This window comes from Lontra canadensis, unplaced genomic scaffold (assembly GCF_010015895.1).
Source record: "Lontra canadensis isolate GAN:19392208 unplaced genomic scaffold, GSC_riverotter_1.0 scaffold3, whole genome shotgun sequence".
Classification (NCBI taxonomy): domain Eukaryota; kingdom Metazoa; phylum Chordata; class Mammalia; order Carnivora; family Mustelidae; genus Lontra; species Lontra canadensis.
This window is the reverse complement of record NW_022630997.1, coordinates 46,122,062-46,265,291: the sequence shown is the minus strand read 5'-3', so window position 1 is coordinate 46,265,291 and position 143,230 is coordinate 46,122,062. Positions and strand designations below refer to the sequence as shown.

At 42.5% G+C, this 143,230-nt stretch overlaps 3 protein-coding genes across 5 annotated transcripts; all 3 read left to right on the top strand.

Moving 5' to 3' along the window:
* Positions 1-5,046: 5,046 nt before the first annotated feature.
* Positions 5,047-60,947, top strand: STOX1 (storkhead box 1). Of its 2 annotated transcripts, XM_032841587.1 has the most exons (4): positions 5,047-5,447; positions 50,477-50,629; positions 52,578-54,927; positions 60,468-60,947. In XM_032841587.1, exons 1-4 carry the CDS (start codon positions 5,132-5,134, stop codon positions 60,613-60,615), a joined length of 2,967 nt encoding a protein of 988 aa, XP_032697478.1. In that variant the 5' UTR covers positions 5,047-5,131; the 3' UTR covers positions 60,616-60,947. The 2 variants fall into 2 exon arrangements, with proteins under 2 accessions (XP_032697478.1, XP_032697488.1); XM_032841597.1 differs by lacking the exon at positions 52,578-54,927.
* A 6,342-nt stretch (positions 60,948-67,289) lies between these two features.
* DDX50 (DExD-box helicase 50) lies at positions 67,290-102,984 on the top strand. Of its 2 annotated transcripts, XM_032841565.1 has the most exons (15): positions 67,291-67,489; positions 70,936-71,235; positions 74,407-74,482; positions 74,850-75,028; positions 76,470-76,587; positions 76,702-76,887; positions 77,375-77,520; positions 83,728-83,877; positions 93,442-93,603; positions 94,058-94,177; positions 94,950-95,023; positions 95,248-95,407; positions 99,367-99,501; positions 100,658-100,702; positions 102,487-102,984. In XM_032841565.1, exons 1-15 carry the CDS (start codon positions 67,400-67,402, stop codon positions 102,763-102,765), a joined length of 2,220 nt encoding a protein of 739 aa, XP_032697456.1. In that variant the 5' UTR covers positions 67,291-67,399; the 3' UTR covers positions 102,766-102,984. The 2 variants fall into 2 exon arrangements, with proteins under 2 accessions (XP_032697464.1, XP_032697456.1); XM_032841573.1 differs by lacking the exon at positions 83,728-83,877 and having other exon boundaries at positions 67,290-67,489.
* Positions 102,985-109,930: 6,946 nt separating this feature from the next.
* On the top strand, positions 109,931-134,863 carry DDX21 (DExD-box helicase 21). Its single transcript, XM_032841556.1, has 15 exons — positions 109,931-110,092; positions 113,069-113,518; positions 115,875-115,950; positions 117,062-117,240; positions 118,670-118,787; positions 120,020-120,205; positions 121,503-121,648; positions 122,758-122,907; positions 123,302-123,463; positions 124,607-124,726; positions 126,273-126,346; positions 129,146-129,305; positions 130,089-130,223; positions 133,406-133,450; positions 134,305-134,863. Exons 1-15 carry the CDS (start codon positions 110,015-110,017, stop codon positions 134,599-134,601), a joined length of 2,376 nt encoding a protein of 791 aa, XP_032697447.1. The 5' UTR covers positions 109,931-110,014; the 3' UTR covers positions 134,602-134,863.
* Positions 134,864-143,230: the final 8,367 nt, after the last annotated feature.

Sequence of the window (143,230 nt, the reverse complement as noted above, 5' to 3'; positions counted from 1 at the left end):
AAATACAATCTTTAAAAAAAAATTAAAAAATAAATGCTTTACAGCTGTTAGTTCTTTTAACCAATAGGGAGGGGCAGAGTGCAGGGAGTTTGTATTGGCTGCTGACAGGGACCCTTCTTCACAAAACTTTGGTCAGGTTCCTCTAAGCCACCTCCCTCCCTCCCTCCCTCCCTTCCTTCCTCTCTCCCTCCTTCACTCTTCCTTCCTTTCCTTTTCTTCCTTTCCCTTCCCTTCCCTTCCCTTCCTTTCCCTTTTCTTTTCTTTCTTTTTGTGGGGCTCAAACTCAGGACCCTGAGATGAAGACGTAAACTGAGATCGAGAGTCAGATGCTTGGGGCGCCTGAGTGGCTCAGTCAGTTAAGCATCTGCCTTCGGCTCAGGTCATGGTCCCAGGATTCTGGAATCGAGTCCTGTATCTGGCTCTGTGCTCAGCAGGGAGTCTCCCTCTCACTCTCCCTCTGCTGCTCTCTCTCTCAGATAAATAAATGATTAAGAAAAAAACACCCTGGGCGCCTGGGTGGCTCAGTGGGTTAAAGCCTCTGCCTTCAGCCCAGGTCATGATCCCAGCATCCTGGGATCAAGTCCCGCATCTGGCTCTCTGCTCAGCAGGAAGCCTGCTTCCCCCTCTCTCTGCCTGCCTCTCTGCCTACTTGTAATCTCTATCAAATAAATTAAATAAATAAAAAATTAAAAAAAAACACCCTAACATTTATTAAAAAAAATAAAATAAAAAAACAAAGAGATGGCATTAAATGCTTTTCTCCTGTCCCTGCCTCCTTTTTTCTAGCCTTTGCCTCGACACAGTTGCTTTGCAAAGCTTCACATTTTTCTTTGAGAAATACAAACAAAAGTCTCCAGGATTTTTTTTTCTTTTTCTTCTGTACAGGGCAAAAAGATGCTGTAGAAGTGGAAATGGTATAATAAAGGGAAACCAGATAGAAAACGATTTCTAACTCAGCCTTAAGTGTCAAGGCTTCATTTTCTGAGGTAAGGGGAAGGAAGTTCAGCTTGATGAATTTGGGTGTGGAAAAAATTTTGAGGCAGTTAATCTCAACATCATCCTCAGTGTAACATGTGTGCTATAAACAGCCTCCAGAGAAATCACTAAACTCCAAATGCCTGGGTGTGTGAGGCCTAGGTGTGCCTGTGCCTTGAGGCTTTGCGCTGGCATTGACTATTGGGTAACTAGGTCTTCCTGTAATCCACCACAGACCAGAAATGCTTAGGTGTGTGGTGATCCCAGACTCATGAGAAGCAGAAAAAGTGGAGTAATCCTGGATCAAGGATCAGTTCGATTGGACTGGATTCACGTGGAATGACTCTACGGCCCAGGTACTTGGCCATGTGCTGGGTCAGAGAAATGACTCAGTCAGGAGCCTGGTCCCCAGGGAATCCTGATGAGACAGATAATTGTTACAACCCTTAACACACACGTGTTATAAAAGGGTTAACAATGTGCTCCAAGAACAGATGATATCTCCCTGGGATGTGTCACAGGTTTTATGGGCTGAGCCTTGTAGGACAGCACCTGGTGGAAGGAGGAAGGCCTTCTAGGCAGATAGAATAATGGGAGCAAAACATGGGAAGGTGTGTCCTTTTGTGTAGCTGGAGCACACGGTCCTTGGTGTGGATTGCAGGAGGAGAGCAAGGATGGAAATGGAGGGGCACCTGGTTGGCTCAGTGGGAGAGGCGTCAGCCTTCAGCTCAGGTCATGATCCCCAGGGTCCTGGAATCGAGCCCCACATTGGGCTCCCTGCTCATCAGGGAGTCTGCTTCTCCTTCTCCCTCTGCCTGCTTCTCCCTCTGCTTGTGCTCTCTCTCTCTCTCATTCTCTCTCAAATAAATAAATAAAATCTTTTTAAAACAAAGATAGAAATGGAGATGAAGTTAGAAAGACGGGCTGGGGTCAGAGTGTGAAGAGCACTGAATGCTCTGCTTAGGATAAACCCCAGGCAGATGTGAGCATCCGATGATCAAGTTTATCTTCGGTAGCAATGACAAACGGAGCAGCTATGTCCTTGTGCCTCCTCCAACTTCAGTTCTCTAATCCAAATAAAATCTATCTCTAAGCTTCATGTGCCAGAGTTGGCCAAATATTGAATCTTGGCTATGTTTTATTGAGACACCCTGGTGCCCTAATAAACAAAATCCTTTTAAAAAAATATTTCTGTGTCTGGTCTCCAGAGATCACAAAGATGGAAGACCCTTGAGAAGTTTCTGTCTCTCTAGTTTTGACATGTAATACTGGCCATTCAGGTTGGAGGTCTTTAGTTTTCCATTAACATTTTATTTTTAAAAATTTTTAAAAATATTTTATTTATTTTTTGACAGAGAGAGAGAGAGAGAGACACATCGAAGAGGGAGCACAAGCAGGGGGAGTGGGAGAGGAGGAAAGAGGCTTCCCGCTGAGCATGGAACCGGATTCAGGGCTCCATTGCAGGACTTTGGCCAGGCGCCCCTCCATTAACACTTTAAAAAGATTATTTCTTTGAGAGAGAGAGAGAATGAAAGCGAGGGAGGGGCAGAGGGAGAAGAAGAATCAGGCTCCTCACTGATCAAGGAGCCGAGCTGGGTTTTCTCCCTGGACCCTGAGATCATGACCTGAGCCCAAGGCAGATGCTCAACCAACAGAGCCACCCAGGTGCCCCCTCCATTAACTCTTAAGTTCCATTTGGTAGGAGTTTAGGGATATTTGCAAGGTAGCTGATCCTTTGGGAAAACAAGTGGATACACATTTGGGTGTATTTTAAAATTTTCCTCCTTACAGTCTTCCCTCTTCTTTTGTTAATTGGACTAGCTGAAGTAAAATGATAACAGAAATGTCACACATCTGAATGAAAGTTTCCACAATTTAAGAGTTCTACCTCACAAGTTCAGACCATGAAATCTCATAGCTGGGTCTACCCGACAGCATCCCAGCAGCTACAGGCTCTGCTAATGAGGGCCTTATTGTGTGTTTCCAGTTCAAAGGCTTAGGAGAGAGAATCAAGCTCAGGACAATTTTTCAGACCAGGCAACAGGTTCCATGAGTCGGGGTGTGGTCCTTTGGCTTCCCCGTCTAACCAGGTGTACGGACAATGTTGGGATCACTATTTGACCTTGCATTCATTTTGTCCTCATAGGCTCTTGGCCTAAGCTCTCTAAGCTTTTGTTTTGCTTTTCTTTTTTGGTTTAAGTAAGTTCTACACCCAGCATGGAGCCCAACACAGGGTCGTGAATTTACCACCCTGAGATCAAGACCTGAGCTGAGGTCAAGAGTTGGATGCTTAACTGACTGAGCCACCCAGCTTCCCTCATTTAAGCTTTTGTTTTTCTTGTGGAAAATGGGGCTTTCTAATATTACCCATTTCAGAGGGTTAATTTTGAGGATAAAATTAAATCACACATGTAAAACCCTTAGTACAATTCTAGGCATAGAGTGAGCTGAGAGTAAATGAGAATTATCATAATCCTTATTATAATGGAAAGACACTGTGCTAAATGCTAGATATAGAGATGTCATAGTTCTTTAGGGTGGGAAACAGCAAAATTATCCTTGATCCCACAGGGTTAGGGCTATGATAAAGAGAACTCCGAGGAAGAAACTGCCCTCCCCAGGGAGCTTCTACAGACACAGGAGTTTAGTTCATCTAGGCTCTCTCCCGTTGTTTATCCATCCATCCATCTCCATCAGTGTCAGAATTCGACCTGAGATGGCATCTCAGGTTCGCATGCTTATTTGAATTGAAAATTGTGTCATACTTATTTGTCATAGGGAACCCTGAATGGTAGTTGTCTAACTCTCTATCTGTGTGATCAGGATGCATCTTTTATTTTTTTTAAGACGTTATTTATTTATTTGAGAGAGAGACCGAGATATCGAGCTGGGAGGAGAGGGAGAAGCAGGCTCCCCACTCAGCAAGGAGCCCAGTGTGGGACTCGATCCCACGACGCTCGGATCATGACCTTAACTGAAGGCAGAGGCTTAACCGACTGAGTCACCCAGGCGCCCCAGGACGCCTCACCCAGCCTGAAGTTTCCTCATCTCTAAAAATAAAGAAATACTAACAGGAGTTAACGCCAAGTTGTAAAATTAACACCCCCAGCATATAAAGTTAAATAAACGTTAGCTATCATTATTTAATCGAGTCCTCTCATTTATTGTGAGGATGATTTACAAGGAGGCGGGGTATAGATTATCTCCAGTTATTTTGGTTGTTGACTGACGAGCTGAGGGAGCGGGAAGTCTGGGACGACCCCAGGTCTAGCCGAGCAGCTCTGCTCCCTCTTCTAGGGCCAGTTTCTAGTAGTAACAACGCGCGCCCTACCTCTCCCGTCCCGTTCTTCCCTCCAGGAGCCCTTCTCCGTTGCCCCAGTCAGGGCTCCAGCCTCTGTCCCACCGCATAGGAAGCACCGCTCGTAGCTCGGAATAACTCGCTACAGTCGGCCCGGCAGATCACAAGCCCCTCTCCCTCCAGTCCGGGGAGCCCCCGGGGTAAGGAGCGGTAAACTGAGGCTCAGAGAGAGGAGCAGTGAGGAGCCAACGGGTTAGGAGCAGACCTACTCAAACCTGGCTCGACGGACTCCCGGCCCCAGCGAGGTCCCCGACACCCGCACGCTGTCCCTCGCGGCCTCTCTCATTAGGAGCGACCCTAAAGCCAGGACAGTGGCGGCCACCCTTGTCCTCTCAGTTCCGGGCACTGCTGGCTGTGCCTCTCGCGCGCGGTTGAAAGAGGCTCTCGGGAGCGGCGGGGCTCCCCGAGGACTTGGAAAGGCTCCAGAGCGTCCCCCTCGGGGTAGGGGAGCTGGGGCTGCCCCGGAGCTGGGAGGTGCAGGGAGCCGCGGGGAGGCCACGGGGGGCGGGGCGGCGGAGTCCGGCTAGGGAGGAGAGTCCCCTCAGTCCTCGGAAAGCCCCATTGGGCGCCGCGCCGCCGCGAGCCGCGGCCACCCTCCGGCCGCGCGTCCCGCCCCACCCCCCGCCCGGCCGCCGGGCGCCGCCGGCCCCGCCCCCTGGAGCCCGTTCCCCCGGCAGCGGGCGCTGCGCGCAGTCGGCCGATCCCTCCCGCCCCGCGTGTGGCGCCGGGACCGCCGGTGCCGCGCGCCCGCCGCTCCCGGACATGCGCTAGGCTGGGGCTCCGGCCCCCCGCGGCGGCATGGCCCGGCCGGTGCAGCTGGCGCCAGGCTCGCTAGCGCTGGTGCTGTGCAGGCTGGAGGAGCCGGAGGCGGCGGCGGCGGCGGGCGCGGAGGAGCCTGGCGGGCGCGCGGTCTTCCGCGCCTTCCGTCGCGCCAACGCGCGCTGCTTCTGGAACTCGCGGCTGGCGCGCGCCGCCTCGCGGCTGACTTTCCAGGGCTGGCTGCGGCGCGGGGTGCTGCTGGTGCACGCGCCTCCCGCCAGCCTGCAGGTGCTGCGCGACGCCTGGTGCCGCCGGGCTCTGTGCCCCCCGCGCGGCTTCCGCATCCGGGCGGTGGGTGAGTGCGGGGCCCGGACGGGAGGGGCGCCCCGCGCCAGCCGCGGGGACCGAGCACTGGCCGCTGAGGCGTGTGCGGCCCGGGAGCCGGGGGAAGAGGGGCTGGGTGGCCACCTGGCTACTGAAGGAGGGCTGTCCTCCCAGGACCTTCTCTCCTGCCGGGACGCCGAAGCTCGAACCCCGAGCTTCAGGCCTGGCCGCTGCCTGGGGCCAACTCCAGGATGCCTCCATTTCTCAGCTCTCTCAGCTGGTGGAGCCAACAGGTTGCCGGTGGAAGGAACTTTCTACTTAGAAAAGTGATGCTCTGGGAAGCCCGGGGCACTGGGACTGGGGTCAGGAGACAGGGGCCTCTGTCCCGGCACCATGGGGGCGCTTAGGAAGGGGACTGCTGAACTGGTTGCCTTTTTTTTTTTTTTTTTTCCTTTAAGTTCCAGGCTTGGAGCGGACAGCAGCCCGTGGTTTCCGTGCCCTTGTGTACTGGGTGGTGTGGTGGGCTTCACTCAGGGCCTAGTGGAACGTTTGGGGTCATTAACTGCTTGGGAAAAAGAAATGACAAATGGTGTTCTGAACACATCCCATCCCATTAGCTAAATAGAGAACATTCCTCCTTTTCAGTCTTTTTGGAGAGCCCGTTTGTTAGAAAACAGCAACTTTTTGCTTGTGTAAAACAGCTTCATTTGAAATCACTGCACCATTAAGCGGCCTTTGACACCCACTGCTGCACTGGGGCGGCCTGGCAGCTCCCTGCACCAGTCTGGCTTGTTTGCGTTTGTGTGGGGTTGGGACGACCATCTGATCGTGTGCTGTTGACAAGCTATCAGTTGTTCCAGCCCTGAATTTTGACTCCTCCTGAGCAACTCCTCTCTCTCTGTGCATAAATCCTCCTCCTCCTAGATGGAGCAAATAAAACACATTTGTTTCAGTCCCCAGGGAGAAGAGAGTGGGGTGGGGGGAGGTTAGCAAGAGGCCCTTGTCGTGTATTCTCTGCTTAGAGCTGATACCTCAACATCCCTGGCCAGGGAGACTAAACCTTGGCTTTTCATCTCTGTGCATTCCCGTCCTGTCTGGTAACTTGCCTCACTTTTTCTAAAGTTAAAAAGCGAAAGAGCTCACGGGCAAAGCCACATACCTTTCATCTCCTTTTATTGAAGGAGTTAGTGAAGAAAATAGGCTTTAAAAAAATATTTTATTTATTTATTGACAGAGATCACAAGTAGGCAGAGAGGCAGGCAAAGAGAGAGAGGCAGGCTTCCTGCTGAGCAGAGATCCCAGGACCCTGAGATCATGACCCAAGCTGAAGGTAGAGGCTTTAACCCACTGAGCCACCCAGGTGCCCCAAGAAAATAAGTTTCTGACTCTGAAAGTGGAGAGCCAAGTAGCCAAGCCAGAATTCTCACAGGGAGGGGGTCTTTCAGACGGGTTGGATGAAAAACTCTTTTCAGTTCCATGTGCTCCGTTTTTCTGGTTTGAATTAGTGGTTGCATTCTCTGGTTCGCCCACCCCCTTTCAAAGGGTGAGCATAGAGTGTGGCAGAGAGGGAGGGTGGAGTTGAGGGTGACAGAGCACTTGTGCTAAAGCCAGAGGCAGCCACGGCGCCACCACCTGGGGCCCACGGAGCAGCGGTGAACCGTGGCTCCTGGCTTGGCCCTGAACACGTCACCAGGTGCTGTAGTCCTCCACCCGCTAGAGAATGCTGCCTTGCTGCACAAGGCAGGATACTGCGGACACGGTATTCTGTGGAGTGTGCTGTGATAACAGTGGTCTTTATGCTAGGTCATCACCCCTGACCGGGGTCTCTTAGGAGGAATGACTGAAGTTTTTAACAGAGTCCTGGTAAGAATTTGGACGTTTAGCAGGAATTTGTACAAAACCACCTAATGGGACAATTTGAAGAGCAAAATGGAGAAAGATCTTATTTGATGCAGGCCGATGGATGCATACGGACGGGAGTTTGTTTCCAATAGAATTGGTAATTACTAGTCTAACTTGGGGTCCTTAAGTCAGATCAAAGGAGAAGATCAAGGCAGCTCCAGGGCCACCTCTAGAGTCCCAGAATGTGGAGGCAGAAGGAGCTGCCTTCCCCTAAAGAAACTGGAAGTTTCAGTTCACTTGCTTTCCTGAATCTGGCAGCACTGACTTTCAGAAGCTAAAATGAGCTTCCAGGAAGGCAAGGGAAGAGCAACTGTGCACTCTTGGATGTAGTGTTACTCTGTGGCAAAGGGCAAATGCACAGAATGCAAAAAGCAAAAGACACAAATGGTCAGTTTGGTCAGATCAATTTAGTCCCTTTGCTGTAGATTTTTTTTTTTTTTTTTTGAGGCCCATTTACTCCCATATAAAGGCATTTGGACATAGGGAACGCTGCTAGCTAGCCTAGACAAGAGGGGGGTAGCCACCAGCATTATAAATCCTGGATGCTCCCATGGGTTCTTCTCCTGGGCTTCTGGACCTGGAACTCCTGGGGCCTCTTAAGATATGAGGAGGCTGAGCAGATAAGAGAGACCTGAGTGTCCCGTGCACCCCTGAATTTAAGGCCTGCAGGGGTTTGTTTTCTCCATGTTTTGTGCTTTTTCTTTCCCTCTTTATTCTCCACCTCAGCTTTCCTCTGGTGAGAAAAATAGTTCCCAGGCTGAGAGCACTCCCCTAAAAAGGAGGACATAGGATCTTTAGCGTGATGACCGGGAGCTAAGTCTTCTTTTGTGCTCCAGCGCTCCTGTCTTTCTTGTTTTTAATAAGCAAGTGACATTAGCAAATGAAAGGGGTGACTCTGGAAGCAGAGGGAGATCTGCTCAGGAAGCTGAGCCACTGCAGGTGGTTAGGGGTGGGGGACCCCAGTGTTTATTTGGTTGGATCTGTTGTTACTCTGGGACCACACCTCCTGGGGAGGTGAAAGGTTAATAATGGCTTCACAGGGGTTAGGGAGGGAAGGCCACTTGGCCAAACAGTTTGGTCCTTTCTCCTGAAATTTATAGCTGGGATGTCCCTTCTCTTTCACCCCTAGCATGGCCTTCCATCTATTATCATTGAATAAAAATGCCTGTGGCTCTTTCTAAATATTTGCTTCATTCATTCATTCATTTATTCATCCGTGCGTCAGGTGCTGTTCTAGGTGAGTCTGTGTTTTCTTTTTTCTTTTTAAGATTTTATTACTTATTTGACAGACAGAGATCACAAGCAGGCAGAGAGGCAGGCAGAGAGAGAGGAGGAAGCAGGCTCCCTGCTGAGCAGAGAGTCCAACGTGGGGCTCGATCCCAGGACCCCAGTATCGTGACCTGAGCTGAAGGCAGAGGTTCTAACCCACTGGGCCACCCAGGCGCCCCTGTGTCTGTGTTTTAATGCATATTTCATTCAGAGCTGCTTGTGTTCAAGGAGCAAACAGAGTCAGGAATGTCTTCCATATTCAGTTCAAGGGGGGAATAGCTGAGTGGTAGGCTATGTTCTAGACGCTGTCTGGTTCACACAGAGTCTTCTCCATCCCACTGTGATGGGTGGGCACTGCAGGCTCTGCTTGTGAGTTTTTTGGGTGAGAGTTCCCTGGTGTGTGTTTTGGGAAGCACTGAAGATCAGGCAGCTTCGGCTGGTGAAGGGGAGTGACAGAAGGATCTTCCCACCTCTCTACATGTCCCTCCTCCTGCTCCCTGAAATATCTCTGAGCACGGAAAGATGCTGAGGCAAAATTGGAAGGGCCCCAGCAGAATAGAGGCCAGTGACTAATTTATGCTAGACCTAAATGACTGCTTTCAGAATCTACTGTGGGATATGGTTTGAGAGAGGAGGAATAGCTCAAGGGTACCAGGTGCCTGATGGTGCAGGAGTTGGACGAATGCCTGAAATGTTGTTTTGGCTTATCCTGTGATTTAGGGAATGCCATAAGGGGCGTGTATAGAGTTAGTGAGGAGAAGTGGTCCAGCTCCTATCCTGCCGTGTTTCTAAAACCCTACCTTGAAAGGCAGTAGGGCATCTTGTAGGGTTTAATAGCCAATGGAATGTTTAAGGTGAAATTTTATTTAGTGAAATGCACAAATCATAAGTGTATCATTTTTAAACAAAGACTTTATTTGTAAGTAATCTCTACACCTGTCATGGGGCTTGAACCCACAACCCCATGATCAAGAGTCGCACACTCTACCGACTGAGCCAGCCAGGAGCCCCATAAGTGTAGTACTGGATGGTTTTTTTCAAACACTTACATGAATGTAACCCAACTTCCTCGAAGAATTTAGAACATTACCATTACCCCATAAAGTTCCTTCTTGCTTCTTCTCACTCAGCTCTGCCCCCACACTGAGAATTAACCTGATTTTTTTAAAAGTAAAGACTTTATTTATTTGACACGGAGAGAGACACAGCAAGAGAGGGAACACAAGCATGGGCAGTGGGAAAGGGAGAAGCAGGCTCCCACTGAGCAGGGAGCCCAATGTGGGGCTCCATCCCAGGACCCTGAGATCATGACCTGAGCTGAAGGCAGATGCTTAATGACCGAGCCAATTAGGCACCCAACCTGATTTTTTTTTTAACCATAAATAATTTTGCCGGTTCAAGAAGTTCACATAGGTGGAATCATATAGTATGTATTCTTGTGTGAAGATTCTTTCACTCAGTTTAGTGTTCCTGAGATTCATCTCTGCTGTGTTACTGGTTTGTTCCTTGTTATTGTGAGTAGAATTCCATTTTATGACTATACCACAGCTGATCCATTTTCTTGTAGCTGGATTCCTGGGATGTTTCCACTTTATGGCTATTATGAATAAAGCTTCTAGGAATATTCATGAATATAAGTTTTTTTTTTTTAAGATTTTATTTATTTATTTGACAGGCAGAGATCACAAGTAGGCAGAGAGGCAGGCAGAGAGAGAGGAAGGGAAGCAGGCTCCCTGCCGAGCAGAGAGCCCCATGTGGGGCTCGAACCCAGGACGTTGGGATCATGACCTGTGCGGAAGGCAGAGGCTTTAACCCACTGAGCCATCCAGATGCCCCGAATATAAGTTTTTTAATGCTTTTCTTTCTTTTGGGTCATTACCTAAAAAGGAGTTGCTGACTCATTGAGTAGGTTATGTTTAGTTTTAAGGAACCTTTTTCCAGAGTGGTTGTACATGTTTGCCAACATTTGATGTTGTCAGTCTTTCTAATTTTAGCTATTCTGGTGGTATCTTATTGAACTCCTTGATGTTATTGAACACTTTTTCATGTGCTTTCAACTTCCTTTGTAAAGTATCTGTACACACGTTTTGCCTTTAAAAAAATGGGTAGTATTTTTTCTTTTTTATTTTATTTTTTAAAGATTTTATTTATGAATTGGAGAGTGTGTGAGTGAGTGGGCAGGGGGAGGGGTGAAAGGGGAGGGAGAGGAAGAGGACAAGAATCCCAAGCAGACCCCAGGCTGAGTGTGGAGCCCCAGATGGGACTCAACTCCAGGACCCTGAGATCATGACCTGAGCCAAAATCAAGAGCCAGAAGCTTAACTGACTGAGCCATTCAGGCGCCCCATAGTTAAGTAATCTCTACACCCAGTGTGGGGCTTGAACTCATGACCCTGAGATCAAGAGTCACATGCTCTTCCAACTGAGTCAGCCAGGCACCCCTGGATAGTATTTCTTTTTATTATTGTTATTTATTATTTCATTATTATTGTGTTGTAGGAGTTCTTTATATATCCTGAATACCAGTCCTTTCTTAGATATATGCTTTGTGGATATGGTCTAGCCTGCGACTCGCCTATTCAGTTTTTCAATGGTATCTGTTGGAGAGAAGTTTTAAATTTTATTAAATCTAATCTATCCATTTCTCTCCTTTATGGATCATACTTTTTGTATCCCCTATAAAGAAATTTTGCCCAATCCAATGATTTTCTCTTGTGTTTTCTTCTAGAAGTTTTATAGATTTGTGGTTTTACATTTAGGTATGTGATCCATCTTGGGTTAATTTTTGTAAATGGTATTGTGTGTGAGTTTCACTTTTCTACATATGGGTGTCTAATTATTCAAGGACAATTTATTGAAAAGATTAGCCTTTCTCATTGAATTGTCTTTGTTAAAAATCAATTGACTATATATGGGCATCTATTTCCATTGATCTTGAGTCTGCCCTTATATTAATAACCTACTATCTTATTTTACTTTATAGTAAGACTTGAAATTAGATATTGTAAACCGTCCAACTTTTTCTTCCTCAGAAATGTTTTGGCTGCTGTAGATTCTGTTTTTCCACATAAATTTTATAATAAGTTTGTCAATCTTTTAAAAAAAAGATCTGTTGTATTTGAAACAATAGATCAGTTTGAAGTTAGGTGAGAAATTCATCTGATTTGCCCAAGACTGCCTTGGCTTTAGAAATGATAGTCTTGCATCTTTAGAAATGAATTCCTTTATTCCCAGGCAAACTGGGATGATTGGTCGCTCTAATTAGGGGAGAATTGACATTTTAGCAATCCATGAACACGGTATATCTCTGAATAGTCTTCCTTTTTTTTTTTTTTTTTTTAGATTTATTTATTTATTTATTTGACAGGGAGAGACACAGGGAGAGAGAGAACACAAGCAGGAGGAGTGGGAGAAGCAGGCTTCCTGCGGAGCAGGGAGCCTGATGCGGGGCTTGATCCCAGGATTCTGAGATCATGACCTGAGCTGAAGGCAGATGCTTAATGACTGAGCCACCCAGGTGTCCCTATCTCTGAGTATTCTTAATTTTGTTTTAGCAATGGCTTGTACTTTCTAGGGTACAGGGTATGAATATCTTTTGTTAAATTTATCTTCCTAAGAACTTTATGTTTTTGGATGCCATTATAAATGGAATTATTTTATTTTATTTTTTGAAAGATTTTATTTGTTTATTTGAGAGAGAGAGAGAGCACAAGCAGTGGGGAGGGGCAGAGGGAGAAACAGACTCCTGCTGAGCAGAGAGCTGGACTCGGGGCTTGATCCCAGTACCCCAGGATCATGATCTGGGCCAAAGGCAGATGCTTAACTGACTGAGCCAGCCACGTGCCCCAGTTAATAGAATTATTTTATTTATTTATTATTTTAAAAACATTTTATTTATTTATTTGACAGAGTCAGAGGGAGAGAGGGAACACAAGCAGGGAGAGTGGGAGAGGGAGAAGCAGGCTTTCTGCTGAGCAGGGAGCCTGATGTGGGGCTCAATCCCCGCACCCTGGGATCATAACCTGAACCGAAGGCAGCTGCTTTTTGGTTGAGCCACCCAGGTGCCCTGATTTTTTAATTAAAAAAAAAATTTTTTTTTGTTTATTTGTCAGAGAGAAAGAAAGGCACAAGCAGGGGAAGCAGCAGTCAGAGGGAGAAGCAGGGTCCTTGCTAAGCAAGGAGTCCCATGTAGGACTCCCTCCCAGGACCCTGGGATCATGATCTGAGCCGAAGGCAGATACTTAACTGACTGAGCCACCCAGGCGTCCCTGGAATTATTTTCAAATAAATTTTATCAGGATGGTGGTCATGGAAGTTGGAATCCGCTAAGGAGTGTGTAACAACTCACCTGCCAAATCAAAAAGAAAAGAAAATACAAATAAAATAATTTTTTATTTTGGGGACACCTGGGTGGTTCAGTTGGTTAAGTGTCCAACTCTTGATTTCGGCTCAGGTCATGATCTCAAGGTCATGAGATTGAGCCCTGTATTGGGCTATGCTCAGTGTGGGGTCTGCTTGTCCCTCTCCCTCTGCTCATCCTCCACTTCAGGTGGTGTGTGCGTGCTCTCTCTCTCAAATAGGTAAGTGAATAATCTTTAAATTTTATTTTGGAGTAATTTTAGGTTTATAGAAAAATCACAAAGGTAGTACAGAGTTTTGGGGCGCCTGGGTTCAATCAGTTAAGCTCCTGCCTTTGGCTCAGGCTGCGATCCCAGGTCCTGGTATTGAGCCCCATGTCGGGCTCGCTGCTCAGCGGGAAGCCTGCTTCTCCCTCTCCCTCTCCTGTTCCCTGTGCTTGTGTTCTCTCTCTCTCTGTGTCAAATAAATAAGTAAAATCTTAAAAAAAAAAAAAAAAAAGAAATAGAGTTCTGTATTCATCTCTTTCTTATGATGTTTTTTACCTTTTAAAAATTTTTGAGATATAATTCACATAGCATCAAATTAACCATTTTTAAATATACAATTTAGTAGGTGTTAGTGTATTCACACCCCTGTGCGGCCATCACCGTTATCTAATTCCAGGACATTTTCTTCACCGCAAAAACAAACTCTACCCACCAGCAATCTCTCCTTATCCCTCTCCTTCCAGCTCCTGCCAAACACTAGTTCAGTCTATGAATTTGTCTATTGTTGATATTTCTTTTTTTTTTTTTAAAGATTTTATTTTTAAGTAAACTCTACACCCAATGTGGGACTTCATCTTACAACCCTGAGATCAGGAGTCACACACAAGGATATTTCTTAAAAACGGAATCGCATAATATATTGCTGTTTGTATCTCCTATCTTTCACTTAATATGTTTTCAGGGTTTAGCCATATCATATCATGGATTAGCAGTTCACTCATTTTTGTGGCTGAATAATATTCCATCGTATGGATATACTGCATTTTGCTTATTCATTCATCAGTGGCTAGTTATTGGGGTTGTTTTCACTTTTTGACCACTGTGAATAATGCTGATGTGAACATTCTTGTGCAGGCTGTGTGTGGATAAATTTTTATTCTTAGGTAGAGCCCATGTGGTTATTTTTAAATAATTTGTTTTCCTGATGAGATTACCAACTTATTAATTACAAGCATATTTTTAAATCTTTCAGCGTAACTGTACCAGCTTCTTTAAAATTAAAAAAAAAGTTTAAAAATTATTTTATTATTTATTTATTTTTTATTCATTCATTTGCAAGACAAATTATGAGTGGGGGCTGGAGAGGGCCAGAGGGAGAGGGAGAAGCAGACTCCCCACTAAGCAGGATGCCCCATGCAGGGCTCGATCCCAGGACCCTGAGATCATGACCCGAGCTGAAGTCAGATGCTTAACTGACTGAGCCACCCACATGCTCCCCAAACTTTTTTTTTTAAAAGATTTTATTTATTTATTTGACAGAGATCACAAGTAGGCAGAGAGGCAGGCAGAAAGAGAATGGTGGGGGGGGAGGTGGAAGCAGGGTCCCTGCTGAGCAGAGAGCCCGATACAGGGCTTGATCCTAGAACCCTGGGATCATGACCTGAGCCGAAATCAGAGGCTTCAACCCACTGAGCCACCCAGGCGCCCCACCCCGCCAAACTTTTTATTTTATTTTTAAAGTAATCTCTACAACAGACATGGGGCTTGAACTCACAACCCCAGGTCAAGAGTAGTAGCTCTGCTGACTCAGCCAGCCAGGTGCTCCCAAAATTTTTGTAATTCTGACATCTTAGTCATTTCACAGTCAGTCCCATTGCTTGCCTTTTGTTTCGAATGGGTCACACTGTATTGTGTCTAGAGTTGTGGATTATCTCTCTGACATGAATGGTATGTTTTAGAGACTCTAGATTGTTACACTCCTCTGTAGAAAGTTCATTTGTTTGTTCATCAGGCAGTTAATTTGGCTGGACTAAAAACTCTAAATTCTACGACCCCTGCACTAAATGGCAGCTCAGATCTCTTAAGATAGGCTGCTTATGCCCTGTGCCTGCCTAGCTCATGTTTTGTTCATAGAGGCAGGCAGAGTTCATGTGCAGAACTTGAGGTTCTGGCTCTATGGGTCAGGCCATTCCAGCATCACTTTTCTGCTGTTGTAGGCCCTCCACACTGTGTCCTTAGACTCTTTAGGCCAAGAAGACTGTAAGTTTCTTTTAAGATTTTGTTATTTATTTGACAGAGCCCACAAGTAGGCAGAGAGACAGGCAGAGTGTGAGGGGAGCAGACTCCCCGCTGAGCAGAGAGCTCGATACGGGGCTCAATCCCAGGACCCTGAGATCATGACCTGAGCCGAAGGCAGAGGCCCAACCCACTGAGCCACCCAGGCGCCCTTATATCTGGATTTCTTTTTCCTTATTCTTTGCATATTCTGTCTTTTCCTCTTTTAAAATGTCATTCTGGTGATGAAAAGTGTCTAGCCTGCAGAGAAACTGATGGTCATGTCAAGATGGTTCAGACAGGAGCGCCTGGGTGGCTCAGTGGGTTAAGCCTCTGCCTTCGGCTCAGGTCATGATCTTGGGGTCCTGGGATTGAGCCCCACATCGGGTTCTCTGCTCAGCAGGGAGCCTGCTTCCCCCTCTCTCTCTGCCTGCTTGTGATCTCTTTCTCTGTCAAATAAATAAATAAAATCTGTTAAAAAAATGGTTCAGACAGTCACCAACAACAAATACCTCTGCTCCCATCTCTTTTTTCTCCGAGATAGATATTGACATATCCCCAGTCTTTTCTAGATGGATTATTTTCTTCTGTTAGGTGGGAAGATGGGGTAATTTTCCCCAGTTTGCAGTCAGGAAATGGCCATTAGTTTGCAATGTGCTGATGTCGCCTGGGGTTCTTGCCTTCTTCTCTGTCCACTAACAGTCTTCCCAGGGTCCTATGAAGGTTCTGGTATTTTCCCCCAGCCCATGCCCTGGTCCTCACTCTCCCTACGAGGCTCTTGGACTCCCACCTGCTTTTGGTCCATTCCAGGCCCAGGAGATGGCAGAAACAGCTGCGTGGGCCATGCCCCTGCTCTCACCTCCCTCCTTCCTACCCAGGATCTTCCCAGACATGTTTTTCTGGCTTTGTTCTGCCAGATTGTTACCTTTCTCCTTATTCTGTGCAGGGGCAGCTGTAGGGTTCCATTCAAAAGAGCCAAAGGGCTCACAACAGGGTGTCTTGTGGGCCTATTGTTTTACCAGGCTGGATGATGTATATGTAGCATCTGGGTAGTTAATGAGTGTTTCCAGCCCCATGTTTTGATTTAGCCGAGAGATAAGAGAACGCACTTTAGTTGCTGTCACATGGCAGTGAGGTCCAATGGGATAAGAACCAGGAAGCTGGAAATCAGCTTGGATTCCTCTGCCCTCTTCCTCATACTCCAGGCCAGTAGGTCACCAGGTTCCATGAGGCTTAACTCCTCTTAACTCCTCCAGATATTTCTTTCTGTTTTTCCTCCAAGGCCTTTGTCCACCTGAGATCTTACCATTTCTTACCTGAGTTATGGCTTCAGCTTCTTCCCTTTTTTGTAGCGCCCCCCCCCCCCTGGCAGGTCCTGAACACTGCAGTCCATTCTCCATCCCACAGCTAGATGAAGGAACTCCATCTGAAATGCAGGTCTGGTCCTGCTCTTCATTGGCTCAGAGTCCTCTGCAGCTCCCCTTACCTTCTCAGGAACAGTCCAGAGCCTTTAACATGCCCTGCTCTCTAATCCAGTTCCAACCTGAGCCTCCTTTTTCTCCCCACCTTCTGCAAAGTGCTTGCTTTCCTGTTAGCAGTCGGGCTTCCATCAGAGATCCAGAACCAGTATGACATATATGTTCAGGGAGTTCTTACGAGGAATTGGCTTTGCACAGTCATGGGGGCCCGGAAGGCGAGTCTAGGATCTGTATTTCTAGCCATCACGAAGGTCAGGCTGGAACTCTCTGGCACAGCCAAAGCTGCTATGCCTAAGTACAATTTCTTCTGTTGAGAAGCTTCAGTTCTGTTCTTAAGGCCTTTCAACTGATTGAAATCTAGATTATGTGGGATAGTCTCCCTTACCTATAATCAACTGATTATAAACTATTTTTTCTTTTAAAGATTTTATTCATTCATTTGACAGAGAAAGACACAGCGAGATAGGGAACACAAGCAAGGGGAGTGGGAGAGGGAGAAGCAGGCTCCCTGCCAAGCAGGGAGCCCGATGTGGGGCTTGATCCCGGACCCCGGGATCCGGACCTGAGCTGAAGGCAGACGCCCAGCTGACTGAGCCAGCCAGGCACCCCAACTGACTATTAACTTTAATCACATGTATCAAATAGGCTCAAGGCCCTGCCTGGGTTAGTGTCTGATTGAATAACAGGGCTGCGGCCTCTCCAGACTGAATGACGAGACTGACAGTCAGACTTCCCTTTGGCCAGACCTGAGTGCCGTCCTCTGAACGAACAAGCTGCGCTGTCACCTAGGCTGCCTTTGCAGGCTGCACCCACCCTCTGGTGGGTGCCTGAGATGGGTGCTCTTTGGTCTCCCTGGTGCCTGCCATCGCTAGACCTCCCATCATAGGCTGTAGTTACATGCCTGTGGCTCTTTGAGGAAAAGCAAATTACTGAGTCATCCTTGAGTTTCAGACACTTCCATTCTTCCCTCTGTTGCTGGCTGAGGGGTCAGTGTCCCAGAAAGTTGCAGTCAGCTCCATGCAGCTTGTTGGTAAAGACGGTCCTCTTCCTTCTCCCTTGTACCATGCGTTGAGCCCTTTTTTTTGCATTGAGCCTTTTAAATATCCTTGTGTATTTCATGTGTGTTACTATTAAAGAACACCAGCACAAAATTAGTTTCAATTGCACACAGCAAAGTGGACTTTGAAGAATCATTGAAAGTCGTAGTTTAAGGTTTCTAGATCAGCCAGAACCAGAACATTTACAGTGTGCCTGGTCCTGCACTGGTCACTACACAGGGACACAGGGCTCATGCCTTGGCCTCAAGGAGCTCGTTGTGTAGGGGCCAGATGGACAAATCAGTGATACAGAGGCATAGGGAACAATGGAAATACAGTTGACCAACAGTCCTATGTGTGTGCTCATGTGCATGTGCTCTCAGGGAAGACTTCCTGGAGGAAGTGATGTCTCAACTAAGATGGGAATATTAGCTCGATGATAAGCACATTTTAATAAAGCAGAAGGAGAGTGCTTGTATCCGCATGGCACGGCCCGCATGGGGAACCACAAGCAGCCAAGCACAGCCAGAGCGTGGAGTTGGAGGTGGGTAACGGCATGAAGGGCCTAGAAAGGGGCTGGGCTGTGACTTTGACTACCGAAGAGAGGGAGGTGGATTTGAGCCTGAGGCCACTGAAGAGTAGTAATCAGTGGCATGAGTGTATGTGTACATCACACATTACATTTATAATCCTGTTTAGTGTGACATGTCCTAGTCTTACATGTGCATTACCTTCCATTGAGATTGTTGCCTGCATTGATGGTCCCTTGGAAGTTTACCTAACCCGTGGACCTACTGCAGTTTATGCTGTTGGCGCTCATGAAGTGGTGGCCTGCCATCTGGGTAAGTTTGTCGAGAGAGGCTGAGGGCTACGTCGGACACCCAGGATCTAATCCCCTGCCACGGAGCAGCCAGAGACACCAGCTTCTGACCCAGTCCTCCTGGGGCCTCGGTTGCCTCCTGCTGGCAAGCGTCCTACCCGCCCTTTCTACTTCACACAGTCGGCATCAGGCTCAAATGAGGTGTTCTCTGTTAAAACACTTTGAAAAGTACAGGGAACAAGAACCAAGATGCCTTTTTACTTATTTATGTCTTCCTTATCTTTCATCAATTTTTATAGTTTCCAGTGTACAAGTCTTTCACTTCCTCAGTTGAATTTATTCCTAAGGATTTTATTCTTTTGTTTGTTTGTTTTTAAGGGAGGGAGGGGCTAAGGGAGAGGGAGATGCAGGCTCCCTACTGAGCAGGGACCCTGACAAAGGGCCCCATCCCAGGACCCCAAGATCATGACCTGAGCCAAAAGCCGATGCCCCGCTGACTGAGCCACCCAGGCGCCCCTGGACCTGATGTTTTTTAAATGTCCATGTGATCTACAGATTCATTGTAATCTCTATCAAAATCTCAATGGCATTTTTATTTTTTATTTTTTCAAAGATTTTATTTATTTATTTGACAGAGAGTTCACAAGTAGGCAGAGAGGCAGGCAGAGAGAGAGTGGGAGGCAGGCTTCCCGCCAAGCAGAGAGCCCAATGTGGGGCTCAATCCCAGAATTCTGAGATCATGACCTAAGCCAAAGGCAGAGGCTTAACCCACTGAGCCACCCAGGCACCCCTCAATGACATTTTTAAAGAAACAGAAAAAATAATCCTAAAAATAATAGGGGATCACAGAGGACCCTAGATAGCCAAAACAATCTTGAGCAAGTAAAACAACACTGGAAGCATCACAATTTCTGATTTTAATATGTTGCAAAACTATTGTAATTAAAACACTTATGGTACTGGCATAAAGTAGACCTATACACCAGCAGGACAGAAAAGAAAGCCCAGAAATAAACCCACACATATGCAGTGAACTGATTTTTATAAGGTTGCCAAGAATACACAGTGGGAAATTACAGTCTCATCCACAAATGGTTTTGGGAGAACCGGACAGCCACACGCAGAACAAAATTGGACTCTTTTCTCACACCACACACAAAGATCAACTCAAAATGGATTAAAGACTTAAATGTAAGACCTGAGACTGTAAAACTCCTAAAAAATATATAGAGGAAAATCTTCATGACATGGGTCTTGGCAATGATTTCTTGACTATGACACCAAAAGCAGAAAAAGGCAAGTGGGATACAAAGTCCAAACACCAGACATTCCCAGTGGCTGTTCCTCTCTGGTTGGAGCGTTCTGTGTGCATGTGTGTGCTCATGCGTTTGTGGATGTTTCTATGTTTTTAAGGTATTGCTTTTTCAGTGCCTGTTATTTGATTTGATTTTTATTTAATGGGTTGCTTGGGTAACATGTGCACATGGTACAAAGGCACAGATGGAAAAGTCTCTTTTCCCTGCCCCCAGCCATTTACTCCTTTCTCTGGAAACAGCTGTGGTGACCAGTTCCCTAATCCTTCCAGAGATCCTATATACATCTGCAAGCAATACATGGGGGATATACTCGCCCCCATTTTTACATAAATGTTAGTATATCGCATGTATCTTGTTTTCTTGGAAATGAAAGGTTTCTAGAAAGGTAAAAAGTACAAATGCAAGGACGTTAACAGCTTTGATCTCATTGTGTGTGTGAACACTAGCTCTGTGGCGTGTAAAAGGGTATTACATGAAGGAGGGTTTCCTAGCTGAGTCTGGAAACCACGTTTGAACAGGTTTCATGGCACGCCTGGATGGCTCAGTGGGTTGAGTGTCTGCCTTCAGCTCAGGTCATGGTCCCCCGGGGTCCTGCAATGGAGCCCCACATCGGGCTCCCTGCTCGGTGGGGAGTCTGCTTCTTCCCCTCCTTCCCGCTCGTGCTCTCTATCTCTGTCTCTCTCAAATAAATAAATAAAATATTTTTAAAAAATAAATAAGAAAAAAACTGGTTTAATTACTGCAAAGACTTCCAGGAGACCGTAGTCTGTTGATGCTTATCTAGAAGACAGGAGAAAAATCTAAGTGCTCTGAGCTTATCCTACTAAGGAAACCCCTTTTGCGGATCTCCTTCTGGGGGGAGATGTTTGAGGAAGTCTGGGGAAACTCTGGATTCTTATAGAGCATCTTTCTGGGGAAGGAGTTGTATCAACTCAGGGCTCATCAGGTGGGCCCAGAGGCCCCTCCAGAGGCCCACTGTCTCTGAGCAGCTGTGATAGTGGGATGGAGAGAGACAAAAGAAAAACTGCCAAAGCGCCTCTCCCCTGGGGAGTCTTGGAGGACAGAGTGTGGGGCTGGGCACTGGGGAGCACTGGATAGAATCTGGGCTTTTTGAAGGGTATTATTCATGGGACCTGGGATTGAGTTTTCCTGGCACTCACATTCTGCTGTCCTCCCCTTATTAAGGACAGTCACCATGCTGGTCCTGCCCCAGAGCTGTTGTGGCTTTGGGTGTGGAAATGCCCTAATCAGATGTTACACACACACACACACACACACACACACACACACACACACACAGTCAGGCACACACACAGTGGAAGTTTCAAGGAGTAGAGTTTCACTGCAAGGGTTTCACAGATCAGAGGGCTCTCAAAGGCCCCCCCGGAGATTCAGCTAAATTGTGCTAGTTAGGGAAAGTCATACTTTGAAGTCTTTAATGTAGGTACCTCTTTAGATCAGTTGACTTTTTACAGATGAGGAAACAACCTGCTTGCCCAATATTAAGCTTTTTTCGTGATAATTTACTTTAAAAAAATGTATCCGTTGGGAGGAAAACGCGCAAAAAGATCTCCTTACGGATGCCCGGCTCCCCGCTGTGGCTTGGCAGTATTTCTTTAGCTGTTGACTAAGGGTCAGGGAGCCTCTTGTGAAATTCTCTGTAAATCAGAACAGCTTTTATCCCCAAGCCTAAAACCATCAGTGGTAAGTGTCTTTATTTGATGGAAGGTTCTGGCAACACAAATTTTTCTACGGCTGATTAGTCTTACATCATTGCAAGTGTTTATAAATTATATTTTAAAAATGAAATATTTGGCTTCTTTTTGTGGGGTTTAGTGAGGGTTTAATTTACATACAGAAAAATGTATTCCTTTTAGGTGTGCAAATTTGAGTTTTGACCAGTGTGAACAGTTATATAATCACCGCCGTCATTAAGATACAGGATGTTTCCAGGGCACCTGGGTGGCTCAGTGGGTTAAGCCTCTGCCTTCACGTCAGGTCATGATCTCAGGGTCCTGGGATGGAGCCCACATTGGTCTCTCTGCTCAGCAGGGAGCCTGCTTCCCCCTCTCTCTGCCTGCCTCTCTGCCTACTTGTGATCTCTCTCTCTCTGTCTGTGTCAAATAAATATATAAAATCTTAAAAAAAAAAAAAAGATACAGGATATTTCCGTCACCACCCACCCCTCAATTTCCTAGTGACCCTTTGTAACTAGCCCCATCCTTCTACTCTGATCCCTACAACGGCTGATCTGATTTCTTTCCCTATAATTTTGCCTTTTCTGGGATGTCATAGATGAAACATGTGGCCTTTTGAGTTAGGTTTCTTTCACTCTGGATAACGCTTTTGAAATTTATCAGTGTGCGTATCAGTAATTCACTCTTTTTGTTGCTGAGTAACGTTCACCATGTAGGTGTTCACCATTTTACCCACTTGATGGGCACTTGGGTTGCTTACAGACTTTAGTGATTATGAGTAAAGCTGCAATGAACATTCACTAGGAGGTCTTGGTTTGGATATGTGTTTTCATTTCTCTTGGGTAAATCTGTTTCGAGGTTAGAGGGCTGTTTTCCAAGGTGACTGTACCATTTCACATTCCCACCAACAATGCATGAGTATTTCAGTCTAGCATTTGATATTGTCTTTTATTTATCTTGATAATTTTTGACTATTCCAATAGATGGATCGTGGTATTTCATTGTGGTTTTAATTTGTATTTCTCTAATGCCTGGTGAGTTGAGCATCTTTTCATGTTCTTATTTGCCATTTGTCTGTTAAAATCTTTGGCCCATTTAAAAAAAAATTTTTTTTCTCTTTATGGATTGTACAAGTTCTTCGTGTATTTTAGATACAAGTCTTTTTATCAGATATGTGTTTTGCACGTGTTTTCTCCCAGTGCTTGTTTTGTCTTTTTGTTAATTACTTTTACCATCATCTTATGAAGAGCGTTAAGTTTTAATTTTAATGAAATCCAATTGATTGGTTTTTTCTTTGTTGTTTGTGTATTTGTTGTGTCCTAAGAAATCTTTGCCTTACCAAGATCATAAAACTTTTTTTTTTTTAAAGATTTTATTTATTTGACAGACAGAAATCACAAGTAGGCAGAGAGGCAGGCAGAGAGAGAGGAGGAAGCAGGCTCCCTACTGAGCAGAGAGCCTGATGCGGGACTCCATCCCAGGACCCTGGGATCATGACCTGAGCCGAAGGCAGAGGCTTTAACCCACTGAGCCACCCAGGCGCCCCAAGATCATATAACTTTTGTCCTATGTTTTCTTTTAGAAATCTTATACTTCTGGTTTATATTTCGTTTTCTGATGCATTTCACATATTTATATATGGTGTGAGTTATGCATCAAGGTTCATTTTTTTGCATATGTATGACCAATTTTTTCAAGAACTGTTTGTTGAAAGACCATCCTTTCTTCAATGGTCTTTTTGTCAAGTAGCAGTTGACCACATATTTCTGGACCATGTTCTCTTCCTTTGGTGTGTATACCTGTCCTTTCACCAATACTACACTGTCTTGATGACTGTAGCTCTATAGTAAATCTTGAAATCCAACTTTGTTTCTTTGTGTTTTGGCTATTATAGATCCTTTGCTTTTCATTTCTTCTTTTTAAATTTTTATTTATGTATTTAAAGATTTTATTTATTTATTTAACAGAGAGAAAGAGATCAGAGAGACAGGCAGAGGGAGAGGGGGAAGCAGACTCCCCGTCAAACAGAGAGCCTTATGCAGGGCTTGATCCCAGGACCCTGGGATCATGACCCGAGCTGCAGGCAGATGCTTAAGCAACTGAGCCACCCAGGCGCTCCTCAGTTTGTCAATTTCTACAAAAAATAAAATCCCGCTAAAACTTTTATTAGAATTATGTTAAATCTATAGATTACTTTGAGGAGGATTAATATCTTAACATTGAGTCTTCTGATGTGTATCTCTCTCTCTTAAATCTTCTATTCTTCTGTGTGTCACAAATGTAAATTTTGACCTTTGACCTCTGGAGACTTTGGAACCTTCCGAAACCAAATGCCTCCCAGACACCGAGGAGTAAGCAGTGCAGGTGCAGGAAGGAACAGAGGGAACAGGAATCCGGGAAGATCTGTTTAAATTCTCAAGAGGGGCACTGAGGATCAAAAAGGAACAAATCCCTTAGGAAGAATTAGAAAATCCAACTGAGGGGAAAAGGATTTTGAAAGGCAACAAAAGATTGACACTGGCTTCAGTTGTAAGAGCACGAGCAGAATCCTGTTTATTGTGGTGGTTCCCTGTTATTGGGGAGTTTATCTGTCAGCTTGGGAGTGGGTTTGGGATTGGAGGGTAGAAGTGTTTTCAAGTCTTCTTTTTTCCTGTCTGCACCCCACCTGGAATTGATCAAGGCCTTTCCCTTAACTGTTGATCAAGAACTGGGCTCAGCCAGCTCTGAGCGGGGTGCCAGGCACAGTGAGTAGGACTGGGGCTCCTTGCCCTGTGGCCATAGGCCAAGCGACCTTGCATGCACTGAGAAAGGCATCTGTCATTTTGTTCTTGTGTCTCCCTTGGGGACAGAGGCTGGGAGCCTGTGCCTAGTTCCTGTTGAAGGACCCAGACTGGAAGGTGCTCATTCTGGCCAGACCTCAGCCACACCAGACCCAAGCCAAGCCTCACTGCTGCCTTCCACCAAAGCCTGAATGGCCCGTAGGCGACCTTTCTCCCAGCCTTTGCTTGGGCTGTTCTGGGGGCCTCTGATGCCACTGGTCAGGGCCAACATTTAAAGAACGAGGAAGAGGGATTTCAGAACATAGTGCTCACTAAATGTCAGTGGTGAAGATCCCAGCTCTGGAGCTAGAGGGCCAGGCTTCCCATCCTATCAAGGCTACAGAGACGGAGCAATTTATTTAAGTTTGCTTCCCCCTCAGGAGAACTTAGGTATTATGACTACGTGGGGCTGGAGGAGTTGTGAAACGACGTAGGTAAAGCACTTAGAAAAGCGCCCAGCGGTAGCTGAGTTCTCAGTAAGTGTTAGCGGTTCACTGTGGTCGCAGATCTCACAGGCGCCAGCCGGCACCGCACCCGAGGCCGCCACCAGCGTCCCGGAGGCCTCATTCTGTCACTCTGGAGCCCGTACTTTGGCTGTCTTGGTTCCATGTGCCAAAAGATCACTACGGGGCTAAAACAGACATAGAAACAACTTTCTTCTTCTCAGGACTGCGCTGGTGTGCCCCAAGGTTTGCTTTTTTCAGATTCAACCAGACAGGCTTGGTCTCTGGGCCCATGAGACCTGGACTCCAGTCCTAACTTGTCCCCTCACTGGCCCATCCCTGGCTGTCTCTGGACGCCATTATCATCCCACTGAGTCACTGCATGGTTTCTTGGAGGCCCGTAATTCCTGAACTCTTCCTTTCGTTTAATACAAATCACTATTTCCTGAAAATAAGGAATAATCCATGCTATTAACTAGAGTGAATAAAAATTATATTTTGAAAAATTGAAAATTGTGTGGATTTCTACCACTTCCACGTGGGTCTTTAAGTGGTAATCCTGGGTCACATAACTGGCCTGGCTCTGGAGAGCAATAGCATTTGGTGATGGCACTTTTCAGAAAGTCCAGGACTGTGTTTTTTGTTTTTATTTATTTATTTATTTTTTTAGAGATTTTATTTATTTATTTGACAGAGGGATCACAAGTAGGCAGAGAGGCAGGCAGAGAGAGAGGGGGAAGCAGGCTCCCTGCTGAGCAGAGAGCCCTATGTGGGGTTCCATCCCAGGACCCTGAGATTTTGACCTGAGCCGAAGGCAGAGGCTTAATGCACTGAGCCACCCAGGCGCCCCGTGTTTTTTATTTTTAAACTGAGCTTAATTGTCTAGCCCTGCAGTCACCAATCGTTATATGTTATATTTGCTGTTTGAAAGCCCTGGTAATAAGAACTTTAAAAAAAATTTTTTTAAATGTAGTGTTCTGTTTTAATTGAATCAAAACACTGTAGAGGTTAGTGTTTACTTGATGTGACTTTATTTTTTTTAATTTGTAATTTTTTATTTATTTGTTTGACAGACAGATTACAAGTAGGCAGAGAGGCAGGCAGAGAAAGAGAGGAGGAAGCAGGCTCCCCACTGAGCAGGGATCCCGATGTGGGGCTCAATCCCAGGACCCTGGGACCCTGACCTGAGCCGAAGGCAGAGGCTTTAACCCACTGAGCCACCCAGGTGTCCCTTGATGTGACTTTAGAAGAAAGTTGAAGACAGTCTTCTCAGAATGAAGCCTGGTTCTCAAACTCAGGGCAGTTCACAAAGACAGTGCCTTCTATCTCCGTTCTCACCCTGCCATCATCCCACACAGTAGATTAGGGAACAGTGTGGCATGTATGGGATTGTTGGTGGTACACAAATTGGGCATTTTTTTAAATTAAAAATTAAGCATTTAAAAAAAAAGATTTATTTATTTGAGAGAGAGAGAGAGAGTTTGCACGCATGCACATGAGCTGTGGGGAGGAAGGCAGAGGGAGAGGAAGGAGACAGCGGACTTCAAGTTCAGCGAGGAGCGGGACCTGGTGTGAGATATGACCTGGGCCAAAATCACGAGTCAGCTGGACGCTTAACCGACTGAGCCACCCAGGGGCCCTAAGCATTTTCTTAATGATCTAAAATATACCTTCTGTTGTAGCAAATGGTACTGATTTTCCTCTTAAAGGAGGGACATAAAGTTTCCTTAGTAATGATTTTAATGCAGATAATTTTAAGATAAACGTTATATATGTAGGTAGGTCCCAAATCCCAAAGGTGACCCAATGATTGATGTTCAGGAAACAATGGCCTAGGGTTTCTGAGACACTAACTTTCCAACTTCCCTAAACCCTAAGGAGCCCCCGGTGGGTTTGGTGTTGCCGAAGCTTCCTTGGGGTTGAGTACTGTGTCACACACTCATTTTCAAGTTGACGCTTTGTCAGTAGCTGAGATCCCATAACATCTCATTTGTTTATATTTAGATTTTTGCATAGTTTTGCTAGCCTCTTCGGAGTGTGGGGACTGGGGGGACAGCCGGGGCAATAGGGACCTTCCTGACCAAGGAGAGAGGAAGAGGTGTGGTTCCTCTGGACACCGACTAATTCTCTGCAGATGCTAACTGGGTGTCCCACAATTTAATTCTGACACCAACTACCTGGAGTTAGTTTAAACTAACTAACTAACTAAACTAGCTTAAACTAGTTTAAACTAACTAACATCCCATAAGATGGGATGATAGTTGATAGTTGAAAGTATTGGGTCCCCAGGTTACCAATATTTCTAACTTGGCTACAAAATCAGGAGTTCCCACAACCACCTCATTAATTTGTTAGAATAACACAGAACTCAAGTGCTTTACTTACTGTTATCGGTTTATGACAAAGGATACAACACAGGAACAACCAAATGCAAGGAATGCGTAGGGCAAGGTGTTGGGGGTGGGGGTTCAGAGCTTCTTTGCTCTCTCCAACACCTTGGTCTAGTCACTAACTGGAAAGCTCTCCCAACTTCATTTTCGTGGCGGGTTCATTATATGGACATGATTTATTATGTTTTGAAAGACTAAGTAATCTATACCCAACATGGGGCTTGAACTTATAACCTGAGATCAAGAGTCACATGCTCCACCGACTGAGCTGGCCAGGTGGCCCATGATTTATTAAATTATTTGCCAGTGGATGTGGCACCTGGGTGGCTCTGTTAGTTAAGTGTTTCCTTTCAGCTCAGGTTGTGATCTGGGGATCCTGGAATCAAGCCCCGCATCCGCATCCGGTTTCCTGATCAGCAGGGAGCCTGCTTCTCCCCCTCTCTCTGCTCCTCCCTCCTGCTCGTGCACTGGCGTGCTCTCTCTCATAAATAAAATTTTAAAAAAATTAAAAAATAAATTATTTGCCATTGGTGATGAATGGAATCTCTAGTCCCTCACCCATTCCTAGAGATGAGGAAGTGGGACCGAAAGTTCCAGGCTTCTAATCGAAGCTTGTTCTGGCAACCAGCCCCCATCCTGAGGCTATCTAAAGGGGCCTGGCAGTCACCCTTATCATTCAGGAAATTCCAGGGGTTTTAGGAACCAGGAACTGTGCCAAGAACTGGGGCTGGAGACCAAATATCATTCCATGATAGGATAAGGGGAGACACACAAAGTCAAACACAACTCCGTCCTTGCAAGAAGAATGGGAGGAAGAGGGAGCCCTGATATTCTAGGGCATTTGCTCCATGAGCAAAATGTATAATAGATTTTAAACTCACTTTTGTTTTTAAGATTTTATTTATTTGACAGCGAGGGAGAGAGTGAGAAAGTACAAGCAGGGGGAGCAGCAGAGGGAAAGGGAGAAGCGGGCTCCCTGCTGAGCAGGGAACCTGATGCAGGGCTGGATCCCACAATCCTGAGATCATGACCTAAGGCAAAAGCAGTTGCTTAACTGACTGAGCCACCCAGGCTCCTCTTAACTCACTTTCTAATACAATTGTTGTACAGTTGTGTCAGTAAAAGGTCTTTATTTTTTTAAAAGATTTTATTTATTAAAAAACATTTTATTTATTTGACAGAGATAGCACAAATAAGTAGAGCGGCAGGCAGAGGGAGAGAGAGAAGCAGGCTCTCTGCTGAGCAAGGAGCCTGATGCGGGGCTCGATTTAGGACCCTGGGATCATGACCTGAGCCAAAGGCAGAGGCTTACCCCTGAGCCACCCAGGTGCCCCAAGTCTTTTTTTTTTTTTCTTAAGATTTATTTGAGAAAGTGAGTGAGTGAGTGAGTGAGTGGGAGCACATGAGCAGAGGGAGAAGCTGACTCCCCACCGAGCAAGGAGTCCGATTGGGGACTTGGTCCCAGGACCCTGGGATCTTGACCTGAGCCAAAGTCAGACGCTTAACTGAGCCACACTGGCATCCCAGAAAGTCATTAAATGTTAAAATCTTTTAAAGTATTGTTCAGCTTTTAATATTCATCTTTATTAATTTTATCTGGAGTGCACACCTGAGTTGTTCTGGATCAGTTTATTGTCTCATCACTTCTTCTTCTTCTTCTTTTTTTTTTTTTTTTAAGATTTTGTCAGGGCGAGCAGGGGGAGCAGCAAACAGGAGGAGAAGCAGGGAACCTGGTATGGGACTCGGTCCCAGGACCCTGGGATCATGACCTGAGCCAAAGACAGAGGCTTAACCCACTGAGCCACCCAGGTCTTCCTATTTCATCACTTTAATTATGTTGTACAGTGAAAAAATAGGTTATACACTGTCTTCTGGCCTCTCTTGTTTCTGGTGAGAAGTCAGCTGTTAATCTACTTGGGGTTCCCTTGTATGTGAGCAGTTGTTTTTCTCTTGCACCTTTCAGGATTTTCTTTTTGTCTTTGGCTTTCCATGTCTTCATTCCAATGTGTCTGTGTGTAGCGCTACCCTACTTGAAACTTTTTGAGCTTCTGGGATATATAGATTGGTTTTCAGCAAATCTGGGAAGTCTTAACTATTATTTCTTCGAATATTTTTTCTGCTCCTTTCTCTTTCTTCCACCTCCCTCCTTACACATAGATTGGTGCACTTAAAGGAGTCTTGCATTTCTCTGAGGCTCTTTTCATTTTTCTTCATCCTGTTTTCTGTTCTTCGGCTTTATAATCTCTGTTGATCTATCTTCAGGTTCCCTGCCAGATCAAGTCTACTGTTCAAGTCTACTGTTGAGTCCCTCAAATGAATTCTGAAGTTTGGTCATCGTACTTTCCAACTCCAGAATTTTCATTTAGTTACTATTTTTTAATTCTTATTTTTTTAGATTTTTTTTTTTTTTTGTCAGAAAAAGAGAGAGAGAGCACAAGCACTGGGAGCAGCAGGCAGAAGAGGCAGAGGGAGAAGCAGGCTCCCCACTGAGCAGGGAGCCGGATATGGGACTCGATCCAATGACCCCAGGATCGTGACCGGAGCCGAAGGCAGCTGCTTAACCGACTGAGCCACGCAGGCACCCTTCGTTTAGTTTTTATAGTCTCTTTTCATCAATAGTCTCTCTTTGGTGAGATGTCTGCTTTGTTAAGCAGTTCCTAGGACATATCATGGCTACTTTGACGTCTAAATTTGGCATCTGGTCCCTTTCATTGGCAGTTTCTGTTACCTGATTTTCCGCCAGCATGTGGGTCCCAGATTCCTGGTTCTTTGCAGGTCTTATGTTGAAAACTGGACCTTTCAGGTAATCTATTATAGCAGCTCTAGATACATATTCCTCTTTGCCCTCTCTGGGACTTATATTTCATCTTGAGGCTTGACTAGGCTATGTTAGCAACATCCATTTCCCCACCAGCCAGGAAACTCTGGTGTCGCTCCTGGTCATGCACATGGTACCCGGGGCTGCCAGTGGCTTTAGCTCTTGAAAGCGCTTTATGTCTTTCCCTGAGCTCTAGGGTAAGATGTCCGCTTCATTTGATGTCCCACCACTCTTACTAGGCTCTAATTAGGACTGATTGTTCTTTTGTTTTCAACAGTGCCCCGGGGCAAATGTGCTCAGCAGTCCGATCCAATTAAATTCTGGCAGGGATGGTTTTTTGAGGTCACTCTTTTGTTTTTTTCCTGACCCCAGGAAAGTTCTTTTTAGATACCTTTTTCTGGTCCTCTCTAGTGGGTTAGCGGGTCTACAGTTTAGCCCACTGTTCTTAAGAGGAGCTATTGTGTTTTAGGAGTACCCTGAGGCTTGACCTTTCCTACAGACTTCTTCAGATAGAGTCCTTCCTTCTCGGAATGCTTTGGAATTCCCGTGCTTATGGACTGCCTCTTCCTGTGGCCAAACTGAGCCCGTGCTCTGGGAGCTGAAGACCATGGTAACTCTCCAGGGTGGACCCTATGCCCTAGGAGTGAGCTGGGGTGAAGGTGATTGGGGTCCCTGGGGTATTGGCTTGCTGCTCCTGGAGCAGAGCTAGGACCGGGTGAGTAGGGATTGGGTAGATGAAAGGGAGTCCCTAACCCTTCAGCTATGATCACCAGGAATTTCAGTTTAGCTTCTTCAGCCTGGAATTGGAGGGGATGGAAAATGTGGGCAGACTGCCCCTCCCAGTGAGAGATGCTAAACTTTGATTGGGAGCTGAGGGAAGGGGAGCCCCGACTTCTTGGCCATATTTGCCCAGAGTGAAACCTTCATCAAACTGAGCTGGAGGTGGGGGAAGGATGGGGTGGGGAGAGGGTGGTGGCTCATTAGCCACAGACTCTTGGTTCTTATCAAGTTTAACTAGATTTTCTTCAATAAATGTTTCTTCATTTGACATATGCCCTTAGAATTTCCAGGGACTTTGGTATTTTGTTTCATGGTTTCCACCAGCTTTGTTTCACCAGGAGTGGTCCAAAGAGTTTCTCACACTGACATCCTGGAGTGGATTAGCTGTCACAAACTACAACAGTCCCAGGGCAACACCGTGAAGGGCAGTTCGGAAAACTTGCCACACACGTGGCTGGACATTCCATAGAGTCAATTTTCTCTCTTTATTTCACAGGAGAACACATGCTTGTGTTCCCTCTCTTGCTGTGTCTCTGTCAAATAAATAAAATTTAAAAAATCCTCCTCCTCCTCCTCTTCCTTCTTCTTTTAAAGACTTTATTTGACAGAGAGGGAGAGAGAGAGAAGGAACACAAGCCAGGGGAGTGGGAGAGGGAGAAGCAGGCTTCCTATGAGCAGGGAGCCTGATGTGGGGCTGGATCCCAGTACCCTGGGATCATGACCTGAGCCGAAGGCAGATGCTGAACCGCAGAGCCACCTAGGCGTCCTGACACTTGGAATATTTCTGATAAGCCCCTCTAGGTGTAGGTCAGTGTTTTTCCCAGAGATAAATTAATGCCTGCCTTTCATACGGCCCCAGAGGGTACACATGGCATCCCTGGGAACAGAGAGGTTACAGCTTGTAGGGCCCCCAAGTGGGATTATACATCAGTCAGGCGGCCTAAGTGCATAAAATCCCTAAGGAGGCCTTCCACCAATTGATAAGTTTTGGGGTTTCCCCCATTTCGGCCCAAATTACTCCATTCAGTTCTTATTTTCAGAGGGACTGACTTCAGGCAGTCAGTTTCAAGCAGGAGCTGGGCTCATCCCTTCCTGTCTGGTGACCTGTCAGGCTTCAGGAGCACAGGCAGTGCTTGGTTTGAATTTGGGGTGCTGACAGCAGCAAGGCTAGCAGTTACAGAGAGGGGCCCAGTGGTGGGCAGCAGGTCGGGAGAGCAGTGAGGAGTGTTCTGGGATTCTGAAAAACAAACATCATGAATCGCCTGCCCTTCATCTGCTGGGTCTGAAGTTCCCCCTTCTCTGGAGCCTTGATTTTGGCTCTCCTTTCATTGTCCCTAAATCAGTGTGTCTCACGACTGTAACTTCACAGAGTTTTTTCCATCATCCTCTTCTCTCTCTCAGACATTTCACCCACAGGGGTTGGGTGCGAGAGAGACAAAAAGCCTTTTCACAGAACATTTTCACACAATTCACACAGACTTAATCATTACATCTGCATCTCCTAAGATCGTTTTTTAGGCAAGCTGATCTGGGATTATTGTTAGGGGAGAGCAAAAGCTACAGCATGTCCCGGAGACTGGTCAGGGCAGAATTCCGAATTAAAAGATTTTTTTTTAAATAGATGTAACCTGTCCCTGCTCTTACTGTCCTGACCGTGAGCCAGTGCAAAGCCTAGCGAGGATCAGCCCTCCGTGGTGACTGCTGCCCTGGGTAATCAGAGGGGAGTCAGACCAGCACCTCGTTGCTGAGTGACCCCTGCCAGAACCAGAAAAGGCACAAATGGCCAGAAAGGTCAGAAAGGCGGAACACACAAAGCCAACAGCAATGAGATCTCGCCAAGAGAGGGCCCAAAGTCCCCTCTGATTCAGACTGCCAGAGCTGGTGAAGGGGCCAGGCTTCTCGAGATTTTGACCTTCCTCTGCCTTGCGGCTTTCCTGGGAATCCCTCCAGGAGAGAGGCTGGCTCCGTCAGCGGCGGCCCCACCAGACAACAGCCCTTTCCGTGGGCACCTGTGTGCAATCCAGACAGGCCCACCGGCATTCATGCTTTCCACACACACACACATTCCACACCCACCCAAAAGGGGGTCTTTCAACATTCCCAGAGTTCAGCGCACATGGCAACCACACCTATTTATAGTTTAGCAGAGCTGAAAATGTGGGGGGAAAAGCAAAACAAAACAAAATCTTGGCTTTTCCTTGCTTGGAGCAGCAAGAAGAGAGGGCTGCCTCTTTCTCATGCTAAGGAGAACTTCTGCCCAGCTATGGGGCCTTTCTTGCAAGGATTTTTATAAAAGTGCATTATACCTGTCAGTCATAGAGTCTGAGTTGACCCATTCCACAAATGCGAGCATCTGATTTCTACAAGATTTCATTCCTCACTACCTTTCCCAAGGCAAACACATCTGCACGGAGTCTCCCACACCTAGAATCTAGTAAGATTTCAGGTCTCCAAACTGATGGTAATAAGCCAACGGTTTTCTCCTGAATGCCAGAGAACCTCAGGACTAAGAGACGTCCATTCCGCTCACAGTGACAAAAAACAAGGACAGCCTTCTCTTTGCAGCCTTCCCTGAGGGAGTGGGGGAGAGGACCATGGAACATCCAAGTCAATTTCTGCTGTTGGTTCAGAAGCCATAACACAGAAAGTCATACGAAGCGGTTTTTTTTTTTTTTCATATGAAGCAGTTTTTAAACTCCTTTTCTCCCCCTGCAAAGTTTTGCACAAACTCCTAAGCAGTTAAAATTAGTTTTTACAGGATGAAATCAAGGTGCAGGAAGAAGCTGTCTCCTCCCCGGTGGGGAATGCAGAAGTGGGGCAAAACGCAGGCTGCAGAGTGGGGTTTCATAACTGCCCTCTCCTTCCTCTGCTGGGCACGTGCGAGAATGCTCCGGGACTCCCTGTCCTTGCTCAGGGAGGCTCCGGTCCACATTCTGCAGCATCTCCATTTACCCCGTGCTCTGCGTCCTCTCTCCCCACATGGTGCCTGGAGCCGGTGTCCCCGTCTCCCCCTGTGTAAAGGGACTAGTGCAGCGCCTTCTGAGACAGAAGAGTCAGCTGCGGTCGCAGGGAACTAGTGAGCAGAGGGGAGCTGGGAAGGGTCTCCAGAGTGGTGATCCAGACCCCTTCCCCTGCGGTGTTGACTCGACTCCCAGACTCGGGAGCTGATTAAGTCTGTCTCCTCCTCTCCTGTAGGAGAGCAACACGGGCTTCTCCCGTCCCACTTGAAGCCCCCCTGTAAGGATTTTTGCGTCCCTCCGGAGCAAAGAGCAAAATCCTTATCTGGATGCTCCAAGTTTATCTCCTAATCCCGGACTCACACATTTCTCAGTCTTTTCAGCCCAGCTGTGATTCCTATGGATATTCTTCAAATCCTGCTAACCAGCCTCCGGGCTCAGTCTGTCTCTTGCAGTAAGCCACGTGACACGTAGGATGCCATCATCTTTGTTGCCATAACTGTTGGGCTTTTGTAAGCGTCTCTATTAATTTTATTCTGAATGCACATGAGAGACAGATTAGTTATTATTCACACAAAAATAAAAAATATTCTTAGGCAAATAATTATTTGGCACCAGGATCTTCCCCTATCATAGCCCAGTTGCTTACCCCTGGGGCAACGTGATGAAAGCCAGATGGAAAAATCTCCAGCATAGGTGGTTAGACTCTCCAGAGGTAAGGGGTGGAGAAAAAGGGATTTTCCTTGCTTATATGCAGGAGAAAGAGGCAACTGCTTCTTTGTCCTCTCCCACGGGGCGGGGGCGGGGGGGAACACCTTTGTTGCTTGGAGACAGGACAGAAAAGATCCTGGGTTCTCCCTCTGATCTTCTGGATTATAAATACATCTCTGCAGGAGCCAGAGTGACCCTGGTGGCTTCAGTTTTTATGACCTAGAGCTGTTTCCAAGGTCATGGGCCTCACGTGTCCTTGAAATATAAACATACCTTCAGGGTTCGTTAAATCTCTCTGGAGTTCGCACACTATAGAGTTGTAAATTAACTTAGCTGAGGATCCCAAGATTTCAGGAACATTTACCTAGAAAGCTCCAACTCTTAAAGTTTCTGCTTCTCTTGCTAACGGTTTGCTCCATTGTGTCGTAGTTAGAAGCAGGGCAGGTGCAGGACTCTTGTGACCCAGACGTGTGTGTCGCTCCGGGCACTTCCACAAGAAGTGTCCTTGCTCTCCTACACTTGGGTTTAGGCACCGGGCCTTGGGTAGAGGTGGCATTGGAAAGGCGAGGCGGCGGATTGCGTATAGGGTTGGTGAAGTGAGCCTCATGTTGGTGGCAGGAACACTGCGCAGTACTTAGGAGAGGGGTATTTCCTAAGTAAAAGATTTTTTTGTTTTGTTTTCTTTTTCTTTTTTTTTTTTTTGGATTTTGTTTATTTGAGAAAGCAACCAAGAGAGAGCAGGGTGAAGGGCAGACGGAGAAGCAGACTGACTCACCGCTGACCGGGGAGCCGGATGAGGGACTCAATCCCAGGACCCTGGGACCATGACTTGAGCTGAAGGCAGATGCTTAACCCATTGAGCCACCCAGGCACCCAAGAATGTCAGTCTTAAGACTCCTAGACAAGGGGGCGCCTGGGTGGCTCAGTGAGTTAAAGCCTCTGCCTTCGGCTTGGGTCATGATCCCGGGTCCTGGGATTGAGCCCCACATTGGGCTCTCTGCTCAGCAGAGAGCCTGCTTCCTCCTCTCTCTCTCTGCCTGCCTCTCTGTCTACTTGTGATCTCTGCCTGTCAAATAAGTAAATAAAATCTTAAAAAAAAAAAAAAAAAGACTCCTAGACAGGAAGGGGCGCCTGGGTGGCTCAGTGGGTTAAGGGTCTGCCTTCAGCTCAGGTTATGGTCCCAGGGTCTTAGGATCGAGCCCTGCATTGGGCTCCCTGCTATGGAGAGCCTATTTCTCCCTCTCTCTCTGCTGATCCCCCTTCTTGTGTGCTCACACACACTCTCTCTCTTTCTGTTAAATAAAATCTTAAAAAAAAAAAGAAAAGAAAAGAAAAAGAAAGACTCCTAAACAGGAAAAAGAGGGGACTAGAGAAGCAATAATCTAGAAAGTAGTGTATTTAAAAGATCTGTTGGGAGCACCAGAGTGGCTCAGTCCGTTAAGCATCTGACTCTTGATCTCAGTTCAGGTCTTCATCTCAGGGTTGTGAGTTCAAGCCCCATGTTGGGTTTTATTAAAATAAATATACGTTGGAGCCCCTTTTCTGGGCTGAAACTTTGAATGGGGTAGGGAAGCCATGTCTATGTAGAAGGCAAAGGGTGAAGGCAGCTAACTGTTATAGATGGACCCTAGCGGTTTCTGCCTAGACATATAGCATGATGGGCACAAACCCACACTCTTTCCACCAGCATGTAACCTGAGAAAATGCGTGGCTGCCTCGGGTCAGAGGTGCAGTAATGGATGGCTTGTTGTGAGGTAGGCGTTCAGCAGCTCGAATCAGAGGTCTTACGACCCCACCTGTAAAAATCAGAGCCACTGATAGGAAGCAAGACCTATAGCCTCTTTCAAGATTTCTCGGGGTGGCGAAGTTTTCATTTCATGTCTAAGGCAGTGACCTTGTGAAAATTTGCTACAGGCCTGCTGAGGTGCAGTCACATCTGCCCAGATGTGACATGAAGCCTTCTGGGCGGAAGCAAAGGAATTCACAATCTTAAAATCGAAAAGTTTAGGTCTTTCAAGTCTCTCACAGCCTAGAAGGACTTTTCAGTAAAACTACATTGATATGAACTGTATCCCTGGATACAGTACTTTTATATTTTAAAAGTTAATATTTCAGGAGGCCAAAATAATCCATATAATCCACTTGAAAGCAGCTGGAGCCTAACAGACAGTCTGGGAAAAGTGAAAGAGACCATTGATGCAGAAACTCCGTGATGCTTTCCAGACTGGGGCAGGTGCGGCTCACAGGTGGGTGCGAGGGTGGCCGAGCCCTGAGCAGCCCCCAGTACCTGTGGGCATGGATAACCCTCCCTGGATTCTGGGGCGGGTCCTGGTCATTATTCTGGGCCACCCGACCCCCACCTCCATCAACAGGAACTGTGCAGACAAGGTGGCAATTTGAGCGACCTTCAGTAAAGGTGTACGTGTGTGCGGTGTGTGGGGGGTCTGGGAGAAAAGGCGGCACTAAGTGTTCATTTCATGATGTAGACTGGGGCCCTCTCCTGGCTCCCAGCACCCCGGACCCCAGTCCTGCTTAGAGCAGGAGGCCTCTCCTGGGCTCCATGCACCACTGCCTAGACCCAGCAGCAGAGGCGAACTGGCGGGGTGGGGTGGGGGTGGGGAGGTGGATCCAGGCTCTTTTGGGACCAAAGGCAACTTTTTTCAACAAATGGCAAGGATTACCTCCTCCTGAAATAGATGTGGTGTTTATTCATGATTCGCCTCTTTAAATGCCGAGTTAATCTTACATCGTGGACGGTGATACTGACTTATTGGCTCCAGTTCACAAGGCTTCCTTTCAGGAGAGGTTGAAAGGCGTCCCATTCTCAGGGCTGTAACTGTAGATGGCCATCGGAGGGCCAGCCCTACCACCCTGACAGTTCTTATCTTCCCCTCTGATTTCTACCTGCAAAAAGGAAATCCTTCCTCATCCGGAGGGCAGTGCCTATTGTAGCCTTCCCAGGACGGGTTTCCCCAAGCCATTAAAAATTAGCAATCCTAGGCCAAGTTTCTGCTTCTCATTCTTATCGTGGTTTATCCCAGACTTGGTATGTTAATGATGAGTAAGGCAGCAGGAGCCCTGACACCTTTTCTGTGAATACCCATCACTGTGGCGTCCTAGCTTCGCAGCATTTTAAGGCACTGAAATAAAAGTCCAGCTGGTAGAGAATCCAGAAGCTTTCCTGCAGCCCTTGGCAGGACAAACACTTCGCCCACAGCAGAAAATATGTGGAGGAAACCAGTGTCAAAAGCCCTTGACTAAGAAGTTTGACTGGAGATGTGTTTTGCCGCCGGTTACAGGAGACGCCCTAACAATGGCACGAACAAATGTGGGATAGATTTGCCTCATGACAAGAAGCTTGGGGGTTGGCAGCCTGGGGCCTGTACGGTGGCTCAACCAGGTGACCAGACACCTGGGCTTTTTACTCTCTTCCTGCTCCGCCTTCCTCAAAGAGTGGTTTTTTGACATCATGTTTGTCACCTAATGGTCACAAGATGGCTGCCTCCTCTTCGGGTTCTGTGCTGGAAGAATCAAGAAGGAAAGGAAAAAAGATGAAGGCGGGGCTTTTCCTTGTGAGGTCTCTTCTAGCAGTGGCCCCTGCCTGCCTTATCCCAGGGACCGAAGTGATGTTGCATGCCCACTGGTTTTAAGAGAGGTTGGGAAATTGAGTGATACATTTTCCGACCTCTACACTGGAGGGAGGCCATGACAAAGGGGACTGGGAATGTGTGTTGAATGTGTCAACCTATGGTATCTGCCACCAGGTGTCACAGTAAAATAGTACTGAAGAGAACAAAGCAGGGCTAGCCTAGGTTTTACCAACCTGAACGGTCGGTTGGGGAGAATGTCATGGGCAGGACTGGTGTCTGGTCACATAGGCTGTGGGGGTTGGGAAAAGAAAAGTCAGTACGGCATAGTCAGTACGTGGAGGTGGAGGACTTGAGCCTGGGTCAGCCTGACCAGTTGTAGGGCTCCCTTTATTATCCCGGGCTGTTGTGCTACTGTGCGAGTGTCTGCACGGCAGCATGTCTGACTCTTCTTATGATGGCTGTGCCCAGGCACCCACCAGCTTCTGAGAGTGGCATTCAGGAGGGAGACCTGGGGGGTGCCTGGGTGGTTTAGTGGGCTAAGCCTCTGCTTTCGGCTCCGGTCATGATCTCAGGGTCCTGGGATTGAGCCCCATATCGAGCTCTCTGCTCAGTAGGGAGCCTGCTTCCCCCTCCATCTGCCTGCCTCTCTGCCTACTTATCTCTAGCAAATAAATAAATAAAATCTTAAAAAAAAAAAAAGGAGGGGGACCAGGAAGACAGTCCTAGTCCTATCAGATATAGCCCGCCTATTGGGTTATGACTGCCTCCAACTGCCGCTCTTCCATTAGAATCAGAGCCCCTTGAAGGCAAAGACTGTGTTCTGATCCCAGTTGTATCCCCAGAAACTGACATAGAGTAGGTACTCAATAAATATTTGCTGGGTACGAAATGATTGCAGGACTGGGCTGTGGTAACATCCCTGTATTAGGAGTACTAATGCTATGCCAGGGTAGTGCTCATTCAGTGTTTCACAAAGGGAACCTGTGGGAAGGAGAACTCTGGCTGATGGGCTCAGAGAACAATTCAGGGGAGAGTCAAGTCAGTATCTGAGCCAGTCTTTGTGATTCTCAAACATGGGCCTGGGGAAGCATGCTCTAGGTGGAGGAAACAGGGACAAATTTTCCCAGGTGAGATCACAGACTATAGAGAAGTCACAGCCAACGGGTAACACAAGGTTTTGGAGAAAGGAGATTGCAGCCAAGTATGAATGGGAAACATCGGCTTAAATAAACTCAATTATCCATCACAGGTCTCAGAACCTTTAACAATGCCCCTGTGACTCCAGCCAGTGTTCTCAAACACTCGGTCTCAGGACCTTTCCTTGTAGAGTGTTCCATGGAATGAGTGCCCCACAGAACACGTTTTGGTAAACACTGATAGCTCAGTCCCACACGTATAGACCAGGAAAATGGAGACTCAGAGAAGAGAGCTGGTTTATTCGGAGCCACAGAGCAGAACCTGGATTGGAACCGCAATCATGTCCCTTGACTTCCAGCATAATGCTCATTCGTTACGTGAGGACTATGTATGCAAAGGATAGCTTCTTTGTCACAGGGACCTTTTATTTATCTATTACTCAAACAACAACGTTGGTTTGTTGTTTGGCTCCCCCGATTTTGTACGGTGGTATTTCTATTCATTTCCATGACTCTGAGCTGCCAGTCCCTGGCATTGTCATGTGTGGCCTCCGGAATCTAGGGAAGAAGGTTCATCTTCAATCAGTCCCAGGCTGGCCTCAAGGGCCAAGAAAAGGGATTCTGCGCGGCCCTTTTTAGGGACATGCAGGGCCGCTGCAGTTTAGACCTGTGCCTCCCTCCTCAGCTCTTCCTTGCCCCCCAGCCCTTACACCTGGTTGGTAGGCTGAATGGTACCCAAAGATGGCCACATCCAAAGCCCTGGAACCTGTGAATATATTACCTTACATGGCAAGCAAATGGGACTGTGCAGAAGTAGTTCTGTTTTGGACTTGAGGAAGGTTATCCTGGATTACTTGGGTGGGCTGATCTAATCACCGGAGCCCTTAAAAGCAGAGAACTTTATCCGGCTGACACCGAAGGTCAAGTCGGAGAGAATCACAGCATAAAAAAGACTCCACGCTGTCTTCGAAGATGAAGGGGGAGACGTGACAAATACAGGTGGCTTTAAATTGCTGAGGAGAGGCTCCCTTCTGACAGCCATCAAGGGAACAGGGACTTGAGTCCTAAGTCCTACAACCACAAGGAACTGAATTCTGGAAGCTGACTCTCCTCCAGAGCCTCCAACGAGAGCCCGGGCCACGGGCCCGGAGCAGAGGAACGAGTGATCTATAGACTGTGAGATAATAAATTTGTGTTGTTTTAAGCCATTAAATTTATGGTAATTAATTTTGACAGCCTCAGAAAACGGACTCCGTTGGGGTAAAGTCATTAACATATCCAGAGTGGGGGTCTGAAAGGAAGAGATGTTAGGGCAAGAGCACCACAGGGCCTGGAGGGCTTTGGGGCTGAGGTACTGAGTTTTAGTGTTTAAAAAAAAAACCAGGCAGGGAGGACTCGGGGGGTGGGGTGCACCTGCGTGGCTCAGTGGGTTAAGCAGATGTCTTAGGCTCACATCGTGATCCCGGGGTCCTGGGATCAAACCCCACATCAGACTCTCTGCTCAGTGGAAGTCTGCTTCTCCTTCTCCCTCTGCTGCTTCCCCCACCCCCTGCATGTGCTCTCTCCCTCAAATAAATTTAAAAAACGGGCACCTGGGTGGCTTAGTGGGTTGAAGCCTCCGCCTTCGGCTCAGGTCATGATCTCAGGGTCCTGGGATCGAGCCCCGCATCAGGCTCTCTGTTCAGCAGGGAGCCTGCTTCCCCTTCTCTCTCTGCCTGCCTCTCCGCCTACTTGTGATCTCTATCTGATAAATAAAAATCTTTTAAAAAAATAAATTAAACAAAACAAAACAAAACCAGCCATTTTGAGTCATGTGCACCCTTCCCTCCCGGCCAGGTGTCCCCATAGCTCTACCCAGAAGGAGAGTGGTGGTCATGGGGGAAGGCTGCTAGAGGCCAAAGGGCTCCCCGAAGTAGGGCCACCTCTGTCTTTTCTACATCCCACGTTCTGTCTGACAACTGAATCATGGGGGTCCCTGTCATAAAGGCCCAAAGCCTCTGCAGTTCGGCTGATAGTGGTTATTCGTGACTATATCCCTCAAAAAGAAAGGGGCGGCTAATTTACTACCCCTGACAGGGCGAAGTGTGGTTATTACCGTGGTGTTGGAACAGCTCAGGCTCCTGGGTGAAAAGCCTTTTCAACAGAGGACATGTCCCAGAAGGGGAGGTGTGTGTCTAGGAGTTCAAAATAAACATCATTGTGTTTGAGAAAGAATTCCAGCTTCCCTGGGTGATAACCCAACTACCCTCAGATCTAGAGCCAGTCTCTGAGTCTTTGGAACTCTTTTGTTTCTAAATGTGAAGGGAAGTGTTTGCATGCTTTTATTTTACTAAAATAAAAGGGTGACACGGAGAGGAGCTTGGTTTTGCTGGCCTGAAACCTCTCTTTTTGTTCCAATTTTGTTTGATTTTCTGAACCTATTTAAGGTTATAACACAATAGATCTAACTATTTCAAGCCACGGAGATTTCTGCACCGCATCTTATCTCTGATGAGATACACATTGTGACAAAATACTGGTATTTTTAAAAGTGCAGGATTAATTTTAATGTTAAAGGAATCTGGAAATTCTGTCTTGGATAAAAGTGCAGCTTAAAAATCAGAGAAGCTTCTTGGGTTACTTAGAACAAAACATCCCTTTTTTTTTTTAATTTAAACTTGAGTGGATCTGTAGGCTGTTTTATTCATCCTCTGTTGTCATCTCTAATGCACGTAGAAGATACCTTTCTCACAGCGTGATTCAGTACGGGCCCCGAAAAAAGACGGTCTCGGGTTTCGTGTGTGCAGGTAATTAGCTGAGTTTGAGCTGCTCAGTTAAACCGTTTGAAGGTCAATAATGCATGAATTTCTGGCAGACTGTCTAGCACGGAGTCCATAAACTTGTATGGGGACTCAACATTTTTAGAGTAGAGAGAATTTTGTGTCTTGAATATGAAATAAGTAATGTTAGGATTCGTTTTGCCTGGAATTTAATTTTTATGGACATGAAAAAGTTCTGATGTGCTTTCCAAATTTGCAAAAAAAGTCTTCTTTTTTGCATATTTGGTAGTACAGTCTCTTAGGAACTTTGAAATCACATTCAAGTACCCCAAATTAAAATGTCAGTATTTGGGGCACCTGGATGGCTCAAGTGGGTTGAAGCCTCTACCTTTAGCTGAGGTCATGATCCCAGAGTCCTGGGATCGAGCCCCGCATCGGGCTCTCTGCTCAGCGGGGAGCCTGCTTCCTCCTCTTTCTCTCTCTCTGCCTGTCTCTCTGCCTACTTGTGATCCCTCTATCTGTTAAATAAATAAATAAAATCTTAAAAAAAAAAAGTCAGAATTTAGATTCCACACAGAGACCCTCTTGGAATTTGTGTAAGTGTCTTAAAAACATAAAATAAGTGTTAACATTGCATGGTATTTAATTTTTTTCCTCTAAAGTAAGAGTTGTTTTTTTTAAAAGATTTTATATTTATTTAACAGACAGAGATCACAGGTAGGCAGAGAGACAGGCGGGGGTGGGGGGGAGCAGGCTCCCTGCTGAGCAGAGAGCCCGATGTGGGGCTCCATCCCAGGACCCTGGGATCATGACCCGAGCCTAAGGCAGAGGCCCAATCCACTGAGCCACCCAGGCACCCCAAGGTACAGTTTTTATATACAACTTTAATTGAGTCCCTGAAATTTAACTAGAGCATTGAGATATCAAAAGAAACTCCATTTAGATAAAGATCATTTTTTCTTTGGAAGTTTTCTCAGTGGACAAAGCAAACACAGGATTGGGCCCGGCAGAATGCTGCTGGATTTGGGTTCTGCCTTTCTCCCCAGGGGCCTGGGATCGTGTGCTTTCTCTGCCTCTGGCTCTTTCCTCCAAAATGGTCAAGTTAGCAAACCTCACTCTCAGCTGTCTGATAACCTCTCAAGACGGGGAGCGAGTGTGTCGTTTGATCCCGGGTATTGTTCCCCTTGTGTTAGACCTTCCCTTGCGATGCTGGGACCGACCACTGTCCCGCTTCTGTTGGCTTGTGCTCCCCATCCCACTACCTCTGGGAAAATAACCTCACTGGGCCAGCCACTGTGCTGACACCAGTGCACCCATTTATCAGAGGGCAAAGTTTAGGCTTGTGTAAGGTTACCAAAGCTTCCAACTGGTTTTCTGTAACTGGCGGATTTAGGAGTCCAGTGACCCTGGTAGAAGATTTCTCTAGTGCCACAGATCTGGGGGACAGTGTGCTTGGTCTACTCCAGCTGCCTTCCAGGGGTCTGGTGCAAGGCAGTCCGGCTGTGTCCATATTTGTCATTGAACATATCTCTTGATATTTGATGCCGGGGTAGGAGTATTTACATCTCAGGATTTGGCCAGGAAATGGCTCTTTTAGCCACTTTTCTTTTCTGATAGGAAACAGTCAAGATAGGGTACTCTTCTAGAGGCCTCCAGCAGGGCGAATGGAGGAGGCCTTTGTGTCCTTGACAAAGAAACCACCGCCTTTTCCTCAGAGTTGTGAGGACTTTATTGACCCTGGGTTGTTGGTGGGCTCCTGTCACCAGCTCGGGAGCAAGCCACACTTTCAGAGTTCTGCTCCTATCAGCCAGGGGCTCTCTGAGTCACTGTTATAAGGCACCAGGGACAGGAATTGATCGCCCGGGATTATATGAATTTATAGCCTTCACGCAGGAGTCTGGTTCTTGTGACAGTTGTAGGATCTCGAGCTAGAAGAGGTCTGCTCTGGACATGACTGGGGTCAACAATCATCGACAATTCAGAACTCCACGCTTCCACTTGCTGATTGGGGATCTACATACTACATACACTGAATTTGCCTTGCACTGTTTTTTATTTTTCTCCCCAAAAGTGGGCTTTTAAAGAAAAATGGTTTTAAAACTCATCATAGAGGGGTGCCTGGGTGGCTCAGTGGGTTAAAGCCTCTGCCTTCGGCTCAGGTCATGATCTCAGGGTCCTGGGATCGAGCCCCGCGTCGGGCTCTCTGCTCAGCAGGGAGCCTGCTTCCCTTCCTCTCTCTCTGCCTGCCTCTCTGCCTGTCAAATAAATAAATAAAATCTTAAAAAAAAAAAAAACCTCATCATAATTTGGAAACTCAAAAAAAAAAAAAAAAGTAAATACCCACCAGATCCTTTGGGAATACAGCAAGGTAAGCAACAAAAATCTCCTTTGCAGAAAAGGTGGCATGAAATGTAGTAGGCGCCAAAATATACAGTCGGACTTTGTTGGTATTTCCGTCAAACCAGTCTTTCTGCCCAAATGCTTTTCCCATTTCTGCAGCACCCAAGAGTCCAAGACTGTGTAAACAGAGAGAACATTGTTGTGAACTGTTTGCTCTGGCATGCAGCCTCTCCTGGCCTCCCAACCCCGCTACAGGTCAAAGGTCAAAGGTCAACAGCAGGCCCGGGCTTAAGGGTCCTCTTCAATTACTCCACAGTAATGGAGGATAAAGCCAAAGGACTGGCTTTCACTTACTGAGAAATCTGGTTACATCTATAAATGGGATCTTCTACACAGAAAGTTAATTTTTGGTGGAAAACTCTATTAAGGGTTATTGCTTTCCAAAAATCCAAGGGCAAAAGTAACCGAGACAAAAAAAAAAAAAAAAAAAAAGATGGCTAGAATGTGAACATGATTCCTGAGTCTATCACGGAAGTTCCCCATCAGGGTTCGCTCAGCTCTCTTGCACAAAAGAACCCTTGATGATTTACGCACCTGAAGAGGTCTCTTAGCAACGGCTGGGAAGGAAATGTACTGAGAAACTTGCTCTAGGCTTTGTTTAGAGGGAATGCCAAACCGGAGGTTAAATGTAATTTAACACGTTCTCTAAAATGCAGTGGACATATTGTTGTATTAATTTTAAGGAGCAGAAAAAGGCAATTTGGCTTCCTACTTGATTGTAGGTTTGTTTGCCCTTAAAATACTCATTCCCACACCATGGTAGGAATTATGAATAAAATTTCTGGGAGTGTTTTTGGATTTGGCAAGCAGTGTCAGGATTCTTTAAAAGAACTTGTTTGGGATTTTTAAAATGTAAAAAAACTTCTGTTGCTCATATTTCTGCTTGTTAAAAGTAGTGCTTTCTGAACAATCTATTTTCAGCTTTTATTTCGAATTGACTTTAGATATATGGGAGATTGCAAAGAAATGTACAGGGATATCCCACGCATCCCTCCCACCAGACCTATGAAAAATCTGTTTTGACTATTTTTCCTATGAAAGGAGGAAATAAGCTTAAGAGTTGAGTTAAAAAATGGGCTGCTTCAGGTCTAGCCCAAAGGCGCAGTGGAGACCTGAGTAATGGACCCATCCTCGGTGTAGCTTTCTTGTTTCATTTGCCCCCAAATGGGCGGCTACCGGCAGGGGGCGCGGCAGGCAGGGATGTCAGACCCTGACACTCTAGCCACTTCTCCCTTCCTTTAAATGCTTCCTCCTTACCGCATTGCAAAGTTCAAAGTGACTGCGTTTAGGGTAGGGGTGCATTGAGTCTTTAATGTGGGTTGTGTAGTTGAACCACCGAAAACCTTTCTAGGTTTTGCCCTATGCTTTGCCAGGACTATAGCCCTTATCCCTCTAGGAGAGAACTTTCTCCACCCTCTTTGAATTAAGGACTTTTCGTCCGCTTGAAGGTGGGGGACGGGAGAGGAGGTAATTCAAGATCACACAAGAAAAAAGTCACTTATTAGATTGTTTTGGGAGATGAGGAAGAAGGTTATAAAAGTTTGAAGTCACTTATTTCAAATTAAGCACATAGAGTTATGTTAAAGAATCACGGAACTATTTGAAATTGTACTTTTTCTGGTTGAGGAGGGAGATGAAAGAGAAGAAAGTAAATCCCAGATGCGGAGGGAAAAAAGAAAGGCAAAGAGGGACAGAAGAGAGGCAGAGGCTTATTACCCTTAGCTTAGAGGTAGACTTTCTAGAAGGATTTTGAGGTTTAGCTCGGCTAATGTCCCACTTGGACACTAAGTTTAATAATCCCATCTCTCATCACTGCCCTTTGAAATATTGATTAGCCATTCAGCCTAGCGTCTCAGAATGCTGCAGGTATCCTGGTGTCCACCCAGTGGAATAGCCACAAGCACACAAGAGGAGACCCTAACCTAGGTGGCGGACAGCAGCTCTGCCCTGTGTTGTGACCTTCCAGCTCAGAGATGCCCATGCCTGCCAGATACAGAAGCTTAAGCACGCGAACTGCTTCTCAGTTTCCTTATGGAAGTCCTCTATCTTCGTCTGATACAATAAATACCATAGGCCACTCACCAGCTCTGGCTACAACACTTCACACCTTGCCGTCCTCACCACCTTCCTTCCCCCTCAACAACTAGTACAATGTATTGGCTTCGCTGTCACTGGGCAAGTCACCTGCATGGTATAACCAAGTTTTCTCAATTCTTTGGCTTCCCTTTGGCTACTCTTGACTCCCCATGCAGCTAATGGTTAGCTACTTTAATACTGTGATTATCAACACCTTCACCCTCTTACCATTCCCAAGCAGACCTCACCTGGGAAGTTGTTAGAAACGCAGAATCATGGACTCTCCTTTGGACCTTCTGAATCAGAATCTGCACATTAGCACTCCCCCACCCCATCCCACCCCCTGCCCCAGTGATTCCCGTATCACATGAAAGTTTCAGAAGCACCTGGCCTCCCTGGCTCTCACACTTTTCATGCCAGATTGTCACCTGCCACCAACCACACTCCACACTTCAATCATCTGGAGACTCAGGGCTCCTTCATAATCCTTGTATTCATTTTTTTTTTAAATTTAGTACACTCCAAGAATGGCTCTTCAATCCCCCTCTCCACTCTTCAGCTCCTCACTCCTGTTTTTTTTCTCCTCCTATTCCTATCCTCTCTCTCTCTGCCTTAACTTTGCAGAGATCGGATGATCTTGCTGTGCTCACGTGTGTTTCCTTCTATGCTTCAGTGTATTGCTGGTCTTCTGCATCCTCTATTCTTTTCTCAGGTCCAGGTGAACTCATACCTTCCTTCCTTCCTTCTTTCTTTCTTTCTTTTTTTTTTTAAGATTTTATTTATTTATTTGACGGAGAGAGAGAGATCACAAGTAGACAAAGAGGCAGGCAGAGGGAGAGGGGAGAAGAAGTCTTCCTGCTGAGCAGAGAGCCCGATGTGGGGCTCGATCCCAGGACCCTGAGACTATGACCTGAGCCGAAGGCAAAGGCTTAACCCACTGAGCCACCCAGGCGCCCCATCTTCCTTATTTCTAAGGCAGTTCTTCTACCTGTGCCTTTTGCACATTTTCCTATTTCCTGTCCTACAGGGTTTTGCTGTCTTACTGGTCTTGTCTCCCGAGAAACAGGTACGTTGTTTCCTCAAAGCCTTTTCTTTTGGATGCAAATGTGCAGAGCTCTTCTTTTAAGAAAATCACACGTTCACATTCACTTGTTCCTACTCCCTTCTGGTTTGTGTTCTGTTTCTCCTTTTTCAGAATCCGATTTTTCCAACAAATGGTATAGAACAGTGGTTTATAATTGGGGCAGTTTTGTCTCCATCCCCCCATCCCTTCTGCGGACGTTTGGCAATGTCTGGAAACTTGTTTGGTTGCTGCAACTGGGGGAGTTGCTACCGGCATCTAGAAGTGGCAGAGACCAAGAACCCTACTAAACACGCTGCAATGCACAAGACGGCTCTGCACAACAAAGAATTATCTGGCTTGGCAGACCATCTTGGTTTGCCTTTGATTTTTTTTGGTTATCACATGGAAAATCCTATGTCCCAGGGAACCCTTCAGTCCTGGGCATACTGAGATGACTGGTCACCTTATATCTGGCCCCCAACGTCAGAAGTGCCAAAGTTAAGAAGCCTTGCTCTGGAAGGAGGATCCATTAACCTTACCTTTTTCCTCACTTAACTCCCTTCCCTTCAGCCTGACATTTAGTTTCTGTGTTCTTTTCTATGACAACAGTTCTCTTGAAAGACACCAGTGGTCACCTTTCAGTCAAGAAAGACAATGACTGGGGCGCCTGGGTGGCTCAGTGGGTTAAAGCCTCTGCCTTTGGCTCAGGTCATGATCCCAGGGTCCTGGGATTGAGTCCCTATCGGGCTCCCTGCTCAGTAGGGAGCCTGCTTCTCCCTCTGTCTGTCACTCTCCCTGCTTGTGCTCTCTCTCTCTCTCTCTCTCTGTCTGACAAATAAAATCTTAAAAAAAAAAAAATACAATGGCCCTTTTTCCTCCTCCCTCAACCTTTCTGATCCCTTTCAGGCATTTTGACACTGTTGCTTTACTGTCATTTCAGAGCCTCTTTTTCTCACACTTTTGGTTCTCTCCCTCTTACACCCATTATTGGGCCTTCTTGCTTTTGTGGGTCCCTATTTCTACTATTTCTTAGCTCTAGGTAGCCTCACAGTTCGGTGTTTCTTGGCTGTCTTCCTATTTCTCCTACTGAAGAACTTATGCCCTCCTCAGATTCAGATCTTCTCTGTTTTAGTTGATTCCCAAATCTCTTTCCTGTGTCCTAGTCTTTCATTTCCAAGTAATTGAGTGATTCCCTTGGATGCTCAGCAGAATCTAAAACTCTAACATGAGTAACAGCAGGTTAAGAACATTTATTTAAGATGTTGGCAAGGAGGAGGCACCTGGGGGGCTCAGTCCTTAAGCATCTGCCTTCGGCTCAAGTCCAGATCCCAGAGTTCTGGGATCTAGTCTCATGTCAGGCTCCCTGCTCAGTGGGAAGCCTGCTTCTCCCTCTCCCACTTCCCCTGCTTGTGTTCCCTCTCTCCTGTCACTCTGTCAAATAAATAAAAATCTTAAAAAAAAAAAAAAGACATTGGCAAGGAGGAAAGGCAATACAGTCTAGCTTACATTTCTGATCCGTCTTCAACTTTGGTGTGATAATAACTCTTAACCTCTATACAACCAGGATAACTCTATTCGTGCTTTTATATACCTTGTGTTTTCCTCTTTCCATGGTTTTGCTCTGTGTCTTCGTGTTTTGGAAAATTTTTTTGACTTTTCCTTCTTCAAATCTTCGTAATCATTCCAACCAGGAAAATGTGGAATGGGGCACCTGGGTGACTCAGTGGGTTAAGCCTCTGCCTTCAGCTCAGGTCATGATCTCAGGGTCCTGGGATTGAGCCCCTCATTGGGCTCTCCGCTCAGCAGGGAGCCTGCTTCTCCCTCTTTCTCTCTCTACCTGCCTCTCTGCCTGCTTGTGATCTTTGTCAAATAAATAAAATCTTTTAAAAAATATGGAATGATGAAAATGCTGGATTAGGAGTCAGAAGACCTGTTTTTGTCACTTCACTTGCTTTCTGACCTTGGGACAATTACTTGAGCTTTCTATGGATTGTGTGTGTGTGTGTGTGTATGTATGTGTATATATATGTGTATATGTATATATGTATGTATGTATATATGTATATATGTATACATATATGTGTGTGTGTGTGTTTTAAGATTTTATTTATTTGACAGAGAGAGGGACAGCAAGAGAGGGAACACAAGCAGGGGGAGTAGGAAAGGGAGAGAGGGAGTAGCAGGCTTCCTGCTGAGCAAGGAGCCCGATACAGGGCTCCATCCCAGGACCCCGGGACCATGACCTGAGCCAAAGGCACCCACTTAACCGACCAAGTCACCCAGGCACCCCTATGGCTTTCTATATTTTAAGTAAAGAAATGAGAATTCCATCCCTGCCTGCCTCACCCAGGCACCCCTATGGCTTTCTATATATATATTTTTTTAAGATTTTATTTATTTATTTGACAGAGATCACAAGTAGGCAGAGAGGCAGGCAGAGAGAGAGGAAGGGAAGCAGGCTCCCTGCTGAGCAGAGAGCCCGACGCGACGCGGGGCTCAATCCCAGGACCCTGGGATCATGACCCGAGCCGAAGGCAGAGGCTTTAACCCACTGAGCCACCCAGGCACCCCGGCTTTCTATATTTTAAGTAAAGAAATGAGAATTCCATCCCTCCCTGCCTCAGAAATCTAATATGATTTTTAAAAAGTGCTTCGAAATGTATGAATTACCATGTAAGCATTGTCTGACCTAAAGTCTGATAGCACTTTGTCACTTTCATCTGGAAACTTACTATCTCTTGCATGTAAAGTACTGACAAATTCTACAAACTTCTTAAAAACTAGGGGGCCCCGAATGTAAGCCTTTTTCTTCTATGCTTTCTACCATTGTTCCTGTTACCAGATTGGGAGGAAGAACTGATGAGAAAAATAGCAATTCCACATGCCATTCAGTTTTTATTGTTGGTTCACTAATCCCAAATAGTTTTTACTATAAATGTTATCACCTTTCCTTTTTTTTTTTTTTTAACCTCCAATTTAGGTGATGTCTTCCCCGTACAAATGAATCCAATAGCTCAATCTCAGTTTGTACCTTTGGCTGAAGTTCTTTGCTGTGCTGTGTCTGATATGAATGCTGCCCAGACCGTGGTGACCCAGGAATCCCTGTTGGAGCATCTGAAGCAACACTACCCAGGTAGCGTGACCAGTTTTCTCTATTAGTTCCTGGCCTGCTTTCTGTTTATAAATCCTCTTAAATAAACTGGGAGAGATCCACTTTTTTTTTTCTTTCTAATGTAGAACCTTATATTAGAGCCCTGCTGGGAGAAGGCCTGCATCAATGAATTTGATAAGGGCATTTCTTTTACTTTCCAGATGAACTTTTGCAAAAACAATGCTTATGGCCATAAACAAACCATACCGTAGAAAGGAGTACAAAGCAAAAAAAGAAAAAAAATTCCTCTTCTCCCCCACCATCCCATTCTTCCACTGCCAATTCCCAGAGGTGACAGGTTCTACTGTTTTATCTTTTCCTGCATATACTTTCCTAAAAGATATTTGAGCATATGTATTTTTTTTTTTTTACTAACATACATTGGAACCTTCTTTACATTCTGTCTGTACCTTGCCTAAGTTAAAAAAATATTTTGGTGGGGGCCCCTGGGTGCCTAGTTGCTTAAGCGTCCAACTCTTGATTTTGGCTGAGGTCATGATCTCAGGGTCGAAAGATGGAGCCCTGAGTTGAGCCCGGCCTCAGGCTCCAAGCACTGTGAGGGGATCTACTTGAGATTTTCTCTCTCTCCCTCCACTCCTCCCACCCACCTCGTGCACACGCACTTTCTCTCAAATAAATAAATCTTTTTAAAAATTAACATATAACATATTTGCCCCAGGGGTACAGGCCTGTGAATCATCAGGCTTACACAATTCACAGCACTCACCATAGCACATACCCTCCCCAATGTCCATAAACCAGCCATCCTATCCTTCCCACCCCATCCCCCAGCAACCCTCAGTTTGTTTCCTGAGATTAAGAGTCTCTTATGGTTTGTCTCCTTCCCCAGTCCTATCTTGTTTCATTTTTTCCCTCCCTATCCCCAGGCCCAATAAATAAATTTTTTTTTAAGATTTTATTTATTTATCTGACAGAGAGATCACAAGTAGGCAGAGAGGCAGGCAGAGAGACAGGGGGAAGCAGGCTCCCCGCCAAGCAGAGAGCCCAATGCGGGGCTCCTTCCCAGGACCATGAGATCAGGACCTGGGCCAAAGGCAGAGGCTCAACCCACTGAGCAACCTAAGGTGCCCCCCAATAAATAAATCTTTAAAAAAAACTTTGGAGATCTTTCTGTATTATATACTGATTTATTTCCATCTTCTCACAGCTGTATGATATCCAAAATGCATGGATGTAGAAGAGTATTTTTAATTTTCCCATTATAAAATTGATATGCTTATTATAGAAAAATCAAGAAAATGTACAATAGTAACCACTTATAGTACCACAACCCAAAGGAAATGTTGATATATTGAAGTATTTTCTTCTGGTGTTATACAAACATGTTTTACAATGTAAATACAATTTCGAACCCTGCTATTTGGGACTGACGTGCTGTGTACTGCGCTAAGGAGGTAACTTTGAACCCTGCTATTTGGAAAAGGGAATTTCTTTTAAAATTGCTACCTTCCTACTTTTAAAAACTATCATAATACAGATATTAAGTAGTTTGCCCCCATCCTGGCATAGACTGCTTTTCATTTTCTCTTTAGATTCTTAACATTTAAGCAATGAAGCTGTGATTTTCAAAAACTCCTGTGTTTGCTTCCAAGAATGCTGTCTTGAAGTCAAAATTTAAATTCATGATGGGGTTGTGTAACTTGCTGTGTGTATTCGAGAGGACTCAGATCTTTTTTCTCTACTTAACCATTAAGTTAGCCCTGTCTTTGTGTGGACCAAATTATATTCCCGTTACTCAGTTAAATTGTGACTATTATGAATGCTTCTTCGCAATGCAATTACATTTATTAATTGTGTTACAGTTAGCTGTGGGTTCATCAAGCACATGTATGGTCATTTCTGCGTTACTGATTTCACTCAGTAAGATATTTTTTAATGCCAAATATAACGAAATGCTTGTTTGTTTTAGGCATTGCAATTCCATCTCAGGATATTCTCTATACCACCTTGGGAACCCTGATTAAAGAAAGGAAAATTTATCACACTGGAGAGGGATACTTCATAGTCACTCCTCAGACTTACTTCATCACAAATACACCCCCCGACAAAAATAACAGAGACCTATCCGATGAAAGTCAGCGGCCGACTTGCATTACCTATCTGGTGGGCGTGGCCAGCTGTGCAGAATCAGCCAAAGAAAATGCTGCCCCCATTTCCCATTGTCAGTCTTGCAGGTGTTTCCCTGATCCCTGCGCTCAGGATGTAGAGGCAACACCGGCGGCTGCAGAAAGGGCTAGAAATGGCCAGAAAGGTCTTCAGGAAACCAGACCTTTGGTACAGAATCGAGCAGTTTCAGTGTCTGGGGTTAATATCATCAGTGAAAGCGCCAAACCGTTACCAGACACAAAAGACAGAGAAAAAGGCAAGAAGTTTGGCTTCAGCCTCTTCTGGCGTAGTATATCCAGGAAGGAGAAGTCCAGAACAGAACACAGCAGTTTCTCTGCCCAGTTCCCACCAGAAGAATGGCCTGTTCGAGATGAAGATAACTTGGACAATATCCCTCGAGACGTCGAACATGAGATTATCAGACGAATTAATCCCATTCTGACCGTTGACAACTTAATCAAACATACAGTCTTAATGGAAAAATACGAAGAACAGAAACAATATAATAGCCAGGGCACTTCCACTGATAGGCTGACCATGAGGCATAAATATCCTTCAAAAGAGGGACTTAGGAAAAGGCGGGGCCGGTGTGGGAAGCCTCGAAGGCGGGGCCATTCTCAGAGGAATAGGCACAGAGCGGGGAGCCAGGGAAGCGAGCCTCAGCCAGGAAGCAACAAACTGGAGAAACATCCCAAGATCCCTGCTGCACAGTCCAGCCCCAAAATTAGCCCAAATGAAGCAGGAGTTCAGACACCACCTGCTGAGAATTTATCAGCGCTGGGTTCCCATTTGATTTACAAGAAGAGAATCAGTAATCCTTTCCAGGGCTTTTCTCACCGAGGGAGTCCAACGACCAAAGTGCACAACATCCAGACCAGTGATCTGAAACCCCGTCAGGCTGGACCAAAGGGAAAACCTTTCCAAAGGTCAAGGTCTTTGGATTCCTCAAGAATCTTGAGGAGTGAAACCAAGCAGCCTCTTGCTGAACAATGTGAAGATAAACCGATGGCAGAATCCATCTGTATGAGTAACCCGACCGTCAAACCTCTCTGCGATGACTTCAGAGGTCCCCTCTTAAATTACGGTCAGTGTAGCGTTTTGCAAAATGGCGGTGAATGTTGTTCCTTCCGGGAAAGCATGTTGAGATATGATGTATACGGTGGAAAAGACGAGGTAATCCCTGAAGTCTGGAGGAAAAGTTATTCTCACTTGGACGCATTAGGGGAGGCCGAAGAAATACAGCATGTCCTGCCATCACAAGGTTCCTCTTTAGGCCATGCCTCCCCTGCTTGTAGATTGGTTGATAAAACAATACACCAGTTCCAAAATCTTGGTCTTTTGGATTACCCAGTTCATACGAACTCTTTGAGACAACCTGAGAGTCAAGACAGAGACTTAGAAGAAATAGCAATGAGAAAGACATTTGTCCAGGAAGTGGAGACTGTGGGTCTAGAAGATGAAGGGCTTTCTGATGATAACCAGGCCTTGGATCAGAATGAACTAGATAACGATGATGGTGCCTGTAGTTCATTATATCTAGATGAGGAGGACTTTTCCGAGACCAACGACGTAGGTGAAATGCTGCCTGACCACGTTCAGTGTTCCTTTGCAGGGAGAAGCAAGTGTAATCATTTGGGAAGACAAAAAGTGACTGAGAGATCTCTGACTGAGTACAGCAGCAAAATACACAGGTCTGAGCCTCAGGTGCTTAAAGAAAATGAATGTTACAAACCCACTGGGTTTTTCACTAACCCGGGTGAAAGCCAAACACCTAATCTCCCTGCAGAAAGCAGTGGTCTCATTTCGGGGACTCAGCCCAGTTTTAGCCACGAAGAGGAACACAGCGTTGCTACCTGTGTACAAGAGTCGGCCTCTGCTGATGGAAGGATATTTGGTTACTATAGCACGAGGAAAGCCGATTCTGAGACTGAAACCCTGCAACTTAATCAAGTTGGTGACACAGGAAAGAAACCAGCGAGCTGGAGTCAGAGTGCTCGGAATCAGGGAATGAGAAAGCAGTTCACACAAAAGGTAGAACTTTTCAACACTTCCCATATGCCAGTGTTGGCTCAGGATATCCAACATGAACACAGTCATTTGGAAGGAACAGAAAATCATAGCATGGCTGGAGATAGTGGAATAGATTCCCCACGGTAAGTGTATGTAAATGTGTTTGATTAGCCACTATTCCTCAGGAATGATTAAAATCAACGGTGTATTGAATTACTTAGTGGGAGACTCCTGAACAAACTTTTTATAGCCATGTAATTCTGCCAGCCTCTACTGAATGAATGACACCAAATTATAATGAAATCTCTTCTATAATAGGAGAGAGTTCATTTTTAATGTGAACCAAAATTTACTACTACCAAATCTTGAATTATTTCTAAAAATAGGAAGGAGGTGCTATAAATGAAACACTTGCTCAACTGAGGGTTGGAAGTTTTCACTTATATTTTGGGTTCTACACCCGTTGAGAAAGAGCTGCAGCTACTTTCCACCAATTTTTTCCATGGGAATCTGTTTAAATAACATTGGTCAGATTATGAAAGTAATATGGTCATAATGGAATATTTGAGAAGTACTGAAAAGTGTTTCAAAAGATTTATCTATTTATTTGAGAGAGAGAGCGCGAGAGAGCATGCACGAGCAAGCACAGGTGAGGGGCAGAGGAAGAGAAATCCTCAAACAGATTTCCCACTGAGCCTGGAGCCCAACGTGGGGCTCAAACCCAGGACCCTGAGATCATGACCTCATCTGAACTCAAGAGTCAGATGCTTAACCGACTGAGCTACCCATGCACCCCAGTACTGAACACCTATATAATCACCCTACCATTTATTTTATTTTATTTAAAAAATATTTTATTTATTTATTTGAGAGAGCATAAGCAGGAAGGAGGGGGAGAAGCGGACTCCCCGCTTAGCAGGGAGCCCGATGTGGGACTCAATCCCAGGACCCAGGGATTATGACCTGAGCTAAATTAAAGGCAGACGCTTAATTGACTGAACCACCCAGGTGCTCCCACCCTGCCATTTACATATTTTTAATTTTAATTTTAATTTTTTAATTTTTATTTATTTTTATTTTTAAAAAGATTTTATTTGTTTATTTATTTGACAGAGAGAGAGACACACAGAAAGAGAGAGATCACAAGTAGGCAGGGAGGCAGGCAGAGAGAGAGGGAGAAGCTGGCTCTCCGCTGAGCAGAGACCCTGATGCGGGGCTCGATCCCAGGACCCCAAGACCATGACCCGAGCCGAAGGCAGAGGCTTAACCCGCTGAGCCACCCCGGCACCCCCATTTACATATTTTTAGAAAATTCTTTTATATTTGATATATTTATCTCACTTCAGTCTGAATATATTGATCTATATATTTTGTCTAAATGTTTTACCTGTACTGTACTTCCTATTTTGCATGGTGCTTTTTTCAAATAATAGTACATTGTGAACATTCCCCTCATATTCTTAAATAGTTTTCAAAAAGTTCATCTTAAAATTAGGGTGTATAACTTTACTCTTTTTTTTTTAAACGATTTTATTTATTTATTTATTTGACAGACAGAAATTACAAGCAGGCAGAGAGGCAGCCAGAGAGAGAGGGGGAGGCAGGCTCCCTGCTGAGCAGAGAGCCCGATGTGGGGCTCGATCCTAGGACCCTGAGACCATGACCTGAGCTGAAGGCAGAGGCTTTAACCCACTGAGCCACTCAGGTGCCCCTTTACTCTTTTTTTTAAATATTTTATTTATTTATTTGAGACAGAGAGTGAGAGAGAACACAAGCAGGGGAGAAGGAGAGGGAGAAGCAGACTCCCCACTGAGCAGGGAGCCCCATGTAGCTCCCTCCCAAGATCCTGGGATCATGACCCAAGCTGAAGGCAGACGCTTAACCAACTGAGCTACCGAGACGCCCCTACTAGTTTTTTATTATATAAAATTATCGTGTACTTTGTTTTGAAAAATTTAGTAATGCAGAAATGTAAAAGGTAAGGGAGCCTGGGTGTCTCAGTTAAGTGTCTGCCTTCGCTTAAGTCGTGGTCTCAGGGTCCTGGGATCAAGGTCTGTGGCAGGCTCCCTGCTCAGTGGAGAGTCTGCTTCTCCTCCCTCTGCCCCTCCCCTTGTTCATACATGCGGTCTCTCTCTCTCCTAAATAAATAAATCTTTAAAAAAAATGTAAAAGGTAAAAATGGGGGCAGCTGGTTGACTCAGGCAGTGAGTTTCCTCCTCTTTTGATTTTGGCTCAGGTCATGATCTCAGGGTCGTGGGATCAAGCCCTCTGTTGGGCTCCCTGCTCACCACATGATCTGCTTGAGAGTCTCCCTCTCCCTGCCCCTCCCTCAGCTGGCACACTCCCACTCTCTCTCTCTGTCTCTCTAAAATAATTAACTAATCTGTGAAATTAAAAGTAAAATTGGAAGTCTTCATCCCTCAATCTTTGCCATTGCCATTCTGTTGAGGTGACCTACACATTGTTTACAGTTTGGTTTGCTTATTTATTTATTTATTTTAAGATATTTTATTTGGGGCGCCTGGGTGGCTCAGTGGTTTAAGCCTCTGCCTTCAGCTCAGGTCATGGTCTCAAGGTCCTGGGATCGAGTCCCATATCGGGCTCTCTGCTCAGCAGGGAGACTCCTTCCCCCACCCCCTACCTGCCTCTCTGCCTACTTGTGATCTCTTTCTCTCTGTCAAATAAATAAATAAAACCTTTAAAATAAAATAAAATAAAATATTTTATTTATTTGAAGAGAGACTGCAAGAGAGAGACCATGAGCAGCGGGGAGTGGTATAGGGAGAGGCAGAAGCAGAGTTCCCACTGAAGAGGGAGTCTGACACGGGACTTTGTCCCAGGACCCTGGGATCATCACCTGAGTCAAAGGCAGATGCTTAACCGACTGAACCACCCAGGTGTCCCTGGAGGTCTGCATTTTTTTTTTTTTTTTTTTTTAGGCAGAGAGAGAGTGAGTATAAGCAGGGGAATGGCAGGCAGAGGGAGAAGCAGGCTCCCTGAGCAAGGAGCCCAATGTGGAGCAGATCCTAGGACCTTAGGATCATGACCCGAGCCAAAGGCAGCCACTTAACCAGCTGAGCCACCCAGGTTTCTCCTGGAGGTCTGCATTTTTAAAACATATCTTCAATTCTTTATTAGGGAACAGATCTTTCCTGCTTGAAACAATTGTTTAATTCATATCAAATCTTTAAAGTACCAAATCAAAACATATTGTCTCCAAAGTAAACAATCGTTGTGTAAATGAACAAGCTAAGGGTTCCCTTTCTCTCTGTCAACAGCAGAAATAAAAACCAAAATCAAACCCAAAACAGATAAGGGAAATTACTCATTGACATGCACCTGAGAATTTAGATTTGTGAAATCTAGAGAAAAACTTTTTTCTTTTTTTTAGAAAAGATTTTATTTATTGTTTAACAGAGAGAGAGAGGGAACACAAGCAGAAGGAGTGGGAGAGGGAGAAGCAGGCTTCCCGCTGAGCAGGGAGCCCAATTCAGGGCTCGATCCCAGGACCCTGGGATCATAACCTGACCCGAAGGCAGACACCCAACGACTGAGCGACTCAGGTGCCCCTAATTTCTTTTCTTTTTTTTTTTTTTTAACATTTTATTTATTTATTTATTTATTTGAGAGAGAGACAGAGAGAGTGAGAGAGCACAAGTGGAGTGAGGGGCAGAGGGAGAAGCAGACTCCCCACTGAGTGGGAGCCTGATGTGGGGCTTGATCCCAGGACTCCAGGATCATGATCTGAGCTGAAGGCAGATGCCAAATTGACTGAGCCACCAGGCACCCCAAGAAATTTGATTTTTTTTTAAAAGTTTTAGTTTATTTATTTGACAGAGAGAGATCACAGGTAGGCAGAGAGGCAGGCAGAGAGAGAGGGGGAAGCAGGCTCCATGCTGAGCAGAGAGCCTGATGCGGGGCTCGATTCCAGGACCCTGAGATCATGACCAGAGGCTTTAACCCACTGAGCCACCCAGGCGCCCCGAAATTTGATTTCTTGAAAATTGCTTTTAATATGGTTCTCTTGAAAGACTTATAAATATAATCATTAAAGACATGTAGGTGAGGGACGCCTGGGTGGCTCAGTTGGTTAAGCAGCTGCCTTCGGCTCAGGTCATGATCCCAGCGTCCTGGGATCGAGTCCCGCATCGGGCTCCTTGCTCGGCAGGGAGCCTGCTTCTCCCTCTGCCTCTGCCTGCCACTCTGTCTGCCTGTGCTCTCCCTCTCTCTCTCTCTCTGACAAATAAATGAATAAAATCTTAAAAAAAAAAAAAAGACATGTAGGAGAGAAGGGAGGGAAGATAGCACTTGCACATCATCTATGCGCCCTGTTACAAGAATTAGAGAGAAAGCGATGAACAAGTTGCTGCTGCTACTTATAGGAAGCTTATACCTTAGTTGGTAGACCAACAAACAACAAATTGAACTCAAAACAAAGCAGAGATGTGTCTGGCAGGCTCAGTCGGTAGAGCACATGACTGGATCTCAGGGATGTGAGCTGCATCCCGCATTGGGAGTAGAGTTTAAGGACAGAGGTGCCTGGGTCGTTCAGTCAGTTAAGCGATTGCCTTCAGCTCAGGTCGTGATCCCAGAGTGCCAGATCGACCCCCTACATTGGGCTCCTTGCTTGGCAGGGAAACTGCTTTTCCCTCCCCCTGCTTGTGCTCTCTCTCATGTGCATTCTTTCTCTCTTAAATAAAATCTTAAAAAAAAAAAAAGACAAAGCAGAAGGTCTTCACAGCTGCCAAAGAGATGTGGAATTAAGAGTGATGAGCTGTTTAGGGAACACTTACTGGAGGACACATATTTTTTTTTTTTTTTAAGATTTATTTGAGAAAGAGAGAGCACTGAGGGAGAGGAGAAGCAGATTCCCTGCTGAGCAGAGAGACCAATGTGGGGCTTGGTCCCAGGACTCTGAAATCATGACCTGAGCCAAAGGCAGATGCTTAACCGACTGAGGCACTCAGGCGCTCCAGGAGGACATATTTTTGAGGCATATCAATGTAACGAGCACGTGATAGACAGGAGACAAGGTGGGAAAAGGGGAATATCAAAAGCAAAATGCCCAAACAGTAATGTGCCTTGGCTGAAGCAAGACAGGTGTGTTAGATAAAGGACTAACTTAGCCTACAGCTCCTTGGAAAGGAACATTGTCAATGTGAAAAACTTTATGGTTGGCTTCTCTCTTTCATAGGACTTCTCAAAAAAGAAAAAAATTACACTTCAGTTGTATAGGAGAGGTTTTCAGGGAACGTATTGTTTCTTTTTTGTCTTTTTAAAAACAGTTTATTTATTTATTTATTTATTTAAGTAATCTCTACATCCAACTGGGGGTTGAACTCACAACCCTGAGGTCATGAGTTGCAGGCTTTTCTGACTGAGCCAGCTAGGTGCCCTGGGAACTTATTGTTTCTGACTAGAATATAATTGATACTGGATCTGAGGAAAGATGTTCTGAAAACATGAAACTTCTTGGTAAGCAGGTGTTAAATAATTGAGGTGCTATTGTGAAGTCTTTAAAATGTAAGGAGCACTTTAGATTTTTAAAGATTAACTTACCTAAGTGTAGCTTAGTGTTAGTAAATGTTATACTGCTTCAAAGTAACAAATGAAGGTATAATGCTTTGGTGAGAAATCCAGGCCCTTTTGGAAGATAATAATTGTGTTATTTTTAATACCTTAGGACACAGAGTCTGGCATCTAATAATTCAGTCGTTTTGGATGAACTCAAAAGAAGACAGAATTTTCTGCAGAACTTTGAAGGCACAAAGAGCGGTCAAACACTCACATCCAATTCCTTACTACAACTAACTCCAGTCATAAATGTTTAATTCTTATTTTTCTTTTGGATGATTTTTGATAAAAATGTACAGATTAATATAGAGTATTTTAATCTGCTGAGTATAGAAGAATTCTATAAAGCAAAGCATAGGTGCTGTTAATCTCATTACACATTTTGTTATAGTTGCTGGCTCCCTCCCCCCTTTTTTTGATGTTTTAAAGCTTTTTTTTAAAAGCTTATCTTACTATGAATTTATTGGGAATATATAGAATTTTCCTCAATTAAAAAACCATAAAATCCTTGGTCCTTTTCCAATTAAATATAATTAACTCAAATTTTCAGACGCTCATTAGTTTCTCAAATACATAGGGTGATAATTTACTATACCTAGTAGTGAATTTCTCTACCCATACTGATAGTGAGTTCTTAGGTTAAGATTCTCACAAGATTTCAGCACAGAAGTCCAGAAAATAGTGTGTTAGGGTTATATAGATCCTTTGTTTATAACTAATGTCTTTTATCATTATCAGAAAGTATTTATATAGATGTTTTGGGTACTCTGCAACAAAAATTTTTTCTATCCAATCATTGCCACCAAGGATCTTCTCTGCAACCACCTTGAACATGAACAGATGGCCCCAAATTATATTTACTGGCAGCATCTGGGTCTATTTTTCTGGTTCCTCCTCACATTTGAGGCACTCTCTATAGCATGGCGATGAGAAGTCAGGGTGTTCTCAGATTGGTGGAGATAGAAGGGAAGGAGAATGGTTGCAGAATGGTTTGTGAGAGGAGGTTCTGAATCAAAGATTTATAGAAAAAAATGGAAGAGGATGATAGTTTATTTACACTTGATCTATTTCCACTAAGACTTAGATAGCTTTGCTAGAATTTTTTTCTGGCTGGCCTTTTTAGACCAGGTAGTGGAATGGTCAGTTCTCTTGGGTCTGAGGAACAGGGAGCAGTCAAGACTGGTTTCAGCATATTGGATAGATGCTAATGCTGACTTATGGATAAGGGGGTTTCTTCTAAGAGGTTTCTAAGGATTGTCAGGGCCTTAGATCTCAAGCATGATTGAATAACTGGAGAGGGCCTCTTTTAATTCTCACCATCCTGATAACAGTGAAGGCAAGTTGAAGCTCAGCACTGTGGAGAGCTGCCTCCAGGGGCTGGTCGGGGGGGGGGGCGGGGGGTGTTGCAGAGGAGGGGAGATCAGATACACTGCTGGGTTTTGCAGTGGTTTGGCCCACTCGCTCCTGACTGTTGACTTTTAGTGGCTCTGCACAACCTACCATGGCATCCAAGAAGATCAGCTGTGGTCATAAGGACATTTGAAATCCTGGACAAAGTACCAAGAAGGGTAATCTGTATAGCAAAGGCTCATAGGGGAGACTTTGGTTTAGGGGGTCTTATAGCTCAGAATCATCATCAGTGAATGAAAGTTAGAAGATTTCAGCTCATTTAAAGAACTTTCCATTAGCCAAAACTATCCATAAATGAAACAGACACTTTTTAAAAAAATATTTTATTTGAGAGAGAGAGAGAGAGAGAGAGAGCGAGCGCGCAAGAGCATGAGAGGGGAGAAAGTCAGAGGGAGAAGCAGATTCCCCATGGAGCTGGGATCCCAATGCGGTACTCCATCCCCGGACTCCGGGATCATGACCCGAGCTGAAGGCAGTCGCCCAACCAACTGAGCCACCCAGGTGTCCTGAAATAGACACTTTTATAAATGATTGTACTTCCCATTATTGAGGGCATTCGGGCAGAGGCCTGGTGATCCTTTGATTGGTGTGTTGCAGAAGTATTTCCAGTACGTAACAGGATAGCTGAACTAGATGATTTTGAAGATTCTTTCCAATTGTAAGGTTTTATACTTATAAAATTCAGTGAGGGTTATATATCAAATATATTTCAAGGAAAAAAAAAGATTAAGTGAGGATCCTGCAAAGTACTAAATTCATGCAAGAATCGTAAGTTCTTCCAGTTTTCCATTCCTGTACCTCTCCTTGTCAGTCCTTGCAAAAAGGATTAACAACTCTGTCCATTCTTTGATTTTGGACCTGGACAAATTTCCTAATAGAGCGAGGAATCCAAAGTCTTTTGTGGCTCTAGTCACATGTAGGGAGCAATGAAATCCACCTAATTTTGCCACTAGATGCACTAGGACACTCCCTAAATGTATTAAATGAAGCCTATTATGAAACCAATAAAACTTGCCTTCTACAAAACACAACATATGATTACAGATATTAAAGATGGGTATATGTGTGAATTGTTTGGGAGATTACTCCTAAAATAAGTGACTTGTATTTTTACTCCCAATATTAATTTGTATGTGATAACATTAGTTCTTGATTTCTTGTCCCCATTGCCATCTATTCTCTAAGGCGAAAACTGTTTTCTTCAGGCAGGATGATGATCTGAATTTAGGAATCAGACAAGTTTGAATCCCAATTAAAATCATTGGGAGTTGTGTGATGGAGGAAATTTCCAAACTTCTTTCAGCTTTCTCATCTGTAAAAGGGAGATAAGTGATGATGTATCTACCTTACAGAACTGTTGTAAGATCTGAGGCTAATCTACTCAAGGTGCCCAATGCAGGAGGCACCTGATATCGTTATATATGTGTATATTTTTAATGTATTTATATATTCACAAAACTTGTCTGGTAGGTGAATACATGGCCTACTATACAGGTCCTGTTTTTGTTAGATTGTCTGTAATGCCTCCTTTTAGAGATTCAAGTCCTTTAGGTTAAGATTATAAGAAGTTTCATCGATTCAAATCCAGATTTGTCTGGGGAGGTATTGTACCTTGGCCAACAAGTTTTCAGGTAACATCTGATGCTATAATAGGAAAAAATATGTAAAGCATGGGCTTATTTTAGACATTTCATACATTCTGAGATTATCCTCTTTCATCTGGAATCCCAGACCCCTAGGAATACTCAGAGAGTAGCTGGGTATTTTCAATATTTCCATTTTCAATATTTCAAAAATTCCAAAAGAAATTGTATATTTACTTTTCTTAACTCCTTGCTAATTACAACATCGTTTCTTTGGCAGTGGCTGAAATTATACCAGCTCAGTAATACAACACCATCACAGGCTGGTGACATGCTAAGCTACATTTGTATCTTATTTATAGATTAGGAGAATGATCACAAGTCAATTACTAAATGCAATTTAGCAGACAAAGCTTTCAAAATGTCAGATCTGTGAGGGAAAAAAAAACAATGGCGAGAACAGTAGTAATGTTGAAAGTTGGGGACCACTACATTTTGAGAACCCATCCTATAGCTACCTGAGGCTTTTGGGGTATACGGAAAAAAGACTACTGCCAAAATGGACTGGGGGAAGAGAGACACTGAGTCATGAAACAAGAAAGAGGGAAACAAACTCATGACTACTTTGTTGGCCTCTACAAATCCTTCTCGCTTTTGAAACCTTAGAAACAGTCATTCCCTCTTTACGAGTAATAGCTTCCATTTCTTGGGTAATAGTGCCCTCTTTTGGGTAGCTGATGTGACTACTTTTCCAGCACTTGACTGAAAACATTTACAAAGTAATTGGCTAAAGAAAGAGTAAGACCCCTCTCCAAAGGTTATAGTTGAAAAGCTTTTTTTCCAGGGGCTCCTGGCCCACTGAATTGGTAGAGTGTGGGACTCTTAATCTTGGGGTTGTGAGTTCAAGCCTCACGTTGGGTAGAGAGATTATTTAAAAATAAAATCTTAAAAAAAAGTTTTTTTAAGTTTAAATTAGGAGCTACACATATACATAAATATACATTTGCTAAATGTGTTCAAAGCTGTGTCTTCTCCAAGGCTTTCAAAACCTGTCAAAACCTTGAGCTAAAGATAGAAATGTAAGCTGTTCTGTATATCATCTTTGCAGTATAGCTGCTCCTCCCAATTTCCCTGTACCATCAGAGCAGGGAAGGCACGTTTGTCCCTACATTATTAACAAAAAAGACCAGGTTTTAGAGTTGAGTTGGCTATGAGCCCGTGGCTAACCATGACAAAATATCCCTCCTGTTCCCTCTTCCATTTTCTTGTTACTTCTTAGTACTCTATTTCTTTTTTAAGATTTTATTTATTTGACAGACACAATGAGAGAGGGAACACAAGCAGGGGGAGTGGGAGAGGGAGAAGCAGGCTGCAGGGCTCAATCCCAGGATTTGGGATTATGACCTGAGCAGAAGGCAGACACTTAACGACTGAGCCACCAGGGACCCCAACTTCTTAGTACTCTAAACACTCATTCTATCCTCCAGTACCTTTTAAGCAATTTAAAATTGCTCCTTAAACTATTTCCATGCCATGGCATTTTAAAACAATAGTTTGATTCCTTTTGTCACATAAGATTGACATGCAGATGCAAAATGACTTTTTTAAAAAAATGTCTGCTTTTCTATAGAACAAAATATCTAGCTCTGTAGGTTTGAGAATGACCAGAGAGAGGCAAGTGTGTAGTCCTATTTTTATATCTTAAGGTCATAGAGTTTAAGGAGATAAAGCCAAAGGCAAGAGAAATCTTTATAGAATCTTGGAACAGAGCAATAGATAAGGCACCCCAACTCTTAAATTTTAAGAAATAAATTATATCCGTGACTCTGGTAAGATATTTTGGGGAATTAAGATTCTAAAAAGATTATATTTTGAATTTTTTGTACATTGAAATTATACTACTCCTTCATGTTCTTTCCATAGATATTATCAGATACAAATCTCTTTGAGTGTTGTAGAGGGAACAAATAGAAAGAAAAGTTCTCCATTCCCAAGTTTTCTAGTTGATATCCATGGAGAACAGGGAGTTACCCAAATTTGGTAGTACTCAAATTTTTTTCCACTAAGCCACAGCTTGAAGTTACTTATGGCTTGATTTAAGACAGCAGACAGAAGTTTGATTCAATGAGCTTGGGGTTTAGAAAGGCAGAGATTGTAGAGTGTACTAAATCACAGATCATTCTGAAAAACATTTAATATACTCGTTAGTATCTTGCATAGGGAGAATTAAACAGTCTAGTCCCTTCTATTTACACACCTGCTGTTTGACCTCCAAATGAATACCAATGTTTTAAAGGGGCTAAAAACTTTACTTCATCTGTATTTGATTTTCAACCACAACATACTAAAATCTATTCCTATTATCCCAGTTTTACAAATGTGACATTCTTTGCCACATCCACTCCTTTTTCCTATGTACATCATACTCTCTTGTAGGGCTTTTCAATGGTAGAACTGGGGTGGGTGTGAGGGAGTGGAAGAAAGGGATCTAGAAAAGCACAGATCGGGAGATGCATAGCGATTCTCATACTCTAGAGATAGAGTGCATTTTTCCCACTATTATTAGCTGACACTCCCTTTGTTCACAGTATTGAATCCAGAAGGTAACTTTTAGAAAATCTATAGCCCTTTTGACTTCGGGCTAATCCATAATAGTGCAGAAGTCTTGTAGCGATCATTTGTGGTTTTAGCTATTTAGGACAAATCCCCAAACTCCGTGACAATAGCAGTTTGTAATTTTGCTAAGACACAAGTTTGATGCTCAAGTTACAAGGCTGGTGTCTTAGAAATTGTCAAGTGCCCCTACATCTGAATTAGGTTCTTGTTCTCCCCTCAGGAGTAGCTGGTTGAAGATAGCATGAAGAGATTAAAGCAATGGCTCTGAAAATAATGCCAACAAGCTGGGACCAGTGATGTAAGAAAAGTGTAGGCTAAGGAATCACTCTTTTGCATTGTCAAAAGATTTCCAGTTTTGTATAAGGTTGTAATTTAGGAGCAGTCAATCCCCATCAATAAAATAAAATCCTTTAATTCACTGCAAACACATAATCTGTCGAAGACATTTTGGCTTTTCTCGTTACATTTCTCCAGGGTTTTACTACTCATCCTAAGTTTCGTGGGATCACGATCTGCCCCAAAACGCTTTTCGAAACAAAGGTTTCAGCTTGGTGTGGTAGAGAGAGCCCTCAGTTTGGATTCAGAGGAGGCGTTCTCTGGTCCTGACTGTGCCACTAACTGAATGTGTGTCTTCAGACAAGTAAATCCTTTACTAGGGGCTTAGTTTCCCCTCCGTTGGGGTGGGGGAGGGGGTGTACAAAGGACCTAAAATGAACCAAGGATTAACTTCACGACTAAAAGCTAAGACTTGAAGTACGATTGTGCAGTCCCATCCTTCACTTCAAGGCCACCTCCTACCCATTGGAGACCCCGCGAAGCCCCTTCCCACCAGCGCCGGGCCGCCGGCCTCGCGCTAAACCGTTAGACGTTAACGCCCCACCCCGCAATGGGCGGGCCGAGGCCTGCAGCTTCCGGCGGCGAATGGCGAGGCGGCGCGTGGCGGTCCCACCCGCCTCGCTCGGTCCTGTCCATGCACCAACCCGCCGCGCACGAGCCTCTCCGCGGCTTTTGAGGGCCTTCCCAGCTCCAGCAGTGCATGCTGGGAAGCCCCAAAGTGTCTCCGCGGCACCCAGGATAAGCGTTCGGAGTGGGGGAGGGGGGAAAAAGGGGGGGCGGTGAATCACTTTATGCTAATAAGCTCGCGCGTCCTTTGTGGACACTGGCCAGGGTTTTTGTCCTACCAGCCAATCCCTTTAAGAACAAGGGAGGGCCAGTCGAGATCGCTCATGCTCATTGGGTGGGAGGTTGCAACGCTAAGGAAGAGTTTAAACCGAGAGTATCCGGGATTATTTTTCCCCGCCGTGCGGTGCGTGTCCCGGAAGTGACGTAGGCCCTGGCCGGGCGGCCGCCCAGCCCCCGCTTCCTTTCACGCTGCTGCCGCCCGTAGGTGGTTGTGGCCACCGAGCCCAGAAGGAGGTGGCGGCGGCAGCGAATGATGCCTGGGAAACTCCTCTGGGGGGACATTATGGAGCTGGAGGCACCCTTGGAGGAGACCGAAAGCCAAAGGAAGGAGAGGCAAAAGGTGCGCTGAGGATGGGCCGCGCCTCTTCTTGGGCTGCGCCGGCTTGGGCGGGGAGGGGACCTGTCTCCGATCTGATGGCCTGTCACAACCCGGTTGGAGCATCTCAGGGCCTCCCCTCGCGCAGCTCTCCTCCCTTTTAGGTCGCTCCGGGCTCGTTCCCATCTCCACCGTAATCTGGAGTAGGGCTGCACTAGGCTTTGGCCCGGCCTCCGGTGCTCCCTCCGCCCTTCCCGTAGGAGCCTACGAGATGAGCAGACTCAAGATCCCATCTCCGCGGAATTTGTGCTTTCTTTACTCTTTTTCCTTAAGCAGCGAGGCCTGTTTGGTTCTTGTTGGCCGTCTTAGAAGACGATTAAGAAAGATGGTTGCCTTGAATATGTGTTACTTCTCCGTCACCCTGACCTGTGAGGAAATAGATCTTAGGTTTACAAACCTCGATAGCTAGCGTTTAGAGGCTTGAGGAAAAAAAGTGTCACAGCCAGCGTTCCTAGGATTTGGCCGTGATGGAGTTCGTGTGGGTTGTTTCACAAGTAGGCTTTACTGTTATATTTTAATTCAGTTCTTAAGTATTTAATGAGCTTAATTTGAGCCACACTCTTTGCTGGCACCAAGGAGTTCAAATAAGTCCCTGCCCTCAAGGACCCGGTAGAGGGGTTGTAGGGAATTCCCATCCCCACCCTCAAAGAGACCTAGAGAAAAGAAAACAGAGCTTAGGTGGGTGAGGAAGCCGTATTTGGAGGCTGACATTTGACCAAAAAAATGAAAATATTTTGTATAGTTCTAGAGAGCAGAACCTACATTTTCCTACCGTATCATCAAGGTAAACTTTGGCATTCCAGCCAACCAGTTGTTATTATTATTTTTTTTGTGTGTGGTGAAATATACATAACATAAAATTTACTATTCTAACTCTCTTAAAGTGCAAGTTTTGTAGCATTAAGTACATTCACACTGTTCTGCAGCTATCACCACCATTCATCTCTGGAACTTTTTCACCCTCCAAACTGAAACTCTGTTCCCATTAAACACCAGCTTCCCATTGCTGCCTCTCCTCAGTCCCTGGAAATCACCATTCTACTTTATGACTATGAATTTGACCTCTCTAAATACCTTATGTAAGTGGAATCACCAAGCAGTCATAATTTTGGCTCCTCCTGAAATACCTATATTTCCTTCTGCATTCAAATCTTATCTATGAAGGTTTAGTTTATGTGTCTATTCGAAACACTACGGTATATACATCCAGTAATCTCTTTCCCCTTTGAAGTCTTGTTCCATTGCTATCTTTACCATTTTAGTGGCATCTGTTACGTGCTTCTTTGTAAAGTTAGCTCACTTTTTCCCTTGTGTGTCTTCCCCAGAATGTTTCCAAAGATTCTTGAGGGAAATGGCCATATATTTGTCCATCCTTACATAATAATACATTCTTGTAAATTGGTGGCTTTCACGTTGTAGATATTCCAGAAATACTTGTTGGTTTTCCTCCAACTATGAAAGATAACTGAAGATTGGGAAGCAGATTGGAGTACCAACTAATAGAAACAGCATTCGGGTAGTGATCTGGCATTGAGTTGAAGATAACTTTGGTTTTGGATATGTAGAACTATGGAGCTGGGCCTTAGATTCTCAAAACCAGAGTGCACGTGAGGAAAGAAGCATGGAAGTGTTTGTTGAAGCCATGAAAATGGTATGAAAGTATACACAAAGAACAGAGGCTTAGGAGCATCCACAGAAGGAGGAGGGAGGGGAACTATTGGAGAGGGGAGGTATAAGAGGATAAGGAAGGTATATAGAGTGCCATGGAAGCTGAGGAAGTGGACAGTGTCGGCACCCACGATGGATCTGATGTGGAATGATGTATTTCATCACCTTGGGATATTGGTGGACTTGGACTTGAGATCTCACTTTACCTTGCTTTATCTTTCTGAAATATGGGGCCCAAAAGTGATTCTAACCCCAAGGCTGGCTCTGTAAATAACCTTGTTTTTCTATAGAACTTCCTGTTTGGGGAGATGTGGGCTAGTTCAGTTAATGAAAGATCAAATGTTGTAACATGTAACTGTATAATTTATGTTAATGTAAAACTCTACTGTTTACAAAGCATTTTCATATATGTTATTCTGTTTTCACAGCTTCTCCTCCATTTTATGGATGAGAAAATTGTATGTGAAAGTACTCTATAAAATTTATGTAAATTATGGTGAAAATTTTGATGGTGGTGGTTTTGTTGCTACCACTAATAACTACTTTGTAATTTATTTTGAACGTTTGACCAAGTGATTTCGAAGTGTTAAATGGCCAAATAATTTCTTGCTGTTTGCAAATATTAAAACACTGGTCACCAGTTTGGCATTTTAAAACTAAAGTTGCAGAGTTGTCTTTTTTCTTTTTCTAAAGTTCTATTAATTAACTAAAAAAACTTTTAAAAAGTTTCAAGGATTACTAATATATTTGCCTTTTCGTGGAAGTGTAACAGTTGGAGCTTTACGTGAATTACATAGTTTTGTTTATTCTTTAACCTGTTAATTATCAAAATTCGAAGAGGAAGCGTGATGTGAAAAGAGCATTGTCTTTCAAATCAGACAGAGCTTGATTACTAGCACTTTCACTGGAAGGAAATCCTGCATGTTGAGTCTTTGGCAAGTTACTTAACTCTAAGAACTTCTATTCAGTAAAATGGTAAAGGTAATACAGGTTCGCTATCCCTTATCCAAAATCCTTGGGGCTAATTCAGAATTCTGGGAATTTTTCAAAGAGTAACACCCGGGTAGGGCTTGGGGCCCCCAACTTATAATCAAACGCCTTAATATCAAATACGAATATGCTTACTAAGGGGAATAAATAAAGGTTATAAATAGCCTCACATCAGTTCAAGTCGAATTTTTCCACCAAAAGAGTTCAGGTTAGGTGAGGTTTTGTCTCCAAATAAGTTACCAAAAAACTTTCGGTTTTCAGAGCTTTATGGATATCGGAATTTCGGATAAGGGATTATGGACCTGTACTTCCCTTATAGGGTTGTTATGAAGATTTAAACAAGATAAGCCGAAAGCACATTACACAATGCTAGGTAGGTACTCAATAATATTAACTTTTTTTCTCTTGGAGATATTAGAAGTTTTTGTTTGCTTGCTTTTTAATTTATAATTATAAATCTCAGGTTCTCATCTTTTTCTGAAAGGAGCTATTTTGATTTCCCTTAAATCATGTAATGGGATCTGCGAGGGGCTAGAGGCCAAGTCTTGAGAATGCAAGAAATGGGATGAGAAAGAAAGCAAGAGGTGAGGCTTAGGCTTGGCGTTAGCAACCAGTCTGGATTTCCACCAGGTAACTTTTCAAGGTGATGGTAGATTGAACTTTGCTGGTTGGGGAATCATGCTCTCAGTTCTCTAGAGTCTTAAGAGGAGAGCTTGTGACCCTCTTGTCACTGATTTTTTGTTTTTCCACAGAGTGATAGAAGGAAGTCAAGGCACCATTATGACTCAGATGAGAAATCGGAAACAAGAGAAAATGGTGTTGCAGATAACTTGGATGCTCCCAAGCCCAAAAAAGCTAAAGTGAAAGAGAAGCTAAATGGAGACACTGAAGAAGGATGTAATAATAGACTTTCAGATGAATTTTCTAAATCACATAAGTCAAGAAGGAAAGATCTGTCAAATGGAGATATTGATGAATATGAAAAAAAATCAAAGCGAGTGTCATCCTTAGATAGTTCTACTCCTAAATCAAGCGATAATAAACTAGAGGAGGTATGAATACTTTTTGTTATGCATTTGGCATTATCCCTGAAATACAGGCTAATTGGATTTTTAGACGAAATAGAATTGATTCCATAATGATTTCATAATGATTCCATAGTGTCTGGTGCCCTCATTTGGACAGTAAAGACTATACAACTGAAACCTGATGAGCCCTTTTTCCTTTGTCCCTTGTTTCTGTCATTGTATTGCCTTTTTCTTTGAGTGGAGGTTGGGGTGGTGGTCGAATGTAAACCTTTCCTGTACAGTTGGGTTCCTAAATAGTTTTTCCAAATTGCTGATCGATGGTCACCTACTTGGATTTCTTATGGTTATTTCAGTCCCTACCAGTACTCATGAAATGACATCTGACTTCCTGAAAAAAGGTACATAAAGCCTCTTGACTTTGTGTATTTTGCCTTCTGTTTTTTTCTGCTTCTGTAACAATACCAACTCTAAATGATATTTAGATTGTAACTCAGTCTTAAAGCTGTTTGCATTTTTAAACAGAAATGAAACCTAAAAATGATCTGAAGAAGTCTGTTCTGGATTTTTGGGAAGGTGTAGAAAACATGCTTTGTATAGAATTTGCTTTGCTGTACTCATGGCTTTTGCCCATACCCGTTAGAGTAGATATTTTCTTGCACAGAATTTATTCAATTTGTTCTTGCGATTTTCCTCTAGCAGAGTTCATAGATTTGTCTAGGTATCATAAATTGTTAGTAACTCAGGTCCTCTGAAAGAAACAACACTGATAGTCTTAATAATTCTTGGTAATTAACAGTTCTTTATATTTTTAAAATCTGATGGTTGCCAATAATTTAAATACATCTGAGCCTAATTTATTTTTTTTTTTTTAAATTTTTTTTAATTTTTGGTCAGATAGAGTGAGCACAGGCAGACAGAGTGGCAGGCAGAGGCAGAGGGAGAAGCAGGTTCCTGCTGAGCAAGGAGCCCGATGCGGGACTTGATCCCAGGATGCTGGGACCATGACCTGAGCCGAAGGCAGCTGCCCAGCCAACTGAGCCACCCAGGCGTCCCTGAGCCTAATTTAATGTATAATCTTCACAGAGGTTTGGGAAAACATGTTGAATTTTTGCTTTAAAATATGGTATTTTTTTAATTTGTGAATTTGATATTTGTTAGGAAGCACATGTGTTAGAGAGTTGACTGACCTAAATAAGGCCCTACGAATTTGTCTTGCTAATAGCAGAAGTACAGTTGCTTTTGCTTTATTGGGATTTTACCCGGTACAATGCTCTGTATTATAATAGGCTTGGTTGTTTATTATTTTTTTAGATCACACTTGGGTTCAGGAATTCTACTTCTAGGCATTTATCCTCCTAAGAAGATACTCATGAGTTGTGCAGGGATGTATGAAACTCTTATCACAGTATTGTTGATACTAGCAAAAAATGTATGCATCCTAAATGTCTGAGAGTAGGCAATTGGTTCTAGGAAATATGCTATATCTATGCAATAGATGACGTCAATCCTAAAGGTTGTAGAAGAATGTTAACAATGTATTCAGGGGGTGCCTGGCTGGCTCAGTCAGTAGAGCATGCAATTCTTGATCTCAGGCTCATGAATTCAACCCCCACATTGGGCGTGGAGCCTACTTACAAAAAAATAAAAAATAAGTTATTAAAGGGTATTCAATGTATCCTATTAAATGAAAAAAAATTACAAAACAGTATATACAGTATTTTTATTTAAAGACATTTAGGGGTGCCTGACTGGCTCAGTTGGTAGAGCATGTGACTTAATCTCAGGGTTGTGAGTTTGAGGCCCACGTTGGATGTAGAGTCTACTTAAAAATAAAGCACCTGGGTGGCTCAGTGGTTAAAGCCTCTGCCTTTGGCTCAGGTCATGATCTCAGGGTCCTGGGATCGAGTCCCGCATCCGGGCTCTCTGCTCAGCAGGGAGCCTGCCTCCTCCTCCTCTCTCTCTCTGCCTGCCTCTCTGCCTGCTTATGATCTGTCTGTCAAATAAATTAAAAAAAAAAATCTTAAAAAACAATAGATAAATAGATAGATACAATTTATTTGTGCATAGACTGAGGTTTGGAGGAGTGTTTGTTTCATATGTGGCTTTAGCTGACTGGATTATAGTTTTATTTCTATTTATATGTGGCTTCTATAATGAAAATGTATTACTTTTGTAATAAAATTATTTTCTTTTAATCTTAAAAAGATAATAGCCTTGAGGTTTGCTTAAATGGCTTACAATTTCAGTTTGATACTATGTCTTTTATCTGGTTCTCTGTTCGAAACCGCTATTGTGTATGGTTCTGGAACTGCTTTCTTTAAACATAGCAATAATAAAGTTAACAGGTAACTATATTGTCTTTGTTCTATATACACACTAATTAGTACATAAAGTTTTCAATAGATGTTAAATGATTATGTCATGTTAACCTGTATATGTGTTAAAGAAATTTTCAAGCTTACAGGAACTTTTCTTTGTTTTTGTGACCTAAAACATGCTTTTTAGAGCCATAGAACAACTTTTTTTTTTAACACTTATTTTTAGAAACAATTTACTTTGCTCATTTTGTAATTTTTTTTTTTTAGGGTAGTTTATAGGCTTCTCTTAGACCTTGTAATTAATAGTCTATATCTGTATGACTTAGATGATCAAATAGCTCTTCTGTAATGTCTCAAATGGAAATATATTTTGGTTTATGTAGTAGATGTATTTCCAAAGGGAGTTTTATTTGTGAGTTAATCATTTTAAAATGTCCTGTGGGAGGGGCATCTTGGTGGCTCAGTTTGTTAAGCGTCCAACTCTTGATTTCGACTCAGGTTGTGATCTCATGGGTTGTGAGATTAAGCCCAGTGGGTGGGCTTCACGCTGGTCATGGAGCCTGCTTAAGAGTCTCTCTTTCCCTTGCCCCATCCCTCCCACTCCTCTTCTCTTAAAAAAAAATGAAAAAAGAAAAAAAATTAAATGTATTGTGGGGAAATGTATTGTGTAAACTTGTTAGTTGAAGGGATACTTTTGAAATTAAAAGGATTTTCCACTAACTTATCATGTAAGTTAATCTATACAATTTTTGCAAATACTAACTAAAGTTGTTTTGTTAGCTCGTTCAGTAAAACCAAAAACGGTAAATGAATAAGATTCTAAATACCTAGTTGAATATGAACTATATCAGTTAGAACTTTGATTTCATTTTGGCAGACCCTAACACGTGAACAGAAAGAAGGAGCCTTCTCCAATTTCCCTATTTCTGAAGAGACAATAAAGCTTCTAAAAGGTACTATGAATTTAATGGATATATAACTGAAAAATCTACAACTAGATTTTATAAAAAATCTGCCTCTTCTGACCAAACGGAGAATATAGGAAGCATAAGAGAAATAGCTGGTCTTTAATTGCGGTTATTTCTATGTCATCCTTTTTGATATTCTAACTGGTTTTTAACTTTAAATAATTTTATGTATTTGTCAAAAGTGTCAGATCAATTTTTTAAAAATTCCTCTTTGCAGTAGGGATAACTGTAAATATCACTAGGTGGTGTATTTTTAGGCTGACATTGAGGAATATAGATTGTCATTTTCAAATAAAAATATTTTTTCCTTAAGCTAGTCTTAAATATATTTCAATGGAATCTCATTTTACAGGTCGAGGGGTATCCTATCTTTTTCCTATTCAAGTTAAGACCTTTGGTCCTGTTTATGAAGGAAAAGATTTAATTGCTCAAGCACGGACAGGAACAGGAAAGACATTTTCTTTTGCCATCCCCTTGATTGAAAGACTCCAAAGAAATCAAGAGACAATTAAAAAAAGCCGCTCACCAAAGGTAACCAGTGAAAGGTTTAAACATTACTCTAATGGAAAGGGAAGGAAAGAATGTACTGCTCTTAAGTTCAAGTGCTGCCAATATAGGAAAGTTAGCTCTGTGGCAGAAAGTAAAAATTTAGATCCTAAAACAATAATCAGTTGACTTTTAACATAAATCTCAAGTAAAGTTGAATGAAGTAGTTTTTGCATATGAATGTAATGTGTATGGATTCATAGATGTCTTTGACAAGTGTATGTTATGAAGCCAGCATGTCTAATTTTAGGTATATTTATAGTGAGTATATTTAGTGACCTTCTCTTCTTTTTTTTCAGTCTTGATCTTTGCTTTTAAACAATGAATTTGCTAAAGAGGTATTCATTTATTTAATCATTCAGTTAATATCTATTTCACTGGTAGACTTTTTAAGAAGAGGTTATAGAAATGATTTTGCTAGTCCCTATGGGATATTGGAGGTCTGCTTTAATTGTAGTAGAGAAAAGAGAAGACCGTGAAATTTTAGCCTAAAATTTGATGTTTTCAGAACCTGTATTCACTTTAGGGTTAATAAAAGTGAAGAAGGAAAAAATGAGTATCATAATTTGAACAGATATATGACTAAAACTTATTTATTCTTTGAGACTTCTAAATAGTATTGCAATATTTAAGTAAATTCACATGTATGAATATAATTAAGTCATGGCGGTCTTGGATCAGGTTGGCCAACAGGAAAAACCTTTTCTTAGAGAGCTTTGTTTCTTAGGTGAAATTAGGAAAGATTGCAAGTAATAGAAGAAGTAAGACATGGTTCCAACACTGCCTTAAAAAGCTTTTATTCTAGAAGGACATAATTGGAGATTTGAGCTCCACCATTTCTAGCTGTTTGAACTTGGGCAAAACTCTTAACTTCTTTAAGACCTGGGTTCTTCATCTGTAAAATTAGGATAATAATGCCACCTCATAGGGTTTTTGTGAGGATTGAATTATGTAATTCATGTAAAGCACTGGTGGTGTGCCAGGCACTGTTTGAAGCATAAGGAATACAGTAACTTAAATTGACATAAATCCCTGCTACCCTGGAGCTAAATATTTTAGTGGGTGAGACAGACAATAAACAAATAAGTAAAACATAAATATTTTACATGACTTAAGTGACTGAGGAGAAACAGTTAAGGGAGGAGTAAAGCATAGGAAAAGAGGATTAAGAACCTCATTGAGAAAGTGAGTTTTGAAGAGAGACCTGAAGGAAGAGGGGAGGGTATTATAAGTTATTATTCTTGTTGTCATTTGTGCTGTCTTTATTTTTTAAATTAATTTATGTGTATGTGTGCTCTGTCTTTAAATACTATGACTTTAATGTTGAGATTCCTAGTTTTAAATGTTCCTTAAGAAAAAGTCTCCTCAGTTTGAATTTAGATGTCTTTAGAGAAGTATCTTTTTATTTTTTAACCCTCTTGCTTAGGTTCTTGTTTTGGCTCCTACAAGGGAACTGGCAAACCAAGTAGCCAAAGACTTCAAAGATATCACTAGGAAACTCAGTGTGGCATGTTTTTATGGTGGGACATCCTATCAAAGCCAAAGTGAGTAGATATGTGTGGTAGTAGTGCAAAGATCTATTTGGTACTTAAATCTGAAGAAATGTGAGAACACATATTTGATTCTTATATATTACTGCAATTTCTCTCCTCTCACAGTTAATCATATTCGAAATGGTATTGACATCTTGGTTGGGACTCCTGGTCGTATCAAAGACCATCTGCAGAGCGGCCGGTTAGATCTTTCTAAACTGCGCCATGTTGTGCTTGACGAAGTGGATCAAATGTTAGATTTAGGTTTTGCTGAACAAGTCGAAGATATTATCCATGAATCCTACAAAACTGGTATATCCTAATTAAAAATAAACACATTAGCCATGCTTCTTATATTTAAAAGTTACAGATTTTTAATTTCATAATTATTATTACGTCATCCCCAGTGTTCTAAGAAAACTTAAGTTACTTGGTATCTGCTCTCTTTCCACACAAGAAAGTACAATGGCATCCTTTAACTGTGTGTTACTTTCCTATGCTTTCTTTCATGTATTGTTTTTTGTAGGCAGTAGTTAGATTTATGAACTCATTGTACTGATTTCTTTGCTCATTGTCCCTTCTTAAATTCTCACCTTTCCTCTGGGCTCAGTTTTCTTGATATTTTCCCCCAGTTTTGAAAGTTGACAGTTCTAATAATAGTAATGAAGTTTGTATATTCAAAATGTACCCAAATTTTGAATTTTTTATGATTTCTTTGAAGTTTGTGGAGGGGGATTTTCAAGAGCTGACTACATCATGGATATTAAGAAAGCATTTGATTTCTTTTTGTTTATTTAAGATTCTGAAGACAATCCTCAGACTTTACTTTTTTCTGCAACTTGCCCACAGTGGGTATACAAAGTTGCAAAAAAATACATGAAATCCAGATATGAACAAGTTGACCTTGTTGGAAAAATGACTCAAAAGGCTGCAACTACTGTGGAAGTAAGTAGCTTTCTGGCATGATAGATTGTAGCTTTTATTGGTATTTGAAATTTGTTGAAGCTAAACTTAAGTTTTGGGTACCAGTTCAGACCAAATCTATTTTTCTTCCTTTCCTTTTCCTTCCTTTCTTCCAGATTGATTAATTGATTAATTAATTTATTTCTCAGAGAGAGAGAGAGTCTGTGCACAAGCAGGGGGAGTGGCAGGCAGAGTGGCAGTTATGGAGCAGGACTCGATGCCAGGATTCTTGGGAACATGACCTGAGCTGAAGACAGACACTTAACTGACTGAGACACCCAGGCATCCCCAAGTCTTTCTTTTTTTTTGCCTTTAGTCAATAAGATACCTGTGTATTTCTGTGGTCTGAGACTGAGGAGTAGAATAGAATAAATTGGAGGAGAAAAGTATGTTAGCAGACAAGTCCGAGCAAGTGATATACAAGCAGCTGTAGAGAGAGGCTTAAAGTGTGTAGAAAATGACAAAGGGGGCAGTTTAGATCAATTTGAAGAGAACAGCACTGGGAGGTTTAATGTGTTAAAACTTAGATGAAGGGGCGCCTGGGTGGCTCAGTGGGTTAAGCCTCTGCCTTTGGCTCAGGTCGTGATCCCAGAGTTCTGGGATCAATCCCCGCATCGGGCTCTCTGCTCGTCAGGGAACCTGCTTCCCCCTCTCTGCCTGCCTCTCTGCCTGCTTGTGATCTCTGTCAAATACATAAATAAAATTGTTTTTAAAAAGTTAAAAAAAAAAAAACTTAGGTGAAAACGTTAGATCTCTATCGCATACCCTATACCAAAAAAATTCTCAAAAGAATTTATTTTGGGGGCACCTGGGTGGCTCAGTTGGTTAAGCTACTGCCTTTGGCTCAGGTCATGATCCTGGAGTCCCAGGATCAAGTCCTATATCGAGCTCCCAGCTCCAGTGGGGAGTCTGCTTCTCCCTCTGACCTTCTCCTGTTTCATGCTCTCTCTCACTCTCTCTCTCTTTAAAATAAATAAATGAAATCTTTAAAAAAGTTTGAATCTTTAAAAAAGTTTATTTTTTTTATGTAAGAAAATTTTTTTAAAGATTTAAGAGAGCGGGAGAGAGCAGGCACACTCATGGGATGGGGGGAAGGAGCAGAGGGAGAGAGAGTCACAAGCTGACTCTGTGCTGAGCACCAAGCCTGAGGTGGGGCTTGATCCCAGGACTCTAAGATCGTGACCTGAGCCAAAACCAAGAGTCGGACACTTAACCAACTGCACCACCCAAGTGCTCCCTCAAAAGAATTTTAAAAAAGTGAGCCATAGCGCACCTGGGTGGCTCAGGCGTTAAGCATCTGCCTTTGGCTCAGGTCATGATCCTGGGGTCCTGGAAGTGAGCACCGCTTCGGGCTCCCTGCTCAGCGGAAGCCTGCTTCTCCCTCTCATTCTCCCTGTGCTTGTGTTCCCTCTTTCGCTCGCTCGCTCGCTCTCTCTCTGTCAAATATATAAATAAATAAATTTTTAAAAAGTGAGCTATAAAATCACTTAAAACAGATATAGATGAACAGTTATTTGATTTCAGGAAAGGGAAAGCTTTTCTAAAAATAAAGTCAGAAGAAAATACCATAAAGGAAAAGGTGGATAATTTTCACTCCGTGAAAATTCAAACTAATAGTGTATTTAAAAAAAAAATTAAGGAGGGGGCGGAGTGCCTGCCTGGCTCAGAGAGTGTGACTTGATATCAAGGTCACGAGTACGAGTCCCATGTTGGATATAGAACTTACTTAAAAAGAAAGAAAAGGGAAAAGGGAATGGAATGGAATGGAATATAAGTAATATATGCATTTATGACAGGTATGGATAGGTCACTTTCCATTTAATAGATATGCGTGTATGTGTTACGTGTATGTAAATAAAAATGGTCTAAATAAGCAATAGTGTAATGTATAAATACAATGGAATTGGTAAAAAGAATGAATGTGGGAGCGCCTAGGTGGCACAGTCAGTTAAACATCTGCCTTTAGCTCAGATCGCGATACCAGGTACCCTGGAATCGAGCCCTGCATTGGGCTCCCTGTTCAGTGGGGACCCTGCTTCTCTCTCTCCCTCTGCCACTCCCCCTGCTTATGCTCGTTCTATGTCAAATAAATAAAATCTTAAAAAGAAAAGAGAATGCATTGAGTGGCAAAACTTAAATTACAAAATGATACGTATAGAATTATACTATATATATATTTATCTAGAGATCATGACCTGAGCCATAGCTCAGACGCTTAACCAACTAAGCCACCCAGGCGCCTCCTAGAATTATATTATATTTTCCAAAAAATATATTAATGCTAAATGGATTTTTCAGATATTTATGTAAATGTATAAAGATAGGTTGGAAAGATAACATCAAACTGCTAGTAATAATTACTTCCTGGAAAAGAGGACTTAACAGTACGGAATAGTCAAAGGAAGCTTTCTTTTGTATTTTGTAATGGCTGAAAATTTTGTAAGGGTAAAATACATCAGTGAAAAAAATTTATTAAGGGTGTTTTCAAACATATGTAGAAATTGAATATTATAAGGGACCTGATATACCTATCATCAGGCTTTAATGATGATCTTTTCTAAACCCCCATACCTTCTTCATTCCTACCTTTGAAGTAGTCCAGTCATCATTTCATTTTCACGTAATTGTATATATTTTTTAAAGGATAAGTATTCTCTTGGGGCACCTGTGTGGCTCACTTGACCGTCTGCCTTCGGCTTAGGTCATGATCCCAGGGTCCTGGGATTGAGCCCACATGGGGCTCCCTACTCAGCGGTGAATCTGCTTCTCCCTTCCCCTCTGCGATCTCTTTCACTTTCACTCTCTCAAGTAAATAAATAAAATCTTTAAAAAATAAATAAAGGATAAATATTCTTTAAAAAACAAAGCAAAGGGGCGCCTGGGTAGCTCAGTGGGTTAAGGCCTCTGCCTTCAGCTCAGGTTGTGATTCCAGGATCCTGGGTTCGAGCCCCGCATCAGGCTCTCTGCTCATCCGGGAGCCTGCTTCCCTCTCTGTCTCCGCCTGCCTCTCTGCCTACTTGTGATCTCTGTCCGTCAAATAAATAAATAAAAAATCTTTTAAAAAAATAGTAATTTGTCAAAAAAAAAAAAAACCCAAAGCAAAAACCACAGTTATTATCACAGTAGGAAAAATCCCAGTGGTTCTTTAGTATTATGAAATACCTAGTATCCACATTACCCTAGTTGTTTGTTTGGTTTTTTAGTAGTTTCAGTCTGGATCCAAATAAGATCTTTAAATTGCCACTGGTCTGGGGTGCTTGGGTGGCTCAGTTGGTTTAAGTGACCAACTCTTTTTTTTTTTTTCTTTAAAGATTTTATTTTTTTATTTGACAGTAGGCAGAGCAGCAGGCAGGGGGAGAGGGGGAATCCCTGCTGAGCAGAAAACCCAATGCAGGGCTCAATCCCAGGGCCCTGAGATCATGACCTGAGTGGCAGGCAGAGGCCTAACCCATTGAGCCACCCAGGCGCCCCATAAGTGACCAACTCTTGATTTCAGCTGAGGTCTTGATCTCAGGGTTATGACTTCACCCTGCCTGCTTAAAAAAATAAATTGCCACTGGTTTATGTTTCTCTTAAATCTTTTTATTTAATTTTTTATTTTTTAAAGATTTATTTATTTATTTTTATTTATTTGACAGAGATCACAAGTAGGCAGAGAGGCAGGCAGAGAGAGAGAGGAGATAGCAGGCTCCCTGCGGAGCGGAGAGCCCGACGTGGGGCTTGATCCCAGGACCTTGGGATCATGACCTGAGCTGAAGGCAGAGGCTTTAACCCACTGAGCCACCCAGGCGCCCCTCTTTTTTTTTTTTTTTTTTTAAGATTTTATTTATTTGATAGAAACAGAGACCAGAAGTAGGCAGAGAGGAAGGCAGAGAGAGAGGAGGAAGCGGGCTTCCAGCGGAGCGGAGAGCCTGATGCGGGGCTCGATCCCAGGACCCTGAGACCATGACCTGAGCTGAAGGCAGAGGCCCCAACCTACTGAGCCACGCAGGCACCCCTCTCTTAAATCTTTTATATGTATCTCTTTTTTCTTCTAATTATTTGGTTAAAAGGAAATGATTATTTTTCAAATGATGAATTTCCCACAGTCTCAATTTTGCTGATTTGTAGTCCTAAGGTGTTCTTTAATATGTTTCTCCACCTTCATTTTCCTGTGAATTGATGATTGGATTGTAAGGCTTGCAGATTTAGATTCTTGGTTTCTTTTGAGAATGGGAAGAAGCAAGACACTGTCATAGGTGGTACAGATGATTCTTTGTGTTCTTCTTTGTTCTTTTCTGTTTTCCAGGTGCTCTAATTAATATGTATTACATTTTAAAAACAATTTTTTGAGATATATGTTAAAATGCACAGATTTAGGATATACACCAGTTTTCCCCCTACATTATTAAGTTTTATTTATTATTATTTTAAAAATTCTTTATTTAAAATAAATTTAGTTAACATATACTGTATTATTAGTTTTGGGGATAGAATTTAGAGATTCAGGAGTTGCATATCATACCCAGCGCTCATTATATCAAGTGCCCTCTTTAAAGCCTGATCTTTCTCCTCAACATTGTTTTAAAGATTTTATTATTTTTTAAATTTTTTTACTTTTATTTTATTATTTTTTAAAGATTTTATTTTGTTATTTGTCAGAGACAGAGTCTAAGGAGTGGGGGAGCAGCAGGCAGAGGGAAGAGTGGGGAGTCCGATGCAGGATTCAGTCCCAGGACTACTGGGATCATGACCTGAGCTGAAGACAGATGCTTAACCGACTAAGCAACCCAGGTGTCCAAAGTCAAGAGAGTTTTACAGTGAACACTCATGTAGCCACCAGCTAGATCTACCATTAGTATTTTACTATATTTGTTTTATCATTTAGCTACTTATCCTTATATCCATCTTTTTTTAATTCCTTTCATATTGCAGAAATGAGCATAGTTCTTCATAAGTACTTTAGCATGCGTGTTGTTAACTAGAGCTCAATATTTACAGATTTTTTTGAGGCAAAATTAACATAAACTGTATAACATGTACAGTTGAGTGTCTGTACGTGCATGATATTGTGCGACCATAGCTTCTGTCCATTTCCAGAACACTTCATCACCCCAAAAAGAAACCCCATATCCATGAAGCAGTTAGTTCCTCCATTCTCCCTTTTTCCTAGCCCCTGGCATCACCAGTCTGCTTTCTGTCCCTAGGGACTTAACTATTTTGGTTACTTCATATAAATGTAATCCTATAATATGTGACCTTTATGTGTTGGGTTTCTTTTAATTCGTATATTTTTGAGGTTCATATAATATTTACAGTTTTTAAAAGATAAGATTTACATACAAAAATACCCAGAATTTTAAGTGCACTTGCTTTAGTTTTGACAGATTCATAACACATGTATCGCCCAAACCCCTTACCATCATCCCAGAAATTTCCCTCATGCCCCTGCTCAGTCAAGTCCCCCATCCAGGGATAGCCACAGTTCTGATTTTTTTTCTCTTCTTTTTTTTTTTTTTAAGTGGGTGTGGAGCCTACTTAAAAACCTGGGGCTTAAACTCATGACCCTGAGATTGAGACCAGAGCTGAGATCAAGAGTCAGCTGCTTATCTGACTGAGCCTCCCAAGCGACCTTGTTCCGAGTTTTTTCTGCCGTAGATTAGTTTTGCCTATTCTAGAACTTTTTTTAATTAAAGACTTTATTTATTTGGCAGACAGAGATCACAGGTGGGGTGGGGGAGCAGGCTCCCTGCTGAGCAGAGAGCCCCATGCCGGGCTTGATCCCAAGACCCTGAGATCATGACCTGAGCTGAAGGCAGAGGCTTAACCCACTGCGCCACCCAGGCACCCCACCTAGAACTTGATATAAATGGAATCCTGTGTGTATTCTCTTCCTGTAAGGCTTCATTTACCTAGCATATGTTTTAACATTAATCTATATTGTTGCATATTATCAATAGTTGATTGTTTTCTCTTTTTTTTAGTTCCTTTTAATTATTGAATAGTATTACATTGTATTAATATACAACAATTTGTTTATCCTTTCACTTATTGATGGCCATTTGTATATTTTTAAGTTGGGGTTGGAGAGAGTTGTATTACTCTATTCCAGAAAGGCCAATTCTTGAACAGATAGAAAAAATATTTACAAAATAAGTCATTTTCACTAATTTTTATGAAACAGATACTTGATATTTTCTTTCCTCAAAGCATTTGGCTATCCAGTGCCATTGGTCTCAAAGGCCAGCAGTTATTGGAGATGTCCTTCAAGTCTACAGTGGGTCTGAAGGGAGGGCTATTATTTTCTGTGAGACCAAAAAGAATGTAACTGAAATGGCCATGAATCCACATATAAAACAGGTAAGTATTTTATCGTGCTTTCTCTAATTGAGATTATAGGATGATTCGTTGAACAAAAATACTGTCCTTTGTGGACTAGTTTTGATAGTCTTTTTTTTTTTTTTTTTTTTGGAGAGAGAGATGGGCGGTGGGAAGAGAACATGGGTGTGGGGGCAGAGAGAAGGGCAGAGGGAGAGGGAGGAAGAGAATCCCAAGTACGCTCCATGCCCAGCGCAAAGCCCTGAAGGGCGCTTGATCTCACGATCCTGAGATCATGACCTACGCCAAATTCAAGAGTCAGACACTTAACTGACTGAGCCACCCAGGCACCCCAAGATTGTTATTTTTAGAATTGAGTCTACTTCAGAAGGAAGTTATAGCCAGCCTGTCATGGTCTTTAAGTCAGAGTGGAAGTCTGCTTGTTTTCATGAGAAGGCTTTTTTAAGACTTTTCATAATGAGATCTTGAAAATACAAAGGTTGAAACAAAATGAGTTTCTATGGGTAAGAGGGGGTAATATTCACAAATATTTATTGAATGAATGGATCAGAATACTAAGTCCATGTCTTTTTTCTTTTAACTTTTTTTTTTTTTTTAAGATTTCATTTATTTATTTGACAGACAGCGAGAGAGGGAACACAAGCAGGGGGAATGGGAGAGGGAGAAGCAGGCTTCCACTGAGGCTTGATCCCAGGTCCCTGAGATCATACCCGAGCCAAAGGGAGATGCCTAATGACTGAGCCACCCAGGTGCCCCTTCTTTTAACTTTTTATAGTAGAAAATTTTAAACATATACACAAGTTGACAGACTAATGAACCCTGCATATTCATTCTCCAGCTGCAACAATTACCTTATTTTATTCACTGCCCACTCACTTCCTGCTCTTGAATTTTTTTGATGCAAACCATAGATAACATATTATTACATCCCTAAATATTTGGGTATGTGTCTCTAAAAGAAAATAATTGTTTGTTTGTTTTAACTCAATACTGTTACCACATTTAAAATTAACAGTAATTAGTATCTCCAAATGGCAGGTAGTGTTCAGATCGTCAGTTGCCTCATGATTGCTTTGTTTTTTCTTTTAGAGTTTTTGTCTTGAATCTGGATCCACATATTTGTAAATTGTGTGATTTCATTAAATCTCTTTAATACATGGATTCCTTTCTCATCTATTTTTTCTTTTTTTTTTTTTTTAAAGATTTTATTTATTTATTTGACAGAGATCACAAGTATGCAGAGAGACAGGCAGAGAGAGAGGGGGAAGCAGGGAGCCCGATGTGGGACCCGATCCCAGCACCCCGAGATCATGACCTGAGGTGAAGGCAGAGGCCCAACCCACTGAGCCACCCAGGCTCCCCTCATCTATTTTTTTCTTGTAGCTTTTTTTGTTGTTTAAGAAACCAAGTTTCCATAATCTAGAGTATTGCTTCCTTGTGCAATCATTTAACATGTACCTCTGTCTTCTGTATTTTCTGAAAATTCAGGTTTGTTTGTTTAATTAGGGCAAAACTATGTTATAGGAGTAAAAATGTGTAGTTCTTTCTCTTTTTGTGATATTAACATCCACTGATAGTACTGTCAGTTCTTATGTCAGTGTCTGTCCAATCATTTTTGTTGTCTGTGACTTATTATCTAGTAGATTCCTGAAGAAGGGCTTATGGAAATAATAATTGCATTTTGATAATAGCATGTTTATAAATTTATGCCTGGAAACCATTTGGCTGGATATTAAAATTCTTGGTTCATATTTTCTTTCTTCAGTATCTTGAATATGTTTTGCCATTGTTCTGGGGAGTGAATCATGCTGGAAAAAATCTAATTCCAGTCTGATTTTTTTTTTCTTCTTATAAGATTTTGCCTTTAGGCAAAAGACTTTAAGTTTTTCTTTAAAAATCAGGGATTCCTGGGTGGCACAGGTTAGGCATCCAGCTCTTGGTTTTATATCAGGTTTTGATCTTATGGGTTGTGAGATTGAGCCCCACATCAGGCTCTGCACTCAGTGGGGAGTCTGCTTGAAAATTCTCTTCCTCTGCCCTTCCCCACACTCTCACAGGTACTCTCTTTCTCTAGAATAAATAAATCTTTAATCAGTAGTGTTATTAGAATGTATTTTGTACTAAAAGAATGTATTTGGTATTGTTCTTGGTTATGTTTTCTGGGTACACTATAGCTTCAAATATATTTAATATTTCAGCAGAATTTTCTTGAATTACAATTTTTTTGGTGTTTGGTTTGTCTGATTGCTTTTTTTTTTTTTTCCCCTTTAGGGACTCTTTATGGATGTTGGTTTCTTTTTTTTTCCCTCTTTGTCACTTTATCTCAAATCCTTTTCATCTCTATTTCACTTTTTCAAGATTTCCTATTTTTAAGGCATTAGCTCTTATGTTTGCTCAGACTTGTATTCCTTCCAGTAAAGTCTTTGTGAAGTCTTTATTTCTGTTTCTTTGTTGAGTCATTTCACCTCATTTTTTTTTCTCATTTTGATTTTTCTTGTTCTTTCTTATATCATTTAAAAATTCCTCTTAGCTTATTCAGAAATATGCTATACTTTCCATTTGTTTTATGGGGGTGCCTTTCTAGAGCTCTTTCATGATTTGTGGGGATATTATTTGCTTATTCTTTTTCCCCTCTCCTGATTACTTTTTGTGGGGTTTAGCTGTATTTTTTTAAATTATGTTTTTAATTTTAATTCCAGTATAGTTAACATACAGTGCTAAATTATTTCCAGGTGTCCAGTGTAGTGATTCACCAGTTCTGTACATTACTTAGGGCTCATGACGATGAGCATCTTTAATCCACATCATCTATTTCAGCTCTCCTCCAGCTCTGCTCCCCTCTAGTAACCAGCTTTTTGTTCTCTGTAGTTAAGAGTCTCTTTCTTGGTTTATCTTTCTCCCTTTATTTCCCTTTCTTCGTTAAAACAAATGAAAACAAACGAACAAAACAGTTTCTTAAATTCCACATATGAGTAAAATCATATGGTATTTGGCCTTCCCTGACTCATTTCGCTTAGCATCATACTCTCTCACTCCATCCGTGTTGCAAATGGCAAGAGTCCATCCATTCTTTTTTTATGGCTGGATAATATTAATTGTATATGCATACCATATTTCCTTTATCCACTCCTCTGTCAGTGGACACTTGGGCTGCTTCCATAGTTTGGCTGTTGTAAATAATGCTGTAATAAACATAGGGTGTATCCCTTTGAATACAGTGTTTTGTATTTTTGGGTAAATATCCAGTAGTGCAGTTACTGGATCTTAGCATAGCTTAGGTAGCCTCTATTTTTAACTTTTCAAAGAACCTCCATACTGTTTTCCACAATGGCTGCACCAGTTTGCATTCCTACCAATAGTACACAACAGTTCCCTTTTCTCTACATCCTTGCCAGCACCTGGTGTTTCTTGTGATTTCTTTTTGATTTTAGATATTCTGACAGTGTAAGGTGATATTTCATTGTAGTTTTGATTTGCATTTCCCTGGTGGTGAGTGATATTCAGCGTCTTTCATGTGTCTGTTGACTATCTATCTGTAATGTCTTTGGAAGAATGTCTGTTCTTGTCTTCTGTCCATTTTTTAATTGGATTATTTGGGTTTATTTATTTATTTTGGTGTTAAGAATTTTATTCTTTACTGTTGCTCATTTTTAGGTGAAATTAATTTTTTTTTTTTAAAGATTTTGTAATCTCTACACCCAGTGTGGGGCTCCAACTCACAACCCTAAGATGGAGTGTTGCATGTTCTACTGACTCTTTATGAGCTTTAAATGGGCAGGCATGGGTCAGAATAGTTTTCAAGCTTCACAGCTCTAGAGCTGCTGCTTCTGTTACTGTTTGGTATGTAAATTATATCTCAATAAAGCTGTTAAAAAAAAAAAAAAGATCCCCACTTTCTGAGCTCTGGCTATCTTTTCCCTCACTTTTATCTCAATCTTCTCTTCCTTTGCTTCTGTGATCCCTGGCATCCTCAATTTGGATCCCAGATCCAACCCTTTCTCCTTACTGTGGACCTTTGTCCTGGCAAGGAAGCATTGGCGTGTAAATTTTGAAAGTTCATAAAGGGTCCAGGCTGCTCCAGCCTCTTTCAGACCTTACTTCTGGTTCCTTATAATCGCCCTTCAGTGTACAAAAACTCTTCTGCTTTCAGCTGCTATCCTTAAATAGGTCCATTGTGCTTTCTAGGGAGTATCTGTTCTTAGGACCAGCAGATCTCCCCCTTGCCCCATATATACAAGTCTTGTCTCTACCTGTTCATGTTTTGGAAATCTTATGAAAATACTTGTTTCTTACTTTTGTCCTATATGTCTGTGGATTTTTAAGTTTGTTGTCCTAATTGCTGTGCTTGTTTTTATGTGGGAACTGGAGATTCAAAGACTATGCTGTTAATATCTTCCCCAGTATCATTTTAACTAACTGTATAGTTTTAGCTTTATATACAGTTTACATGGACGACAACTGGTAAATAGTGAAAATGATCGAGGGTAGTTGATTTACCTTTTTTCCTGTTACTTCTTTAGAACACTGAGCAGTGGTAGTGTTGCAGAAGCTCTTGTTTTATCTCCTAGGGAGGACCTGCCTTGCTGCAAAGGCTGGCTGAGAATTCCCTTCTTACTAATGAGCTTCTGTGGTTGAGAGCAATGCAGTTTCTCTTCTGCTGGTTTCCTATTTAGGTAAAAAGTAGTAATACATCATTATAGGGGATACAGGATTTTAGGGACTAATGGAGGAACTTCAGTGGTTTCTTTTTCTTAATTTTTAATTTTTTTCTTAAAGTCAGTTTTTACCAGAACAATGCTTTCTTAATGCTGAACAGTCACATGCATACATACACACACCCACACATGCCTGCCCACAAATCATTTTGGAAAATGATTTACTCATAAGTTGGAGATCTGGAAACCATCACTGGTATTATAAATGTATTAATGTCACTTCTTAGGACTAGTTATCAAGTGAAAAAAATCAGTGTTGTATCAAATTTTTAAAAAGTGAATTCGAAGGGGCCAAGGGGATGGGATAACTGGATGATGGACATTGGGAAAGGCATGTGATGTAATAATGAGCCCAAGGTATTGTACAAGACTGATGAATCACTGAACTCTACCTCTGAAACTAGTAATACATTGTATGTTAATTCATTGAATTTAATTAAAAAAATTTAAAAAGTGAATTTGAAAATTTCACAATGGAAAACCATCCAATTTATTTTAAAGTATTTTTTTTATGACTTAAAAACAACAGTAAGGCAATGTTTCCTTTCTTGAACATTTCTCTTACCTTGGGTTCTGCGATATCACACAGGTTTTCTTCCCTCTCCAGCTAACATTTCTAAGTTTTGTTGAGGTCTTTTTGTATTCTTGTTCGTACTTCCAGTATTGGCATTCCTCATAGATCTAATGTCTGTCCTTGCGCCTTCTCACTATGTATTCTTCCTGAGCATAGTGACTAATATTACAGACTTCGGAGTCAGACATATTAGGGTTTAAATCCCAGTTATATTACTTACTAGCTGTGTAACCTTGAGCAAGTCACTTCATGTTTCTTTGCCCATGTTTCCCTTTTAAAGAGTGATATCAGTGGGGCACGTGGGTGGCTCAGTCACTGAAGCATCTGGTTCTTGATTTCAGCTCAGGTCATGATCTCGGTGGTGGAATCAAGACCTCCGTCAGGCTCCACAGAATCCCCGTTTGGGATTCTGTCTCTGCCCCTCCCCACTCTGCTTACAAGCACATGTGCACTCTGTGTGCATGCCCTCTCTCTAAATAAATAAATAAAATTAAAAATAAGGTTTTTTTAGAGAAAGCAAGTTCAAGTGAGAGTGGGGGTAGGGGCAGAGGCAAAGACTCCTTAAGCAAGTTCCCCATGACCCATGAGATCAAGACCTGAGCTAAAACAAAGAATCAGACACCTAACTGACTGAGCCACCCGGGTGCTCTTAAAATGGTCCATTTCTTTCTTACTACTATTTCAGAAGCTTGAAATCTGGAGGTCATGTGTAATATTTCTTTCCTTTATATTTCATTTCTCCTCCCCTTACCAGGCCCCCCGGATTTCATCTACCAATAGTTCTTGAATTCTTTTATGGCCTCGCCCCTACTTACTTTCCAGCTTCGTCTTATTGTACCTTCTCCTCATTCTGCACGCTCTCCATATTTGCCATGTTTCCTGTCATCCCAGGGCCCTTGAACTTACAGTCTTCCTTGCTTAGCAGCTCCTACTCATCTTTCAGATAAAAGTCCAGAGTACCACTTACAAGGAATTCTTCCTTGCCCCAAAATAGGTCAGATTGTTCTCTTACAAATGTTCTTTGCCTTGGAGTGCTTGGGTGGCTCAGTAGATTGAGCATCTGACTCTTTTTTTTTTTTTTTTTTAAGATTTTATTTATTTATTTGACAGAGAGAGAGAGAGCACACAAGTAGGCAGAAAAGCAGGCAGAGAGAGAGGGAGAATCAGGCTCTCTGTTGAGGAGGGAGCCTTATGTGGGGCTTGATCCCAGGACCCTGGGATCATGACCTGAGCTGAAGGCAGAGGCTTAACCAGCTGAGCCACCCAGGCACCCCTGAGCATCTGACTCTTGATTTCAGCTCAGGTCATCATCTCAGGGTTGTGAGATCAAACCCCATGTCAGCTCCATGTGGAGCCTGCTTGGGATTCTCTCTCCCTCCCTCTGCCTCCCCACTTCTCCCTCTCTAAAAAAAAAATAGATAAATGCTCTTTGCCTCTTAGACTGGTGCAACATTGTTTAAGCTTGTTGGCTAAATTTGTTTGCATGCCTCATTATTTGATTAATTTCCATCTCCCCTACCAAAGTATAAAGAGGATGAGCAGGGGGGCAGTCTCGTTTTTGTTTGCCATTTTATCCTGAGTGCTCAGCATGTTGTAGATCACTAAATATTTATTGAATGAATAGATGGTCATTGCCACTGCCTTGGCGAGGACACTGATACCTCTTTTGGATTTCTACAACAGCCTGCTATCTGGGTCTCCCTAGCTTTTGCCTTGCCCTTTCCTAATACATTCTATACATTATAACCAGAGTATTCCTTCAGTGATGCAAGTATGTTCAGGATACTCTTCGGCTTCCAATCATTCAGTTGTTTCATGTTGTCCACAGGATAAAATCATATTCCTTTCCAGCCTCATCTCTTAACACTTTCCCCTTTCACACTGTGGTTCAGCAATACTTGTATATTTGTAGTTCCCTGACACACTGTTTATGTATGAATTTTTTTTTCTGCCCAAAACTCCCTAGTCTCCTGCTCATCCTTCTGCCTACTAGTTCCTTATGATCTGTCCAGTCTCACCTTCAGTGCTGCCTTCCCCTTAAACAGAATTAAGTTAGGTTTCTTTCTTTTTTTTTTTTTAAGATTTTATTATTTATTTATTTATTTATTTGACAGAGAGAGAGAGAGAGAGAGAGAGATATCACAAGTAGTCAGAGAGGCAGGCAGAGAGAGAGGGGGAGGCAGGCCCCCTGCCAAGCAGAGAGCCGGATGCGGAGCTCAATCCCAGGACCCTGAGATCATGACCTAAACCAAAGGCAGAGGCTTAACCCACTAAGCCACCCAGGTGCCCCTTAAGTTGGGTTTTTCTCTCAAGTATTCCAGTAGTGCCCTGCACCTGCTTATCGTACATATCATACTGTATTGAAAATACCTGTCAACTTGTCTGTCCCAGGGCTGTTTCTTTATGATTGTTTCAGAACTGGTGCATAGCAAGTACCTGGTGAATTCACTCATGAATACATTAGGCTTAGTTACTAAGCTTTAGATATGGTTAGGGTTAAATCATTGTTATGAACCCTTTGAAACATTAAAAAAATTTTTTTTAGAAATTTTATTTATTTTAGAGAGCGCGAACAGGGGAAGAGGCAGAGTGAGAGGGAGGAATAGTGTCAAGCAGAGTCTGCACCAAGCACAGAGCCTGACATGGGGCTCGATCCCAGGACCCTGAGATCACAGCCTGTGTGGAAAACAAGAGTCACTGCTCAACCAGCTGTGCCACCCAAGCACCCCTGAACTTTTAAATTTTAATAGCAGCTAGAATGCTAGGAAACTCGTTTGCAATAGAAAAATTATTTGCAGTACGAGTAGAAGATAATATATAAATTGTATAAAAATAGGTTCAGTGTTATTAAATATTGTAGAAATGTAAATAAAACATTAGCAAATCATTTTTGCCTATTAGATTCACAAAAATTATAATGATTCGTAATATACAGGGTAGGTAGGGTATGATAAACCAAAGACTCATAAATGTTAGAGTAAATGGGCACAACTTTTTTTTCCCTTAAGTTAATGTATGTATTTATTCAAGTAATCTCTACACTCAATGTGGGGTTCGAACTCACAGCCCCGTGATTGAGAGTTGCATGCTCTTCCCAGTGAGCCAGCCAGGCGCTCCCACCCCCAGAACCTCTTCTTACAACACGGTTTTGCAGTAGCTATTAAAATGTTAAATGTCCATAATTTTTTATCTAGAAATTCACCTTCTACATATGTGTCCTACTAAAATACACATATACCGGGGGATGGGGAGGAGGTCCAGAGATATAAGTGCGATGTTGTTCATTGTAGTATTGTTTCTAAAGGTGAAAACTTGGATATGACCCAAATGGTCATAATAGGATATTGCTAAAATAAATGGTACTATATCATATGATGAAATCATATAGTTTTGAAAAAATGAAGTAGGGTTATATTTATAGATGTGGAAAAATGGCTAAGAAAATTTGTAAAGCAGGTTTCAAAACAGTGATTATGTAGTGTGATCCCGTTTTATAAGTAAATACATAAAGTATGCTGCTATATGTGGGTTATATGTGTATGTGTGTGTGTGTGTTTTTAAAGATTTATTTACTTATTTGAAAGAGAAAGCATGAACAGAGGAAGGGGCAGAGGGAGAGGGAGAAGCAGGTTACCTGCTGAGCAGTGAACCCCACATGAGCCTCTGTCCCAGGATCCTGGGATCATGGCCTGAGCCAAAGGCAGATGCTTATTTAACCCACTGAGCCACCCAGGTGCCCCTCTATGTGTGTTTTAAAAAAATATATCTGGAGAAATATTCCCCAGACTGTTAGTGAATTATTAGGAGGCTGATATTAAGGGAAGCTTTTACATTTTGTGTTAAATATTTTTTTTAAGACTTTATTTGACAGAGCACGCATGCACAAGCAGGGGCAGCAGCAGAGGGAGAGGGAGAAGCAGAGTACCTGCTGAGCAGAGAGCCTGACACGGGGCTCCATCCCAAGACCCTGAGATCTTGACCTGAGCGGAAGGCAGATGCTTAACCGACTGAGCCATGCAGGCGCCCATGCTAAATATTTTCTATAATGTTTGGTCTTTTTGAATGATAAGTATGCATTACTATAATTATCAGAAAATAGAAACATTGGGGCACCTGGCTGGCTCAGTCAGTGGAGCATCTGATTCTTAATCTTGGGGTCATGAGTTTGAGCCCCATGTTGGGTGCAGAGATTCAAAAGATTGAAAAACAGGAAGGAGCACAGACTATGTGGTGTTAGGGTGCTATCAATTGCAAGTGTGAGCTGTACACTTAACTTTTTCCCTTTTTTTCAAATAGAATGCCCAGTGTTTACATGGGGACATTGCACAGTCACAAAGAGAAATTACACTGAAAGGCTTCAGAGAAGGTAGTTTTAAAGTTTTGGTGGCAACCAACGTGGCTGCCCGTGGTTTGGACATTCCTGAGGTTGACCTGGTGATTCAAAGTTCTCCTCCCCAGGTAAGAAATGAGATTTTATTCAGGGACTATAAGAACAGCGTGTAAATTGCCATTTTATTTATAAAGATACTGCTTGGAATATGAAAAATATGTTATCGTTCTTGCTGTTAACCATTTTTTACTGATGCCGTATTAAATTGGTCAGAATCTGATGTCTTAGCAGATGTTAACTTTTCTTTGGATTTGAAGCATGGAATCATGCAGAGGGATTATAAAAAGTTGTCATATGAAGAGCCTTGGGATGCAGTGGATAAATATTTTAAATCCTGTTTTATCCAAATATTCAGCATAAAAGGATGATGAAAGAGCACTAGGTTTGAAATAAAAATGTTATTAGTAGTAGCAGTTTTGTTATTGTTAGCATTATTATTTCGTTGTTGGAATGACTGTACTGGCCAGATTTTTTTTTTTTTTTTGCCAGATTTAAAAAAAGTATTGCTTCTTTTATTTTCAGGATGTTGAGTCCTATATTCATCGTTCTGGACGCACAGGTAGAGCTGGCCGGACAGGGATTTGCATATGTTTTTATCAACCCAGAGAAAGAGGTCAACTAAGATATGTGGAACAAAAAGCAGTAAGTAGAGTTAAATTATTTCAGGCTTATTATCTAAATGGTGCTTTAGAAAAGAGCTCTTTTTATATTTGTTCTCACAAATAGATGCTTATAACTTTTCTCAGTTTAAGCTGCATTTGGATGTGAAGCATGTGGAAAGCTAAATTTATATGAGCTGCAAGACTTTGTTTTGATACAGCTTTTATTGTGAAGACAGAAGAGCTGACTTTCTCATTTTTCCCTTGAATTTCTCTCTTGGTTCTAAAATCAGAAGCGCATTGTGATTTCAGTATCTCATAGTCCAGTATTACAAAGGGGTGACTGCCATAGTCTTGGTGTATTTTTTAAGATGATATTGAGTTAAGGTAAAAACGGCCAGTTTCTGTAAGAAATTGTATACATTATTTGTGGCCTGTATTTTTTTTGTGTATGTGATATTTGACATTTTCCCCTATTTTCATGATGTGTGTGTTTTAAATGCTATTTCATCTACTTTGTAAAATGAGATAGGGTAATAAAAAAAAGTTGATAGAGGTGATCAGCATCTTTTTTTCCTTTTTTAGAATCAGCTTTATTTTGCTGTGAAATTTCATGACTGTAACTAAGGGCAATTAAATTTTTTTTTCTCTTCCTAGAATTTGTAATTGATGATTTATTAGAAAAAGCAGGTCTTTTGATCTACTGGGGCTTGAAATCTTTAAGTCCAAGAAATGGAAATTCAACAAACTATATGAATTTAGGAATTAATTGTAAAGACTTCCATTTTTCTTTAATGTAATTCTTTCATTTTCAGGGAATTACTTTTAAACGTGTAGGTGTACCTTCTACAATGGATTTAGTTAAATCTAAAAGCATGGATGCCATCAGGTATGCTTTCTGACCTTGCTGAATAAATTTTTCTTTTGTATTAGGCTATTCATCTTTAAGCTCTCCTAGTTCAAATATCAGAAAACTTAATCACCAGTTTTACCAGCAGACTTTAAGTTATATTAAAGTACGAAAACGTTGCTCTTTCTTTTCCCATTCATTCTCTTATATTTAGTTTTTTACCTTTGTCTTGACCAAGAAAATCTATTCTTTTTACACCATAGGTCTCTGGCTTCCGTTTCTTATGCTGCTGTTGATTTTTTCCGACCATCAGCTCAGAGATTGATAGAAGAGAAAGGGGCAGTGGATGCATTGGCTGCAGCATTAGCCCACATCTCTGGTGCATCAAGTTTTGAACCACGATCTTTGATCACCTCTGATAAGGTAGAAATCTATGAGAAAATCATGTATGGTTGAGAAAAGATTAAAATCGAACCATAGATAATCCCTCTATCTGGAGAGAAAAACAAGAGACTTTCACTTTGCACAGTACTGTGTTAACTGAAACTTACACACAAGACCCTATTCTTTATTTTATAAGTTGCCATGGAACCATACAAATCAAAGCATAGATTCTGTGCATAGATAAACATAAATCAAAGCATCGATTCAATGCCATGCAAAGTTAGGATTACCTGTATATGTGGAGGGGCTATGTGTATGGGGTGGGGTGTGTGTGTAGTGTGATACCATCTGACCTAGCCCCTTGTCGGTTAGTATCAGTTGTTAAAACAAACCACACCAGACCCATTGGTTGCAAGTAGTTCAAAGATTTACTACTTATCAGGGTATAAGTGAGGAGAGTCCCTGGATGGCAGGACCACTCAGCAAGAAAGCTCTCTGATGTTTGGGTGGGGACAGAGATTGAGAGAAAGAGGGAGAGTTGGTGAAAGAGGAGAACAAAAAGGTCAGGGCAGGTAAACTTGCATGTGACAATTTGGCATAGTATGAATGAGTACATCAGGGGTGGCTGATGTTTTCCATCTGGCAAGTGTTAATAGTTTAGTCAAATGTCATTTTGCTGGGAGTGACTTCATGTGTCCCAACTCTTCCCTCCCCCTCTCCATACACTGTGTATCTTCTTTTTTTCTTTTTTTTTTTGAGAGAAAGAGGGAGACAGAGAGTCCCAAACAGGCTCCATACCCAGAGCAGAGCCTGATGCAGGGCTCCATCCCATGACCCTAAGACCAAGACCTGAGCCGAAACCAAGAGTTGGATGCCTTAACCTACTGAGCCACCTAGATGCCCTCCCCCCACAGTGTATCTTTATTTTTTAATTTATTTTATTTTTATTAAAGATTTTATTTATATGAGAGAGAGAGAGCATGAACTGGGAGAGGGAGGGGGAGAAACAGACTCCCTACTGAGCTGGGAGTTCAATGTGGGACTCAGTCCCAGGACCCTGAGATCATGACCTGTGAGCCGCAGGCAGACACTTAACAAACTGAGCCACCTAGGTGTTCCTCACACTGTGTATCTTTAAAAAAAAAAAACACCTGGATCTTCAGGGTTGTGAGATTGAGCCCCATGTTGGGCTGTGCACTCAGCATGGAGTCTGCCTGTCTTTATCCATCTGCCCCCGACCCCCGTGCGCTACCCCTATGCATGCACTTGTGCATGTGCTCGCTCGCTGTCTCTTTAAATAAAATCTTAAAAAAAAAAAAAATCAGGATCAATTCAAGTTCATATGCTACATTTGGTGTTACGTTTCTCTTAATCTGGAACTGTTTTCCCATCATTTTTATTAATTTTATTAATTTTTTGAAGAATATAGATTAGTTGTCTAGATCAGAGTCTAGTTTCTTATCTGGGTTTTTCTGGTTTTCTTTTCTTCATACATCTTTTAACTTTTGCCTTTATTCAGCCTCCCCTGTAAGCTGGAAGTAAAGTGAAAGCTTGATTTTATATTCAGGTTAAACAGTTTTGGCCGAAGTACCCTCTGGGTGATAATGTACTTCGTACTGTGTAACATCAGGAGGTATATAATGTCAGATTGTTTTAGTACTAATAATGCTTAGTTTGATCACTTGTTTGTAATGGAAAGTTATATTCCAATTGTAAAGGTATCTTTTACTCCGTGTAATTAGTAATATGTGGGGTAGTGCTTTAGCAGTGAACAAGTACCCTTTTCCTAATAACCCACCTAATACTTTTTTTCTTTTAAAGATTTTATTTATTTTTTTGACAGGGATCACAAGTAGGCAGAGAGGCAGGCAGAGAGAGGGAGAGAAGCAGGCTCTCTGCTGAGCAGAGAGCCCAATGCAGGGCTTGATCCCAGGACCCTGGGATCATGACCTGAGTGGAAGGCAGAGGCTTTAACCCACTGAGACACCCAGGTGCCCCTACTTTTTTTTTTTAAGATTTTATTTATTTATTTGAGCGAGAGTGAGTAAGAGAGAAAATACAAGCCACGGCGAGAGGCAGAGGGAGAAGCAGATGCCCCGCTCAGCAGGGAGCCTGATGCGGGGCTCCATCCCAGGACCCTGAGATCATGACCTGAGCCAAGGCCAGACGCTTAACCAACTGAGCCACCCAGGCGCCCCTACCACCAAATACTTAAGAAAATACTTAAGCCATACCTTTTAGGAAATACTAAGATAGCCTTTAGAGCCAAAAAGTACCTAAGAGATCATTTGTTCCCAACCCTTATCTAATAAAAGAATCCCTCTTTGGCAGATGGGTCATCTAACTTCTGATTAAATATCTTAAAAACTCTATTAGTGGGTTTGAAATTTTCTTTTATAGTCCAACCAAAATCCAAAGCCTTTACCACAAAGGTACTACGGGTCATCCCCATGGTACTTCTCTGACCTCATCTCATCACTCTTCCCGTGCTTGTTTTGGCTACCCTAACCTACTTGTTACTTGAACATAAATATACTTCCACACAAGACCTTTGCACTTGCACTGTTTCAGGTGTTCGTTCTTTGTACCACACGGCTTCCTCCTTCACTTTATTTAGGTCTCTTCAAATATCACCACATTACAGAGGTCTTTCCTGATCACCCTGTATAACTAGCTTACCTTTCTTTCCCTTTACTCTCTGTTCCCTTGCCCTGCTTTATTTTTCTTTATGATGCTTATTACTATTGGGCATTTTATTTTATTTTTATTATTATTTTTTTAAATATTTTATTTATTTATTTGACAGAGATCACAAGTAGGCAGAGAGAGAGGAGGAAGTAGGCTCCCTGCGGAGCAGAGAGCCGACGCTGGACTCGATCCCAGGACCCTGAGATCATGACCTGAGCCGAATGCAGAGGCTTTAACTCACTGAGCCACCCAGGCGCCCATCTATTGGGCATTTTACATATTTGCTTATTCATTTACGGTCTATCCCACCTCATCCCCACCAACCCCACCCCCAGCACTAGAATGAACCTGCATGAGAGAAAGGACTATTTACTGCTGAAACTATAGCATTTACTATAGTCTCTGGCAAATACATAGAGGACACTCAGTAGCTATTTTAGATGAGGGGCTTCTGGCTGGCTTAGTCGGTAAAACATGCGACTCTTGATCTTGGGGTTGTGAGTTCAAGCCCCATGCTGGGTATAGAGCTAACTTAAAAACAAACAAACAAACAAAAAAACCAAAAAAAAAACCCCAGAATTATTAGATGAATCCCTTCCTGTATCTTCTTCATGTTGATCTTTTTGCTGTCTGGTGAAGTTTTACAGAACAAGCAATTTTTAGATATGTAATAGTCCTCTAAAAGTTTAAAGAGATTTATGTCTTTTTGTTTTTCCACTCAAGCTAACTTTGACTCTTTCAGCATTTCCTCAGTTTTTCACTACTTTATCTTTTCTCTGATGCTCCAGTTATCTCTTAAAGCATGATGGTTAGAATGAAATATATAGTCTTTACAGAAATACAAAGAAGAATGGTTCTTTCAGTGATCTGTAAACATTAGTCTTCTATTAATATAGTTTTAAAGAAGTTATTTTTGGGACCCCTGGGTGGCTCAGTCGATTAAGCATCTGCCTTCAGCTTAGGTCATGATCCCAGGTCCTTGGGATCGAGTCCTGCCTCAGGCTCCCTGCTCAGTGGGGAGTCTGCTTCTCCCTCTGCCTGTGGCTTCCCCTGCTTGTGCTCTCACACACACACACTCTCGCTGACAAAATAAATCTTTATTTTTAAAGATTTAAATCTTTAAAGATTTAAAATCTTAAGTAAAATCTTTATTTAAGAAAAGTTACTTTTTTTTTTATTTTGGCAGCCACGTTATACTGATGGCTCATGAGAAATGTACAGTGAAGTCATGAAGGGCTGCAGAGTTGGAACTTCATTGTCCTCTTGCTGCTGCTTTTTTTCCAAAGATAATGTGACTTTTATTTCTTAAGGGGTTTGTCACCATGACTCTGGAAAGCCCAGAAGAAATAGAGGATATCAGCTGTGCATGGAAAGAACTTAACAGAAAGCTGAGTAGTAATGCTGTGTCCCAAATTACCAGAATGTGCCTCCTAAAAGGAAATATGGTAGGTTTTTCTAGACAAGTCAAAAGCTTCTCAGTCAGCTACTGTAAATGTCTCTAAAGACATTTATTCTTTGTTAAAAAAGATTCTATTCTTTCCTTCTTTTTTTTTTTTTTTTTGAAGTCTAATAGGATGAATAATGCAGTTTTCTCTGAGTGATAGTTTGTTTCCTCTTGTAAATTTGGCGGAGTTATATAAGTTTACCCCTTTGGGTAGAAAGCTGTAAATCATCCTGCTTAATTTGTGTAATAACCAAGTTATCTAAGTTTCTGCTCTTGGATACATATTGTGTGATTGTGTGTGGTGTTTTATTCTATGACTAAGTAACTTATGATTTCAATAGCTAAACAGCTCTATTACTCAGAGAATACTCAGTATTGACTTTTAAATGGCCTGCTCTTGGTTATTAAAGAGGATAATTAAATAAATTAGTATTTTAATACATTTTTGAAATAGCAAAGATTTCTAATCTTAGTGACTCTGTTTCTTTAATGGATTGAAAAAAGATACTATATTTATTCTTCTAAATTTACTACATAGGCTTATTCTAGCCTAGAGTTTATTAGATTGTTTATTAGAAAGAATCATTTCTCTCAAAGTTTACTATTACCACAAGAATGTTTTGTGGCAAGTATGAGACAAATATATGCATGAAGAAAAAAATGTGGAGGGGAGGGAAAAATAAAACAAGAAACTTAGGCCAAACTAACTGCCACAGTTGAGAAGTAAATTAACTTTCAATTTATTGGCAGCCAGGACCAAAAAAGAAACATCATGTTTTATACCATTCTTATTATCTGATAAACACTGCAGCTCCTCAGGATAGAGACTTTCCAGTACTAAATTTTTCAAGAAATTTATACTTTAAACATTATAGTGTCAACAAGAACTTTTATAGAGAACACTCTAGATTCTAGGTAGTAGTAATAGTAGATTCCTGTTAGATATTGTGTTTACTTTTCAGATTTAGAAAATACAGTAAGCAGCTACTCTGTGTCATGCATTATTATATGTTAGCTGTTTTAATCTTGTAAACATTCATGGGGCATGCCCTATCTTTTCTTTTTTAGCTTCTATAAAACTACCACCAAGTATTAGCGTATTGGTAAAAAATCAACTCATCTGCATTTGAATAAAAATGTTTTCATTTTGCTTTTAGGGTGTTTGCTTTGACGTTCCCACAACTGAATCAGAAAGGTTACAGGTATTTTTAAAATTTTATGTTAAATTGAGTAGGTTTCTCTAAAAAATAGGAATTTTTAAAAAGTGACAATATCCTTATGATGTCTTAATCAATTAACATTCCTTAATGTAATATATCTAGTCTATATCATAATTTAAAACATTTTTTATTATAAATTCAGATATAAAAAACAGAATTGTGTAATGAATATTCATGTACCCATCACTCAGCTTCAACAGTGATCAGCTCATGGCCAGTTTGTTTCGTGGTTTCATGTCACTTCCATCCATTTTCCCACTCTCCTATATGTATTCTTTTTTTCCCCCCAAACTCAGCTTTGATTTTCTCTTCCATATTATACTAGGAGAAAGTGACAATAATATTTTATTTAATGCTTAAATAAACTTAAAAATTCCAGTATAGTTAACATGCAGTGTTATATTAGTTTCAGGTATACAACACAGTGATTCAACACTTGCATACGATACCCAGTGTGCTTAAATAAGTTTTTATAATTTTTTATTTTACACAAAGTAAGATTAAGACAAAAACAAATACTATATGACTTTACTCATACTGGAATTTCAGAAACAAAACAAATGAACAAAGGAAAAAAGAGCCAGGAAAAAAACAGATCTTTAAATATAGAGACAAACTACTGGTTGCCAGAGGGGAGGTGGGTGGCAAGTTAGGTGAAATAGATGAAGGGGTTTAAGAGTTGTATGTATTCATTTGAAACAAATTGTAGGTATTTTATCATTTCAACCATGAATATTTCCATATACCTAACTATTAGGGAAACTTTTTTGTTTTTTTTAAGATTTATTTATTTATTAGAGAGAGTGTGCGAGCAGGGGTAGGGGCAGAGGAAGAGGGAGAGAGAGAAACCTCAAGCAGACTCCCTGTCGAGTGTGGAGCCCAGCTCGGGGTTCGATCTCACGACCCTGAGACCATGACCCGAGCCGAAATCAAGAGTCGGTAGCTTAACCAACTGAGCCACCCAGGCACCCCTCAACAGGGTATTTTAATATTCACTTTCCTTGGCAACTCATGATCACAATGAATAATAGTTAATTTAGCAGGACATGATAGAGTGATGTGCTTATGAGCTGCTGATTCACATAATCTTGAGTTGTTTACTCTGATACCAAAGTATTTCCAGTGGTTACATATTTTCGACAGGTGTTTAGTCCCCAGCATTAGCTCTCACTTCTTGCTTCTGTCACTGTAACCACTGAAAGCCATGCACTAATTAATGGCCTGTTTGTTTCATGCCAAGAAAGCAATGCTCTCTTTTATTTTTTTAATTTTAATTTTTAAAAATATTTATTTATTTGAGAGGTAGAGAGCATGTGAGAGTGGGGGTGGATCAGAGGAAGAGGGAGAGAGAATTTCAAGCAGACCCACCTTCAGGGTGGAACCTGATGCAGGGCTTGATCTCATAACCCTGAGTTGATGACCTGAGCCAAAATCAAGAGTTGGATGCTCAACTGACTGAGCCACCCAGGCACCCCAGTGTGCTCTCTTTTAAAATGTATAAATTGAGTATGAAATTATGAGCCTCAAACTGAGCCTGAGAGTTTCTCCTAAGACTAAAATTTAGGAACTTTAATGAATGAGCTTCGAATATGTTTTTGTTTTTGTTTTCTGGTTTTCAGTTTTGCTTCAGATACTTTGAATTTAAATGGATAGGTGGCCTTTAGCTAATAGATGATGGATATTAAAAAAGAATCTTCTGTACTCATATGCTTGCGCTTATGGTTTCCATTTTGCATTTATATTAATCCTCTAAATTCCCCCAACAGGCAGAGTGGCATGATTCAGACTGGATACTTTCATTGCCAGCCAAGTTACCTGAAATTGAAGAATATTATGATGGAAACACATCTTCTAACTCCAGGCAGAGGAGTGGCTGGTCAAGTGGCCGGTCAGGCCGGTCTGGCCGGTCAGGTGGTCGATCTGGTGGCCGGTCAGGTAGACAGAGTCGACAGGGAAGTCGGTCAGGAAGTCGACAAGATGGTAGACGACGAAGTGGGAATAGAAATCGATCAAGAAGCGGGGGCCACAAACGGAGTTTTGACTGAGTATTTGATAGTTAAGCTACCAGTGTGAGCTTGCCTATTTCTGCCTAATCATGTACATATCCACCCAAATTAGGTCATCGTAGTTGAGGTATGTGTCTGCTCTTTGCAAAGAAGTTGGTCATATTTTTTTAAAAAGTATTTCACAAGAATGGTTGTAAACAAATCTACTTATCCAGTTATACCTTTGAATAAAAAAACTCCTTTTATTGTCTCTTTTCACTATGTGTTAAGAATTCTGTCAATGTAATCTTCTACAGGTTCTTCTAAGACATAACAGTTAAATTAGTCTTAAGATTACTCGCATTTTGCAAAATGTAGTGTATTTGTATTCAGATCATTCCTTCCATAGGATGTGTAGTAGAAAATAAGAAATCTCTTCTACATTAAAGGGCTATAGAAACTGGTGACTTGATTGGTTAGGTGTAGTGTTTAAATTCTATATATAGTTCACTAAAAGGGTGTGCAAGCACTGTACACTCAATAATTTAGTCACCGATAATGACTAAAGTCAGTGTGCCTATCACTGTGTTAATTATAAGGGGTACAGTGGTGCGCAAAGGCACAGCACTATCGATACGGAACTTATAGTCTAAAGACAATCAAGCAATTATGAGTGAGATTAACCTCTAAAGGGTAAAATAGGTAGGTATGGAATGCTAAGGACCTATTTGGAGAGTCCCAGACCAGTCTTGGAGATAGAAGGGCTTCGAAGTTTAAAAAAAAAAAGATCTTAGAAGTGGTGATACCCAAAAGAAGATCTAAGCAAGTATGTGTATGGTGGGAAGAAGAGTTTAGAAGAGAGGTTTGCAGGCAGGGAGAACAGCATATGCAGATACCCAGAGCCAAAGAATACCATAGGAAGTCTGAGGACCTACAGTCAGTTCATTGTGGTTTGCATATGGCAGACAGAGGATGGGAATAAGAGAGAATGATTAGTATTTAATCAGGGACCAGATCTTAAAGGTCTTGTGTGCAAACATTCTCTTGAAAAAAGATTTGAAGTAAGGAGTAACATGATGAGATCTGTGTTTTAGAAAAGATGACTGGCTGCACTGAGGAGACTGGATTGGAGAAGGGCCAGACTGGCGGTCAGGAGGCCTCTTAAGATGATGTTGGAGTAATCCAAGGTAGAGGTGACGGTCTGCACTAATGTCAGGGAACATATTTTGACTGATAAGAACTGAGGCATTTGGGAGCTTATTACTTGTCCAGAATCAGAGCTGGATAATATGTAGTGGATTGAGGATTTAAACCCCGGTAAGTGTTGCTTCTGAACCAGCATTCTTAACCACTGTGCTAAATAGCAGTGGTGACATTGAGAAACATGAATAGATTTCCAAAGTTTTGTTTTGTTTTCACGATTTTATTTATTTATTTGACAGAGGCATAGCAAGAGAGGGAAAACAAGCAGGGGGAGTGGAAGAGGGAGAAGCAGGCTTCGCGCTGAACAGGGAGCCTGATGCGGGTCTCAATCCCAGGATTCTGGGATCATGACCTGAGCCGAAGGTAGATGCCCAATGACTGAGCCACCCAGGCGCCCCAAGATTTACAAAATTTTTTGTTTTAAGTTTTCTTTTTCCTTTCTTTCTTTACTTTTCTTTCCTTTCCTTTTCTTTCTTTCTTCCTTTCTTTCTTTCTTTCTTTCTTTCTCTCTCTCTCTCTCTCTCTCTCTCTCTTTCTTTCTTTCTTTCTTTCTTTTTCTTTCTTTCATCCCTACACCTAATGTAGGGCTTGAACTCAGTGACCCCAAGATCAAGAGTCACATGTTCTTCCAACCAAGCCAGACAGGCCCCTCCAAAGTTGTAGGAAATAACATTGTTAGGACTTAGTGCTTGATTGAACTGGAAGATGAGAGAGGTGCAAAAGAAAGAGATTTTTGTCACTGAAATAAGGTAGTAGGAGAAAGAACAAAGCAAGGGGAGGGAGGGCATGGTTAGTTCAATATCAGATATATTTTAATATTGAATAGCCCATGAGATAATAAAAGAAGATTTAAGAGGAAATAAAGAGTAGACACTTGGATTTATAGATTTGAAGGAGAGACATCTGTTCTCAAGGTGTAAAAATTTGGACATAGTTTTTAAAAAGGTTAATTGTAAGAAAAATTAAAAAAATTAAAAAGGTTAATTGTAGTTAAGGCAGTGGAAGAGATTATCTAGTGAACATATAGGAAGAAAAGAGGACTAGGGAGGAACTCAGAGACAGAAAAATGTATTTACTGCATAGCAGAGGAAGGGAATCCCATTACCATCAAGAAGAGGTGAGAAGGCAGCAGAAAGCCCAGGAGTATGAGGCTTTCCGAGGAACCAGAAGATGAACCTGAGATGCCCACTGGATTTGGCAAAAAGACATGTGACATGGGGAGCAACCATATTAATAAAGTATGGAGAGTAGAAACCATTTATCAGTGGGCTCAGCAAGAAATGAGAGAAAGCACTAGGGAGAGCAAACATGTCTTCCAGAAATTTGGCTGTGAAGTAAGGAAGAATAAGCTAAAGCTGGATGTAAAAGAAAGGACATGAGATGACAGTTTTTTGTATGTGTGTGTTGGGGGAGGATGAGGGAAATCAGAGGATGAACTACTATGGGAAGGAATTAGAAAGGAGGGATGAAGGGAAAATATATGATGGAGCAAGATCCCTATGAAGACCTGGAAGGATGAGCTTTAAGCACACACTGGAGATTTTGATCTTAGGTGGGAGAAGCACATCTCTTAACATTTTGCCAAGAAGAAATGTTTATCATGTAGGTGAATTTGCAGGTGTTAAGGTAAAAAGTTGACAGATTCCTGCCTGATGTCTTTTTTTTTTTTTTCCCCTGTGGTATTCTTTCATGGTCGTCTGCTGAGGGTGAAGAGGAAAGTAGCAGGCTCAGAGATCTGAGGAGATGGGAGAAATGCTGAGGCATCAGCTGTAGAGCAAGATGGAGAGCTTACTAGGCAAACTGGTGTTAACAGGCAGCTTTGAGGGTCCAGGTGACGTTAGAGACTGAATGTGTAGTGGCAGCAATTAGAGCACTTGAGGGATTTCCTGTGGTGATACTCAATATTCTGTTGTAGGGGTGGAGATGGGAGATGATTGATCTAGGATTGGGGTTTGCTCTGCGACATGAAAGGATGACAAGGTGGATATATTAAGGACTTTGGCAAAAGTTACTGGAGTAATGGGCTATGGAGTCTAGACTGCCTCAGAACTGAGGCGGAGGTGGAGTTGATGACAGGGAGAATGTGGAAGGGACAGGGGACTGAAGGTCACTGAGAGCTGTCTGAATTTGAAATTTCAGGAGTGGAGCACTTCGGGACAAGACAAGTGTGGGGTTTGGTAGTAGGCCGATGGGGGTGTAGGTCATTTCAGTTGAGATGGTTAAAGAACAGAGAAGCTAGCACAGGTGGTTTTATGGACGGTGAAGTCTCCAGACCGAGGAGGGAGGGGAAGAATAAGCCAGGTGCCAAGCTATCAATGAATGGTGGAGGTTAGGTTACCAGAATGAGGACTCTTCCTCATAGGGTGATATTGCCACATGTCCTCAAAGGGACAAGGGCGTTTACATGATACTGAAGGAGTATTAGTTTGGAAATGGTTTGGAGGAGAAGACTAATACCAGGGTACACGGGATGTAGGGAATGAGCAACATATACATGGGAAAGTTGCAGGAGGAGTATTTTTCAAGAAGGGCCAGATTGCAGTTAAGCTGGGGAGTTGTAAAGGACTCAGTTCTAGATAAGATTAAGAAAGGGAGAAATTTTGATTATGGGCAATGGGGTTCCAGATAACTAAGGGAGAAATTTTGATTATGGGCAATGGGGTTCCAGATAACTAAGGGAGAAATTTTGATTATGGGCAATGGGGTTCCTGATAACTTTCTTTGGGGGAAGAAAGTCTCACCTCTGCATTTGAGTAGTAGTGAGCTCTGGATTTATATGAAAGGTGAAAGGGGCTCCATTCCTACAAGGGTGCACGAATACTGGTAATTTAGTCTGGGTAAGTCGTATACCTACAGTATCCCAGGCACTGTGTTTGGGGTACAAAGGTAAGGTGTGTCTGGTCTCTGGCCTCAGGAGCTTAGAATCTAGTGAAATCGATGGACACATAAACTTAGGTCCACGGCAGTGACTAAGTGCAATAATTTGAGAGCTCTACACAAGGGCACCCAGCCCAGTCCAGGAATGGGGGTGGGAGTTTAGAGAAAGCTTTTGGGTGTGATGATTGAACATGAATTCAGTCAGGTAAAAGAAGTGGGAAGTGGGAATGGACATGAGAACAAGACAAGAGTCATTATCTTGGAAGGCCTTGTAGGCCTTGTTTAGGACAGACATTGAAGAGTGTCAGGGAAGTGAGTGAAGAAGAAAAGCATGTAGGTAACCACTAGCAGAGTGGAGGTAGATATTAGGGGTCCACTTGCTAAAGGCTGGTTTTCCTATGAGCACGGGAAGTGGGGCAGGTCCTGACAAGATTAGTAATAGCTTTCCATACCTTCCAGAAGAAGGGGGGGTGGGCGTGGAGAATTCTCAGCTTTGGGCTGCATTCAGCCCTTCATTTTGCTCCTATCTCACAGAGCCCAGCACCTTCATGCTTCCTTTTGGCGATTCAGAGCCTCCTGTTTGGTATTCTGTGCCCTAGTGTGGTCACTTAACAGCTATTAGAATTCAATTAAACCAGTTACCCTGATCTTCAGGTTTTAAATCTGTAAGTATCTGTTTTATTCCCTTCAGCATTAGAAATTTAAATGAGTTCACATTTAGGTGTGAATGTCTGAGAGCTGCTTCTCTCATTGTTTTTGTTTCATATGTTTTGTGGGCAGTGCTTAGTAAGTATCTTTAACCATATTTTTTTCATATTAGTAATGTGCATCCACTGTTGAAAATTTGAAAAAAAATAGAGAAGCAAATGGAAGAAAATAAAGCTATCCATAATCACATCACTCAGATAATTACTGATATCATATTGTTGTGTAGATTTCTGAATCACTGTAGGTATGCGTGTTATGTATGCATACTTTTTGAAACAAATTTTCCCCCAATTTTATGAAAATACTACATTTTCTACATCAGAGGAAACTGGTCTGGCAGAATCAATATCCAAACAGAACTTCACATTTCCAATCAGATGTATATACGAGACTCATTTTTTTCCCACTTGTTACTGAATTTTATACTGATAACTAGATTTAATACCGGCCTTTGGCTGCCTTTAAGCCAGAGGGAGCCTTTGCATGCTTCCTCTTAGATTTTGGCCTCATGCCTGTGTGCAGGTATATTACAAAGGAATTTACATAGTTCGTAAGCCTTGATAACAATTTTCCATTAAGTAGCGTTCCAGGCTTACCCTCTTATTGATAATACAAATGCACCTGTACTATTTTTAGCAGTATCATGGCAGTATCACAGAGGTTCCTTGAGGCAGGGACTGGGCCTTCACTTAGGTACTCCGAAGTCTGAAGTACAATGCTGAAGTCCTAGATGTTAAGCCTTTTTTGTCAGTTGGTTGATTGCATTCATGCTTGCTCCCCCTTATCCCACACCTAATACCAGGATGACTGAATTGCTTTCCTGCCTGGGCATATAGCTAAAATTCATCTCAAGGAGTTCCTTCCTCACCCCTGCCCCCAACATTGCCATTTTAAAGGTCAATCAACATTTAGTGTCAATCTGTGTGCCTATGTACCAGGCGCTATTTGAAATCTTCAGGATACAAAGATGGATAAATCAAGGCTCCTAGCTTAAAGATATCAGAGTATAAGTTAAAGCATTGCTGTAGTACATAATTTGTTAAAAAACTGAGACTGTGAAACATCAATAGTTTATGTGAAACATGAAATTTTCCTTTAAACTGTCATTTAAAAATGTGCAGTAAAAATTAATAGTATGAAATACAGAAATAAAACTTAATAGCATTTTCCTTTGATTTCATTTTATGAAAATGATTATATTTTAAGCTGTCTTTCTAAATACGTACAAGTTTTAATAGCTCTCAATTATCGTGCTTTATGTCCTAGGCACTACTAAACCCTTTTCATTCATTATCTCAACGTTCTCAGCCCATGAGGTTAAGTTTGTTATCCCCATTTCATGCATAAGAAATTCCGATTCAGATTAAGTAATGTGTGCAAAATCACAGAACCAGCAGGTTTTTTTGAAAACCTGCACGTTTTCAAAGCCAGGCACTATTTCAACTGATTTCCAAAAATGATTTTGTGTGGAAGTGGCTCCCAATTCTTTGGATCACTAGTTCTTCAGAGAAGTTTAGCGACTTTGTCACACATCATTCAATGGACCATTTTTCCTCAACTCCTTGAATTAGTGTATTGCCCACATATGCAAGATTTGGAGCCCTGTATTTTCTTATAGAGGTCCGTGTGGTTTGGGCGCCCTTTCTACTGGTCCCAAAGGCGATTCCGGTGCCTCCGTGTGTCTTCGGAACAGCTGATATCCGTCCATCTCCCACCAGTCTATAAAGTTTCTTGATGACACCTCTTGTGTGTTGTCCGTTACTGGGTCCTAGCCTTGTTTCTCACCTGACATCACAGTGAATGCTCAGGGGATGTCTATGTGCACGAATAAAGGAATGACCAAAGCCCGACTGAATTCTAGTTCTTACCCAGGCTGTGAGTCTGGGTGTTTCCTCTCAGTGTCATTTCCACAAGGTGATCAAGAATACACACTTGCGGGGCGCCTGGGTGGCTCAGTGGGTTAAAGCCTCTGCCTTCGGCTGGGGTCATGATCCCAGGGTCCTGGGATCAAGCCCCACATCGGGCTCTCTGCTCTGCAGGGAGCCTGCTTCCTCCTCTCTCTCTCTCTGCCTGCCTCTCTGCCTACTTGTGATCTCTGTCTGTCAAATAAATAAAATCTTTAAAAAAAAAAATACACACTTGCCGCGTCTGGGCGTGAAAGATCTTGCAAACTCTAGCAATGTTACATAAAGCACTGAAGAACACTACGTAAAAGCAACAGGTCATTTAACAGGCCAGGGCTAGGGAGAATCATTGGTTGCCAGCCTTTGCGGTTCCTCCCAGTCCGAGCTTTCAAGTCCGGGAGCGGTGAGCGGGGAATTCACCACCATCCCTCACCAGGCGGAGCAGCCACTACTCTTTGGCGACCACGTGGGCTCCCGCCGCCCTGGGACTTTCTGCGTCCGCAGGAACTGCTTTGCTACCGGAAGTGACGAAGGTGGGCGCTCCAAACGGGTGGTACCGTCTCTTCCTCTCCACGCGGTGGACCTGGCCGGTCGGCCTCAACTGCTTGCGCTGAGCGATGCCGGGCAAACTCCTCAGTGACGCGGACTTGGACTCAGACACGGCCATGGAAAAAGTGGAAATACCGCGAAAGCAGGTGAGAGGGTGCCACCGAGGCCCTCGGTACCCGGGACGCTGAGAGGAGCTGGGTACGGAAGCGGGGTGGGGTGCCGGGCTGGGAGCCCGTGGCGCGCACGCGGACCTGGCGCGTCCGGAGCCCAGCGTGGGGCCGACCGCTGGAGTGCCAGGGGGCCGTACCCTCCGCGGGCGGGGGCCGAGCGAGCGGCCGGGGCGGTCTGGCGCTACGCTGAGCGCCGCTCGCACGTGGTTCGGGAGTTTGAGTGCCCAGCAGTCGGGCACTCGGATGTGCAGGCTCGGGCCCCACGTTGCTGGCTCAGGCCCTGACCTGATTCCGGGCGTGAGCGTGTGCGGAGGGAATTGTCGGTCAAGGTAGGCACTGAAGCTTTGGACTAGACATAGCCGCACTTCAGTTCCACCTGCACACGTGAGCGGCGTCTGCAGTGACGCTTGAGTAGTAAGGGAAGTACAGAGTTTTCCGGCCAGCAGCCTTTAGAACATGAAGTAGTCGTCTTAATGTGTACGGACCAGGTTTTCCCGTGGAAATAGAAAGATGTGTTGCGGTGCTGAGTGTACACCGTATTTTTGATAGAGGTCGGCAGTGTGTAGTGGTCTTAAGTTACCTTGATTGCTGTCTACATCTTTACTGTTACTTCCTTAGTGATTCAACTTGTGACCGATTCTGTTCTGAGATAAGGTCAGTCAGTGAGAGCAAAGATTGTCCCTGAACTCCTATGGTGCATGACTTAGAATTCCCTTTCCTTGGCTGTGCATGGGTCTTTTTGATGGAGAGCTTTTACAACAGCAATATTTTGGCATTGTAGGAAGCGGGGGAGCACAGACTTGTCCCCACAGGTGGAGAGGTCCTGGCTCTACCTGCTCCGATTCAGTGAAGATACTCAGTTGTGGAATGCTCAAGTGAAGAGGCACCTGGCCAAACCCCATTACATTCCAGAAGAGACCCCTGGATTAGGGGTGAAAAAACTGAAGTCTTGTGGGGAGACCAGATTATTTTTCAAATGTTTGAAAGATGATGATGTGGGAAAGAGTACCCTCATTAATGATTTGAGAGCAGAAGTGGGGCCTGAAACTTTAGGGGGCAGATTTTAGCTACATGTAATAGTCATCATACTTCTGGGATTGGCCTTTCAGAAAGGTTTTAACAGAGGCTACAGCACCTGTCTACTTAGTTTCCGTAGTATTAAGTAGTTAACTTTCAATAAGTTAATTATGTTAATTATGAAAAGTTGGAAAAAGTCAGACATTTCAGGTGGGCGCTATCGTCCTGGGTTTGGTTTAGTTTGGAGGTTTCACCCATTCCATTTCCTTGTAATGGTGCTTACCCCCCCTTTTTTTTTTGAAATTTTCTCCCTTTTTTATTAACATATAATGTATCGTTTGTTTCAGGGGTACAAGCCTGTGGTTCCTCAGTCTTACACAATCCACTGTGCTCACCATAGCACATACCCTCCCCAGTGTCCAGCACTCAGCCACCCCTTTCCTCTTACCCCTCTCCCCTCCAGCAACCCTCAGTTTGTTTCCTGAGATTAAGAGTCTTTTATGGTTTGTCTCCCTCTCTGGTTTCATCTTGTTTGATTTCCCCCTCCCTTCCCCTGTAATTCTGTCTTGTTTCTCAAATTCCTCATATCAATGAGAACATATGATAATTGTCTTTCTCTGATTTTGCTTAGCATAATAGCCTCTAGTTCCATCCACATCATTGCAAATAGCAAGATTTCATTTTTTGATGGCTGCATAGTATTCCTTCGTGTGTGTGTGTGTGTGTGTGTGTGTGTGTATCTGTCTATCTCACATCTTCTTTATCCATTTGTCTGTTGATGGACATCTAGGCTCTTTCCATAGTTTGGTATTATGGACATTGCTGCTATAAACATTGGGGTGCATGTGCCCCTTCAGATCACTATGAAATTATGTCCTTTTTGATATATTTAAAAAAATTTTTTTTCACTGTTCCAAAATTCATTGTTTATGTACCCTTCATAATACCTACCACCAGGCTCACCCAACCCCCCACCCTCCTCCCCTCCAAAACCCTCAGTTTGTTTCTCAGTCCACAAGTCTCTCATGGTTTGTCTCCCCCCTCCGATTTCCCCCAACTCACTTCTCTCCATCTCCCAAGGTCCTCCGTATTATTCCTTATGCTCCACAAGTAAGTAAAACCATATGATAATTGACTGTCTCTGCTTGACTTATTTCACTCACATAATCTCTTACAGGTCCATCCATATTGATACAAAAGTTAGGTGTTCATCCTTTCTGATGGAGGCATAATACTCCATTGTATCTTATCTTCTTTATCCATTTGTGCATTAAAGGGCATCTTGGTTCTTTCCACAGTTTGGTGACTGGCCATTGCTGCTGTGAAGACACACCCCCCGCCCCCCGCTTAAATTAGATACATCTCTTTTACACATGGAGTGATATATTGTGGGGTTTTATAGATTTTTGGTTCGTGAAGTGTCTCTGTAAATTCACTTGCACTTGTCAGATAACCAAGACAGGTATTAATGGATCCCTGTTTACCTGTACAGGAATTCTAGCAGAGAAAGAAATGTGTTGTCCATCTGTGGAGGTATATGGCCTTAATACTCTATTAGAAATAAAATGTACTTGATCACTTTCTGTAGTCATAGATAAGTAGTTTAGAGCCTTGAGGATCCCATGAGCCACCCCAAATCCCCTATGAAAGCTTGACAACTTATTTAACCAACATGAATTGAATAGATAACGAGGCATTCTTTTCTAAGCTGATGAAATCATTGATATACATGGTACTTATTTCCAGATAGCTAAGAAATGGTACTAAAAAGCAGTGTTTTGACTTAATTACAAGGTCAAAGTACAGATGTTGAAAAATGCCCCCAAATTGTGTTCTTCATAATTATGTGATCTTGAAATAATCCAGAATTGATGTACCCTACAAATGTATACATGCTTTGCTCAGTAGTTTTATTTTCTTTATTAATTTTTTTAGAAAGGTAGAAAAGAGAAGCCAAAATCTAATAAGACTGAAGAGGCAACAGAAGTAAAGGAAGAAATTATTTCCCCCAAAGCTAAAAAAGTTAAAAAGAAAGCCGAGTCTAATGAGGTTGACTTGAGTTCTCCTAAATCCAAAAAGGCAAAAAAGAAAGAGGAGCCATCTCAGGATAATATGATTTCTCCTAAAACCAAAAGTGTGAAAAAACCAAAGGAGACCGTCGAAAAGAAAGTTGTTTCTCCTAAAATCAAAAAGGCAGTAAAAAGTGAAGAACCTTCTGAAGAAGAAATAGATGCTCCTAAGCCCAAGAAGATGAAGAAAGAAAAGGAAATGAATGGAGAAATTAGAGAGAAAAGCCCCAAACTGAAGAATGGATTCCCTCATTCTGGACCTGTCTCCAACTCCAGTGAAACCCCAGGGGAAGAAAGTAACAGTGAAGTAGAGCAGGTAGGTTGTATTTCAGTGTGTAGAATGTATCTTTCATTATTGTTTCAGATAAGCAAGTAGGTAATTGCTACTGGTTTTATTTAAAAGTGGGAGAGGGAGGGGCACCTGGGTGGCTCAGTGGGTTAAATAAAGCTTCTGCCTTCGGCTCAGGTCATGATCCCAGGGTCCTGGGATGGGCTTCGGGCTCTCTGCTCAGCAGGGAGCCTGCTTCCCCCATCTCTCTCTCTCTGCCTGCATCTCTGCCTATTTGTGATCTCTATCAAATAAATAAATAAAATCTTAAAAAAAAAAAAAAAGTGAGTGAGGAGTGCCTGGCTGTCTTAGTCAGTAGAGCATGCAACTCTTGATCTCCACTCTTTTTGGTTTTTGTTTTTTAAGATTTTACTTATTATTTTAGAGGGAGAGAGAGTGAGTGTGTGCTAGCAGAGGGGAGGATCAGAAGGAGAGGGAGAGAGAATCTCAACCACTTTACCCCACTTATAAATATTAAATATTTTTATGCTTTCATAATCCATCATATAAATGTTTAGAAATCACTTAATTCCACTATTGGACATTTAGATTTTTTACTTTCAAATAATGCCACAGTGACCACTTTGTCATAAATGTTTGTTCCTTATTTTCTGTGGATGGATGTGAAAGATGTGGCTGTGGAAAAGAGTTAGTGACCTGTGCAGCAGTACAGTAGTCCCCCCCCCCCCCCCAATCTGATGTCTTGCTTTCCTGGGTTTCAGTTTCTTTTCTTTTTTTCTTTTCTCTTCTTTCCTTTCCCTTTCCCTTTTTTTTCTTTTTGAAGATTTTATTTATGTTAGAGAGAGATACAGAAAGAGCATGAGCGGGGTTGGGGGTTTGCAGAGGGAGAGAGAATCTCAAGCCAACTCCGTGCTGAGCACAGAGCGGAGGCAGGAATCCATCTCCTAACCCTGAGATCATGACCTGAGCTGAGATCAAGGTTGGATGCTCAACCAACTGAGCCACCCAGGCGCCCGCTCTCCAGGGTTTCCATTACTTCCTGTCACCGTGTTCAGGAGCAGATGGTTCTCTTCCTGACACACTGTCAGAAAATGTTAATAGTGCCTGCCATGGCATGGCGATGTCTGTGTCATCCACCCCACTTCATCTCATCACTTAGGCATTTTATCAGCTCACATCATCCCAAGAAGGGTCAATGTTGCACAGGAAGATACTTTGAAAGAGAGACCACAGTCACATAATTTTTATTATGGTATATTGTTATTATTGTTCTATTACTATTGTTTGTAGTCTCTTACTGTGCCTAATTTTATAAATTTATCATGGGTATGTATACGAGGGCATATGAAGAAGCATATGAGAATTTGTTGCCAGCTGTCTTTCTATTATAAGAATGGCCAAAGGAAAAGATGTCCCAATTCATCTTTCTTTGTTGCTTATATTTGCTGTCCTGTTAAAAACTAAGCAAATTTACCCTATTTTGAAAAAAACTCTGCCTCCAGTGTGGGGCTCAGACTCATGACCCTGAGATCAAAAGTCACATGCTCCATCCACTGACCCAGCCAGGAGCCCCTGACCAAGCTTAAAATAACTGAAATCAATCTGTTCCTGAAAATAGTAATCAGACTAGAAATAATAGAAAAACAACAGAAATCTCTGAAACATTTGTAAAGCAAGCTATGTATTTGTAAACAATCTATGGGTCAAAAAGGATATCTCAAGGGAAATGTAAAAATACAGGGATTTTAAAAATATTTTTTAGCTATTTATTTGAGAGAGATAGAGGGGGAGAGACAGAGAGAGAGCCCGGGTGAGCACCAGCAGGTGAGCTGCTGAGGGAGAGGGAGAAAATGGAAAAACATGCTCCCGGTGGAGCAGGGAGCCCAACACAGGGCTCCACCCCAGGACCCCACATACATAATTGTTCTATTATTATTGTTGTTAGTCTCTTATTGTGCCTATTTTATACATTTATCATGGGTATATATAGGAAAAAACATAGTATATATAAAGATTTCATACTCCTCTGACAGTTTCAGGGGTCTTAGAACAAATCCCCTGTGGATAAGGTGTTGGGGGATACTCTATATTGTTGCTGTGGGTTGGCAACGGAATAGTTCTTGGTTGAGACTGAATCTGCCTTCACTAGCCACACATAGTATATGTACAGTATGTATTTGCTACAGATTTTTTTTCCTTAGGGTTTTACAGATTATATTTCTTTTCAGATCTTGATTTACCTACCAGAGTTTCTGTGCCTTTTTGGTTGACTTACAGCAGATGTTTTAGAATTGGTTCTTTTGTTTCTTTCTCAGAAGATTTCTCAATGATTACCTGTAGGTGTGAAGTTACTGATTCCTTTCTGTGGCCCTTTCCTTGATAGGAAGTACCTGTGGAGCAAAAAGAAGGAGCTTTCTCTAATTTTCCCATATCTGAACAGACTATTAAACTTCTCAAAGGTAATATTTTTGGGAATACTGTATAATATTAGAATATTTATCTGGAAGTACTCCACTGTTTTTGTTGAGATAAAGGACAATATATGCAACCATACAATGCAGTAGATCTGTAAAGACAGTGTAGGACTGTACTAATGATGGCTTTGCTGCCCTTTTTTTTTTTTTTTAAGATTTTATTTATTTGAGAGAGAGAAAGTGAGAGAGCACTAGTGGAGGGGGAGGGATAGAGGGAGATTCCCCACTGAGCAGGGAACCCGATAATGTGGGGTCTCTGATGCAGACTCAATCTCAGGACTCTGGGATCATCACCTGAGCCAAAGACAGACGCTTAACCAACTAAGCCACCCAGGCGCCCCTCCTTACTGCCTCTTAAATAGGTGATTCAATTTTATTCAAACCAGTATGTGTATTCAGAGACGTGAGGACTGATTGTACTGGTGCAAGTAAACGGTTCCTGCCATGTTCATATTTTCTTTTTATCCTCTCCACTTGGTGAGACATCTCTTCATGATACCAGCCTTGCCCAGCACTCAGCCTGGCAGTGTGCCCGTGACTGAGCTGGTTAGTCACAGACGCTTGAGTAGGTGTTTCCTGAATCAGGTGTGGCGTAGTCTGGACTGCAGAGCACCTGATCTGGGGGTTTCTCTTGACCTATGGATGAGATTCATGACAAGTGACTAAACTCTTAAAATAATATTTACTCTAATTTGGTGCTTTAAAGTTTGTTGATATTCTTTAGTCCAGCAGATTCTTCACTACCAGAATGCGTTGGAACCTGACTTTGTAGATTTTTATTTTATTTTACTGATTTTTTTTCTTCAAAGATTTTATTTTTTTGACAGAGACAGACACAGCAAGAGAGGGAACACAAGCAGGGGGAGAGAGAGAGGCAGGCTTCCCGTTGAGCAGAGAGTCCGATGGGGGGCTCGATCCCAGGACCCTGGGATCATGACCCAGGCCGAAGGCAGACACTTCATGACTGAGCCACCGAGATGCTCCTGACTTTGTAGATATTGAACAGAAGGTAGAATTCCTTAATTCTGCAGGACCAGAAGCATGGCCGGGATTTTAAGAACTGCAGTGTCAGATAACATGGTTAATTTGTTCACAGCCCGTGGGGTGACCTTCCTGTTTCCTATACAAGCAAAGACATTTCACCATGTCTATAGTGGAAAAGACTTAATTGCACAGGCACGGACAGGAACTGGGAAGACATTCTCCTTTGCCATCCCTTTGGTTGAGAAGCTTCAGGGAGAACTGCAAGACCGGAAAAGAGGCCGTGCCCCTCAGGTAACTATCTTTAACGTAGACCCCAGGCTCCATATCTGCACAGGAGAAAAACTTTTTAGGCATTGCTTACATCATATACTATAGTTTTTTATTGGGTTCTCCTTAAAGTCTTTTTTTTAATCTGTTACAGGTTTTTATTTGACGTTAAAGCAGGATTGTTCTTTTAAGATTGTTGGCCACAAACCCTACATATTTAAATACTATAATCTGCCCCATGGTTGTGATCACCTGTATTATTAATGCTCATTGTGTTCCCTTTAAACTATTAGATGTCCCTGGGGCTTACAGGTTTGCTCAGGTGTCTTTGACCATTTTTACCTAGATGGTGAAAGCAATTTTAGTAGAGAGGCATGACTAGAAGGAGGCATACAAGAGGTGAAGAGGCCAAGCTTCTTTGTCAGGATGGTACTCGTTGGGTTCATTTCTGGAGAACCTGGCATTTGGCAAACCTTAACCTCACTGAAATGCCTATGTGTTCCTTTTGGTTATGGGTTCATGCACTTGACTTTCAGGTCCCGCCTCGCTTGTTTACTGGCCTGCCACCCCTCATTCATTCATTGCTTATTGCTCTAAACAAATGCAGCGTTAAACAAATGAATTATGCCAGCACTGGGAATTATTCCAGCTTGGCACATAGTGGGTATTCAGAAAATAGCTGTTGGATGAATTATCTGATGAATCTGTGAATATTCTGAAATCATACTTGTTTCATGCTGTTACCATACTTAAGGATCTGTAGTAGTTTCATATTGTGTGTCCTGTTGGGTCAAAATCAGACTGCTCTGGGATTCAAAGCTCCTCACCATTTTGCTCCTGCTTAACTCATCTTTGTTCTACTTTGAGTTTACTATCGTGTAGAGGTTCAGTCTATTGGTTTTGGAGCCCAACTGTCTGATTTTAAGTCTAGGCTTTGCTTCTTAGCTTTTTGGTTCAAAATCTTTTGTGTGTTTATTGTAGGTACAATTGTACAATACAATTGTAGGTGGGTCAGTAACTTGTGAGAATTAAGTGAGAATAATGCATAGTAAGCATTTAGTAGAGCCTGGGATGGTAAAAGCTCAAAGAATAGTTAAGGTTGTTATCATCAGCAGTGTTACTCCTTGCTCAAGTTGTTTCTTTCCTGGAATGCTATTTAAGTAGTAGCAGCTCCAGAAAACCCTTGGGCCTGCTCTGTGCAATCCTCCTGGAGCATGGCATGCTGGGGCCCTATGTCCCTTGGCATTGGTAGGATCACAGACTTTTCTTCTGAGTGGATTTGTCAGGGACTGTATTACATTTATGATCCTTCCCCACACAAAGTATGTTGCAAAGCATATGATAGATTTTTTAAAATACTTGGTAGGATGAGTTGAGCCTTCTTGTCAATTCCAGATTTGTGAAGAAATACTGCATAGTACTTTGAATTCAATAATTAGTTTTTCCTTTCCAGGTGCTGGTTCTTGCACCCACGAGGGAGTTGGCAAATCAAGTAAGCAGAGACTTCAGTGACATCACAAGAAAGCTGGCAGTGGCTTGTTTTTATGGTGGAACTCCCTATGGAGGTCAGAGTAAGTAAATCCAAAAGTGAGGGAAGGAAAAATGCCAACCATTTTGGATGCCCTGGTTGGATTTCTCAGACCTCGACATCTGGCTTTCCCTGGTTTAGTCATTTTTCTTTGTCATTATTGTTTAAAGATGGTCCAGAACACGGTCATAACATGATGATGTGTCAAATCCCGCATATAGATACTTGGATTTTTGTATTACTTACCTATGTTTATCTAAAGGCCATAAAGATCTGTTACTGAACCTAAGAGGATAGAGTCCATTTGGGCCCTTGGCACTAGAAAGTCACGATTCAGAGTTACTCTTTTTATCTGTCAAGGACGGTGAATCTGCCTCTTCTGGGGTCTTTGTTTCTTTCTTGCTGCAGGTGGGCCTTCCTTCTTCTGGGCCCAGGGGCCAAATGTTGCAATGTAGGCTTCTATCGAAGGACTCCATTACTTAACCAATTCAAGATCTTGAAACTTCATTATGTAGAGCAAATAAATAATTTCACGAAAGGATTTAAGGCATTAAAAATGTTGCAGTTGGCACGTAAAGCTCATGATTATTTCTTCTCAGCTTTGGTTAAATGAACTGGGCTTTGGCATCAGAAAAGTCTATGTTTGAATCTAGACTCTGCTCACAGTGTAATTTTAAGTTCAAGGTGTTTGATTTTTCTGCACTTGCTCATGTGAAAAAACAAGGTTACTAAACTCATCTGGTAATGGTGTTGAGAGGTTGAATTGGCTAAGGGGTATATAGAGTACCCAGTGTGCCCCCTGGACTGTAAGGACAATTCAACAAAAAGCTGCGTCATTATCCTCTCACCTCATTATACTGGACTCCATTTTCCTGAACATCTCTAGACCTTCTGGAAATACTTGCCCTTCTGCCTGGTCTCATTCTCTCCATACCTGCTTACCTTATATAAAGTTCTTTAAGATCCTCATTCTCACTTTGTTTGTGAAACCTTGGCACTTTCCACCACCAAGGAAGTAATTTCTTTCCTGGTGCTTCCATCCTGCACCCCGTGTTTTTCTGTTATGTCACACAATTCACTGGACTGTCACTTCTTACCTCTTCCCCCTAGATTATCTTGAGTTTCCCCTTGAGTATCTTTATCTTTGATACTTAGCATATTACCTCGTGTTTTTGGTTAATAAGTATTTTAGAATAAAAATGTATTTAACTGGTACCCCGGACTAATAAAAGGACTTAAAAACCCAGCATGTTTTATTATTGATGTTCTTTATAGTTGAACGCATGCGGAATGGGATTGATATCCTGGTTGGGACCCCAGGTCGAATCAAAGACCACCTACAGAATGGCAAGCTGGATCTCACCAAACTTAAGCATGTTGTCCTGGATGAAGTTGACCAGATGCTGGATATGGGGTTTGCTGATCAAGTGGAAGAGATTTTAAGTGTGGCATACAAGAAAGGTAAGCTCCAAATTCAGGGAGCTGCTGGAAGGGCTTAGAGGAAGAACGGTGATTAAGCAGGCTTCTAAATGTTAAATGAAACCTTAAATCGGGGAGTGACTTATTTTATTTAGGAAAACTTAAAGTTTTTAAAAATCATGATTTATGACATATCTATAATGGGGACAATTTGGGAAAGTAAGAGAAGAAAAATTTCATATCTGCCAGTTGGTGTGCTTTGCTTTTGGTTTCTTTTTTTTTTTTTTTTTTTTTTAAAGATTTTATTTATTTGTCAGAGAGAGAGGGAGAGAGAATGAGCACAGGCAGACAGAATGGCAGGCAGAGGCAGAGGGAGAAGCAGGCTCCCCGCCGAGCAAGGAGCCCGATGTGGGACTCGATCCCAGGACGCTGGGATCATGACCTGAGCCGAAGGCAGCTGCTTAACCAACTGAGCCACCCAGGCGTCCCTGCTTTTGGTTTCTTTAATCCTGACTTTGTACTATCGTACATATGTATGTATGTTAATTTTAATTTTACTGTTCATATAAAAATTTGGTATTAACACTCCCATGAAGAGGTTGTGCCATGATTTAATTCCATGTATATATTTTAATTTTGAGATGATACAAATAATTCTGCTTACACATGTTTTTATGCATATAGCATCCTTCACATCTCAGTATATGGAATTTGTTCTTTAGGATGGGTGTCCAGTAATGGAATTACTGAGTTTAAAGGTATAAATAGTTCGTGCTTCTCAATGTACATGGTTAATTTGCTCTCCAAAGGATTCTATCTACTTAAACCACCATTTGAAATATATGAAAATGCAGTATTATTCAAAGAGCAAACTTAAAAAATAGAGGCGCTTTTTAGTACCTGACCTTAAAGAATGAATAGGCTGAAACTCTAAAGACTGAGGAGCTGCTGGAGAGTATAGATGAGTCTAGAATCTATTCCGGTGTTTATGGTAGGATGTTTGCTTAGTGATCTAAACCGGATGGTTACTGGGCTTGATGAACAGGTGTTTTCCAGTTATATCTCATAATAGATAGATTTCCCTTATGGTTCATGAAGGCCAATGGTCAGGAAGCAAAATTACTTTAAAGTACCATTGGTGTTTCAAGTCTCCTTCACATCAATGACTTGGGCAGTATTTCTTTGCCCATTAGGACTCTGTGTCTTTCATTTTTTCCTCAATGCTTGGTGTGGCCTCCCGTGGTCGCTCTAGCATGTTGATGGACTCTGGAAGAACTGGGTGAGGTGGAATATGGGTAGGCTGATTCGGGTTATTCATACCGACTTTTTCCCCCCAAAGATTCAGAAGACAATCCCCAAACATTGCTTTTTTCTGCCACTTGCCCTCATTGGGTATATAATGTTGCTAAGAAATACATGAAATCTACATATGAACAGGTGGACCTGATTGGTAAAAGGACCCAGAAGACGGCAATAACTGTGGAGGTGAGTGATTCATTCAGCTGCTAGAGTTAGTAATAAACTGTATGTCCTGTTTTCCCTGTGTGATGGTATTAGGACTGGCAAATATACACTGGTTTCCAGATAAACACTAAATCCACATGAAGAGCCAAGTAAAGATCTGTTTCTGTTTGAGTTGTATGTGGTATGTGGGTTTTCTAATTTCATAATCTGATAGTCTGCCTTCAGAATCCTTTTGGAATCTGTATCTGTCTGAATTATATAAGTAAAAAGAAATTATACCTAGAACTTAAACACTCTGAGGGCAGCAGAGAAATCTAATACTTTGTGTTAAAGCCGTTTTCATTTTAGGATCCATAGCATAGAATTCCTTTCATCCAAGTAATAGACAGACCTACAGGCTAACAGACTAACCACATTTTTAAGTGGAGAAAAGGACAAAACATGCAGAAATTTTTCTCTTGCCAATTACTTGGCTTCCTGTAGGAATCAAGGGAATGATGTTTCTTTTTCTTCATTTTCCTAGTTAGTTCAGAAAATGGAGGAACCAGGAGCTCCTGGGTGTCTCAGTCTGTTGAGCACCCAACTCTTGATCTCAGGGTTGTGGGTTCAGGCCCTGTGTTGGGCTCTGTGTTAGGCATGGAGCCTACTTGAAAAGAGAAAGAGAAACGAAGGAAGGAAGGGAAAGAGGGAGGGAAAAGAAAGGAAATAGAGAAACCAGAGAAAGGGGGAAAAACTCTCTGCATTTTCTTTTCTTTAAGATTTATTTGTCGGAGTGAGTGAGTTTGGGGGCAGGGTGGGGGAAAGAGGAGAGCGACTTCATGCTGTGGGCTGAGCCCAGTGTGGAGCTCGATCTCACAACCCTGAGATCATGAACTGAGCCAAAACCAAGAGAGAGACTCTTAAAGGAGGTCCCCCCCCCCTTTTAAAAAGACTAACTTTAGAGAGAGAGAGAGATGGCTCTCTGCTTCAGTGGTTTGTGTGTGTGCGTGTGTGTTGTCCCTACACGGTGGTGGCAGTGATCTGCTCTAGTTAGGCTTAAAAATTGCTTCTAGCCCCAGTAGCATTGAGTGGGTGATTTCAGGGTCCAGGTAGGCATCACTAAATACATCTTTTTTTCCCTCTCTCATAAGCACCTGGCTATTAAGTGCCACTGGACTCAAAGGGCAGCAGTTATTGGGGACGTGATCCGAGTATATAGCGGTTTTCAGGGGCGCACTATCATCTTCTGCGAAACCAAGAAAGAAGCCCAGGAGTTGTCGCAGAACGTGGCCATAAAACAGGTTGGTTCTTCCCCTCCCTTTCCTTTAGGGAGGAAGCCTCTTTCAACTGATAGGCCCTGGTTACATGTTAGAGCTCACCTGATCAGTCGGTCTTGTCTCACAGGTGAGGAAAGGGTGGCTCACACCTAAGGCTACATGGGCAAAGTAGGTTTGATCACTCTTGTCTGGGGTCCTTCATCTAGTGAGTATAGGTGGACATTCATTTAATGACCACGGAGTGGGAAAAAATTTGAGGTTTGTCCATGTCAGGGACATGTTTTTCCCTTTGCTGTATTTTCAGTGGAAGTATCACCAAAATACAAAGATCAAATATCTTTACAGGCCTGATGTGTGATGCTAATAGGTCCTGTATTGTTGCATCTGGTGTTCTTAGGCCAGTTTCTTTCTTTGGCAGGATGCCCAGTCATTACATGGAGATATTCCTCAGAAGCAGAGAGAAATCACTTTGAAAGGCTTTAGAAATGGTGATTTTGGAGTTCTGGTTGCAACCAATGTTGCCGCTCGTGGGTTAGACATCCCTGAGGTTGATCTGGTTGTACAGAGTTCTCCACCAAAGGTAAGTGTTCTGTACTACGATTTTACTGCGTTTTGGGGTACTAAAACAAAGAGGAGGCTGTATCACTTACTTTCATGTGGTGAGTGATAGCTGTCTCTTGAGTGCTGGGATGCTACGGTGATTTTCAGAACAAATCTCTTCTGAGGTCCTTCCCTCAGAACTGACTGTTCAGTGGAAGCATGGCCAGTGGCCACAGGTTGGAAAGATGGTTGCTGGTTGGAGGGAGTTTTGGTAGGCTCACGCAGGGAGTGTTTGAGTGGACTTTGAAGATGGGTAGGGCTTAGGCAGGGTGGGGATAGGATAAACTCATGAGCTAGAGGATAGCGAAAGGAAAGAAAAGAAAGGCCTGTAGTTAATAGTCTCCGTGGTTAGAACTGCTTGGCTTTGTGGGTGATGGGAACTCTGAGGGAGGGCCCTGAAGCACGAGTTACGTGGTGAGGACAGTGCCTCGCGTTGATAAATGTTGGTCTGAAGGAGCCTGTTCTGTTCCTGTCACTTCCAACATGAGGATCCCCACAAATTGGCAGATGCCTCAAGATTAAAAGGTTGTTGACAATGATAGAGAAAAGTAACCTGATTACTCTGGAGGCTCCGATTCTTACAAAGGCAGTCCGATGGGTTTGTGACACAGATGCTGTTTAAAGGAGCCTCTTGAGCTGTGCTGTCCGGTACGATGGCCACAGCCACGTTAGCGGTCAGGCTCTGGGAGTTGTCGGAATTGACGTGTGCTTGAGGTAGAAAGTACACGTTGGGCTTTTTTTATGTTTTAAACTTTCTATTATGTACACTGGATTTTGAGGACTTAAAAAAAATGTAAAATATCTCAGTGATAAGCTGTTTCCTGTAGATAGCATGTTGAGGTGATAAAACTTGGAGATATATTAAGTTATTGATTGAAACTTCTAGCGGATTACTAGAAAATTGAAGATCGAAATTACATGTGTGGTTCTGTAGCATAACACTATGTAGATGCCTTTTGCAGATTTGCCCATAGGTTAGGGACCACTGCTACAGAGATTTTAAAAATTGTGACAATTTCTTACTTTAGCAATGCTGGGGAACCACCATACTTGCCTCTGCGTAGACCACTCAGGTCTTTGTCTTTTTTTTGTTCAGTGTCACTCATGTATTTTACTTCAATAGGACGTGGAGTCCTACATTCATCGTTCTGGGAGGACAGGTAGAGCTGGAAGGACTGGGATTTGCATCTGCTTTTATCAGCACAAGGAAGAATATCAGTTAGCACAAGTGGAGCAAAAAGCGGTAAAACTGTTTTCTTAGCCTTCTTTCAGCAAATGTCGAATTGAATTCTAAAGTCAATCTTTGTTTTTTTAATTCAGTTTACATTAACTTTAAATTGTATGTATTTCTAGCATGTCGCCATAACTGGAAACTTGTAGGTGCAATTGTTGTTGTTTTTCTTTTTAAAGATTTTATTTATTTATTTGAGAGTGAGCGAGAAATCGCACTAGGGCAGGAGGGGCAGGCAGAGGGAGAAGCAGACTCCCTCCTGGGCAGGGAGCCCTATGTGGGACTCGATCCCAGGACTCCAAGATCATGACCTGAGCCGAAGGCAGTTGCTTAACCAGCTGAGCCACCCAGGTGCCTGCATGTTGTTTTTTATACACTGTCCTACAATATAAAGCCCATTTTGAAACATGTTTGCATTAGAAAGCAGTGGTTTTGTTTTCTCATATTTACAATTACATGGGCTATTTTTATGTTTGAAGGCAGTTTTCAGACAATGATAACATGAACACACCCCAGATAGTTTTAAATCCAGATTAAGGGGTTATAGGAATTGCTTAAAAACCAAAAGGATGGGGCACTTGGGTGGCTCATTCCGTTAAGTCCCGGACTCAAGATTTCGGCTCAGGTCATGATATCTGGGTCCTGGGATTAAGTCTGGTGTTGGGCTCAGTGGTGAGTCTGCTTCAGGATTCTCCTTCCCTCTCCCTTTTCCCCTTTGCCCCCCTATCAAATAAATAAATCTTTAAAAAAAAAACCAAAAACACCAAAAGGATAAATTTAAAATGGGAGAAAGGAGACTGATTTTTCTGACAGATTAATCTCTCCTCTTCCCCTTGAGCTGACTGTACTTGGTGACTTGGTAAAGGAGCAGGAGGCGGGCACTTTACTGTGCGGAAGGCAGGCAAGCACTCCCCGGCCAGGGTGATTGTGGTTAACATCAGGGATAAGCATATGCCTTGAGAATGATGTGATGAGACCGCATTTGCCTCTGGTTTTCTTCCCCCAAACCCATAATCTCAGTCTAAGCATGCAAAAAACCAGAGATAGCCTCACAGTGAGGGACAACATTTTTCAAAATACCTGACCAGCAGTCCTTAAGATCAGCACTCCTTAAAACTGTCACGGGGCATGAAAAATAAGAAAAGGCAGAAACTGCCACAGATCAGTGGAGACTGAGCACACATGATACCTGATGTTGTGGTGTCACTGGAACAGAAAAAGGACATTAATAGAAAAGCTAGTGACATATGAATGAACTCTGGAATTCAGTTAATAGTGATGTGGCCGTGTTGGTTTCTTAGCTATGACAAATGTACCGTAGTAGTAATAATAGGGAGACTCTGTGTAGTGTACAGGAACTCAGTGGAGTAATACCTTTGCAACTCTTCTATAAATCTAAAACCGTTCTAAGATAAAAAAGTTTGTCTTTTTTTTAAAGTTTATCTTTTAAATGTGTAATAAGTATGTTTGGTAATATAAAAAAAATTGGGGGATTTAATCTCAATGGAAACAGTTGATGGCCAGGTGGTACATTAAACTATGGCTCATTTTCTTGTAGGGAATTAAATTTAAGCGAATAGGGGTTCCTTCTGCAACAGAGATAATAAAAGCTTCCAGCAAAGATGCCATCAGGTACGTTTCCCACCACTGCTGTGGTCTATGGTAGTGCTTACTCCATTTATTGCCTGACTTTGTGCAGTAATGAGATTCAGTCTTTTGGATTTTATTTTATTTATTTCTCAAAATTATTTACAACCTACTTGTTATACTCACACTGTGCTGAAGTAAAATTCTACAAAATAAAAATCCTAACTTGTACTCATCCCTACCCAATCCTGTTCACCAGAGGACACCACTACTGATAGTTGGGTTTGTCTGGGCATTTTAAGGAAGCGTACATTAGATACAGTGTGGATGCTTCCCATGTGGAGGTAGAGTTTAGGGCCGGAGATTATATTCCACGTCGTCATCATTCTAGTCCCCCAGTTGGTAGGAACGAGTCGATTATTTTTTTAAGGTATCTCTGGTTGGTGAAGATTAGATTAACTAGCAGTGTTTGTCACTGGCATTGGGGGCAAGAGAACTATTTGGTGAGATTGTGCTACAAGTTGAAGGATAGTTAGTTGTTTAGCATCTCTGGCTGTGTGGTATATTCTGGAGGGGGTGTGTGGGCTTGGTATTATGAAAACCAGAAGGTGCTGACTATATTCCAGTGTTTCCAACTGGTGACCTACATTCCCTGCTTAAGAACCACTGAGTCCAGGGGTGCCTGGGTGGTTCAGTGGGTTAAGCCTCTGCCTTCGGCTCAGGTCATGATCCCAGGGTCCTGGGATCGAGCCCCGCATCGGGCTCTCTGTTCGGCAGGGATCCTGCTTCCCCCTCTCTCTCTGCCTGCCTCTCTGCCTACTTGTGATCTCTGTCTGTCAAATAAATGAATAAAATCTTAAAAAAAAAAAAAAACCACTGAGTCTGAGCATCACTTTTCAACTATTTTCCATAACTATTATAAATATGTGTAATGCTTATCTTAAAAAATAGGGGGAGGGGGCGCCTGGATGTCTTAGTCCGTTAAGCAGCCCACTCTTCTTTTTTTAATTTTTATTTTATTTTTTCAGTTTTCCACAATTCATTGTTTATGCACCACACCCAGTGTTCCATGCAATTCATGCCCTCCTTAATACCCACCACCAGGCTCACCCATCCCCCACCTCCCTTCCAAAACCCTGTTTTTTCTCAGAGTCGTGCAGTCTCTCATGGTTCATCTCCCCCTTTGATTCCCCCCACTTTCACTTTTCCTTTCCCTCTCCTAATGTCCTCCATGTTACTCCTTATGCTCCACAAGTAAGTGAAACCGTTGATAATTGACTTTCTCTGCTTGACTGATTTCACTCAGCATAATTTCCTCCAGTCCTGTCCATGTTGATGCAAAAGATGGGTGTTCATCCTTTCTGATGGAGGCGTACTATTCCATTGTATATGCAGACCATATCTTCTTTATCCATTTGTCTGTTGAAGGGCATCTTATCCTGGCTCTTTCCACAGTTTGGCGACTGTGGCCATTGCTGCTATGAACACTGGGGTACAGATGGCCCTTCTTTTCACTATATCTGTATCTTTGGGGTGAATACCCAGTGGTGCAATTGCAGGGTCATCGGGTAGCTCTGTTTTTAATTTCTTAAGGAATCTCCACACTGTTTTCCAAAGTGGCTGCACCAACTTGGATCCCACCAATAGTGTAAGAGGGTTCCCTTTTCTCCACATCCTCTCTTAATCTCTGCTTGGGTCTTGATCTCAGGGTCATGGGTTCCAGCCCTGCATTGGGCTCTGCACTGGGCATAGAAATGGGGGAGCTTATGATTAGAGGAAATGATAGACATTGGCATATTAATTAATAGGTCAAGAAAGTTCTCCAAAGGAGAATAATATAACTCAGTAATTTTCAAGTTTATTTTCACATGGCCTATTTATTTATTTATTTCAAATGATTTTATTTATTCATTTTGACAGAGAGAGGAGACAGAGCCAGAGAGGGAACACAAGCAGGGGGAGTGGGAGAGGTAGAAGCAGACTCCCCACTGAGCAGGGAGCCTGGTGTGGGACTTGATCCCAGGACTCTGGGATCTTGACCCAAGCCGAAGGCAGATGCTTAACAACTGAGCCACCTGGGTGTCCCTCACATGGCCTATTTAAATAATTCTGTAGACAGGGTTCCTTGTGACACTAGATAAGGAAATTTGGGGTTAGGTGGCCAGGAAGGAGAAAAGAGACAAAATGCCAAGAGATATCTTGTAGAGGGGCAGCCCTTCCAAAAGAGGCTGCCTCATCTGGCCTTGTTTATCCTTGTCGTGGTGGACCTCCTCTGAAGATGTGACATTTATTATCACCAAGATAATAGTAACTCTCTAACAAATGTGTGTTCTCATAAAAAGTTCATATCATTTTTAACATGATTTGGAAGTCTTTTTTTCCTTTTATTTCAGAATGGAAGTAGCTGTAGTGTTTTCTGATTCTAAAAGGAATACGTGCTTATTGTAAGAAATGTTCAACATTTATTAACAACACTCTCAGTGGCAGCATGGACTTACTTCTGTTGTATCTGTTCCATGGTTTATTTAATCAGTCCATATCGATGCACATTTTATGCTCTGTATTACAATTAACACTGGTGAACATCCTGATATTTGTTTTGTTATTTTCTTGGGATGAAACTTTTTTTTTATTTGATAGTAAAGTCAGATTAGACATAATCAAAGGAGTGGATTTATCTGTACAGAAATGTGATGATTCTGTCTGTACCTCGCATTGAAATGACGTGTTAGAGATCGGAAAGATTTGAAAGTTCCTGGTTTATCTTGAAATGCTGTTGCCTTGAAAACGCAATCTGTCCACTTCTGTCCTTTCTCTTAACAAATACACTCAATCACACCATAGGCTTTTGGATTCTGTGCCTCCCACTGCCATCAGTCACTTCAAGCAGTCCGCAGAGAAGCTGATAGAGGAGAAGGGAGCCGTGGAGGCCTTGGCAGCAGCTCTGGCCCACATTTCAGGAGCCACGTCGGTGGACCAGCGCTCTCTGATCAACTCAGACGCAGTAAGACTTCCTGTCACTCTGACCCTTGGTATTTGAGTGTGAGCAGGGTTTGAATGGGTTCAGTTAGACGTCTCTGTTGTTTTAGCTTTTGTATGAAGATAGATGGACGTAAACAAATCCCATAAAGATAGAAGGTAGATTCGTAGTTTTCAGGGTCTCAGTTAAGGGGGATGACATTGAGTGCGGACGGGCATGTGGTTTCTTTTTGGGTAATGAAATATTTTGGAATTCTAGACAGTGGTCATGGTGGAAGCCTTGTGAGTATACTGAACTGTATACTTCAAAACGGTGAATGTTACGGTGTGTGGATTACATGTCAGTGTTTTTAACCCTGAAAGAAAAACCCCAACCATATAACCACATAAATGCATATGATACATTTAGCCAATCTCCCTAGAAACTTAGAAAGATACATGCTTTTTTCCTTAAATGAAATTTTTTTTAAATGAAATTTTGGAGACAATTTTAGGTTTACGTGTAGTTTTAAGAGATAACAGAGAGAGGAAGATCCCTTTTACACTTTGCCTAGTTTCCCCCTCATAGTAACATCTTGCAAAGCTATAATATCACAGCTGAGTTGGTACTAACATTGACACAATGCATCCATTTTATTCTGAGTTCCCCAGTTTTACTGGTACTGATTTGTGTGTATGTGTCAGTGGAGGGGAGGTATAGGCTTTTAGGAAGAACTTTTCTGGAAATATTTTAGAAACATGAGGGTAATTTTTTTTATCAGTTAGATTTGTTTTTGAGACTGAGTTTTGTTCTCCTTTCTTCTGTAAGGGCTTTGTGACCATGATCTTACGATGCTCAATTGAAATGCCAAACATTAGTTATGCTTGGAAAGAGCTTAAAGAGCAGCTGAGTGAGGATATTGATTCCAAAGTGAAAGGAATGGTTTTTCTCAAAGGAAAGCAGGTAAGGACCGTTGGGGCCTCTGTTGTGACCTTGCTTTGGTTCAGTAGCTTAATGTGGTTGATAAAGCACCGAATGGAGGCTTCTCCCTGTTCTGTGAGGTGCTGCATCTTTCTGCTCTCTAGATAGTCTTCTCCGGGCATGTCATCCATGACCTTCAGTTGCCACTAAGTCACTGACAGCTACCCCATCTGTGTGTCTACCCTGATGTATGCATGGCATGCCGGACGTGAATATCCAGCTGCTTCCGTGACGATTTCTACCCAGCTGGGGTTTTTGGGCAACTGAAAGTCATTCAAAATTGAATGCAAAATTTTTAATTCAAAGCTGAAATTTAAAATCTTGGCTTTCCGAACCTGATGTTCTTTCTTTTGAGTCCTGCTCTCAGTTAGTGGTATGCATAAGCACAGCAGTTCCCAAACATTTTGGTATCCTGACGCTTTTATGTGCTTAATAAATGTTGGGGATCCCAAAAAGCTTTTATTTTTGTGGGTTATATCTGTTAATGTTTACAGTATCAGAAATTAAAACTGGAGCTCTAAAACCTAAGCCTGTCATTCCATTAGCCATCAGAGCAGTGACACCATCACATGTAATACAGTGTCTGGGAAACTCCGCTGGGTGCTTGTGAGAGAAGGAGAGTGGAGAGGACACCTAACATTTTCGTATTGTTACGAAAATAGTTTTGACTTTGTGGAACCTCCCTGAAAGATCTCAGGTTTCCAGCACTTTGTGGACTATATTTTGTGAGCCACTGGCGTAGTGAACCAGATCAGGTGTATTGTCAGCTGGCTGCATGTCTGTGTTCATCTTCTTAAGCCACTCCACATACTGTATGAGTTAGTCTCAGCTTTCACATGGAGGATAGGAGTCTCCATGAGCTGGCTTCTGCTCCCCTGACCACCTTCCTCTCTGTGTCCTCACTGCCAGTACCCTCTACTCCAGCCGTGCCAAGCACACCTTGCTTTCTGTCATCCTAAGTGTAGGCTCAACCCAGTGTTTACAGTCTCTCTTTCCCCCACGTTATCCTTTACGACGTGGCTTGGCCCTAAGTCTCCCTGTGCAGCTTCCCTGGCCACACGGTGGAGTTAGGCCATCTTTATCTGGACTTCAGAGTCCGTAGGGCATGCCTTTATTGAGCTAAATCTTACCTTGCTATGCTTGCTTTCTGACTGAGAGCCTCAAGAACACTCTGATGTACTCATGGGCAAAAACAATATTCTAGTTATCATTGTACTCCAGTGAGTGCCTGGTGTTAAATACTTAGTAAATATATGAAGGGGTGCCTGGCTGGCTCAGTTGGTAAAGCACGCGACTCTTGATCTTAGGGTCGTTAGTTCAAGCCCCACGTTGGGTGTAGATATAATAAATAAATGAACTTAAAAAAAATAGATGAATGAAGAATCCCACTAATTGCAGAATCCATCAGTATCTCATGTTACCTGGGGTTATAATTGGATAGAAATGAGGTGTTCCTCATAAAATATTTTAATTAAGGCAGCCAGGAGGGAGGAGTGCCTGTGACATGCAGGGTAGTTCAGTTATATTTGTGAAAACCAAGAAATAGGATCTCCTTAACTGGAGGTGATGGCACTGCTACTGTCCTATAAAGTGTTTTTACTTTTTTTTTTTTTTTTTTTAGATTTTTTTTTAGCAGGGGAGGGAGTGGCACCTGGGTGGCTCAAGTCAGTTAAGAGTCTGCATTTGGCCACAGGTCATGATCCTGGAGTCCCAGGATCGAGTCCCACATCAGGCTCCCTGCTCAGTAGGGGGTCACTTCTCCCTCTGCCCTTCACCCTGCTCATGCTCTCTCTCTCTCTCTCTCAAATAAATAATTTTTTTTTTTTTTTTTTTGAGAGAGAGCATGAGTTGGGGGAGAGGAAGAGGGAGAAGGAGACTCCTCACTGAGCAGGGAGCCAGATGTGGGACTTGATCTCGGGACCATAGGATCATGGGCTGAGCCAAAGGCATACACCTGACTGACTGAGCCACCCAGATGCCCCTAGTTTTTTTAAAAAACTTTTTTAGGGGTGCCTGGGTGGCTCCGTGGGTTAAAGCCTCTGCCTTCAGCTCAGGTCATGATCTCAGCGTCCTGGGATCGAGCCCCGCATCGGGCTCTCTGCTCGGCGGGGAGCCTGCTTCCTCCTCTCTCTCTGCCTGCTTCTCTCCCTACTTGTGATCTCTGTCTCTCAAATAAATAAATAAAAAAATCTTTAAAAAATAACAAAATTTAAAAAATTAAAAACTTTTATAGCAGGATGAATTGTGAAAAGCTAGAAAAGTAACAATAGAAGATAATTATTTGGGGGCTCCTGGGTAGCTCAGTCGGTTAAGTGTCCAGCTCTTGGTTTCAGCTCTGATCATGATCTCAGGGTCATGAGATCAAGCCCCGCTTTGGGCTCCCTGCTGGGTGTGGAGCCTGCTTAAGATTCTCTCTCTCTCTCTCTCCTTCACCCACCCCTCCCTCCCTTTCTCTTAAAAAAAATCATTTATTTTTCTACTTTTAGTAGGTCATCCTAAAGATACTTTCTTATGGAAGGCAGCATATTTTAATGTAGACCATTGGTTTTGGAGCCATACTGACCAGATTTTTAAAACCTGCTCTGCTGGGGCACCTGGGTGGCTCAGTGGGTTAAAGCCTCTGCCTTTGGCTCAGGTCATGATCCCAGAGTCCTGGGATCGAGCCCTGCATCAGACTCTCTGCTCAGCAGGGAGCCTGCTTCCTCCTCTCTCTCTCTGCCAGCCTCTCTGCCTACTTGTAATCTCTGTCTGTCAAATAAAATAAATAAAATCTTTAAAAAAAAAAAAACCTGCTCTGCTCATGAGCTGGGGACCTTTGATAAGTCAGCCTCTACAAACCTCTGTTTCCTCAGCTCTAAAACGTAGCTAATGGCTGCTTGAGGAATTAGCAAAGTGTGATAGCCAAGAATGATCTCTGGTCAGTTCTGAGTCATTTTGAGTACTTTTTTGAGGATATTTGAGTCCCAGATATCCTTGGGTTTTTGCTGTTGTGCCTTTGGGAGGTATAATTTATTGGTCTTATTCTAAAGTTTATCAAAAATTAATACTCGGAGTCTTTGTTTCTGATTTTTAATGTTAATACCTGGTCTTTTGGAATATCACTTAATGTACATACACAGTTCTGGTGAAAGGCTGGGTTAACTTGCATTTGTTTTGATTTTTAGGGTGTTTGCTTTGATGTCCCTACTGCAGCAGTAACAGAAATACAGGTATTCTTATCTCTTGGATTTTGAATATTTAAATTATAAAATGTTCATTACTGGGGCGACTGGGTGGTTCAGTTGGTTGAGCATCTGACTCTTCACTTGGGCTTGGGTCATGATCTTGGGGTCGTGGGCTTGAGCCCGTGTAAGGCTCTGAGCTCAGAGTCTGCTTGGGATTCTTTCCCTTCCCCGCTCCCCTTGCTCATGTTCTTTCTCAGAAGAAAAAGAGGGAGAGAAAGAAAAAGAGGGAGAGAGGGAGGGAAGGAAGATCTTTTTAAGAAAATGTGTTCATTGCTGAAAATACAGAATAATGGAAAGAGAAACAAGAGCTCTAGTCCCTTTTCTAAAAGACAATTAGAATTAATGAATTTTAGTATTTTTTCTCCTAGCCTTTTTACTCTGATAGTTTTCTTACTCAGCCTGCCTATTTTCCTTCTTTCCTTTCTGGTGCACAACATCTAGCTTTTTTTCCCCTGTGTATGTTGTATGGGGCTTACATAGACATTTTTTAAATTCCTAGATCTTCATTCAGTACTGCTGTGAGAAATGGGTTTATATGTGGTTTATTTGCATGTTTTACTCTCTTATTGATAGCTGTGGATACCTGGGAGTAATTGAATTGAATAAATGATACAGTGATGAAGGTACCTCTCATAGTGAAACTCTCTTACACTGCCAGGACTGGCTTTCAGGCCATGAAGGTGGTATTTTTTCCAACCAGTGACCTTTTAAATACTTAGGTTATCAGTCAGGTTTTTCTTTAGAGAAAAAGCAAAAAAAAAAAAAAGGATTTTCTGTTGTTTTTTTTAATAACTGAATTCAGTAAAAGAGCAGGTAAAAAGACGACCATCTCTCTGCAGGAAAAATGGCATGATTCACGGCGCTGGCAGCTCTCGGTCGCCACGGAGCAGCCAGAGCTGGAAGGACCACGGGAAGGATATCGAGGCTTCCGGGGGCAGCGAGAAGGCAGTCGAGGGTTCCGGGGACAGCGGGAAGGCAGTCGTTTTAGAGGACAGCGGGAAGGAAACAGAAACTTCAGGGGACAGCGGGAAGGAAATCGAGGCTTCAGAGGACAGCGATCAGGAGGTGGCAACAAAAGTAACAGATCCCAAAACAAAGGCCAGAAGCGGAGTTTCAGTAAAGCATTCGGACAGTAATTTGAAGTAGAGGATTTATGCAGCAACATGGAACCGAACACTCATTTTCCTACAAGGTGAAAAGCACATGGGTTTCCTTCCTGACCACTTGCCTTGTCCCCATCTCTCCCAGAGAGACAAGCTTTGTGGAAATTATTTCATCTGATGATAATCACTTATAATGATTGCAACTTCTGTATCCAGTTTCTTTTTTGAAAAGGTGTATGAATTCATTACATTTTTATTCTGATACATTGTCTCTAGATTATAAGATAAAAATCAAGCATGTGTTGGCCCATATTTTTAAGTTGACCGTCTCTATACTTAAATGGTGTCCTTCCCTGGATACCTGTGGGGAAGGCTGCGGTCTCTGGAGAGGCGATGTGCGCAGTCCAGCCTCGGCTCTGTAATTGGCATTCCTCAGCCCCCTGCCTGCCAGTGACTCAGTGTTCCTGTAGCCTGTCTTCGGAGAATTAGTCCTGAGCCATGTTTGGAGGCAAGGTTTCAAACTTAGCTGGTAAGTAATGCATTTATGGCAGCACATGCTCTAAGTTTGGACGATGGTGATACATTTGATGGGAGACATATAGGTTAGCCATCCTTATGTATGTTTTGATGCATTTTTAACTTCTTAATGTAAGGTGTGATTCATGCTTTGGTGAATTCTTCACAGATTTTATCTATCTATCTATCTATCTATATATATATAGAAAATATTTTAATAAAAAGCAAGTGTCTTTAAGGAATTCCAACTGTAGTAAGAAGGCTCCAGAACTTTCTTTGTAAGTAAAGAGGCTGAATAATATAGGCGCTCAATGACAAGGTACTCCACTTCCTATTGGAAGCTTAACATTATTTACCAAGAAGGAATTAAGGGAGTGGGGGGCAGAGATTTGCATCGCTGACAAGAGTCAGGAAACCACCAAAAATGTTTTTCACCTGTGAGAAGGAAACCTACATCTCTGAGAGCAAAGAGAGGAGCAAGTGAAGACACATGATAAAGCATTCTTTTCCTGTTAAAAACAGCAGGTCATTAATGTTTCTAGAGATTAACTTCTATTGGGTAAACTGGGGTTCTAGGTAGAATGATCCAGTGTGGTTTCTCAGAGGCCTAGTTCCTATAACCACTGTATAGGACCTGTTTCTGTATGACTGCTATTCCATTGAAAGGTTTTAGCTGCTTGGAGACTTCCTTTTAGGACAATCTCTATGTGGTTATTTTAAGTTGTTGCTTTGAGGGAACTGAAGAACTTAATACAGCCCCTTGCCATGTAACTCCGAGTTCTCAAATATTACTTCCTCCAAACTTCTGCACAGTGCAGGAGCTCAAGAATGGCATTGTTTTCTTGCCTTAATTCCTAGAAATTCTGTACTGAGAATCTCAGGGAATAAGCTGATAGGAGAAGTTAAAATAATATGGCTGGTTCTGTTTTCATTTGATTACATTTGAAAAATTGAAATCTTTTTAAGCCCTGGTTTCTCTCACTGGATCGCGTTTTTTTTTAACCTAACTCTGTGTGACCTTTGCAGTAAGGCGTTCGATAGCCAGCTCAGCTCTCTGATGCTTGAGGCGGTGTGTCCTTACTCGGGACTTCAGTTCTGTCCCTCAGTCCTGGGATGTTTCTCTTATTTTCTTGATCAACTTGTCCATTTTACCACTTTTTCCTCCCACTCCTCATGGCTTCCTATCAAGCCACAGGGATTCAGAAGTTGATGACTGACCACTCACATGCTGTGTAGATGATAATTTATTAGATTCTGGTTTTGCTCAAGTACTGAGCATATTTTAATAACAACCAAAGTATTTCAGTTTGGATAGGAATGGATACCTTATCAAGCAGATAAGGTATGGTACCTGTCTTTTAGGAAGGAGCAGTTAAAACCTTGATGTGGATTATGGATTAGCCTACAGAAAAATATTCAAGCAGAAATCGAGAGTAAGGGGAAGATTCATGAGAATTTCACTTCATACAAAGAATACATGGATGTTTCATTAAGTGAAGCTGAACTTTCTCCTGGATCCTGGAATCCACACCATATTTATAAATCTGTAATCCCACTATTACTTGATTTTAATGGGCTTGTTAGGCTAGCCTGGGAAGTGTGGTTTTTACTATTTTCTACAAAGAAAATATTTTCCAATGTATCAAACTCAATGAACTTTTAAAGTACGATCCATTTTTACATTGGAGCTATCTGTGCAACAGTTTCTTTACAATTGTACATAAAATGCTTTTTCTGTAAAATTGAGTTAATGTATAAAATACTGCTTTATGCCAGAATAAAGATAATAGTATTTCGTATGTATGCTTTTGGTGGCTTTTTTCCTAAAATTGAGACTTACTGTGAAAGAAAATTTTTTTAACGACTTTATTTATTTATTTGACAGAGAAAGAGACAGAGAGAGAGGGAACACAAGCACTGGGAGTGGGGGAGGGAGAAGCAGGCCTCCCACTGAGCAGGGAGCCCGATGTGGGACTCAATCCCAGGACCCTGGGAACATGACATGAGCTGAAGGCAGGCACTTAATGACTGAGCCACCCAGGTGCCCCTGAAATTTTTTAAGAGTAATTAAATTATGAGTGTAAAAATCCAAACAGAAAAAGTAATAGTCCCTACATATATAACCTTTTTTGTGAGCATCTCTTCCAAGAATTCATTTAAAAATTTGAATCATTCAGTTTTGTGAATTGCTTTTTCCTTGTCTACATGTGCATGCTTTTCAGTAAGTACAGATCTTAAAACATTTTTGATGACTACATGGGATCCCATAGTATGGGTATGCCACTTTCTATTTATTTAAGATTTTATTTATTTATTTGACAGAAATCACAAGTAGGCATAGAGGGAGGCAGAGAGAGTGGGGGAAGCAGGCTCCCTGCTGAGCAGAGAGCTCGACAGGGCTGGATCCCAGGACCCTGAGATCATGACCTGAGCTGAAGGCAGAGGCTTAACCCTCTGAGCCACCCAGGTGCCCCGCCACTATCTAAATAGGACTGTAGATGACCATGTTAGTTATTTACAATTTCTCACTATTATATATAAATAACTCTAAAATGAATGTCCTTGTGTAAATCTTTGCCTGCTTGTCCATCACCTGGAAATGCGTAAGACCTCCCTGGGACAAAGCTTAGGAAGCAATCCTGAGGAACATTAATACTTGAAAGACAGACATTTTCATTTCACTGATTCCTTAGAATAATTCTGTTTTCCCAATGGTAACATTTTTTTTTTTAAAGATTTATTTATTTATTTGACAGAGAGATCACAAGCAGGCAGAGAGGCAGGCAGAGAGAGAGGAGGAAGCAGGCTCCCTGCCGAGCAGAGAGCCCGATGCGGGGCTCGATACCAGGACCCTGAGATCATGACCCGAGCCGAAGGCAGCGGCTTAACTCACTGAGCCACCCAGGCAACCCCCCAATGGTAACATTTTATGTAAACATAGTACAAGGATCAAAACCAGGGTATCAACATGAAGGATGTTATCCTATAGACACTTCTTCACACCTTGCTGTTTTTTCCTTAATGGCATATTCTGGAAATGACGTCAGTTCATAGAAATCTTAACTCCTTTCGTTTCATAACCACATCGTACTCCATTGTGTGGAACACTGTAGTTTATTTAACCCTTTTCTTCTTACTAACATACGGGCACGTAGATTGTTTCCAGTATTTTGCAGTTAAACAAGGCTACAGTGGGGAACCTTGCGTATATGTATTTTCATACTGTTGGAGGTGTATCTTCAAGGTATATTCCTGGAAATGGGATGGCTGGCCAAAAGGTAAGTGCATATGTAATTTTAAAATTTTATTTTATATGTAGTTTTATTATATGCTGGCAAATTTGCCTCTAGAGGAATTCCTACCTTGCAACTTATTTTGTGTAGAAGCCAGGCCATGTGTTCTGTAGGTTCTGCCACATTCTGAATTTTGCTGATGCATCTCCGTCATTTAACAAGGTCCTTTCCCGCCCCTGTATTTAATGTAAACTGATAATCAGCTCTAGAACGGTACACAATGTCTATTTGTTGCTCTGTCTTTTGATGTTAGCAGCAAAATATAATTTCTGCCTACATGTATAATTTCATTGGGATTCTTGCAAAATGTTTATACTCTATCATTTCTTTTTCATTAGCTGGAATACCTCTAAAGAAGGAAACTTGTCTTAACACTTGGTATCCTGAATACTATTCCTACAGAAAAGGCAGATAAGTGCTTGAGTCTTTCCACTTATTTATTTATTTATGAGACAGCAGGGTAAGGGGCAGAGAGAGAATCCTCAAGCAGACTCCCCACTGAGTGAGGAGCTGGACTCGGGGCTTGATCTTATAACCCTGAGATCATGACCTGAGCTGACATCAAAGAGTTGGATACTTAACCGACTGAGCCACCCAGGCACCCCCTTCCCCTTTATTTATATACACATTTTCAAAAATTATAATTGGTTCCCTAGCTCTCTCCAAAGGTGGCCAGTAAATATGTCATTTTTAGTGTTGATTCATGATAATTTGGTGGATTTTAACATACTTGATATGCTTTTTTATTTTTTTTTAAAGATTTTATTTATTTATTTGACAAACAGAGATTACAAGTAGGCAGAGAAAGCAGGCAGAGAGAGGGGGGAAGCAGGCTCCCCGCTGAGCAGAGAGCCTGATGTGGGGCTTGATCCCAGGACTCTGGGATCATGACTTGAGCCGAAGGTAGAGGCTTTAACCCACTGAGCCACTCAGGCGCCCCTTGATATGCTTTAATTGATGGCAGTTATTTTACTGATGTTCAAATTGTTCAATTTTTGGCCAGCAAGAGCCTCTTTCTAATCTGGTACCTTCTCAGTCCTTTTGACTTGACCCTCCTAGTCTTTGGTAGTTTCCTTGATTTCTGGTGTGACAAGACACCTGGATGCATCCTGCCCCAAAATCAGAATGACCATTTCCTCCAAGGAATTGTGTTTCCTTGTAATAGGAAATGCTGGGGCCCCTCGGTGGATCAGTCAGTTAAGCACTGGACTCTTGATTTTAGCTCAGGTCAGAATCTCAGTCTTGAGATTAAGCCCTGCCTCCAGCTCTGAGCTCAGGAAGTCGGCTTGTTCCTTCCCACCTCACCTCCCCTTTCACCCCTGTGCTCTCTTTTTCTCTCTCTGTCTCTCAAATACATACATACATACATACATATATACATACATAATCTTTAAAAAAAAAAAGGAAATTCTGTTTAGGGCCTGCAATCTGGAAACCGAGACTTATATTGTGTCCTGTATTATGATTGTTTTTTTATCTGACTCATTAAATAGCTTAAGTTTGTTCCCTATTGTTGTCATTGTTGCTATTATAAAAGTGATCCTGGGGGCTTCTGGGTGTTACAGTGGGTTGAGCGTCTGACCCTTGGTTTCGGGTCACATCCTGATCTTGGGATCATGAGATCCAGCCCTGGGTCAGTGTTCAGGCTCCAAGCTTAGTGCCAGTCAGCTTGACATAGCTGTCTCCCTCTCCGCCTGCCCCTTCCCCTTGTGTGCACATGTGTGTGTGCATGCACTCTATCTCTCAAAATAAATCTTTAAAAGTGATCTTTTTCTTCACGGTCTCGTTCCCTCAATGAAAAGTTGTTGATTTTTATTTGTGAGTGGCCTGGCCTACTTACTGAACTTCTTTAGTTTTTGCGTTCACTTGTTTTACTTCACTTTTTCAGGAAGACAATCATACCTAATTTGTAAATAATAATTTCCCCATTTCCTTCCCAACCATTATCCCTCTTATTTCGTTCTTCTGTCCGGCTGCATTTTCTGACACTTTCAGATCAATGTTATATACTAAAGATGATATAGTTACACTGGTCATTAAGGAGTTTTCCCTTAAGTGGGCTTTCTGATGTAAAAGACAAAGAAATTAATGAATTTCGTTTTTGTTGTTTTCTTTGTTTTCTGAAGTGTGGAGGGACAGAGAGAGAGAGAGAATCTCAAGCAGACTCCATGCCTAGCACAGAGCCAGACATAGGGCTCAATCTCACGAACCTGAGATCACAGCCTGAGCTGAAATCAAGAGTTGGATGCTTAACTGACCGAGCCCCCCAGGTGCACCAGAATTAGTGCTTTTAGTGTGGAGCTTTTACTACAATGAAGGTAACTGGTAGACATTAGCTGGGCCAAGCAAGTTAAGTCCCTTTCACTACAGATGCCTTCCACTTTTCTGTCTCTGTTGTCACCTTCCGGGAGACAGAGCTCAGCTCACTGCTCTGTGGTGAGCCGTGCTCTGCTACCCACTGCACACCTTTCAGAGATAGTTTTCAAATGTTTCATGGGGCTCTTAAGAATGCTCAGCCCTCAAAATACCTCTGTACAAAGAAGACTGGGAAAAGGAAAATACTCCCTCTATGGCAGCCAGAGTTCTATTGCAAATTTCCTACTCTCACGTTTTTGTGTTTTTTACTATGTCTATGTAAGGATTTTCCAAAAATCCTCATTTTAGTTTTCATCTGGATGTTCTTCCAGTTAGATATGTAGAGGTCAGCACCATGGGTCATGGAGGTTTATTTTTTGAGCTCCTACTCTGACAGCATAACATACTGATCGAAAGTGTGGGCCCTAGAGCAAAACTGCCTACGTATGACCTTGGTAAATTATTACTCTCAATGGACCTCAATTCTCAATGTGCAGAAGGGGAATAATAATAGTTGCTCACAAAGTTGTTCTGGGATTAGATGATTTTTCCCCCAAGTTTTTATTTACATTCTAGCTAGTCAACATACAGTGGAATATTAGTTTTGAGAATTAGATGATTTTAATATATAGAATGTTATTTGGCTTGTGGTAAGCAATTAGTGACCATTATTAAACTGTGCCAGTTGCTTTCCTATTCATGAACAGCTAGGTACCAAGCACCCCCCAGTTGTTTTAAAAATAATCCTGTAAGTCAGATTTTGTCACTCCTTCAAAACCATCCAATGGCCCCCATCTCACTCAGAATAGCCAAAGTCCCTACAGTGGCCTTAAGAGCCCTACATGATTGGGCCCACATTGCTTCTCTGACTTCATCACCTACTGCCCTTTCCATTTTCTACCCCAGGCTCTTTAGAAATCTTCCTGTTCCTTGGACACACCAGACATTCCTATGTCAAAGCCTTTGTGTTTGCTCTTCCTCTTTCTGGGATATACCTCCCTTAATGTCTTGATGGCTCACTGTCTTACCTTCAGATCTTTACTCAAAAGACACTCCTCAAAAGGACCTTTCCTGTTCAAAAATAACAACCTTGCTTCACCTGCTAACACTCCTTATTTTCTCTTTTGTTTCCATGACACTCATCTTCTGACATTGCTATGTAGTTTTTGTTTTGTTTTGTTTTAAGATTGTATTTACTTATTTGACAGAGAGAGAGAGCACAGCTGGGGGTACAGCAGGCAGAGGGAGAGGGAGAAGCAGGCTTGTGGAGCAGGGAGCCGGATGTGGGGCTGGATCCCAGAACCCTGGGATCATGACCTGAGTGGAAGGCAGACGCCTAACAACTGAGCCACCCTTGCACCTTTGCTATATGGTTTATTTAATATACCGAATGTCTTTCCCTATAGGAGGGCAAGACTTTTGTGTTTTTAACTGCTGGATTCCCATAGTGCCATTCTCAGAGATGCTGAACATAAGAGTTAAAGTGGTGTGGGAGGGAGAGGGGGCATAGGGAGAGGGGGCATGTGAAGAGGAAGAGAATGAGTTCCGGTTTCAACATACCGACATACAGTGGAACATTCAGGTGTGGTGGTTCCAGCAGGGAGATGGACATTACAGTCTGGAGCTCCAGAGAATCATCGGGCCTGGAGACACAAGTTTTTGTAACAGAGGCCATGGAAATGCATAAGATCTCCCTGGGACAAAGTTTAGGAAGGAGTCCCAAGGAACATTAACATAAAGGATTGATTTTTTTTTTTTTTTAAGATCTTATTTATTTACTTGACAGAGATCACAAGTAGGCAGAGAGGCAGGCAGAGAGAGAGAGAGGAGGAAGCAGGCTCCCTGCGGAGCAGAGCCCTATGCGGAGCTCGATCCCAGGACGCTGGGATCATGACCAGAGCCACTGAGCCACCCAGGCGCCCCAAAACTTAGACATTTAATTTCACTTCTTCCTTAGGATAATTCTGTAGAGATAAGTAATAGTATCCCTTAAGTTTTACCGTTAGAAACCTGAAGGTTAGAAAAGTTATCTTGTCAGTTAGAAGCAGAGCTGAAAATCAAACTATGTGTATGAACTGCTAAAATCCCCGCTCCTCTGTGTATCTCCAAGCGCACCCCCGAGCTGGCTAGCGCCCAAAGGTTAGCACCTCCGCCCCGCGCCTTCTACCCACATTTGACTTGCATTTGTCTTCATAACTTACGGAATGGAAAAAGCCACGCCTCAAGTGGCTTATCACAGGCCAGGGACTTCTGTGTCACTTTGGGAAGTTGTACGCATACCTACAACCTATTTCAGTGAAAACACCGGTCGATCACAGTGCTTTTTACGTAGTGAATGCTTTCACTCAAGAAGCTACATATTAAATGAGTCCTGTGACGGGATGAATATCAGCAGGCTTCTGTCATTCAGATTAAACCAACTAACGGGAGTAGTTAGGTATGTTTCTAATGTGTTCGGTTAAAGGCAGCCGATACTACTAAGCAGAAAGAACTTCCAC

Bases quoted from the DNA above. Each gene is read 5' to 3' on its own strand.
- DDX21 (XM_032841556.1), top strand. From the start codon at position 110,015: ATGCCGGGCAAACTCCTCAGTGACGCGGACTTGGACTCAGACACGGCC. The intron at 122,908-123,301 runs GTTGGTTCTTCC...TTTCTTTGGCAG, and splicing joins AGAACGTGGCCATAAAACAG to GATGCCCAGTCATTACATGG. The intron at 130,224-133,405 runs GTAAGGACCGTT...TTTGATTTTTAG, and splicing joins TTTTTCTCAAAGGAAAGCAG to GGTGTTTGCTTTGATGTCCC.
- DDX50 (XM_032841565.1), top strand. From the start codon at position 67,400: ATGATGCCTGGGAAACTCCTCTGGGGGGACATTATGGAGCTGGAGGCA. The intron at 95,024-95,247 runs GTATGCTTTCTG...TTTACACCATAG, and splicing joins AAAAGCATGGATGCCATCAG to GTCTCTGGCTTCCGTTTCTT. The intron at 100,703-102,486 runs GTATTTTTAAAA...TTCCCCCAACAG, and splicing joins CTGAATCAGAAAGGTTACAG to GCAGAGTGGCATGATTCAGA.
- STOX1 (XM_032841587.1), top strand. From the start codon at position 5,132: ATGGCCCGGCCGGTGCAGCTGGCGCCAGGCTCGCTAGCGCTGGTGCTG. The intron at 5,448-50,476 runs GTGAGTGCGGGG...CCTCCAATTTAG, and splicing joins CTTCCGCATCCGGGCGGTGG to GTGATGTCTTCCCCGTACAA. The intron at 54,928-60,467 runs GTAAGTGTATGT...TTAATACCTTAG, and splicing joins AGTGGAATAGATTCCCCACG to GACACAGAGTCTGGCATCTA.